The sequence below is a fragment of the Equus caballus genome, chromosome 9, assembly GCF_041296265.1.
Source record: "Equus caballus isolate H_3958 breed thoroughbred chromosome 9, TB-T2T, whole genome shotgun sequence".
NCBI classification, from domain to species: domain Eukaryota; kingdom Metazoa; phylum Chordata; class Mammalia; order Perissodactyla; family Equidae; genus Equus; species Equus caballus.
Genome location: NC_091692.1, coordinates 58,047,614 through 58,180,918, shown reverse-complemented (window position 1 = coordinate 58,180,918; position 133,305 = coordinate 58,047,614). Strand labels below are relative to the sequence as shown.

Below are 133,305 nucleotides of genomic sequence, written 5' to 3'. Positions count from 1 at the left end.
ACTGAGAGACACAAAACGCTGCCAAGTTTGAGTGGGACCAGCGCAGGAAAACACTCTCCAGCAGATCCAGACTGAAGTGAACACTGCCCTGAAGTTGGGCCACACTACCAGGCAGACCCTATAATATTAGATCTATCAGTGATGAGAAAATACACCATAGAGAATTTAGGGCAAGTCCCAATAAAAGAATCACAAAATTGTCCCCTAGGATGCTGAAACAAGTCCACGCCACCATCAAAGAAATATAATACACAGTTTGAAAACAATTGCCCCCCCCAAGACCACATCTAAGGGAGGACAACTGGGAAGAGCCATCCCAGAGCGTTAGCTTCTATCTAATCCCGCTTTCTTCTCTGCCCTTTCTTTCCACAGGTGTTGATCCCTCTAGCACTCCCTTATAATCTTTCTTCATGGTGATTTCTATTTTAGGATCTGCTTTCTGGGAAACCCAACTGGTGATAGGTGTTTTGTTGGTCTGTTTTAAGCACCTTGTATGATTTCATTATAACCTCTGCAAATGATTCCAATTAGGCCCTGGTTAAACAAACAAATGCAACTTTCATGCGTTGTCACTGGGAATGTAAAATGGTACAACCATTATGGAAAACAGTATGGTAGCTGCTTAACAAATTACAAAATAGAATTACTATATAATCCAGTAATTCTACTTTGGAGTATTCAAGGGGACCAGATTATGCTACTCCAAAATAAGCCACTTTGGCATAAGGATTATTTTGAGCTGAAGGCAATTGAGAAACAGCAGACACAAGGAAAAGCTTCCACCCTGCTGCATTCCTAAAGGCAGGGTATAAATTTTCCTTCGTGAAGGTGTCCCTCCTCTCCTTTCTCATGCCAAAAGGAGGAAAGCAACCTTCAACACCAGAGATGGAGATGGCGCTAAGATGAACTTGCACATACAAACCTTAGTAAAATAACCCTTATCTTCCATTAGTTTCCCACATATATTTACTTTCCCACAATTTACCACCCCTAAAATCCTAAACCCCTTTTCCTTGGTCTTGTCAATTATCTACATATGTATTGCTCTTTGTTAAAATGGTATAAAAGCCCCCAGGTCTGATTCTTTGTGTCTTCACTTATTTTCGTTGAAGGCCTCTGTATGCATACATAATAAACCAATTCTCCTGTTAAACTGTCTTTTGTCAGTTTCCTTTTCAGGGCCGGCATTCTAGGAGGGTAGAGGAGAAAGGTCTTTCTCCCTTATAGTTTATATCCCAAAGAATCAAAAGCAGATATTCGTACACCCATGTCCATAGCTGCAATAGCCAAAAGGTGGAAACAACTCAAGTGTCCATTGACAGATGAATGGATAAACAAAATGTGGTATATACATAAATGAAATACTATTCAGGCTTAGAAAGGAAGGAAATTTTGACACATGCTACATGGATGAAACTTGAAGACATTATGCTAAGTAAAATAAACCAGTTACAAAAGGAAAAATACTGTATAATTCCACTTACATGAACTGCTTAGAATACTCAAACTCATGGAAACAGAAAGAATGGTGGGGCCAGGGGTTAGGGAGAATGGAGAGTTATTCTTTAGTGGGTACAGAGTTTCAGTTTTACACGATGAAAAGAGTTCTGTGGATGGATGGTGAAGATGTTATCGAAACAACATGAATGTACTTAATGCCACTGAACTGCACACCTAAAAGTGGTTAGGATGGTAAATTTTGTGGTAAATGTATTTTATGACAGTTAAAATTAAAAAAACAAAAAATATAGAGGCAGCCCTTAAATCGTCAGTAAGCAAGAAGACCAGGGACCAGGAGACTATGCACAGGTAAAATCCTTCTCTGATTGAGGGAAAAGAGCCTGTTCTCCAAGGGAAGAAAAGGTACAGATGAATTTCCTAGTTTGGGAACGTTTTAAGTTATTGTTTGATATTTCATGCTTTCCTGTGGGGTTTGTTTTGTGCCTAGCATTGTGCTGGATTCTGGGAATCAAAGGTAAATGAAACACTGGTTCTGCTCTCAAGGAGATTAGAAACAGCTGGAAGAGACAGACGTGTAAAAAGATGGTTTTAATAATGTGTGTTAGAGGCCAGACTAAAGCTGAGCACATCTAAGGAGGAATCTAAATCGCACCGGAGGGCAGAGAAAGCTTTCCAGAAGAGGTGACATTTTAGCTTCATCTTGAAGAATGATTAGAATTAATCAGGCAGAGAAGGAGACAAGACATTCTAGGAAGAAGGAATTGAGTACACAAAGACTTGGAGGTGTAAAATAGCATGACCTATGTGGGGACCCAACATAATGAGTGTATAGACGAAGAGATGAAGTGGATAGTTTGGCAAAGGTCAGATCCAAGACTGTTTAGAGATCAGTTAGAGCGTGGGCTTTATTATAAAAGCTACAAGGAGCCATTAAAGAATTATAAGCAGGATAATGATTATCTCTTATCCCAATTTCAAGACAATGCAATATTTCCATAGTGGCTGAAAAGTGTCGTAAGAGATTGTCTCAGTCAGCTAATGATGTATAACAAACTGTCTTGGTGTCTTAAAACAATACTCATCTTGCTCACTGTCTGCATATTGGCCAGGCCTATTCTAAGCTGGGCTCAGCCGGCTTCTCTGCTTCAATGTGCAAGTCTTTCTGGGCCAGTTCCTTGCTGTAGATTGGGCTCGGATCTGCTCCATGTTTGTTCATTCTGGGGCCCAGAATAAAAGGGAAGCAGCTACCTCAAGGCACTTCTTCTCATCTTCCTTGGGGCAGTTGAGTATCTAGGGTATGTTCTTCTCATGGCAATGGCAGAAGCCCCAGAGGACAAGCAGAAACTGTGATGTCTCTTAAGGCCTGGGCTCAGAGCAGGCATATGGTGATGTCCACACACAATCCATTGTCCAAAGCAAGTCATATAGCTGAGTCAGGGAAGCACACTGTGTCTCTAGTGGGAGGAAATGCAAACTCACTTGTAAAAAGTGTAGATACAGGGAGAAGTGAAAAATTTGGATTTACAATTCAATCTACTGTAGAGGCCATTTTTACTCAGTGCTTAGAGGCTGCATGGTATAATAGAAAGAATATCAATTATGGAGCTAATGATTTTTTTAATTCTTATTCTCCCCAAAGCCCCCCCAGTACCTAGTTGTATTTCCTAGTTGTGAGTGCCTCTGGCTGTGCTATGTGGGACACCACCTCAGCATTGCTTGCTGAGAGGTGCCATGTCTGTGCCCAGGACCCAAACCAGCAAAACCCTTGGCCACCAAAGTGGAGTGCATGAAACTAACCACTTAGCCGTGGAGCTGGCCCTGGAGCTAATCATTTAATAGCTCTGTGGCCTTCCACTAGTTATTTAAAATTTTACAGATATCAGTTTTTCTCATCTATAAAGCCTAGATTGATACCTCCCCCACCTTATAAGTGATTACAAGAATTTCATGTGATTTCATCTGTGGACTTTTTACTTTGGGCATCAATTCTTGCTAGGACCTCTCTGACTACTAGTTACATCTAGTGTGCCATGACTCTATTAATAAGAACTATGGGGAGGGAGATCAGTGGTTGGACTTTGGTGAAGCAAAGCCACCATATTGGAGAGAAACAAAAATCCTGTAGACCTTAGAAATACAGCATTCTCCCAAGATGCCTATTAACATGCTCTCTGCTGCCAACTACAGCCATGTGTCTTTGGGGAAAGATGTGTCTCCTGGAAGAAAGACCAGCCATTTGAAATACGTGTTTGGTCTGCCAGTTCTTTTACCTATCCACTTCATTCCTTGGCAACTTGAATTTTTGGCTCATGAATAAGAGGGGTATTTACCCAAGAAGGGTCTAGGACAAAGCTGGGCAGGAGGAAAATAGAAAAAAGCACCTTTTTGCGTTGCTTTAGAATTGTTCTCCCTGAGTCTGCAGCTGCTGCTCTATCCAGATGGGCCCAGTTGGCTGAAGGATTGTGCCAAAGACAATACCCAAAGTGCTCTTATTTATCTTCTCAGATTGGGATCAACTGGCCCAACATCATACAGCTCTTTGAACCCAAGCATCTTGAGTCCCACGGCAATGCTCTTTCTCCTATTGGTATAAATTAGATAGGAAAAAGGCTAAGCTGCTGTCCAAAAGACACTACAGATATAGTGGCTCCAAAAACATTGACATGAATTTCTCTCTCATATAGTCCAGAGAAAGGCAGGCAGTCTAGAATGGGTTGGAGGCTGTGGTCCGTGTGGACACCCAGGAATCCAGGTTCCTTCTATCTTCTTGCTCCAATATTTTCAAACAGTCCTTCCCAATGGATGTTTCTCAAGAGAATTAAGCTGTAATGCTTTAAAGAATCCATTGTGGTAATGAATTAACTTTCTCCTATGCATCTAGAATGGTATAGCTTTGTATCATCCTTGGAATAATGTAGACAAGAGTTACCTAAATCATTTTCTGTATTCATTCTCTACCCAGTTGAAGTTGGCTGCCGGAACGTGGTCCTTATCCTGTGGTTCAAGCTGGACCCCAGCACCATAGCTGCACATTCCAATCTATAGGAAGGGAGACAAAAGAAGTGAAAGAAGGGAGTCTTTAAACAATGTGACCTGGGAGTTGCATTCATTACTTCTGCTCACATCTGATTGGCCAAAACATAATTTCACAGCCAAGTCTAGTCACAAAGGCACTGGGGAAAGTAGTTTCTAGCTTGCCAGCCATATGTACAGCTAAAATTTGGGGGATTCTGTTACTAATAGGAAGAAGAATGGAATAAACAGGGAGATAATTATCAGTCTCTGCCACATTTCACTATTATTCACTATAGAGTAAGTTTCATGAGAGCAGAAACTGTGTCTTATTCACTAAGGACAAGTAAGTAAGTGTATTTTTTAGTATAGTATCTAGTACATAGAAGACCCTTAATAACTTTGACTGAATTCCATTTATTTATATCACATTAAGGCAATTCAGAGGAGTGTCTTGAAGTATAATTTTCAAAAGGCCCAGGGACTAAATACTTCAGTGAATACTTATTTAACATTCTCTTCTTTTGGGGGAGGAGAAGTAACCTTGATTTGTTTGAACTAAGTTTCTTTTTGTCAATTTCAATTATTTATTACTTTGATTTTCCCAATCTTCGGGATCAATTTGTGGACTTTTATAAACCTGTAGAAGTAAACCTCTCTCCTCAAATGGAACACAAAGAGGACTGTTAGGATGTGAAGTTTACATGGAATAAAGGAGCAGGTATTTGTAAAACGTTCTTAGAATGGTGCCTGGCACAGAGTGAGTGCTATATAAGTGTCATAGATAGAAGATTATGATGATAGATTGATAGATAGATAGGTAGGTGGAAGGAAGGAAGGAAAGAAGGAAGTAGGAAGGAAGAAAATGCAATGAGAGACAAGCTCAGCTTTTCCGCTTATTCGTGAGTAGATTACAACACTTTCTACTAGATGCAGAAACAGTCGCCAGTCTTTTACGCCAGGAACATCTCCCCAGATACCTGAAGATTCATTTCTCTGCTTGCCTGAGCCTGGATGTACTTTGCCTACTACCTATGCTACAGTCAAGCTAACTGCTTTCTGGTCTCTTAGGGGACACTCAAATGACAGGCAAAACTGGGTCAGAGAGGATGTTGATTTAGTAGGTAGAGACAGGGTCTGACTCAGAAAGAGGCCAGCGCCATAGCAGGAAACTCCCGGATGTCTCATGGAGTCCTCAGACCTAGTCTCCTAGAGTCATTCTCCCGCATGTTGGGGATAATTTAGCACATAGACTATTTCAGGACAGGAGATGTCCTGGGCCTAGAAAATGTGTCCACTCCTTGGTTTTGGGATAAGCATCTCTAAGAGATGTGTGATTTTGCCCACCATGCGTCCCTTCTCTCTTTTTCTGGTAACAGCAATTTGTGGCCTTTCTAGAGATCCTCTACTCTCTCTGTTTACATGATTCTGATACAGTTGTGCCCAGCTCCTCCAGACCCAGAATGACCATTCTCAAGAATGCCTTCTTCCAACCATGTTATTGGTTTATGAATGGGTATATAACCAAAAGTGGTCCAGAGTCTTCTTTAAAATTTAAGGTAGATTCTTCTGGACAGAGGAGGGAAAGTGGAAGTTGCCATATTTGAAAACATCTTTCCTAGGCCTAAAAAGGTCATACATAGAAAAAAAAAAGTAGCCAAATCAAAAAGGGAGGCAGAGTTGAGCAGACACCAGATGGAAAGTACTGATACAATTTGAACCTCAAGATCCAGTTGTGCCTGAAGCTAGATTTGCCCTTTTCATCTACCTGAACCAATAAATTCCCTTTTTTATTTATTTAAGCTTATTTGAGTTAGAATTTCTGTCATATGCTTCCAAGAGAGTCCTGATTTATAGGGTGCCTGACTTGCTTTGGTTACTCTAACAGTTCCCTCATCACCCACGGCTAAGACTGCTGAGGCCCTATAAACAGCTCCTACAGTAATGTCCCAGTGGTTCAGAAAATTGCTCCAGGTTACACTTTGTACTTTCCACTCTAAACCCTCTTGATCTTCTTCCTTATCTCTACTTCTACTTCTGTCCTGTGGTCTGGTACCTGGATCCCTTTGGATTAGTACTTCATGGTACATCAAGCCTGGCCTTCTATTTCAGTCTCATCCTAAATGTAGTCCCTCCAAAAGCCCTGGACTGCATCCTTTTTATCTCATGGGCCAGTGTCTACAACCTCTGCACCCAGCCCAGGATCCCTGAGACAGGTATCTTTCCATAAGCAAGAACCACTAAGTCATTTTGTCTCCTTCAGAGGGCCCAATAGTGAGCATTCCAGGTCCCCTTCACATGTTTCCTTTCTTTTGATTTTGTTGCCCTTGACTTTAATTTATGTTATTCAGGAAACCCAAAGGTCAAAACCTCCTCTATAGCCCACCAAAATATTCAGACTATTTTTCCAAGATTTTGTAATAGGAATTTTCAATGGGAAAGGATAAGAAAGAATAAGTTCTATAAAGAGGTTAGTCATTCAAATAAGTAAGTCCTAAAAATCTACATTGCATAAGGCACTCTGGCCACACATAGAAGGATGTAAGACTTTTAGCCTAATGGGAGTATGTTCCTGTGGTGGGCTCAACTGTGTCCCTGCAAAATTCATATGTTGAAGTCCTAATCCCCAGTACCTCAGAATGTGACTGTATTTGGAGACAGAATTTTTAAATGGTAACTAAGTTAGAACGAGTCATTAAGGTGGGAAGGTGGGCCCTAATCCAATATGACCGATGTTCTTATTGGAAGAGGAGATTAGGATACAGCTACACAGAGAGAAGACCCTGTGAAGACACAGGGAGAAGACAGCCGTCTACAAGGCAAGAAGAGAGGCCTCAGAAGAAATCAGTCCTCTGGACACTCTAGTCTTGAACTCCTAGCCTCCAGAAATATGAGAAAATAAATTTCTGTTGTTTGAGCCACCCAGACTGTCGTAATTTGTTATGGTATCATTGCAAATTAATACAGTCCTCTACTAATTATTAGCAAACTGGTATCTCTCCTTATCAAATCCTTTGGGAAAGAACAATAGGAATCTCTTCCTGGCTCTCTCCCTCTCAAAAAAATACCCACAGAAAATAAACCCATGGCATTTGTGGATTTACCACTAAAAACTTACTTACCCAGCCAGTAACTAAGGAATGGATCCAGGGTCTTGGTCATTGGTAAGAGAGGATGCTAGTGGTAGTGCCAGTATCCTCTTCCTCAAGAGTCAATTACGACTCCTCTTCCTCCTCTTCTTTCCCTTCCTCTCTCCTTCCTGAACAATTTCTTCAAAAGCCTTTAGATAAAGCTGAGCAAGCAAAGTATATGTGTGTGTGTTGAGGAGGTGGTGTGGTGGTAAACTGTGGTGACTTAGAGCAGGTTGCAAAGTCTGAGCAGCAGGAGGAGGGTATCCACACAGGTGTCCAAACCTGGCACAGGGTGGCCTGGCCCAAGAAGGGTGTAGATGGGCTGCCTGGTGTGAGGTGTTGAAGGCTGAGTGCAGTGAGGTGAGTCTCTATGTGGGAGGATGACCCTGTGTGGTGTGTCACAGCTAGAGCAGAGTGAGGAGGAGACCACTCTGACAGGGGTGCAGGCCAGTATGAGACATTGAAGCCTGAGCAGAGTGAGAAAGACATTCACACAATGGGATGGATCAGTATGCTGTCAGATGATGAGAAAGGTGAGGAAAGCATCCACATTGGGAGGTCATTAGCAAGGTGTTTTGGAGCCCTAATGGTGTGAGGAGGATGCCCACATACCAGGGTGGTGTGATGTGAGATGGCAGGGTTTGAGCAGGGAGAACAGAGCATCCACGTGGTTGGTTGGCCCAGCATGGGGTGTTGTAGCCCACATGGTGTAAGGAGGGCAGATGAGAGATTGGTTACTTAGAGGAGGATTGATTAAATAAGTGAATATATTCAGGAAAATGAGAACTAGGTGTCTTGTTGTTAGAGAAGAAAGTCACAAATACGGAAAGGGCAAAACTAGAATGAACCCTGTGGTGCTGAATTAGAATTGGAGGTGATGGTGTGAACACACATTTTTCAAGATAGATAGATAGGGAAGGAAGGAGAGAGGGAGATAGATAGATAGATAGATAGATAGGTAGATAGATAGATAGGTAGATAGATAGATAAAGAAAAGTAAATGTAAAAGTGTGCACACACTTGCCTATACATATTCCCTACTTCTGTGCACTGAGAGAGTCTTGAAGCAGTGATGCTCCAATAGCAATGAGCACACTGAGTGCCTAGGTTTTGGTTTCTAAACACCATTCTCCACTAAAAGACACCAGAGATGCTTGGATAAATGGCTGATTCCAGAGCTGAGCTAGGGAAGTACAAGTACAGAAGCCAGCTTGAAGAGATTCCCACTAGCCAAATATGGAACAATATAAGCATGAAAACAAATAATGACAGTAACAGACTGTGATCCATGAGTCCATAGTGATATAAATAAATAACAAATAGAATAGTTTGACAAGATAGTTAAGTAATCTTTAAGAACTGCCCATGAAATACTTACTAATTACAAAGGGAAAGATGCTTGGGTGGCAGACATTGCCTTACTCAATGTCAATGTTAACATCATCAGTAATGGGACAAATCTAAATCTTATGCCACCTGATGGGATACAATGAGAAAAATACAGCATCAGTTCTGTGATATTTCTACCAAAGATGCTTAGCCTGAATCTAATTGTGAAGACACATCAGACAAATATAAATGGGGGGACATTCTAGAAAATAGACTTTCATCTCCCACAAACGTCAAGGTTATAAAAGTTAAGGAAAGATTGAAAAACGTTCCATATCAAAGGAAACTAGGTGCCAGCCCGGTGGCCGAGTGGTTAAGTTCACGTGCTCTCCTTCAGTGGCCTGGGATTCATGGGTTCAGATCCTGGGTGTGGACCTATGCCCTGCTCATCAAGCCTTGCTGTGGTGGTATCCCACATAGAAGAACTAGAATGACCTACAACTAGGATATACAAGTAGGTACTGGAGCGTTAGGGAGGAAAAAAAGGAAGATTGGGAACAGATGTTAGCTCAGGGTAAATCTTCCTCATCAAGAAAAAAAAAGCATACAGAAAAAAAGGAAACTAAAGCAACATGACACCAAAACTCAATACATTCTCCCAGACTGGATCCTTCCTCTAAAGGACATTACTGGGCAATCGGAGAAACCTGAAGGTCTTCTGAGGATTAGATGGTAGTGATGTACCATCACTACATGATGAGGTAATTAATGTCAATGTTAATTTCCTGATTTGATGCTTGTATTATGGTGATATAGGACAATGTCTTTTTTGTAGGAAATACAAAAGTCTGACTTTGATGGAGCATCATTTCAGCAACTTACTCTCACATGCTTCAGAAAAGAAAAACAAGTTATCTGTAATGCAACTTTTCTGTAAATTTGGGATCATTTCCAAAAATAAAAAAAGAGAAAAGGTCAAGAATGCAGGACAACTGGCCCAGTCTCTTCAACAAATATATGTCATAAAAAAAAGATAGATTAAAAGAGGCTTATTCGGACATAACAAGCAGATGCAAACATGGTCCTGGATGAGATTCAAGTTCGGATAAACAGTGATAAAGCACATTTTGGAGACAATTGGGTAATGTAAATATGGTTTATTATTAGATGAGATCAAATATGTTGAAAAGGAAAGTGGAGATCCTTGACCAGAAAAGAAAAAAAAAAGGCAGGTAATAAAGCAGTAGTATGCATCATGTGATCTCATTTTGTGGAAAAAAAGAGAAATACAAAGAAAGTTCTGGACAGATAAATACTAACCTTAGCACTGGTACTCACTGAGTGGTGGACTACTTTTTTACTCTCTTATTTTTGCTTGTCTTTATTTTCTAATATACAACAATGTACATCCCTGTTTGTGTAGTAGTAAAAGGTAATTTTTTTTCAGTAGAATTTAAATAACATATTTAGGGGAAAAGAGTCAATGTGGTCAGCATTCACAACCTTAAATTTCTCACATTTTTATCAGCTGGGACACGTTGAGGTTTCAGAAGATATTTGAGCAAAGTCCCTGAAGGATGTCCTTTTCTTTGACATAGGGTCACTAACCCTGCTACATGTATGTGAGGGGCACCAAAGGAGTGTGCCTGGACCCCTAAAGTCAGTCTATTTTAATACCATGCAGAAATGCCTCAGTTATCTCACCTGTAAAATGGGGACGGCTATTGGAACTATTAAATGAGTTAATATATGTGTGAAGTGTTGAAAAAATGATTAATAGATACAAATAGCACCTCACTTATACAAACACAAAATTCACTTTTTCTTTCATGAAGAGGCTGAAGGGAACAGATATGGCCTCCCAGTTCAGATTGGAATTTGTGTGTAGTTTCTTTCTTTTTTTTTTGGTGAGGAAGATTCACCCTGAGCTAACATCTATTGCCAATCTTCCTCTTTTTTTTTTTCTGCTTGAAGAAGATTAGCCCTCAGCTAACATCTGTGCCAGTCTCCCTCTATTTTGTATGTGGCACACCTCCACAGCGTAGCTGATGAGTGGGGTAGGTCCACGCCCAGGATCCAAACCTGGGAACCCGGACTGACAAAGTGGACCCTGTAGAACTTCAGCCACTAGGCCACAGGGCCAGCCCCTGAATTTGCTATTTATTTTAATTCATGAATTCTTATATCTTCTGTATACCAGGCAGTTTTCTAAGTGCTTTACAAATAATAAATTTTTAATCATCATAATAATCCTATGAGGAGAATAATCCTATTACCTTCCCCATTTTATGGATGAAGGAAGTGAGCCACAGAGAGGTTAATTAACTCGCCTAAAGTCACACAGCCAGTACGAAGCAGGGCCCACATTAGAACCAGCCAGTGCAAGCTCTCGTGCTCAACCCATGCTGCCACTCTTATCACCACACAACTAAGTATAGGAGAACTCCAATTTATGTACCAATTGCTTTCCAAAAGTTCACTTGTAAGCTAATGTTTCAACTTTCAAATGCATTTCCTGCCAAAACAATATTGCAAATTAGGTTTGGTTCCTAGGCCAACCTATTTAAATAGACCAAACTTATTTAACTCACAACACTGCTGATTCAAAACAACTATGGCCTCAAGACCAGTGTCCCTCTGGGCAGACGATGGTGAATAGGTTTCATCTCCCAACCCAATTCCAATCAATTACTGTGCCTGCATGGAGTGCTGTCTGGAGAAGAATTCTGAGGTTGGCCTTGGCAAGAGAGCCAATTAGTGATGTCTGCCATGAATGGAGAAGTAGGAAGTGAGGCCCCAAGCCAGGCATTTGCCATTTCTGCTCCAGACCCTTTTAAACCCTGACACTAAGCTGTAAGCTAAGGCTTGTGACCTTGTCTCTGAATACTTTTCAGTCTTGAGCCTGAGGAGTCTAGGGAGTTGGTGAAAACAACAGGGCAGGATTCTGAGAGCAAAGAGGGGAGACAGAAAGTGAGAGAGGCTTCCGTGACAATGTGGGGAGGTATAGTGAAATCAGTGGCTAGGTCTCCTGTGATGGGGTGATAACAGCTGTTCAGAATTATAAGTAACTTAGAAGCCAAGCATCTCTGTGTCAGCAATGCTAGCCAAGCCCTTCCTCATACTCACAAGCATCACCCCAATGATCCACACGCCAGCAGGCATAAGGGAGGCAAAGTTTCACGTTGCCTACTCTCTTGGCATTTCAAGAAGTTGTCACAGCGGTTAAATGACTCGTTCCAGGTCACACAGTGAGGTCAGCACATCAGTCATGTTATATATAAAAGCAATATCAGATTAGAATGAAAATGAGCACATAGAACCCAGCAAGACCATCCCACAAACCACCAGCTTACGTACAGGACCATTAAACTAAGGTTTGGGATGGGCGGATCCTTGCTTATACTGCTGAGCTTTTCAGAGAGGGTCACTAGAATGTGAAATAGACTTTGCATGTGGTTTTCTGAGGACTTATTTCTCAAGACAAATTAGAAAACAAGTATTTAAAGCTAAAAGTGTGTCCCAAGCTAGGTTGCATTCGAGAGAGTACTGTAGTCCAGCAGGCCCCCAAAATGTCACTTCAGCTTTCAAAGGCATTTCACAGTTGCTGCAACAGCACTGTTGGAATAAAGCCAAGCAGTATTAGAAGCAGCCCAGTCCCTTAGACATAGATGACACTGCCAAGAACAAAATAAAAAAGGGCCGTTGCCTAGCTTGGCATCTGGTCCTGCAGCTGCCAAATCATATCCATTAACCATGCCAAAGTAATCCACGGAGAAATTCCCAATGAGAGGCCCAGCGGCCCAGCAAGCTAGAAAATTGCCTATCATCTAGGCAAGCAACGGGTTCCAGTTCTCCAGTGTCTGCTGAGATCGCGAGGCAACTTGAAGTGTCAGTAGAAAGATTTCAGTTCCTGGCTTCTTGTTCGTAAAATAGGCACTCGTATTGTGCGTGTATACTTGTGTGAGAGAGAGGGAGAGACAGAAAGAGGGAGAGAAAACTGAGAGGCAATGATAAAATGAATAATAAAGTTTTTTTCCAAATTGTCACGAAGACAGGGTTAACATGATTACATGAATTAAAAAGATGGGTTGGGAGAAAACAAAGACTCTGGCCATTTCCTAATCCCTTCTCCCAATATTAAAGGAAACGGAGACACAAGGACTGAAATCCCACCCTGAAGGAAGAAAAGTTATTCCTACTCTGCTAGAGAAAAAAAGAAAGCAATGGAAAAACTCAGAAAAGTTGGCCAAACCAGGCAGAAGCTCTTCTCCCACCTGCACTTCTGCCTTGGGGTTTTCTTCTTTTCAGATTGTTGCAAGAAAACAGATGGCTGCAGAAGCCTGAATTTTAAACTTATGAATGGAAATTTGAACAGATGTTAGCAATCAAGATGGCATATAAGAATTTTTTTCATACCATGTTTACAGCCCAGCCTCCTTCACATAAATGGGAAAGAGGGTCATAAAAAGGGTAGTTTTTGATCTCAGGACAGCATGGATCCAGCATGGTGATTATGTGGCACAATAAGGGAAATATTGAAAGAACAAAGGATGAAAACACTAGTCAGCTCCCTGTATAAATGCTAAATATTTATCTACAAAATGATAAAATGCATCTGCAAGAAAACCATTAACCCTCCAGAGCACTTCCTGTGTTTCACGTAGGTGAGTAGGTGAAGTTCAAGGCCACAGTTTTAACAAATATCTTGAACACCTATTTGAATTCTGTTTAGACTTTTGCCATGATATAGGTTATTTGTTTTTTGTTTTGTTTTGTTTGGCTGAAGGTCCCAGACATATGGGGCCTTACTAAATTTCAAGGAGGAATTGAGTAAGAAGCTAGCTGGTAACAGAGGTCTCATCACGCACACACCCATCATCCAATGCTGGGAACTGGGCTAGCTACAAAAGGTGGGTGGGGAGTGGCAAAAGGAATCAGACTTGATGTAAGTCTTCAACACAGTTAGAACTGAAGGCAAAAACAGGTATGTATAACACAAGACCAGAACAAGGCGTATGCTGAAGGTTACAGGAGTGAAGAGAAAGGAGTGAGGTTGATTGGGGGCTGGATCATGACAGTGGTTCCTGATAGCCTGAGACAAAGGGAAGCGTCTGAAGCTTGTGGCCAGCTGGGAGAAGAGTGTCACCCAGCATTTGTTAGCAAATCCTGTTGGCTGTCCCTTCAAAATACGGTGTAGCTATAAAGTCTGGAACCACGCATGGGTCAAATTATGGTATCAGATATTAAAACGTAATGTCGACAAGCCATTACGTATTCACCTGGATTTCCAGACTTTGTGGCTCCCCTGGCTCTCCAGAATCTCATCACTTCTCGCCACTTTCATCCACCATGACTGTCTCCCTCCTTGAGTACTGCAATAGCCTCACTAGTGTCTCTGTTTTTGCCCACATCCACCACCCACAACCAATCTATTCTCAACACAATAAGCAATCCCTTTGAAGCAGTGGTTCTCAAAGTGGCATCCCTGACTAGCAGCAGCGGCTGCACCTGAGAAAGTTGGAATCGCAAATTCTTAGGTTCTACCCACCTATAGAATCAGAAACTCCGAGGTGGGGCCCAAAATCTGTTTTAACAAGCCCTCCTGCTGATTCTGATACCCGCTAAAAGTTTGAGACGGAATTGTAAGCATAGGTCAGATGTTACTCCTTGGGTCTAAATCCTGCACAGCTCTCCAAGGTCATTATAACGGCTACAAGGCCATACATACACCATCTGACCCATAAGTCCTTCACTGACTGCCCACCACTCTAGTCACTTGCTCCTCGGCCACACTCAAGGCCTTGGTGCTGGCTGTTCCTTCTGCCTGGAATGCTCCCTAGCGCCCCAGACCCCCACCCCACCCACTGTGGCTCAATCCCTCACCATCTTCAAGCCTCTGCTCAGATGTCATCTTCTCATTGATGTATTACGTATTTATGATCTGTCTCTTCCCACTAAAATGTAAGTTCCTTGAGACCAGGGACTTTGTTCTGTTGCCTCCTGTATTACCGGGGCCTGGAACTGTGCCTGGTACATAGTAAGTGCCGGGAGGCAGTTGGTGGAGGAATGAATAAAGGATCCTGTATCGAGGTTCGACCAGATGCCAGACATCCTGCTAAGCGCATCACCTCACTGAATGTGCCTCATTGAATTCCCACCACAAGCAGATGCAGCAGATGTTATCTTTATTTTACACATGAAAAAAGAACTAGTGAGAAAAAAAGAGTAACAGATACTAAAAAAAGGCAAAGACTGAGATGTAGGGTTATCAGAAAAGGAACTTTTCATGATCCCCAAGTTCTGGGTCTGACGTGCAGCCAAGTCCATGTACATTTTGTGCCATCTTTAATGTGTTTCCCTGCAATTGGTCTGAACAGAGGAAGTGCAAGCTCGCTCTGGCAGTTACCTAAGAAGAATGTATTTAAGGAGGCAAAAACCCTGCTTCAAAGACCCCAGGACAAGGCTAAAAAATGGGAGAATGACTTACTTTGTTTGCTGATATTTTCCCATTATAAACACAGATAATGGAGATATTTCTTGAATATTGAAATAGTTCTTACCCCTCTGCCCAATTACTTTTTTTAGTTTTAAACAGTTCATACTGCATGTTACTAACGACCTGGTAGAAGTGGATAGTTTAACAAGCTTATTAATTTGCTCAAAAAATGAGCTCTCTATGATGCATTATGGGGATTTTTTCCCCCTTGCCATTAAAGATTGTGTTTCCTGCTAAGCATCTGCCAAAATGAAAATCCAGTTCGGTGACCAGTGCTAAAGAGTGAATCCGGTAGTGGTTCATCTAAAAAGTAGTCAGACTGCACTAGAAGGCAGACCCAGGGCCATCCTCCTTCTCCATCTACTTGCCTCTCCAGCTGATCTCATCTAATCCCACGGCTTTTAATACCATCTGCATGCTGTTCACTCCTATGTCATCAGTTGGGGTCCAGAAAGGAAAACAGAACTCATGCCAGGTAAGGCAACAGAGGGAATTTAAACCAGAGATTTAGTTACAAAGTTGTTGGAAAAGCTGCAAGGCAACCTGGGAAGGGAGAGATAACCCAGAGAAAAGCAACAGCAGGAAGCCACTACCCCAGGGCTGGAGAAACAAAGCAGGAAAGCGGGGTTTATGAGAGTATAGCAACAGTGGGAGCTGGCAAGCTGGAGGCTGGTCAGCCTAGTGCAAATTTAAACCATAGAGGAGACTCATCAATATTAGAGATGCTGCCCAAAGCCAAGAGAAGGGAAAGTACTCTGGCTTTTCCCTTCCTCCTGACCTCGTCTTCTTCCATTTGCCAAATGGAAGTAGCTTCCATTGGCCAAATTTTCCCAGAAGCCTGTTGGCAAGGAAGCTTGGGAAACTCCCCACTCCAACTTCCATTGAGAGCAGAGCAGGGAAGAGAAGGAAAGGAGTCAGAGTGCGAACAGGCAAATGATGGACACTACTAAATTAATCTCTCCAGCTCAGACCTCTGCTGTGAGCTCTAGATTCTTATGTTCAACTGTTCACCTGACACCTCCACTTGGGTGGCTAACAGTCCTCTCTAACTTAACATGGCCCAAAATAACTCTTGATTTACCAGCTTAATAGTCCCTGATCTTCCCCTTCTCAGAACATGATTCACCAGCGCAGCGCAAAATATGGGTGTCATCTTTGATTCCTCTCTTTCCTTATTCTCTACTCCCTCCAGCCTTTTAGCAAGACCTCCCAAAACAATTCCTCTCCAGTCATCTCCATCTCCACTATTACCACCTTAGGCAAAGCCACCATCATTTCTCCCCTAGGTAACAATAATGACCTAACTGGCCATCCTACGCCCACTGTGTCTCCTTATAGTGAATTGCCCAGGGGTCCATTCCTGAAGATCTTGAGGGTAAGGAGCCAGGACTTCGTTCCAAGTGCTATAGGAGCCATGGAAAGACTGACATAAAATAATTTATATCATAAACAGATCAGTCTAGCTTCCTTGTGGGGAATAAAATATAAAGGAACAATAGTTCCTTTATCTGCTGTATATTGCCAGGAAGGAGGCAATTGTACTTCTCAGTCCTCTTCTTGCACCTCTTCTATCACTATCCCCCTGCTCAGCAGCCACTGGCCTTCTCACTATTCCTCCAACGCGCCAAGCTCTTTCCCTCTTTAAGGCTTCCCATAGCCTGGAATGCTTGTCCTGATTTTAGCACAACTGGCTCTAGATCATTCAGGCCTTACCCTCTCAGAGATCTTTCCTGACCAGGCTGTAGTAGTCACTAAAGCTATTCTCAAATATCCCGTCTCTCTCCTTCTGGGCACAAAGTAGTCCTGTACTTCTCCGTACCCTGGAAGTTAAGCGTGGCCACATGACTTGTTTTGGCCAATGAATGTAGGTCGGAGTGACGTAGGTCACTAAAGGGTGGAAGTCTTAAGAGCCACTGTGTGCTCCACCACGCTTTTCCTTCTACCAGTGACTGGCTACTCCATTGGCCTGAGAGCTGTTGTGAGGATGACAATTATTCAGAGCAGAACTCTCTGCCAACCCACAGATACATGGCATGAGCAAGAAATCAATCTTTGCTGTTTCAAGTTGCCGAGGCTTTGCGATTGTTCCCGCAGCATACGTAGCCTATGTGATACTGTCCTTTTGTCTCTTACATCAGCCTCCATTATGTCCATCATGGAAATTACCAACTGATAACTTCCACCTGTTAGTTTTATTTTGTTTCCACTATGCACACCTCTCCAAACACCATGAGAGCAGAGTCTCCATCTACCTAGTTCTCCTCTATACTCCCAGCTCCTAGAGTGCCCAGGCCATAGTCAGTAGGCAAATACCTGTTGACTAAGCCTCCAACGCCTTGCACATACAAGCATTTGTTGCTTAAATATTATTTTACCAAGCAAACTGGCATGAATGAGTCTTGCGCTCAGCACATCTGAAGTACCAAAGCCTAAAGCTTCACTCCACTATTTGTGGGTTGGAACTATTGCTTGGGTTACACCCTTCCAGCTAATTCACAGGAAACCAGTCGCTCCCAAGCTGCCACAATTCTCTGGTCAGAAAAGGCCCTGCTAAAGCCCATGTGCACCAGATAAACAAGGAATGAAATCTTAGCACTGTAATAAGAGTGAAGTGATACAGAGCTAGGAGACAAGAGTGTCACAAAATTCATTTTGATAGTTTTTACCGCAAAATAGCAGACAGTTGTTCTATCCTTTTTAAAGTTTTCCATGTCGGCTAAATCTCCCCAGAAATGGCCAAATCTCAAATTCCTCTATTGTCATAAAATATTAGCACTGAAAACAACTTTAGTGATTACTCAAGACTACTCCATTGTATCATCTGGCCTGACTGATTTTAATTGGAAACCTCCTAAGAGTCTCACTGTTGTCTGCCACTTTTAACTTAGAAACTCAAGTTAGGGGTTGTGTTGCTTAGTCTTTGCCCCTTTTAAACCAAATGTATTAAAAATATATTTTTCTACCATCCCATTATATAATTATAATAAAGCTATAAAGAAGATCCTGATTATAAAATTAACTCTGCAATATTTTTAGATTTACATTTTGGCTCCTCACTTAAAAAATTTCCCTAAGCTTTCAAAATGTCTAAAATTGAAGATATAAGCTCCTAAAAACTATGAAGTTATTATTGTGCTTGTTCTTGCAAGAATCAGCACCCTTTGCAGAACATTTCAGTTCTTTAGGGCAACCAGAGTAAGGTAATTATGTTCTACTTATTTAGCTTAGTCTCCTAGACCCTATACAGAGTATATTCTCATTAAGCAAGAGCATTTTGTCTAATTTGAAAAAAAGAAGTGCATTACCAAAATACCAATTCACTAAGCATTTGATCAGAAACCGTCAACTTTTAATGTTAATAGATGACAATTTCTGCAATCTTGTCCAACCTAAATTCAATTTTATTAAGCAGGTGCTAATCCTGAAATTCAGGAACTATGCACCTGCAGCTGAAACTTGTAAAAAAAAAAAAAAACATGGGCTCATCCCATATACCCCCAAATGCTGAAAATGGGAGAGTTTGGATATTGCAACTCTCCAAACACAAAGCCATATTCATGCAAAGGAAATTCTAAGTGGTTAAGGAAACATGAAATTTTCACATTGGCTTTAATATTTGTATTTTACCAAAATTTTCCTGAACTTGGTAATCATTACTAACACTTTTTATAGTACTATTCACTGCATCTTAAAAATAAGAAAAATAAGCTAAGCAGAAAACGTGCAGTTGAAGAAAGTCGGATGTCAGTCTATACAATGATTTTTTTACTTTCAGCATGACAGACTTTATTTTGGCACTTTAACAAATATTTTGCTTTACAGCAGTGACAAAATATTGGCCAGAAATTTTCTTTTCCTGGCCTGGATATCCAAGCAGTTGTTATCCTACGAACTGAATTTGACTATGCTTTGCACAGTTAGAGGTATACCCACTACATTCCTAACCTCGGTAATTGAGGCATATTGTGCCGCTTCAGAAAGTGCTATCCCTTCCTTTTAATCTCTCCAACGTGGACTGATTCTGCAGTGATGGGACAGGAATTTGAGAATTAAGGCCATTGAAAATTTAAGTAAACACTGTTCCCAGTGCTGCTTAAAAAAGTTTTTTTAAAAATGAGTTCTGTGGCAATTCCAGGGAATGTTCTCTAAATGAAGTATTCATACTTTATTAAAAGTAAATTATATGTTGGAAAGGTTGCTATTTTTGCTGCCTTCTTCCTACTTTGGCAAGCTCACAGTTTCAAACAAAATTAATAGTAAAACAGAAAAAGGAAATGTTGAGTTAGAAGGAAGTACCCAGGCAGGGTACCCTCATACTTCCATCTCCTGCTCAGGCCTCACTGCTTCCAGCAATTTCTATCCTAAGCAGCGAGGCCCTGCTGTTCATGCAGAGCCTCCTTGCCCTTCTCTCCTCCCCTAAAGTGTGAACTATGCTATTCCATCTAGTAGTTCTTCGGTAGAGCTTCAGGAGAGATTTGGAGCACAGTTTCAAAGGGAAATCAATCTACGGGACTGAACCTTAGCTCCGATGTCAGGAAAGCCCCTTTTCATTTCTCTGGAAATTATAGTCCTAAAAGCTATTTGCAAAAGCAGGCATCCGTCTCAATATTGCCATCAGCTATCCTATAAAGGTTGCAAACTTTACAATTCCCTCCCTGGCAACCTTCCAATATCTATACCCAAACACACACAGGATGACACATTCAGATTTCCTCTGGCCAATTCAGAAGCAAATCTGGTAATAAACAGCCACATCAATGAGCTCTTTGGTTTTGGTTTACAGACACTGTGCAACACTCAGAAATCAAACCCACATCATCCTTGAGAGCAGACGGTTGCTAGCAAAGAGATGTACATTTGATCAAAAATGTACAAAATTTATAACAGTGACATTTTCAATATTAGGCCACATGATTTATTCAGTAGTTTTTATGTTCCCAAATTACAATTTATGTCTATTCATAAGACTACAAAAGTTACCATTAGAATTGTCTGTGCTTATAAAATACCAACTTTTTTTTAACTGTTATATATACTCATTAACACCAGTCTGCGACGAGTTACATAGAATCATAGGCACTTCAAAGGCTTAAAAAGACGTTTACAACTTAAATGCATTTTTAAGAACAAAAACTGATTTTTCCTTAAATCCCTACTCGTACCTTCAAATTGCAAGAAATTAACAAATACAGTGGCCAAAGGAATCTGCGGCAACTTCTCAAAATACTGTTAGCATCTTTGGGTTTGCTGAGGCTTGTCAGTAACGTACATCAAATCCTCCCAAAAGAAGATCTGATAGATTGATATGACTAAACAGTTTTGTGGTAATAATCCAATTTTACACATTAATTTGCTGTTGCAAATCTGCCGGAAGCTACAGGTAATGAAAAACAAAGCACGTGTAAAATGGATAGTCTGACACTTAAAAATTTATACAAAGTGGAGGTTAAGTTTACATATTTGAAATTCACATATACACTAAATTACCATTATCTGAATTATCCAAAGACAAACTGCACCATAACAGCTACAGAAGGCATAGAGTTTTGTTTTGTTTTTGAGGGGACAAGAGAGGAGAGGGCAACAACAGATAAATTAACAAAGGAAGACCAACTTGGTAAGGTCAATCTGAGACATGCCAACACAAATTAAACAGCTCTCATCTTCGGACCATAGGATAAAAACAATCATTTCATATTCGCACATAAAAGTTTAAACCGATTCCATGAACATTGAGAGTTTTCATAACATAATATTTTGCCACTGCTATTCACAGAACACTGCAGGTGTTAAGTTTTAATTTTATGTTGTTCTAAAGAAATACATGAAGAGTTTTAAATACAATGGGATTTTATCATTAGAGTGCCAGAATGGCTCTTTAATGAAAAAAACCGAAAAACAAAGGTCTTCATTATTCTATGCAAAAGCTTTATTTTTAAAAGTTCAGTGATCTCATAAATAGAGACACTAAGTGGGAGTTTCACGCATAAAACTCCTTAGTAGGCGCCTTCTGATAAGCAGCACTGGATGGTTTGCGTTCCCCAAGGTCGTAACTTCCTTCATCCTTCTTTCTCATGCGATACACCAGCAGCAGGATAAGGAAAATTGCAAAGAGAAAGCCGATAACTCCGCCAGCAATGACAGCTGAAACACACCACAAGGAAGATTACTTTTAGACGAGATTCAAGGGTTGCAGAAATTAGCTTTGTAAAGCCCAATCTATTTACGCTTTTATAAAAGGCTTAATTTGAAAACTCCAAAACTTTTAAAAACTGGATTCAATGAAGCAACCAGGTAATTATGCAAATCTGACATTCCTCAGGAAGGTACAATATTTTCTTTGATTAGTATTAATAATAGCACCCAAAAGCCTCAATTAGAAAAATCTGGCTGTGACCTCAACTAATTCCATACTTTAAAATTTTTCAGTCTTTTCAGTACTCACATTTCATAGTCTAATCTTCTAATTGTTTTTTCAATGAAAACACCAAACATGATATAATTGACTTAAATTTTATAAGGGTAGATATGAAGGAAAAAAGCATGCAAATTTCCTTTATAAGGATAGATTTAGGACTATCCTTTCAAGGATTAAGTGTTCTTAAATCTTGTGAATCTTCCTCTTTAAAATCAAATGATCATACTTTCATCAGATAAGTTACAATTAGAGACAACATCCCTAATGCCTTGGGCACATTTGTGTCAGCTGCCCTTCCCATAAAGAACTTTTCCTTCTCTTGAGTTTATTTTGAAATCAGGATGACGTGGAGCAAGACTGATCTTCACATCCTGCCATCTGCCATGCCGAATTGTTCTGGACCAATTCAGATCTGAACATTCTTCTTCTTAGCCCTCACCACCCCCTGCCCCAACTCCCCACTCCCCCTCCCCCGCCCCCGACCCCGCCTTGGCAATGGCTAGCCAAGGGTTAGGCTGAGGGAACTGACAGAAAATAAAGAACATTTGCCTAACTCTTGCCTCTCACTCTGGAATGAGATAGGCCCTCAAGACTGCTTTCAGTAGGAAGGTGACATTAGGCAAGTTTTGCCTACATCTGAATCACTTAAGAAAAACAGGCCTATTCAAGGACGCTTCCACCTGACCCCCACAGGGCTACTCACCTGCTAGGACCTCTGTTCGTTTAAACAGATTGTCTGAGTGCTTCTCAGTATACACATTCGTGTCCTCTTCAGCTGGGTCCACGTTCCTTTCTGAGTCAGAGAGGTGAACTTTTTCCTTATCAATTTCTTCAGGTGACTGGCAGAGGAAAAAGGGAAAGATTATAAAGATTTCTTTTTAAATGTGCTGGAAAGAAGAAATAATAGATAATAATATTCTAAAATTTATTTCAAATAATGAGTTTAGAAAATAATTGGAATAATCACTTTGTGTGATGTTTATATGAATGAGTCAGTCATATGGCAGTGTCATATAGTTCATGGTTTTGTATAACACCCACCACGTATATAAGCAAAATGGATAGTTAGTGAGTTCATAATAATCCTAATGACATGGTTAGGTTGTTTTAGCTGATGTTTCATCAGATCTCTACTTCCTCACCACTCTTCCGACTTCAGGCTATCATCTCCCTCCAGCTGCTCCAACCCAATAGCTTTGCCCCAATCCTCCTTAGTCCTTCAACTCTTTACTATACAGGGCACTGTGACAGTTGGCTTCCTTTTGGGCATTCTCTCCAGGTATTCTCCAAGGCTCTCTTGCTCGCACTCTGTGGGGAGCAGACTCCCAGGCTTACTCTGTCATGCTCCCCTTCCCTTAGTCATTCTTACACCTTCAGCAAATCCTAAACTAGAGCTTCAGGGGACCTGGGTTCTGCAAATAGCTCTTGTGTGATCCCAACCAAGTCTTACCACTTTTCTGGACTTCAGTTTCCTCGTCTATCCAATGAAAGACACTCTCAGCTTCTTAGGTATTCCATAATTTTAAAGTATAAATCTGCAGTGATAATTCTCACAGCCTCATCTCTAGCAGCACTATTCTCACCTAGCCAGCAGCCTACAGGACACTAACCCTTGGCTACACCACCCAGAACTCTACTTGTCAAGTATAAAAAGTAATTCACCACTGCATCCGATCAACTCTCTTTTCTATTCCCATTAATGGTACCAACTATTCTCTTGGGCCCCCAAAGTTATGTTTTTTAGCACATTCCAAATTTTATATTTTGCTCTATCACAGTCCTGGAAATTTGCCTTTCACCATTCTATCAAATTAATTTCCTTCCTTGGATTCTCTTTTTCACAGCCTTATTCAGGTCTTTGTCACATCGCACCCAAGTTCTTGCAACCACCTCAAAACCGCACAGGTTGGGTGGCTTCCAGTCTTCCCCCTAGCCCACCACTTAATCCCCAGTAGGAATCCCTGCGAGGCCATCTCCACTGCCACTTGCCTACCAAAGACTCTTACCATCTTTGCCTTGGTTCCTGCAGCTCTCCTAGCCCCAGTCTGCATTTTTCACTTCTTTCATTGTCCACTTATCCTTAATGAAGCCCTCCCTGATCTTTCACCTCTCTCAAACCCCAGAACACTTGACATTCTACCACACCAACATATAAATCATCTGTTGGCATTCTAACTTTCAGCACCAACACTGGCCATCTTGTGTAAATGACTTAAGGTTACAATGAAATCTGAAGTCACTGAGTAGCTTTAAAAAAAAAAAATACAAGCCCCACCACTAGAGATTCTCTTTCAATTGGTCTGGGCTGGGGAAGATGGCATTGATTTTTGTTGTTTATTTAAAGCACTCCAGACATTTTTATGGTTTGAGAACCAGTGGGTTAGAGAAGCTCAGTTCAAATGAATTGGCTATTCTCTATCAGGCTGAAGTTCTGGCTGGCCACAACTATTGATGAAGAAGACTGTCAACTCCATTGGGCTATTATTGTAGACAATAATCGTTTTTAGCACTATCAGTCTTCCTAAGAACAGCCAACCATCTTCTTTAGGACTCTATGCTATGTCTCAGGTAATGACTGATTGCTATCTGAAGGCCAGGGTTCATCCAAAATGGCAGCCTGCTACTTAAGTCTAGATGGTTAAAGAACATAAGAAGAAAAGACCTCACTTTCATAGGGTGCCTTAGGGTCATTGGCATTTCTAGGAAGGACTACAAGCTAGGCCAAGTGGATCCATTTGAACTCCAGAGTATGTGAGGTCAGTGGGTCCCTGCCTCAGTGAATGGAGCACTAGGTTTCCACCGAAGATGGTATATACTAAAGTGTGATGAAGAATGTCTGTCTTACTTTCTCAAGCTGCAGAAAACCCTGTACTACCTTAAACCTCAACCTGTCATGACTTACAAAAAGCAAAGGCCATAGGAAAATCATTTCACTGCTGCACAACACGAACCCAAAATTTCACTGTTCTCTACATTACAGCAAGAGAAGAAAATACGAAAGGTCTTCCTGGGCCTTCACATACCAAAGTAAAGCAGAATAGAGCAGCTCATTGGCAGTATTTTGTCTGAGTTTTCTCTATTCTTCTTATGGAAAGTCTGTCACTAATTAGCTGGCTGGCGGAAGGACAGACAACTCAACATGGAAGGACAGACAACTCAACAGATGAGAGAATGGATTATGTGGGTACTAATCTAGGAAACTTTTCAGTCCTCATTAGCACTGCTACTAGAGGTTGGGAAAAAGAAGAGAAAACTCAAATAGCTGGATACTCAGGTCTGTGACTAGGGAAAGAGGAAAGCAAGTTCTGGTGGCAAATGAGATGCACATAGGTAGCTATTGTGATATTAGAGGCTGAGTTTAACTTACCCATGTCATCTTTATCCCACTATTATGAGAAATCACATGAATTCTCCTCAGGTTTTTTTTCTTTCTTTTTTTTTTTTTGTGACAAAGACTGGCCCTGAGGTAACATTTGTTGGCAATCTTCCTCTTTTTGCTTGAGGAAGATTGTTGCTGAGCTAACGTCTGCGCCAATCTTCCTCTATTTTGTATGTTGAATGCTGCCACAGCATGGCTTGAAAAGCAGTGTGTAGGTCCACACGCAGGATCTGAACCCTCAAACCAGGGGCACTGAAGCAGAGCATGCGAACTTAACCACTACACCACTGGGCTGGCCCCTCTTCCTCAGGTTCCTTGAGTCCCTAAAATCATTTGAGAGAGTGGACACTTCAAATCTGTCTGACTCAGCTTCTAATTCAGCAGCGAGGAAGCACTCCAGGTGTCTGCAGGTGTAGGGATGGAAGTTTTCCACAGAACTGGGGCCACCGTGCACTTAGAGCAATGGTCCATCAGAGCACAAGCCTCCAGTGGTCAGGGCAGAACACTCATTCTATCCTGAGTTTTACCATATGGAAGCAGGGCCTGCACTAAGAATAATTCTTTCTATTGTACAGAACTAATCTGAAAAACCTTATCTCTTGTATATACATGCAAAATGAAATTACAGAAAGTCAGCATAGATGATTATGAAGCCAATTAAACATTTGTCATATCCATGCCCGGTTGTTTGGATGCCATGGAAATATAATGGAAGTAAAAGATTACAAACAAAGCTCTGCTTGAACAAATAACTGTTTTTTAAAAAAACTTCTATCACAAAAATTTACAACAAACTAGACAGAATACCTATAACAATGACATTAATGTCACTGAGAGACTCATTCAAAAGCAAATTCTACATTAATGGTATCATAGAGGCAATGTTTAATTTAGCTGTGCCATGTAAATACAAAATAGAAAATTTAATCACTATTATTATTCAATATCAATATTATCAGTACCTAAAATAGTGTTTGACACATAATGAGTAGCTCAAATCTCCCATGAATGGATGAATTTTTATTAGTAGTACATTGAATACAAATACTAGGAATAATATTTTTAAGTTTTTTGGATATTTAATCTGAGCTCTTCTGCCAAACAGATGATCTATCTTCTTTATCTTGATCTGACACAATTACTTCCTTAAAGTCAATTTTCTTTTTTTGGTGAGGGAGACTGGCCCTGAGCTAACAGCTGTGCCAATCTTCTTCTATTTTGTATGTGGGTCGCCAGCACAGCAGGGCTACCAAAGAGTGGTGTGGAACCACACTGGGGAACCAAACCTGAGCTGCTGAGGCAGAGTGTGCTGAACTTAACCACTAGGCCACAGGGCCAGACCCTAAAGGCAATTTTTAAAAACGTAAATGCATATTACTAAGTGAAAGAAGCCAACAGGCAAAGGATACGTACTATATGATTCTAACTATATGACATTCTGGAAAAAGCAAAACTAGGAAGACAGCAGAAAGATCAGTGGTTGCCAGGGGTTGGAGGGCAGGAGGGATGAAGAGGCGGAGCACAGAGGACCTTTAGGACAGTGAAACTACTCTGTATGACACCATAATGGTGGACACATGTCCTTAGGCATTTGTCAGCACCAAAGAATACACAACACCAAGAATGAACCCTAAAGTAAACTATAGGCTCTGGGTGATAATGATGTGGCAATGTAGGTTCATTGATTGTAATGAATGTACCACTCTGGCGCAGGATGGTGATAGTGGGGGAGGCTGTGCATATGTAGGGGCAGAGGGTATATGGAAAATCTCTGTACTTCCCACTCAATTTTGCTGTGAACCTAAAACTGCTCTGAAAAACAAAGTGTATTTAACAATAACAAAAAAGTAGTAGGTGAGTAAATGTTAAAATGATCATGAAGAGTAAGGAAGATCCAATTATATAATGAAAAGACCAGTTGTCCTTACCTAATTTTAAATATGGCCTCTTAAGAACATTCTGTTAAACTAAAAAAAGGGAACATTTTACAACAACCTGATAATGCAACACATAACAAACACACCTTCGTCTGTGCAGGTATCTTGTTCTGTATCTTCAGCGTTGTGGTCTCCACTTTTGGAGCAGCACTAGTGAACGCTATCTTTGGAAGTGGTCGAGATGTTGTCAGCTCTGGACTCTCTATGTCCTCATCAGCTCCTGGGAAAATAAGCAAAGACGAGCTGAGCACATGAATCGTGACACAGATTTCTACATTATCAGAAAATCCTGTCTAAGGCTGACACTGACAGAGCCACGTTCTTTCAAGACCTGCTCCTCAAGAACTCAGCACAAACCTTCCCGCAGTCTTCAAGGTGATGAAGAAGTGGTGTCAAAGTGGATCTGTGGGTAGTCTGGCATTTTTCTCTAAAATATCATCATCCTGAACACTCTCAGGGAGCCCTTTTTTCACCTGTATGTTCAATCTCTCCTGCTGATGAGATTTCTTCCCTTCTACACTGAAACATGTTGCATTTTCCACTTTAAAACACAACAAAATAAACAAAAACGGCAGACTCCCACAGCCGAACCTTTACCTGAGGCAAGGGGCTGCCCTCCTCCCCTTTTTATAGCCAGACTTTTCCAGTGGTGATGCGGATACTCACGAGCTCTTTTTCGCACCTTCTACTCCACTCTCTGCTCTACTCCTTCTAGGTGGATTTTCCCTTTCATCACACTATTAGCACTGTTTTGTTAAGGTCACCCACGTCTCCCCCATGATGCCATCTCCAATGGCATTTTCCAGAATGATCCTCATCTAATCGAACCTCCTAGCACTACTGGACACTTGTCCATTATCATCTCCTTCTCGATACACTCTCCCTCTTTAGGCTTCTATGACTTTGACTTCCTGGCTTTCCCCTCACCTCTCTGGTAAAAGAATGAACCTCTTTTGCAGGTTCACTCTCTCCTACCTGGACACAAAATATCAAGAGTTCAGTAAGATTCAGCCCCAGGCTGCTTCTTACTCTACACTTTCTCCCTCCCTCACGTTCATGGCTTCAATTACCATCTAAATATAAATGAGACCTAAATTTACATCATTAGCTTATACCACTCCTCTGAAATTCAGATCTATATATCCACTGGCCTACTTGACATTTTCACCTGAATGAGTTAAAGGTACTATATACCTCTAACACATCCCAAACAGAACTCGTGATCTCTCTCCCTCTTCCCCAGCAAACCTGGTCTTCTCCCCATGCTCCTTCCAGGCATATAAACCACAACTTGAATTCCTCTTCCTTACCACCACATCAAATCCATCACCCAGTTCTCTTGATTTGACCTGTTTAACGCCTACACTCTAACACCTTTCTGTAGTTCCAAGGCCACTACTCTCATCCAAGCCACTGTAATCTCTCCATGAACCACGACACCTGCCTTCTTCCTAATAGGTCTTTTCAGTCTACTGTCCACAAATTGGCTGTAACCTCATCATCCTCCTGTTTAAAACTATTACAGTGGTACTCTACTGCCCTTGAAATGAATAGAACCTGCCTCAACCCAGCCTTGCATGGTCCAGCTCCCTCGAGCATCATTTTCCCTGTTATCCCGTGCTCCAGCCAGGGTCTCCTGTTCTTCTGCCAGAAGCCCTCGCCTAGTTAATTCCTAATTCACCTCCACATCTCAGCATAAAGGTCAGTCCTTGGGGGGGAGACCTCCCTTCCATATTAGGTCACAGCTTTTTGTTAAATGGGTTTTTAGCACCACCTTTCTTATCCTAATTGCATTTATCACAAATTTGTAATTATGTGTTTGTTTAACTATTGATTGAAGCTTCCCCTACTGGACCGGAAGCTCCCTAAGGCCAAGGCTTTGCATCTGGTTTGTTCTCTGAGTGCCTAGCGGAGTCCCTGGCCCATACAGGCTCTGATCCAGTATTTGTTCAAGTAAGTGACTAACCACAAAGTGTCACCTGGGCAATATTTTTCCTCTTTTTTTTTTTTGCCTTTTTACCAGAACAGCATTTGAGAATTTCTGATATTCAAATACAACATTCTTTTTAAGTTGATCATTTGTCAAATTTGCAACACCTCAAATAAACTCAAAACTCTGGAACTCAAACTAGGCTGCTTCCCCAGACAGGAACGAATGACGAATACCTCCAAATTCCTCACAGAACTATGTGAATGTGATACGCAGTTAGGAAAGTAAAAGGTAACATGATAGAAACAGTGCAACGGCTGTGACTGTAGTTTACTTTCTAATATTTTAACATATCACCTGTCTCCTCTAACTTCAGCATGTATACTCATTACAGAGAGAAGAAATGGCAGGATATATTGGAATAAATATGAGATTTGGCACTAAATAAACAAACCAACCAACCTAGTACTCACTCTGGCATTTATTAGTGCTGTGATCTCAGGCAAGTAATGCTTGAGTCTTAGTTTCTTCATCTGTAAAATGGGGATAATAACAACTAACTCTCCGAGGTGTCAACGTAACATATCCTCGAAAGCATTCTGTACACATAAAATGTTCTGTAAATATGTCATTAATAACGATGGCTCCAGAAACACACTGCTCTTTTATATCAGCCTACCTGATTTTCCATCAAAGTTTTACATTTAATATGCTTGATTTGCTCCCACAGCGAATCATTTTCTTACAAAGGATAAAAGTTCTATGAGAAAAACTTTCAATTAAGCGCTTTCAAGACCTCCTTGGTTCACAATAGTTATAAGTATGCATCATCAAACTAGGCATATGGAGAATCTGTTGTGAGAGAGAAGAGATTTTATACAGTAGAGAATTCCCTCAAGATCGCACTGAAGTTAGAGACAGACGAGTGACCTGCCGAAGCAGGCTCTTCTACTGTATTTATCATCTCTGTTAAAAAGATGGAGCCTCTTGCTCAGGGACGCTGAAGCCCCCTCACATCTCCTCTCACCCCTGACTTTCAGTTCTCTCTGTTCTCTCTGCCTGAGGCATCCTACTCCAGAGCCCACCTCTACCTGAGAAGCTCCTGCTTACACCACTGTGCCCACAACTAACGCCATCCCCTCTCTCCATCGTGGAACCGTTTCTTTCTGTATGTTCCTACTGTTTACCAAATCTCTTTCTAAAAAAATAACATTTTCTTCTACTTATAAAAAGAATACATGTTTTAAAAAATACATTTTCACGGATGAAATTTGGAAACACACAAATACAGAAAGGAATAAGTAAAATTATTCCACCACCAGCGAAAGCACTGTTAGAGCTTATTTACTGACGTGTTCCTAGCACCTAGGATGGTGTCTGTTCCCCCACGTACTAGGTGGTTAATAAGCACTTGGTGAATGAATGAATAAATATCCTCTGTATTTTCTCATCTTCTAATGAGTTTTTCATTTCTGATGTGACAGTTCTTCTCTCCGAGGACTCTCTTGTACTCTCAAAATGTTCCTTTTTTATAGTATCCTCTTCTTGTTTCACCATTAAAGCATCCTCTTCTCTCTCCCTATTTGGTAAGTTTTCCTGTAAGTTCTCTTCTCCCTGTGAGTTTCTGTCCTCCCCCAATTTTGGGGGTGTAGGGAGGTCTCTATCTTTTGTGTTACAAGTTTTTCCATAAATGTCTGGGGAGCTTTGGTTGTCTTTTCACGCTTAGGAGGGAAACACTAAAAAGCTGACTAGAAGCTCTGAGCATATAGAGAGGTTTGTTAAGTGTGGGCCTCATCAGTTGGGACAGAGCTGTGTGTTATTTTGGAGCACTACCAATGCCAGTGTCCTCGAGCTGTTTCCTCTGAGTTGGTCCAATTCCCCAGGGAGGGTAGAGGCTAGACTGTCAGTGTCCAGGAAGCGACTGGGAGAACATAACTGGGAACACCTCAGCATTAAATGACTCTTAATCTAGACCTCCTTCTCCCTCTTTTCAAGACGGTACTCCCAGCCCCATCTGTGCCTGGTACACTCTCAAGTCCAAAGACCCTCTGTTTCATCCTCTCCAGAAAACAAACTTCCAGTTTTCTTCTGAGGTTGGGAGCATGAGACCTTTTGCTGCATTACAGTGGGAAGGAATCAGGGAATCTACTTGCTCCTTAAGCAGACTCTCAACCAATCATCCTGAATTTAGTACTCCTTTCACACTCCATCTAGTGCCACCAATTCCTGGGCCCAAGGGGACTCTGCTGTGCTAAATGAGTTGCTTCTTGGCTTCCCTGCTCCCAACCCTACTGCTGGCTGACTCAGCCTTCTCATGTCTGCCAAGTCTGTTACTACTGGTCCATCTGCTTCCCAGCTTTCAAAACATTGTGGCTTTTGTCTCCTGTACTGTCTTGTCTGTCCTTGTGAGTTTAGGCCCAATTCCTTTATTGTTAGTTTAGTTGAGTGTTGGAAGGTATGTGTGTTCAATCCGCCATCTTTCACCAGAACTCTACATTTAACTCAAATTTTTGTTGTATAGCACTTTTCTATGTTACGTCATTCCTGATATGATGTTACAACTATTTTTTCTCAGTTCTACATTTCTCTCCTCGGACTCTTGGTTCTTGGAGGACAGGGACCAAGTCTTTCTCATCTCTGTGTCCCAAGAACATGGCTTAGAGTCTGGCACACAGTGAATGCCTATGAAATGTTTAACTGAATGGTTGAAGTTTTCATATTCGCTCATGCCCATCCTTGAGTTCACACATATATCATGGCTCCATCTCCTAATCTGGGTAGTATCCTCTGGGCCTTTGGCCATTTTCCTCCAGTCCATTTGCTTTTCCACTGGATAGCTCGATAGGAACGAGGATAGAGGGAACACTGACTGAAACCCTAGGGGATCTCAGTTTCTAGCTGGGACTGGGCATCAGCTAGGCAGGATCTCCTAATTCTAGAACGGGGTTTTATGACAGAAGAAGGCACTACAGCAAAGGAGTGAAAGAGAACATAGTCTCAAGCTCAACTCCCCAGTCCCTATCCCACTCCATTACTTTCTAACAGTGTGAGCTGAGGCAAGTTACTTAACCTCTCTGTGCCTCAGGTTTTCTCATGTGATAAATGGAGATAATAATAGACTTTGTCTTACAGAGATGTTGTAAGGACAGGAACAATGCCCAACACACAGAGTAAGTGCTTTACAAACTTTAGTTACGACTTCTACTACCTTTAAGCTTAAAATCAACATCTCCAGTGCAGTGCAAGGGTGTTTGCCAAGGCCAGAATGATGCACTTCTTTGCAGCAATTATCTGCTCAAGGCTGGAGCCAAGGCAGAAGCAGGCCCACATGGAAGTCCAGCTTGATCCACCTGGTTAGTGGGTTCAGGATTTCAAATGACCCAATCCAAAGCCCTCTCACCTGATATGGGGTTGCTCCGGAGAGGGAGGGTTGGGAGAGGAGCAGGACTGTGTACCTGCTTTCTCTGTATTAAACTTAAGGACAGTCTCAGCAGAAATCAGCAAAATGACTTGGACAACCTCCACAGATCTCTAACAACTCTTGGATTCTAACATTTGTGAAACGGGGACAAAAAAGTGTCCATATTTATTATTTCCTGGGACATTTTGAAGATGACAGTTACAAAGCACTTTTGAGGTGCTAAAGAAAAAAAAAAGAGGTGCCATAAGTGAAAGATATTAATAGAGTTGTGGGCTATGGAGAATAACTCTTTTCACACTCATTCTACGTTTGCGATAAGCATCACTCTCCCAAGAATAACTAGGGCTATTTTTATATTAGGATTGCATTGGAAGCTTGCTGTTAGTAGGTCAGCACTACCTCTCTCGTCTTTCTCAGACTTGCTGTTTTCCAACTTAAAACACTCACTCTTATATAGCTAGATCTCTACCAAAGATACAATTGATTTCATTCATTCTGGGTCATTTCAAAACCCAGGCCAATTCGATTGTCACACATCTACGTTCAGCATAACTTTTACTATCTATTGATTGAATTTACAATGAAAACTCAAAGCAAGAAAGGTCCTAAATAAAACTTTGCTAGCATGCTGTTGATCACAAATTCCTGACTTGATCATTAATTAAATATATGTACAAGCTCTTCCTCTTAGCTTCTTGGGGGCCATTCCTGGAGCAGGTGAAACATTTACCAGGTATGGTAGATTGCAAAAATGGCCAGTATCCTTTATTCCCCCATGTATCCACATTCTCTGCAATGTGACTTTGTAGTTCATTTCATTAAGAGGGAGAGTCTGGGAGAGCCTTATGACTTGCTTCGACCAATCAAATTTGGGAGTAATGCTGTGCCAGTGCTAAGCCAAGGCTTTAAGAGCCTTTGCACACCTCTGCTGGCTTTCTTGGGATCTCTGCCTCCTCCCTCTGAACAAAGGCTGGCCTGACGGAGATGACAGACCTGTGAACCACAGCCAATTCTGCCTGCCTGCCCCAGAGAGATGACAGAGCCCAGCCAAGATGAGCCAAGGTGCATGCCAAACCTGCAGCTGACCACTGACATGCGAGGGAGCCCAGCCTAAATGCCAACCTACAGAATGACGAGCTAAGCAAATGATTGTTGTTTTTTGCTACTACTTGGGGTGGTTTATCATGCAGAATTAACTGACACACCAAGGGAGATGAGGACATGGCTGTACATTTAACTTGGCTGCTACATTCTCCCTCCTACTTTTGAGCAACACACCAGGAGTAAGAAGGTATAACTCTTCTTGGTCTCATCTATCATCTTTAGCGTAGGCTTGGTGGTTTCATGAAACTAGTATTCAAGGATTTCTTTAAGGGTGATTTCCAGGACATCACTTTGAAAGCCTTAATAATAAAATTCAAAGCTAATGTTGACAGAATACTGACTACATGCCATGTCAAATCCTTTTGATTCTCAGAACAAGCCTACGTAGTAAGGACTGTTACTACCTTCCACTGTATAAATGAGAGAACTGAGGTTCAGTCAAGTTAAATACATTCTCAAGATCTCACAGGTTAAGTGCATGAGAGTTACAATTCACATCCAGGCACTTTGACTCCAAAGAGCATGCTCTTAACCACTGTGCATCCTGCCTGTCTCCTTGAAGGAAGTTCCAGTAGAACGTGTGCATGTGCAAACATGGGGACTGGAAGTGAGTGTGGAAGCAGCCAGCCATACCTGAGCCTGATGCAGAAGCATAGTCGTCGTCATCAATGGGATACACTCCAGAAGCTTCTTCAATGGAACTGTTGTCAAGGTACATGTCTTTATCAGACGTCAGCTTTGCTCTCTGAGAAAGGAGAGAGAAGGGATTCAGGATGGTGAGAGATTATAAAACGAGCTTATTTATCTTACTGTTCAGGTTTACACTGTCATGACTCTCTGTTCCCCTCCTCTGTTCCTCCAAAACCACATTTCTGGCCCTACCCTTCCTCAGGATGCTGACAACTTGCATGAAGTCAAGGACAGACAAATGCCCCCAAGGGAAGCATTATGTAGCCTAATCCAGTAGAAATGAAGACAGCTCAGAGACCTAAGCACCTATCATGGGCTTATTTTGTCACATCCCACTAAACCTGTCTGATTTTCAGTGGTCCCAGTGCTAGTTATAAGCCATCTCAGGCATTCTCTTTGTCACAAAATCACTGTGAGTCTCCCTTACTGGAAAAGCTACAAAACACTCAAATCATTTAAGACTTTCTTGGGGATGTATACAAAGGTATTACAGCCCTTAGGCTAGATCATCACCAGGGATCCGTAGAGGCTCACGAAATGTCTGCAGGCCTGGCCGCGCTCAGAGCGTTATCATTACAGCTGAGAGCTCCCCAGTCGCCTGGGCAGTCCAGAGCTTTCTGCCGCAGCCCAGATCCAGGCAGACGCCAGCGCCTGTGAGGTCCCTCTGACGAGGGCGAAAGCCCACCGGAGCGGGCTTCTAGGGCTCCTGGTTTAGCAGAGCCTTAATGACAAATGCAGATAAACCCACACGAGCACATTCTTTTCATATTACTGGCACTTGGCAACAGAAAGTCACACGCTTAACATGGAGAGGGATCATTCACTAAGTATACCAGCTCCACAGCTGCTTAGCTCTCCAATAAGAGGTTTAGTATTAAAATTCAACCTAATCTTGCCAAAGGAGTAACTTGCATGAATTGGAGGCAGAGTAGACATATAATTTTTTTTTAATGGCTTTAGTAAACTGATATTTTTCCATCAGTATCTCATGAAAGCCCAGAAGCAAATAAAGCAGACTGTCAGCTTCTAAACAACATTTGTGTTTGGAAACAGGCAACACTCATTATTGTCCTATTTTTAAAAATCACATTGAATGTTTGTTCCTAACAGGAATTATAAAAAAATGTTTCCCTTACTATACTGGCTTTCATTAGATTTCCTCTGAAAATAAAACTTTCTGTTTCAGCAGTCACTGTGACTTCCTAGGACAGACGGGTCCAGCCCTCCATAACACTACCACTTTATTCTCTCAAGTTTCAGCTGCTGGCTAGAGAGGCTCAAGTATTTTAAACCTGAGCCCATATTCTCCAGCAGGCTTCGGTGCCAACTGACAGAAAAGCATGGGAACCCATTTTGTTTGAGCTGCCGCACCGGCACATTTTGAGAACTGAAACCTTAGGGATTAGTTTTCCAGTGGGGCCTGGCTTGCAGGCATTGGGTGACTGCCCTGAGCCAAGAGTGTGCTGGAATTTTTCTGCTAGAACAGTCAGAGTTTAACTCTGCAATCTGAGGCCGTCCTGCATCACACCGTTTCCAAGGCTATCACCATTCCAGGCTGTAATTCCCAAAGCTTGTGAACAGTCAGAAGCCCTGCATTCCACAGCTCTAGAAGCAACTTAACTGACCCCTATCAAACTCTCAGCTCCTTTGAGGGCAAGGACTGTATCTCACTCATCTTTAAACCCCCACACCTCCCTGCCATCACAGTATCTGGCATATAGTAGGTGCTCAGTAAACACTGCTTGGGCTGTTTGTGCTCCCACCTGAAAGCAACTGTCAGTCCTGCTTGTATTAGACTTTGTCCTGGGAACTTCATCTGGAGGACTCTCTCATACGTTCTCTCAAATCCTGTCTACAAAAATGCTCTGACTTCTCCAGTCCTTATATGTCCTCTAGCCATAAACTACTATTTTGGATTTTGTAGCATACGAACGGTTTAAGACATAAACGCTCACTGTTATTTTTAATTGTTTCGTGCGTATTTTCTCCTGCCTCTCAGCAGAGTGCAACTTGCTGGAGGCCGGTCTTCAAAGACCTGTGTGTGCTGCCTGCTCCTCTCAAAGTGCACGGGCAGTCAATAAATATTTGTTGATTGACATTAGCTAAAACAAACTGGCTTTTGACTCAGGTTTCAGAGGTAACACATGTCACAAGAGCTCCAGGATTCCTACAGTTAAAATCTCTCAATAGTCTAAGCCTGGGTCATCTTCCCCAAACCTCCCATACATGTTGCATTGCATCCACTTACGTAACCGAGGGTCTTAAACATAAGTAAAAGACTCCCTTTACATATTAGAAACCTGTTTGCCTTTCTTAAGATTGAATGACTTTCATTTTCCTCTTGGCTGTCAAGGAAGTTTGATGTGGCCTGAGTAATACAAGACATTTTAATTCTCTGTGTAAACTGAATTTCTATGCATTAGGTGGCCCAGTTGTCAGACTGACACATCTGTCGCACTAACAGGTAGATGGGCCAAAAACATCTCCCAGAGAATTCTGACCACCTCACAGTTAACCACACTGGGTAGCCTGACAAGGAACTGACTTCCTGGGACAACCCATTCCTTACGAGGAAGCTGTCAGGCCTGAATTACTACAAGACTCGGGGTGGAGGACAGGGCGAGTCTAGAGAAGCTGGCTTGCCCTCGGTCACTCGGGGTCTGCAGGGCTCCAGGGTGGTCCCGGGGCTGACAGGATGTTTAATGTGCTGGAGGGCAGCTAAAAGTTCTTTTTCCTCCATCATCCAGAGTGGTGCAAATAATTTTGACATCAAACTAAAACTTACCTCCTGCTCTGATGTCAGGGCCACCAAGCACACAGGAGGAATTACTAAAATCCTTCCACAGACTCCAATATAATAATAAACAGGGCCCTTTTCACGCGGTAGCAGATAATGCTCAAAGAATACCTCCATTGTCTTTCCTTTAAACAAAAAATACCTTCCAAACATTAAATTCCTTTTGTGAAGACTCCACACTCTGTGCCCAAAGAAAGGATTTTTGCAGTTAACATGCCTGGAGAGGGACATGAATTATGCACCAATGTTCCCTTGGGACAAGAAGACGTGCATCTCTCGAAAGCCATGAAAAGGGGTGACTCAAGACTACTGCTTTTACACCCGGCCAAATGTGGTCTGCCTCACTGTGCGGAAAACCCAGGACACACTCTGAGCACTCTCTTGCTCAATGAGATGGAGCTACTGGATGAAAGCAACTGGGAGGAAATGCGCGTGAGGCACGGCCCAGAAGTAAAGAGCCTGACTGCAGGTTTCATAACGAGGTTGTTTAATTTGGGACTGACCATTTCTGTGAGGCAGTGCCAATCCTCTTGGCTAACAGGGCTCAGAGTACAGGCTGGAAGGAAAACAAAGCTGGTCTTTCAGACCTTCTCCCCCTCGGCTGATGCAAGAGGTTCATACAGGAGAGCAAAGGGGGAACTGTGGAAAGCAATGAGGTGCAACAAGGAGGAAAACCTACCGCAGACCAAGGTGGAGGGTTCTGCCTTATGCCACATTCAGCCATGGAAACTGAAACACTGAATTGCCTCCACAGAGGAAGCAGTTCTTTCCAGAGAAGAATGCACATCTGACTCAGTTCTGTATCCCCAGAATGCCTAGAAGGCAGGCAGGATACATATTTGTCTCCTAATTCTCTCCCTCCTTCTCCGGCCCCCAAACTGCAGCAGCCTCATCACACCGGGCCCGGCGTGTTCCTAAGGCCTCCTGACTTGGCCACTGCTCAAGTCTTTGTTTTTGAATCCATTTTCTGTGGAGGGACTGTTCTTAAAGATGACCACATCACTCCCTTGCTAGAAACCTTTTATTGGCTCCCTGTCACCTACAGGATGAAATAAAACCTCCTTAGCCGTGAGACAAATTCTTTTACCACAGGGCCTCACCTGCATTTCCACTGTCAGCTGCTGCCACTTCCTCTACCCACACCCCAGATTCCATGACAAAAAACTCCACCAAGAGACCTGGTGACACCAATTTCCTTTATATAAGATCCTCAAGAGGAAATAAACTCCTTTAAGGATGGAAAATTGAGGAAAGCAATGGCAATCTAGGCCTTATATACCTAAAGATGATAAAAACTAGGATTTTGGTAAAATGATTCAGCCTAAACTTATATGGTGTTTGTAATAAAAATAAACAGAGAAAATGTTGATTTCAATGCATAAAAGACTGTAAAGGGCACCAATCTTGGCTTTAGTAAGAAATATCACAAACGTGTCCATTTTCTAAGCAAAGAATATTTGTGGGATAGTAACTAAACAAATCTACTGGTTGAATTTTTCTCATGCAGATGAAGCCTACATCGAACAAATACCGTGTTTCAAACTGCCAGTGGGAAATCTGTTATTTAGAAATCCGAGGTCTTGCTTGAAAGATACACTGCCTTATCTACTAGATGAATGTACTCTAAATGCCTTAACTAGTGCGACCGATCAACAGTGGTCAAGATAATTAAAGCTCAAAGCAGTCGGTGTGAAATTCACTTTATGGTCTAAACTTAGATTAACAACAAAGTCAGAAAGTAGAAAACCTAACTATTTATGGACACCACACACCCCAGGACCCAACCTTCAGAAAATTAGCCTTTGAATATAAAAATAAAATATCCACGTGCCCTGATATTGCATTCTGTACCACATCACAGAAAATACACACCTAGAGGATGCTTCTTAGTTTTAGGATAAAGGCATATCCAGTCCTGACTTAGATTCAAATGTATATTAATTTTTATGATGATTACAAAGTGCCAAGCTGGCTGTAACTTTAGCTGACCTAATAAATGACTTTATCACTGGCTACCACACATTATCAATGAAACAATAATGAGTTACAAATTTCTCCCACACAGTTGCTCAGAGATCATATACTTGTCCTTAAGATGAACTTGCCAGTTCTGGCTCAGGTATAGCCCAAAGGGACATAAAATCTTAGAGCTAGACTGGACATTATAGGCATCAAGATCACCTACTTATTTCAGAAGTGAAGAGACAGAACATCATAGTGGCAAACTAGCTTAAAATCATCCAGCCTAATTGGCCGCCAAACTGGAGCCCAAAACTTTTGACACCTAATTCTAGGCTCTTTCTGTTGCACTGTAGTGCCCCACTACATGAAGATATCAGAGCCTTTCAGCCTGGGGTTCAAAAAAATTAGCTGGAGCTAAACTGTTAAGCATTTATTACATGCCAGACATTCTGTGTTAAGTGTTCTATAAGCACTGGCACATTTCATCACCAACAATCTCCATGCAGACTAAGAGCCGGGGCTCGCTTGCCCAGAGACACGCAGCTCTGAACCGGGGAGAGGGATTCCCATCCAAGTCTGGACTTTAAAGTGTGTGCTCATTCATTGGTGGCCACGCTGTGCCCACCTCTTCCCGCCCTTTCCTTACAATTCACACATAACCATAATAAAGGCCCTGAGAAGAACTGCACTAAGGAGTCAGGTTGAACTTTGCTTGATTCAGCACTTTCAAACAAATTCTCTCTCCAGGATATCTATTTCATCTTTTAAAACTAGCATTCTTGGCATCACAGATGGGAAAAAAATTGCATTAAGAGTTATAGTTCTAGTTGAACAATTTCTTCGCTGCCTAATGTCCTGTATGTTCCCCATATGAAGATACCTGGAGCCACGTGCATCAAGTGCCATTCATTCATTTTACTAAAACCTTCATCTCTATCAGGTGTCCCCACCAAACCAAAGACGTAATAGAAGGAAAGAACCCTATGTTTATTATAGGAAAAACATACTGTTTTCCTTGAATAAGTGAGATATGGCTGAGTTACGTAAATATTTATAAGCACTTATTTTAAGGGTTTGTTATGGACAACCTAATCACGTCCCAGGCTTACTCTACCATCCTGTATACAATACACACAAAAACTAAGGTCAAGGGTGAGGTCACACGTTAAACAAAATTCTTAAATCCCCTACTTAAGAAATCCTCAAGAAAGGTCTTTAGCTCAGAACTGCTTCAAACATCTATACTAGTCCATAATTAATTACATAGAAAGCTAAAGTCTCTGACTTTAAGAAACTTAGGCATACTTTCCTTAAGGTAGGGAATTGATTTAAATTATTTACCCATGAGTATTAGGAAAATAAACCCTGTTCTGAAAAAATCATCAAGTTTTATGACGGTAGAATTATATTTAGGTGTGAAGTGTGAGGCAGAAGGATGATTGGGCTGCTTATAAAAATGTCAGATCAAATTAAAAAAATGTCAAATTATAGGCAACTGTAGAGAAACTTGACCAGTTCCTTTTGAAACAAACCAAGGCATGGCAAATGACAGACTTCGTACGGTATCTGTTTATAAGTCCTCCAAGTGTTAACCACTCATCTGGAACTTAACCACTCATGTTGGATCTTCCTGTTGGATGCCTCATACAGAGTGGGAATCTTATCTCGCCACTTAGAATGTACATTCCCTGAAGAGGTCCAAGATCAGCACCAGGTCTGATGTTTTCTGCATCCCCTACCAGGCCTATCATTGTGCCCTAAGAGCCAGCACATGGTAAAGGCACAACAAAAAGCAGAGAAGGTCATATTTTTCTGAAAAGCTGAACCCGAGTTTTAAGCCATTTGGTAAAAGGAAATAACCATAATACTCCTTAAAGAACTTACCTGGTTAACTCACATCTGGGAAAATTAGATCACTCTTCTTTTACCTGGTCTCTTTAAAAAGGGTAATCTGGAATTCACCCTTATACTGTGAGGAGGACTACCAGAAAGATAAGTATGACCTTAGATGGAACCACCAACTCATTAAGAATGCCTCCAATGTGGGGCTGGCCTGGTGGCATAGTGGTTAAGTGTGCACACCCTGCTTCAGTGGCCCAGGGTTCGTGGGTTCAGATTCTGGGTGCAGACCTACACATCGCTCACCAAGCCATGCTGTGGCAACATCCCACATACAAAATAGAGAAAAATGGACACAGATGGTAGCTCAGCGACAATCTTCCTCACCAAAAAAAAAAAGGAAAAGAAAGAAAGAAAAAGAAATGCCTCCAATGAGTCAGGCATGGTGCCAGTGTTTGGAGAACATTTAAATAGCTGAAAATTGTTTTAAAAAGTAACGCTGAGGGGGCTGGCCCCGTGGCCGAGTGGTTAAGTTCGCGCACTCCGCTGCAGGCGGCCCAGTGTTTTGTTAGTTCGAATCCTGGGCGTGGACACGGCACTGCTCATCAGACCACGCTGAGGCAGTGTCCCACATGCCACAACTAGAAGAACCCACAACGAAGAATACACAACTATGTACCGGGGGGCTTTGGGGAGAAAAAGGAAAAAATAAAATCTTAAAAAAAAAAAAAAAAAAGTAACACCGAGTTAGTGTACTTAAACAGTAGAAATTTTCCTCTTTGTTTAAAAAAAAAACTGAATATGGCTCAAAGCAGTTAGATTTCTTGGCCAACAAAGCTCAAATAAAATCTCTCTTTAATAAAATTGCTCCATACAATAATCAGCACATTAACAAAAACAGTAACAAAAAATCTCACAAAAGGATTACTTGGCTCATCTAAATTTGTATTTATGATTCAACAGAATCAACAGCATTTTCAGAAAAGGTACCTCATGGTATGTACGTCTGTGTAGCTGTTGCTTCAAAATTGTTTTTCTTTCTATAGTGTTTGTCCATTGAGTCTATAGAACAGTGTCCGCACTCAATAAGTGGTTGGTTGGCTAAATTTAAAAAAGCATCTCAGACATGAGAATCAGAAAGTCCTGAATGCTAATTTGACAGAGTGATGCACCCTCCCTCTAGCCCAAGCACTACCACACACAAAACAGGCAGGATGCAAGTCCCCAGGCCCACGGCCCTTTAATCTAGAATTGGTAACAATCAACAGCCCTGATCACAGACACTCATTGAGATTATGCTCATCTACCAATAAGCATAGCACTGGCATGTCACCTACAGACTTCTGTGACCCCAATCCCTCAGTTTTTATAAGCCACCATTTCAGGAAGAGCCCTTCACTAAATAAACCAAGAAGAAATCTAAACATTGCACCCAAATTCTTGACATACCTTAGACTTTGTAACCTGGAGAAATTACAGACAACTAATTAAAAGCAAAATATCTCGGGGCTGGCTCCATGGCCGAGTGGTTAAGTTCACGCGCTCCGCTGCAGGCGGCCCAGTGTTTCGTTGGTTCGAATCCTGGGCATGGACGTGGCACTGCTCATCAAACCACGCTGAGGCAGCGTCCCACATGCCACAACTAGGACTCACAACGAAGAATATACAACTATGTACCGGGGGGTTTTGGGGAGAAAAAGGAAGAGAATAAAATCTAAATTGCTATTTAAAAAAATAAATAAATAAATAAAATAAAATAAAAGCAAAATATCTCACCTGGAGAGAATTTTCACTTTATGTCCTTTTGTAACTTTTGAATTTTGAAACATCTGAACCACAAAATTCAGTCAATTTTTTTTAAAAAAATACTCTTCCTGAAATTGGCTTATTGCTAATACCAAACAAAAACCAGTCTTCCTCTTCAGCAACAAGAAGGTCAACAGGCGACTGGGGGGGGGGGGGGGGGGAGGGGACGGACACAGAAGCAGAACACATCAACAATTCTTATTTCTTTTTGTGATACAGCGTTCAGATCCTGACCCAGAGAGAGAAGGGAAGCAACCTTTGTCTTGAATTAAGTTTATTGGCAACAAAAATAGAGCTCCATGAAGCAATGTCTATTACAGCAACGCCCGGACTCCGGTTGGGATCATGTTGAATATGCATGACACACAAAAGGAAAATGTTCATTACTTACAGATGGGCTCCAAGTTGTGCTTTCTGCCTTTTTTGGAATATCAAACAGAGGAAGCAAGAGGTTTGTAGTCATGTTATTATAAGCATTGCTGCCTCTCTGCCTTCCAAACTAGAATATTCCAGTATTTATTTTGCTATCCATATGACCACAGTTTAGACTAGAGTAAAAATAGAAGCCGTGTGAGCCTAACCTGAAAAGCCCCAAGTGCTGGAAAGGGTCAGTATTAATATATTCTAACTGAAATAACGGGATTCTGTTTCCTGGTGGAGTTTGGCAGGAGGGGGTGGAGGGTGGGGAAGAGATTTGGAATTTATTTCTTATTCAGAAGTGTTTTGTAAAAACTACCATAACAAACAGACTCCAAGTCAAGCACAGGAAGCCAACAGGCTCTGGTTTAGATTTAATAATTCACTCTAAGGGTTTTTCAACTGTTACAATTTTAGGCCCCAAGGCACAACCATATATATTCTCCATCCTCATACAGGGCTGACAGAATGCCACAGGAAGCCTATGGGACGGGAAAACGGGAAAGACCTTGTGTCCAAAGGGCAGACTGCACCCTGCCAGGCTCCAGCTGATGCAGGAGAATGAACCTGTGCTCTGCGGCTAGCAGCAGGTGAAGGATGAAATTTCTAACTGAGCCTCTATTTCAGAGCTCTAAGCTAGTGCTGGGTTTGAATGTTAATAGGAATACAGGATATTTTACTACTGGCTAGTAAAGAGAAGCTCCGACTATTTAAAAATGCCAACTAACAGAAATTGGTACAAGCTCTCTGGGAACACCTTGGTAGTATGTTTTAGGAAGACATGAAATCTTTTGTACCATCTGATCAGATAGTTCTACTGTCAGGGATTATCCTAAGGAAATATTCCAAAAAGAAGAGAAGTTGGAGTGTTTACTACTGCAGTAAAACAAAATCACTGAGATGACCTAAATGCCAACTATAGGGAGGTGGCTAGATAAATTATGTAGGACAAGATGGTGCCGTGAGTAGTCCTCTTTGTCTCTCCACCTTCGAGTCTACAATTATTTGGACACTCATCGCTTAACAAAGGATATCCAGACAGCATCTCTGGACGTCTGAGAGACCCACGCGACTATACATCGGAAGGCGGACAGACTTCCCTCCGGGAGGTTGTGGAGATAGGTGAAAACTCTCCGACCCTGACCGAAGAGCCTAGTACCTGCAAGAGGCTTTCTTCCAACGGACGCCCCCAGAAGATCAACGCACACCTAGGGCAGGAGCGAGCACACAACAGAGGAGCGACGGTGGAAACAGGTGACCAGAACCCTACCTAAACCCCCCGCAATTGCCCCTAAACGCAGGGGGAAACTCTGGAGTTGCACACCTGAGCCCGGGGGGAGAGTCTCTCCCCGCCATTGGCGGGGAGATCCCGCCTGGTGTTCGCAGCGCCCGGAGGGTCCCAGAGAGAATCACTGAGGGTACGGAGGCCCCCCGGCTGCCACTGCCTGCACGGTGGGGAAAGGGATTGCCGGAGATCTCGGAGAGGACTGGGGCTGGGTGAAGCTGCAGAGGCCGGCTCCACGCCCTGGAGGGGAAGCTCCAGAGTTCCACCCGGGCAGCAGACAAAGCTCTCTGTCTGCCATTGGCGGAGGGGCCGCACCCAGCATTCACAGCTCTGGGAGAGTCCCGGAGAGAGTCCCAGAGGGCGAGGTGACCCCCGGCTGCCATTGCCCACCCCGTGGGGTAAGGGATTGCCAGAGATCTCAGAGAGGACTGGGGCTGGTGGGAGCTCCAGAGTTCTGCCCGGGCAGCAGACAAAACTCTCTGTCTGCTATTAGCGGAGGGGCCACACCCAGCATTCACAACTCCGGGACGGTCCCGGAGAGGAGAATATCAGGCAGGGCAGCAGCTGACCAGCTACCACTGAAATCGGGATCTCCGGCTATCCTCTAGACAGGGCAAAGGGCTCCCCGAGTTCCTGGGGAACAGGGCTGGGGCTGGGTGGAGTTCCAGCGACCCAGCTCCGTAGCCTAGGGGGAAATCCTACAGGCTCACAGCAGCCTCAGGGAAAGCCTCTGCACAGCACTAGTAGAGAGCACCCAACCGGCAACCACAAGGCTGGAAGACCCCGGGACAAAAGCAGCATAGCTAGGTGAGCAAACCACAGACTGTAGAAGATGCCAATAGCTCTGCTGCGACCCATAGTGGACAAGTGAGATTTTGTGGGTGCCGACAGTGACGGAGCGGCAAATATAAGTGATCCTACCAAGGAGGGAGCACATCTAGGTGGGCTGCAACAGTAGGCACCAGCAGCCTGAAGCCCCCCCGTGACGGCCCCCATGGCAGAAGAGGGAATCCAAAGGACCACTGTGACTAGAAGGAGGGGCCCAGGCCTGGTTAGCAACTGCGGATAGAGTTCCTGGTTGGTGCAGTATAAACAGCTGCTCCCCCACCACAGCAGCAGAAACAAGTGGAAGGAGCAACTAAACTCTATCTCTATGCGGAGGCACAAATCAACAACATCAAGCAATATGAAAAAATACATTAAATCTCCAGAACAGAAGGAAAATAACAAATACACAGAAAACAATCCCAAAGAAAATGAGATATATAACATAAATGATGATGACTTCAAAACAGCCATCATTAAAATACTCAATGAATTAAGAGAGAATTCAGATAGACAACTCAACGAGTTCAGGAGCTATGTCACAAAAGAGTTTGATACAATAAAGAAGAACCAAACAGAAATACTGGAAATGAAGAACACAATAGAGGAGATTAAGAAAAATCTAGATGCACTGAACAGTAGGGCCGATAATATGGAGGAAAGAATTAGCAATTTGGAAGATGGCAATATAGAAATGCTGCAGGCAGAGGAGGAGAGAGAAGTAAGACTAAAAAGAAATGAAGAAACTCTCCGAGAATTATCAGACACAATTAGGAGATGCAATATAAGGATTATAGGTATACCAGAGGAAGAAGAGAAGGAGAAAGGGGCAGAAAGCCTATTCAAAGAAATAATGGCTGAGAACTTCCCAAATCTGGTGAGAGAGATGGATCTTCAGGTGACAGAAGCCAATAGATCTCCAAACTTTATGAATGCAAGAAGACCAACCCCACGGCATATAGTAGTGAAGCTAGCAAAAGTCAACAACAAGGAGAAAATACTAAGGACAGCCAGGCAGAAGAAACTAACCTACAAAGGAACCCCCATCAGGCTATCAGCAGATTTCTCAGCAGAAACTTTACAGGCTAGAAGAGAGTGGAATGATATATTCAAAAATCTGAAGGACAAAAACCTACAGCCGAGAATTCTCTACCCAGAGAAAATATCCTTCAAATACGATGGAGAAATAAAAACTTTCCCAGATAAACAAAAGTTAAGGGAGTTCATTGCCACAAAACCTCCTCTTCAGGAAATCCTCAGGAAAACCCTCATTCCTGAAATATCAAAAAAAGGAAAGGGGCTACAAAACCAAGAGCAGAGGAGATAAGTAGAAGGACAACAACAGAGAGTAGCAGCTCTACATCAGAACAGATTAAACCATGGGACGAGAAACAAAGGAAATTGAAGAAAACCGGAAAACAAGACATAAAATGGTAGTGGTAGGCCCCCACGTCTCAATAATCACTCTAAATGTAAATGGATTGAACTCCCCAATCAAAAGACACAGAGTGGCAGGATGGATCAAAGAACAAGACCCAACAATATGCTGCCTCCAGGAAACACACCTCAGCCCCAAAGACAAACACAGACTCAGAGTGAAGGGATGGAGAACAATACTCCAAGCTAATAATGAACAAAAGAAAGCAGGTGTCGCTATACTAATATCAGACAAGGTAGACTTCAAAGCAAAACAGATAAAGAAAGACAAAGAGGGACAGTATATAATGATAAAAGGGACTCTCCACCAAGAAGACATAACACTTATAAATATATACGCACCCAACACAGGAGCACCAAAATTTGTAAAGCAACTCTTAATAGAACTAAAAGAAGACATCAACAACAATACAATAATAGTAGGGGACCTCAACACACCATTAACACCAATGGACGGAACATCCAGACAGAAAATCAATAAGGAAATAATAGAATTAAATGAAAAATTAGACCAGATGGACTTAAGAGATATATATAGAACACTTCATCCAAAAACAGCAGGTTACACATTCTTCTCAAGTGCACATGGAACATTCTCAAGGATTGACCATATTTTGGGAAACAAAGCAAACATCAATAAATACAAGAGAGTTGAAATAATATCAAGCATCTTTTTTGATCATAACGCTATGAAACTAGAAATCAACTACAAGAAAAAAGCAGAGAAGGGTGCAAAAATGTGGAGACTAAACAACACGCTTCTGAACAAACAATGGATCATTGAAGAAATTAAAGAAGAAATCAAATATTATCTGGAGACAAATGAAAATGAGAACACGACATACCAAATCATTTGGGATGCGGCAAAAGCAGTCCTAAGAGGGAAATTCATCGCAATACAGGCTCACCTCACTAAACAAGAAAAAGCTCACACAAGCAACCTCAAACAACACCTAACAGAACTAGAAAAAGAAGAACAAACAAAGCCCAGAGTCAGTAGAAGGAGGGAAATAATAAAAATAAGAGCAGAAATAAACGATATTGAAACAAAAAAGACAATAGAAAGGATCAATGAAACAAAGAGTTGGTTCTTCGAAAAAATTAACAAAATCGACAAACCTTTAGCCAGACTCACCAAGAAAAGAAGAGAGAAATCGCAAATAAATAAAATTAGGAATGAGAGAGGAGAAATCACAACAGATACCAATGAAATACAAGGGATCATAAGAGAATACTATGAAAAACTATATGCCAACAAATTGAACAACCTGGAAGAAATGGACAAATTCCTAGACTCCTACAATCTCCCCAAACTGAATCAGGAAGAAATGGAGAATCTGAATAGACCCATCACAAGTAAGGAAATAGAAACGGTAATCAAAAACCTCCCCAAAAATAAGAGTCCAGGACCAGACGGCTTCTCTGGAGAATTCTACCAAACATTCAAAGAAGACTTAATACCTATTCTTCTCAAACTGTTCCAGAAAATTGAGAAAGATGGAGTACTCCCTAACACATTCTAGGAAGCCAACATCACTCTGATCCCCAAACCTGACAAGGACAACACAAAGAAGGAGAACTACAGGCCGATATCACTGATGAACATAGATGCAAAAATCCTCAACAAAATTTTGGCAAACCGAATACAGCAATACATCAAAAAGATTATACACCATGATCAAGTGGGATTTATACCAGGGACACAGGGATGGTTCAACATCTGCAAGTCAATCAACGTGATACACTACATCAACAAAATGAAAAACAAAAACCACATGATCATCTCAATAGATGCAGAGAAAGCATTCGACAAGATCCAACACCCATTTATGATAAAAACCCTCAATAAAATGGGTATAGAAAGAAAGTACCTCAACATAATAAAGGCCATATATGACAGACCCACAGCCAACATCATACTCAATGGACAAAAACTGAAAGCCATCCCTCTGAGGACAGGAACAAGACAAGGGTGCCCACTTTCACCACTCCTATTCAACATAGTACTGGAGGTGTTGGCCAGAGCAATTTGGCAGGAAAAAGAAATAAAAGGAATCCAAATAGGTAACGAAGAAGTAAAACTCTCGCTGTTTGCAGACGACATGATCTTATATATAGAAAACCCCAAAGAATCCATAGAAAAACTATTAGAAATAATCAACAACTACAGCAAAGTAGCAGGGTATAAAATTAACGTACATAAATCAGTAGCATTTCTATACACTAACAATGAACTAACAGAAAAAGAACTCAAGAACTCAATCCCATTCACAATCGCAACGAAAAGAATAAAATACCTTGGGATAAACTTAACCATGGAAGTGAAGGATCTATACAATGAAAACTACAAGACTTTCTTGAAAGAAATTGACGACGACATAAAGAGATGGAAAGACATTCCAGGCACATGGATTGGAAGAATAAACATAGTTAAAATGTCCATACTACCTAAAGCAATCTACAGATTCAATGCTATCCCAATCAGAATCCCAAGAACATTTTTCACAGAAATTGAACAAAGAATCCTAAAATTCATATGGGGCAACAAAAGACAGCGAATTGTTAAAGCAATCCTGAGCAAGAAAAACAAAGACGGAGGAATCACAATCCCCGATTTCAAAACATACCACAAAGCTACAGTGATCAAAACAGCATGGTACTGGTACAAAAACAGGTCCACAGATCAATGGAACAGAACTGAAAGCCCAGAGATAAAACCACACATCTATGGACAGCTAATCTTCGACAAAGGAGCAGAGGGCCTACAATGGAGAAAAGAAAGTCTCTTTAACAAATGGTGCTGGGAAAACTGGACAGCCACATGTAAAAGATTGAAAATTGACTATTCTTTTTCACCACACACCAAAATAAACTCAAAATGGATCAAAGACCTAAAGATTAGGCCTGAAACAATAAGTCTTCTGGAAGAGAATATAGGCAGTACACTCTTTGACATCAGTTTCAAAAGAATCTTTTCGGACACTATAACTCCTCAGTTGAGGGAAACAATAGAAAGAATAAACAAATGGGACTTCATCAGACTAAAGAGCTTCTTCAAGGCAAGGGAAAACAGGATTGAAACAAGAAAACAGCCCACTAATTGGGAAAAAATATTTACAAGCCACTTATCCGACAAAGGGTTAATCTCCATAATATACTAAGAACTCACACGGCTCAACAACAAAAAAACAAACAACCCGATCAAAAAATGGGCAGAGGACATGAACAGACATTTCTCAAAAGAAGATATGAATATGGCCAATAGACACATGAAAAGATGTTCATCATCGCTAATCATCAGGGAAATGCAAATCAAAACTACACTAAGATATCACCTTACACCCGTTAGATTGGCAAAAACATCCAAAACCAAGAGCGACAAATGTTGGAGAGGTTGTGGAGAAAAAGGAACGCTCATACACTGTTGGTGGGAATGCAAACTGGTACAGCCACTATGGAAAACAGTATGGAGATTTCTCAAAAAGTTAAAAATTGAAATACCCTATGACCCAGCCATCCCATTACTAGGTATCTATCCTAAGAACCTGAAATCAGAAATCCCAAGAGTCCCTTGCACCCCTATGTTCATCGCAGCATTATTTACAATAGCCAAGACATGGAACCAACCTACATGCCCAGAAACTGATGATTGGATAAAGAAGATGTGGCATATATACACAATGGAATACTACTCAGCCATAAAAAAAGACAAAATTGGCCCATTCACAGCAACGTGGATGGACCTCGAGAGTATTATGTTAAGCAAAATAAGCCAGTCAGAGAAAGATGAACTCTATATGACTCCACTCATAGGTGGAAGTTAGTATATTGACAAGGAGATCTGATCGGTGGTTACCAGGGAAAAGGGGGGGTGGGGGGAGGGCACAAAGGGGGAAGTGGTGTACCCACAACATGACTAACAAAAACGTACAATTGAAATCTCACAAGGTTGTAATCTATCATAACATTAAAAAAAAAAAATTATGTAGGACATATTAATTTTCTCAACATAGCCATTAAAAACCATATATTATATGGCAACAAGAAAAAACATTTAGACAACAAATGAAATTTAAAAAGCATATATTATTTTAATATTCTCTAATATTATAATTCTATTAAAATTTCCTATCATATGGCCAAGCATTGAAATGGGAATGGAAAACGAATAGGGTTAAACTGGTGAGGGTGGCGACTTGTGAATGATTACTTGCCTAATTGATATTACTCCTACATTATACATACACACACATATATATATATATGGTACTAAATGCAAAGAAATGAGTCATGGTCACAAATGACCAGGGACCAGCTTCCAAACACCAATAGTACAAATGAACTTCTGAAAACAAACATTTCCTAATTATTTATTCAATTATTTATTCAAATATAGATGCATATATATAAAGAATTTAAAGAAAGCATCATGGAAGTATACGAGTGCACAAGTGACAAGCAATTAAAAAACTTCGCACTTCAGAAAAGTGCCACAGAATCACACAACAGTGCTTGGGCCACTCCTGATCCATTTTATCTGAGGTCACAAAGGCAAAAGATCTGGTAAAACGGATATTCAATCACAAGATTCTAGGTTCTAAAATTTCTTGGGTCTAATTACCCATCTCATGAGCCACTCTGCTCCTGGGTTATTTAAAGCTAAGAGGCCACTCCACGTCGAGGTGAGGCTGCCCAGTTTCCCAGTGAACAAGTTCCCTTCTGGCTTAGCCCCAGCCTGCTGAGGCCAATACTGAACTCGGAGTGCTGTGCCCCGACACACCTACAGGGCTGACAGGCCAGCGAGCCCCGCAGATGTTCCTCATGGCTCCTGGTTTTCAGGGTCCATTCTATTACACTGATCTGTGTGTAACGGGAGCCTCTCCTTTTGCTGATTCTACACAGCCTTTGGGTTGACACAGTGACTACCTGATCCAGGACTTTTTCAATGAAGAAGATGCCATTTGCAGCTGGTTCCCTTTACTGGAAGACTGAAGATGTGTCAGTACTTATCTAAAAAAAAGTAACAAAGCTAGACAGAAGGGGATAAATCCAAAGGTGATGAGACTACTGATTTAAAAACTGCAGTCAAGCTGTTCTGAATGGTCGGCTTTTCATACCTAGGGCCACGTCACAGTGGCGGCTGCACTGTGTGCCCAAAGGATTATTCACATTCCTGCTACCTACAGGAAAAACACCGCGATTCTGCTGGACTGCACAGCCCCAGGCCCTGTACTTATTTTTGTTATACAAAAGAACTGTTCTTGACCAAATTTTAACCAAGTAAAATAAACAATGAGGGCCAAGCACGTTTTAAAGAAATAGTTTCCTTGATAGAGGAACCAGGAAAAGATGTGAAGGTATTAGAGTCTATTATGAAATCCATCGAAGACCCTGCATGAAATTCCCCAAGAAATGGAGCCTCCGCCAGGCTGTATCGTGGCACGTGAGGCAGGGGTGTGAGCTCCCAGCCAAAAGGACGTGATTCATGTGGAGTGTGTTTATAGTCACATGACCTCTGCTATCTCTAAGCAAACGCAATTCAGAAAGCGCTCCTCCTGGTGTGCTGGAGTTACACATGAGTGATTTATCTGAAGATAATATTTACAGTTTTGCCAAATGAAGAAGAAATGAGCCTGTGGATAGTAATATTTTTTCCACCAATGATAAAACAAATATATTGGTTGTGCAAACTGACATGCAGCCAAAGCCTCTAAAAATTCAAAAGGGAACCCCGTCCCACACTGTGTTCTGCCTTCCTGATCCACCTCCACCAGAACCTGTACAGGAAGATATCCTGCTGATGGAAGCAGATACTCTTATTCTGATGATAGAGGGTGTGTAGGGTGAGAGGCAAGAGGGAGCTGGTAAGATGGTAAAATTACATGCTCAATTAAAAATATTTAAGAAGTGCTTTTGAAAATATATTTAAAGGAGCATATCATTATTATTTTTTTGTCTCCAAATGAGGCTGATTCATGGCAATTCACTAGTGATAATTATGTCCTAGTTGGAATACACATTCATAAGCACCATTTCATGAGGCATAGCACTTATTTTCTAAAAACATGAGAAATAAAGAAAAGCAAATAGTTATGTCAAAAATATATCAGATCATCAGGGAATTTTTTTCTCCAAGTGAATCCAGTAACTGAAGCAGCTTACCAGTTGATTCCATCAGTTCTGAAGCACGCCGTATCAAAGGTCTCTGTGGTGATTCGCACCCAAGTGTGCTAAATAAAAATTGATGATGCTAACCCTAACCCTATTTTCTAAAATTCTCACATTTCCCAGCATCTTCAATTCTTCCCAAATTAATGGGCCACCCCATTCTGGCAAATGCCTTCTGTAAAGGAACCAACAGTAAGGTCTCTATAAAAAGCCCCCCTGTTCAGGATAGAAGCCACCTGGGCTACCTGTTACATCTTACTTTCTTATAAAGCGCACAGTCTTATGGAGAATTAAAAACCCCAGGAGCCTAGTCCACATGAATGGTCTCTCACTCAGGTCCCGTCACATGCCTTTCGAGATAGCACCAATTTCTAACAGATTTAACTGCTCCAGGCACCCTGCCTCCAGACAGTGCCTCTGCCTAGAGAGTAGAGTTTATTATTTAATTGGTACGAGATTAGTGTTCGGCCTGAGAATAACTTGGTCATGGTGCACACGTGTAAGATGCCCAGTGATGTCCACTCCTCACAGGTCTCAAAGCAACAGGTGAGGACACGGAGCTGGGGAGCTCTCAGTTTCTATTATTCCTAACCTCGACTGGACATACCTGCCTTAGGCCAATGCTCTGAAACAAAGACATCCTTCTGACTCTCTTCCTGCTGCTTAACCTTACACACCGCGTGTAGAAAAATTACTCACTTCTTGCCTCTCCTGCTTTGGAGGCTGAAGAATGCAGCTGAGTGATTGCAGCTGCCAGGGTAACCTCTTCGGCATGCATGCCAACAGCTCCTCACCTAATAGCCTGTCCTCTGCCTCACTGCCCTGGTCCACCGGTGATGACCACAATCCCTTCAAGTGGTCGCATTGCAGTGCAGCCCCCATGGAAACCCATTTGGAACTGTTCAAGCTCATACCAAAGAATGATGTTTTTAATACAGATTGTTCTTTTTAAATCCTTTACAAAAGCAGCTGTAATCAATCGTGCTGGGGGGTTCTGTAAAAAGCTGCCACTCGGAAACCTCTAATATTGATTCTTTTCCCTTTCACAGTTTTTAAGAAAACAATCCCATGCTAAGAAACCATAATCAATTTCTCTAGACTTTGCTAGCATGAAACAGTGTCTAAATTTAAAAATATTTTTAAAATTAAATTAAAACCACGGCAGATAAGAAATCCATCCATTATCCTGCCTTTCATTCAAGAGACATCTTTGTTTTTTAAAGAAAAGTCAGTTGGACAAATTCAATAATTATTAAATACTGATTAAATCTTAACTCTTGTAGGAGTTGTTTAGCAGGTGACACTAGCTTAAAGATTCAAGGGAAATCTGTCTTCATTTGAGCTCCAGCATTTCCAATTCTTCATTTGCAAGATAATATACTATTTTCTCTGTGCCTATTCTTTGAGAAAACTATCAATTCTAAGCCTGTGTTTATGGACAGTCATGATTCCAAGTGATCACATCCTGACTGAACTTCCAAATACCAGAATATTTTAAGTCTTTTCACAGGAATTATGGAGATATATCATTCTGTCAAATTCGCCTTTCCACATTAGGCCTCAGAAACTCAAGCACTTCAAAGGTGAAAAGTCAGTATTTAAAGCTACAATGTGCAGACAGAGCAATCTGGCATTTTCATTTAAAAATTATATTAAAAACCCTCACCAGCATCAACAGCCAATTTCCAGCTTAGACATTAAGAAAAGTACAATTTAATGTAATGTCTTTTATCTGTTCTTATGTTTAGAAGAAAAGAATCCAAAGATTTCATTAAAATGCCATACATAAAATGAATACAGAAGTGAAATCTAAGTAGACTGACAGCCCATAATATTTTGTGTCAGCGTGGCATTTACCATGTGAATGAAATTAGATATGATCAAATCCAAAGAGCTAGCAAAAAAGCAAAAAACCAAGAAAATTTAACTGCCATTTGCTTTGCTCCCAAATATGAGTAATTTCGATTTCAAGGGGGTGAGCTACAATTTCTGTAGCAAATATCTGATATTCATTCAGGTTTCAGATTCCTGGGAGTTCACTGAAGAGATGGGTATACAATTTGCAAATTTATTAGTTGAGAAGTTTAACTCCTTCTCCACACCCACGCCAACCCCTCAAATTAGAGAAGGCCCCTGCTTTTTCACCACACTAAATAAGCAAGAGCTGAGAGTTCTATAAAACTCCTTAACACTGGCTGATCAAGGGCCTAAACCTTTGTCAAGCCGTACCTCCTGGGGCTGTCACACAAGGAGGATTTCACAGCTTCACCAGCCTGGGCAGCCTTTTTATCCCCACTAAGTTCTTTTAAGCAACTTTTCTCCAGCAAACAAATCTCTGGCCTTCCTCTTCCATTGTAAAATTGTTGCGGTGCAGAACAGCTGAGCACTGAAGAGAAACCAGAATCAGCCTAGTCAACTAATTTCAATCCCATCCTTCTATTTGAACGCTCTAGATCAAGCCTGTGTGATAAAATTTTCTACAATGACAGAATGTTCTATACATGCCTTGTCCAAAATGGTAGCCACCAGCCACATGGCTATTGAGCAGCTGAAATGTGGCGAGTGCAAGAGAGCACTGAATTTTTAATTTACTTTTAACCAACTTAAGTTCAAATAGCTACATGTGGCTAGTGGCTACTGCACTGGACAGTCCCGTTCTAGAGAGAATTTAAGCCTAGGCACAAAACCACCTCCCTCTGCTGGGCTAAGCCACTGCAGCACTAAGTGCTGTCTCCTTAAACAACAACTGCACGTTAGCACAGATCAGCTCCTAACAACACAATTGCCTTTTCCATCACTGTTCTCCGCTGGCACTGTATACTGTCAGAAGAATTAAGGATTTGATCTAACTAGGTCATTTAATAACTCTTTATCAAATACCTACTATGTCCCAAAATGTCTTATCATTTGTTCAAAAATAAAACATTAAGGCTTGTGAATAAACAAAACATGGTTTAGCCAAACAATGGAATTATTATTTAGCTGTAAAATTAAATGAGCTATCAAACCACCAAAAGACAGGAAGAAACTTTAAATGCATATTGCTAAATGAAAGAAGTCAGTCTGAAAAGGCTACATAATGTATAATTTCAACTATATGACATTCCAGAAAAGGCAAAACTACAGAGACAGTAAAAAGACCAGTGGTGGCCAGGGGTTCCGGGGCAGGGAGGGAGGAACAGGTAAAGCACAGGGGATTTCTAGAGCAGTGAAACTATCCTGTATGAAACTGTAGTGGTAGGTACATGACATTGTGCATTTGTCAAAACCCACAGAACTGTACGAGTGTTAACCTTAATGTAAGCTATGGACTATATATATAGTTAATAACAACATAACAATATTAGTTGATTAATTGCAATGTACACAAATGAACACAATAAGGGAACTGGGGAGGCTGGAGGAGTATATGGAACTAGACATACTATCTGTTCAATTATTCTGTAAATCTTAAAGTATACCCCCCCAAATAATAAAGTCTATTAATTATCATGAAGTCCAAATCCCTGGGGAGCTCCTGAGGCCTGCCCAAATATTCTGCTCTGAGCTATGGTCCTTGCTAGAATGAAAAGAGGTTTTTGGCAAACCAGCATACAAGAGATGGTTCCTAGTCGCTAACAATGTGTGTACCTGGCTGCCTCAGCCCCACAGCATCAGACTCAACTAGCTTACCAAATAAATAAGACATTCCCAGATTTCTAGAAGTTGTAAGTGGCCCATTCACAGTGGTGACGGGTGTTATGAATTCTCATTCAGTCCCTTTTGCCTACACTGCTGCATCAAGCAAGGAAGGAAATTACCAACTGTCTTCTCCTGGGAAAATGGCTCACTTGTCGACATGTATTAAGTAAAGAGTTGCACCACTGTTCCTTCACTTAACTGTCACAATCGTCGGGGTATTCTCTGATGCATTAATAAATTGCAGGAGATAAAAACTCTAGCGCATTGTGGTTTAAAAACTTAAAAAGACATTCCTGAGACAACTGGGGAAATCTGAATATGGGCTAGACATTACAAAATATTATGGAATCATCATTAACTTTCTTATATAAGATATTGTCCTTACTCTTGGGGATGAATGAAGTATTCAGGGTGAAGTATCCTGATGACCAAAATTTACGATCAATAGTACAACCCTCAAAAATCTCTATATAAAAGAGAAGAAATATAAAAAATATTACCAATTATTGAATTCAGGTGGAAGAAACTATCCTACTCTTTCTTCTGCATATTTTAGAGTTCTCATAATTAAAAAATAGAGAAAAGAGGGAACTCCAGTTGAAAACATTTCAGACTGACACCAAAGCTGATCACAAGGTAAACAGTTCACTAGTGGGACAAGAAAACACCAGGCAGCAGAGTGAGCTGAACTTCACTGAAAATTATACCAGCCTGTGTTTAGTTGGCTTAACTAATTGGACCCACAGAAGACTGCACGGGGTCAGGTAGGGAATCAGACAATCAAAGGAGGCTATGAACTTGAGAGATAAACTAGATTCCTGAAAGGAATCTGAAGACAGAAAGTAGGATGACATTAAGGGTAAGTAAGAGGAAAAAACAAAAGCAATCAAGGTAATGAACTTCCTTATCAGAACGACACATGCAGCATGCTCTTCGGTGACGTTTCATTGGACAAACAAGTATCTGACACAGACAGGAGCAGACCATTTTTATATGTATGTGGCTTTAATGGAATTCATGTATGTATTCAAATGGCTAAAGAAATGGAATTGGAGGTAAAAATTACAGGCTGTGAGTGGCTCAGATATTACCACCAGGAAAACAGAACTTTGCCTCTTTGACCACGTGAATAACAGGAAGGTTATGAAAAAGCTGTGTCAAGAGAACAGCATTCCATCCTCACCAACCCCTTAATTTCATTAAACAAGAAACTGGTGGTAGCACCAAATGCTAAATTATTAAAGTATTACATATTAATATATTAAAAAGGTAACTTGAAAATTGAAGTTGTACACTTAAGATTTGTGTACTTTTCTGATTGTTATACTTCAATGAAAAGTTGACTAAAAAACAATTATCTTTAGAGAGCAACCTAAATCTTCAAGAATAAACCCTTTCCCCGGTCACAGCATTCTCTCCAATACAGGTGTACATTTACAAGATACACAGCAGGTGGATCGTATTTTCAGGCACGCCTCTACATCTGAGCACTAACGGCAAAGAGATGTCAGCACTCAAACACTTAGCAGGCTTTGCATCTTATGAGACTAAGGCAAATCCCCACTCTTCTCACCAAAGAGAAAGGCTTAGATTTCTAGTTGTTTAGATGATACATGTAAGGCAATAATTTTTCTATGCTTGTTGACTTTTCCAAAGAAGTAAAGAAAACAAAGACGGGAAGTGTTAAGGGTCTTTCTCACAGAACAACAATCAGACCAGACCAGTGCCACAGAAAGCTGTCAGACGACTATGGACGGGTGTGATTCTGATCACAACACTATAAGACCCAACAGCCTGCGTGCATGGTAGCCGCAGCTTTGTTGTTTAGCTAATGGAGGTGCTTTTCAGCTAATGGAGACTTTGCACCTGGTAACCACAGATAACCACTGTTAGCTCGTTGTTGCTTGTGGGGGAAGGACTGTTGCTTTGGCAGGGAATATTTAGGGGCAACTACGGTTTAAACTCTGAATAGCTAAACGGCAGCTCCAGATAAACCCCTGACGGGACAGCTGCTGTATACACCTGAATTTAGATAAACCACAGGTAGGCTTTCTTGCTGCTGATAAAGCACGTGAAATGTGACAACACTGATCTCATTTCTTCTCACTCCAAGTTCCTGGGTGCAGATTCCAGGTCTCCTGGTGGCTCAGCTACTACCTCAGCATCTTCCTCTGAAGATCCAATCTGTTTCCAGCCTTTCCAACCCCCCAGAGAGGCTAGAAACTTGAGAAGCCCCATGGGCTAAAGATGCTGGCCACTTTGTATCTACTCAAGCCAAGAGTTGATTCGTTCATTCATCAAGCACCTACTATGTGCAGCTAAGACCACAAAGCTGAAGATGAGTTGATGCTAGCTAGGCAGAGGGGAAGAGATATGGAGGGCAGGGAGAGAACAGGAGAAACTGAGGAACAGGGAATGCCAGCACTTAGGGGACCACAACAGGATAGGAGCTCAGAGGAGCGCTAGTTCTGCACAGAGAAGGTAGGGTTAGTGTACAGGAATAGAAATGATATGGGAGATGAGACTGTGAAAGGGTCAGATCCTGAAGGGCCTTTGGGGAACAACTAGGGAATTTATATTTATTCCATAAGCAAATGACAGACTTCAAGGGGAAGTTCAAATTTGTGTTTTTGGAAAGATCAGGCTGGGTGTAGTATGGATGATGGATGAGAGGAGCTGAACAGGAGTCAGGGTCATAAGTCAAATTACGGCAGTAATTATGTAAGGCAGAGGGATTGGAAAGGAGAGGTGGGAGTCAATGGTGTTAATGTGGGTAAAGGCTACAGGACCTGCCAACTGAATGAATAAGGGGTAAGTGAGAGGAAATTTTTTTTTTAATGATAGTAGTAGCTGCTGTCCTTATGCAGCCATTTGTGTGCCACGCAGTGTTAGCACTTTAGATGGATGAGACCCCAAAATACTGCCAACACCCAACAAGGCAGGTTTTATTTCCATTGTACAGCTGTGGGACCTGAGCCTTAGCGATGACATGGTTTGCCCACCATCACCGAGATATTAAGTCTAACATCCAGGTTCCTGATTTGGTCTGGTGAATAAGGGATAGAGTCCTTCACTGAATCAGGAACATAGGAAGAAGCAGGTAGGGGCTCAGACAGTGAGTTGTGTTGAGATATGATGAGTTTGAAGAATGAGCAAGTAGGATATGCTAGTAGGAGTTACTACAGTAAGAATCATAAATGATACTTGATAGATGATTGTTTTCTCCACTTAAGTTTAATGACTGGATTCTTATAGTTCTGTCAGCCACTTGTCAGAATATAAGGCAACATGGTACTTGGGAGCTGTGGTGAAGAGAATCTAACTGGAACTGAAACTCTGAGGTTGAGTTTTCTTATCTGTGAAAGGAGAAAATAATAATGCCAATCTCCCAGGGTTCATGTGAAGGTTAAAGAGATGATGTGTGAAACAGCTAATGTATATTGTAAAATAAAAGCCAATAAAAACAATTATTTATATTTGTGTAGAAGTATTTGCTCTTTTAGGCAGGTCAGGTGCCATGTTAAAAGTGACTTTCTCAAACTCAAGCCACCTCCAGGGAGGTCACACAACTTTGACGGTCTGTGTCATAACTAAGCCACAATCATCCTGTGAACTTCAACATGAATGAAACAAAAACAAACAAACAAATGACGCTGATCAGGACTGAAAAATAAATGAAGAAAAGATCTGTAACTCAGCCTAAACCTAACTCCACCTCCATATAAACCTATCGAAATGAGGAGTTCCTCACGAGGTTAGAAAGTGCTGAATTAATGTAATGACTTCTATCAGTTAACCATCTGACAGGAAGCACACGTGACACAACAGCAACTTCACAGAAATGGATCACAATATGTGCAGATCTGAGGTATCTTCCAGAAATTGTGGAATATATTTCTGGTTTGTGGATCAGGTATCAATAATTACATAACAAGAGACAAAACACGCTTCTATTGTTTTTAGAAAATTAGCTTACACAGCACCCAGGCTATCAGGAAATGATGTCTAGTCATCCTAGGGGAGTGCAAAGTTCTCAGTCAACTTTTAAACTCCAAACAGCCTGGGAAAGCTGCAGTCACCTCGCCCACTCACACCACCCAAGATGCCCAGAGCTACGAGAATCGTCTCATCAGGGAGCTCAAATAGGACACAAAATGCCTCCACAACAGACCGGAGCACAAGCGGTAATCATTCTCGCCGGCTGGACCCACCATCCCCAGCAGGTGGCCGGAGATATTTCAAAGCCTAGAAAAGGTTTTCACAAAATGAAGGATTTTAAGCATTAACCATCTTCGCCTTTCATATGAACATTTTCCACCAAGGGGTCTGGAGTCAAAGACTATCAAGAAAAAGATTTGTTCTGTAGCACCACCTGTGGGGTCACCTCTCATTGTCCCAGGCCTCCTGCTCCAGGAAAGCTAGTAATACACAATACTACACACACAATACACAATAATACACAATGAGGCCACCAAGGTGGACCCAAGAAACAGAACATGGCCACAAGACTACATGAGCCAGCATTGATAGCCTTTACTATAAGGATAAACCCCAATTTACCTTCTTAACAACCCTCCCCCACTGAGAAAGCCAACCCTTCAATTTACTTGTCCTGAGCCAAGACCTTTCCAGAAGGAAAAGTCTACCTGTCCAATAATAATAAATGCCCCTGTTGCTTGACAGAGCCAAGATCTACAGGTGCTAAGGATAGTATTACCTCTCCGTCTGGGTTCCACATGCCACTAAGTGGACAAAGATGAAAGTTTATGATATAGGAAATGTTCAAGGTACTGTCTTCACAATTGTTTATTATTTGTGACAGTTTTAGTTTGTGGCCAGCTAGGTTTTCTTCCATTTCAACACAGATTTGTTGTCAGGCATTGTGATCCATGAGCCAACAGGACGGGTTGCCGTCCTCTGAGACGCCCACCAACAAACCCGTAGCTAGAAAACAATGAAGTGAGTTCTTTGCTAGCAGACCAGGCACATCACTGGTGAAACAATCAAATCCCCAAACAACAATGCAATATTAGATTCAATCAGATGAAACTGCCATTTTGTAGGTCAGCAATTTCACATGGTTTAGTCTATACAAAATTTGCATTTTTATTGCTTTGTTTCTATTCTCAAGTCGAGCAGAAATAGTAGTTGAACTCTTCACCACGGCCTGTAAGACTCATCACGATCTGGGACTCCCTCTTTCCAACCTTATTTCGTGAGACCTCCCCAAACATATAAACTTGTTCCTACCCCAGAGCCTTTGCACCAGCTCTTCATCTGCCTGAAACTCTTCCCTCAAGCTTCTCTGTGGTCAATTACTTCTCATTTCAGAGGACTCATTTCTCTTTTCTGAGGATCTCCTCAAAAAGGCCTTTCCTGACCATCTTATCCACCACTCTCTATCCCACCACAGTCCAATAGAAATATAATGCCAGGGGCCGGCCCAGTGGCATGGTGGTTAAGTTTGGGTGCTCCACTTCAGTGGCTCAGGGTTCCCGAGTTCGGATCCTGGGCGTGGACCTACACACTGCTCATCAAGCCATGCTGTGGTGGTATCCCACATATAAAATAGAGGAAGACTGGCACAGAGGTTAGCTTGGTGACAATTTTCCTCACCAAAGAAAAAAGAAAGAAAGAAAGAAATTTAATGCAAACCACATAGGTAATTTTAAATTTTCTACTGGTCAGGTTAGTTTTTAAAGTTAAATTCATTGTTTTGACTTTTTAAAAATTGTGGTAAAACATAAATTTACCATTTTAACCATTTTTAAGTGTACAGTCCAGTGGCATTAAGTACATTCATATTGTTGTGTAACCATCACCACCATCCATCTCCAGACCTTTGTCATCATCCCACACTGAAACCCCACCCATCAAACAAGAACTCCCTAGTCCCTGCCACCTTGGCCCCTGGTACCCCCCATGCTCCTTTCTCTTCCTATGAGTTTGACTATTCCTCATCTAAATGGAGTCATCCAATATTTGTCCTTTTGTGCCTTGCATATTTCAGTTAGCATTCAATTACTATATCTTATTTAATCCAATATAGAAAAAAATTAAAGATGCAATCAATGTAAACATTATTCATGATTAATGAGATACAATTTTCTTTTTGTACTAAGTCTTTGAATTCCAGCTTACGTTTTACACTTACAGCACTTCTCAATATGGACTGGCCACATTTCCAGTGCTCAATGGACACAGGTGGCTAGTGGCTACCATAGCCGATAGCACAGGTCTATGACATTCCCTCGTTTTATTTTTTTCATTTACCTTTTTCTAGCTGAAATTTTTTTTCTTTCTCTGTCTATATGCTTTTCTGTCTCCCCCTCAGCAGAATATAAGTTCCTCAAGGACAAGGCCTGTATCTGGTTTTATTCTGCTCTAAGCCAAGCATATATTAAATAGAATGTAATCACATAAATATTTCTAGACAAATGTCTCAACAGCAGATGCGTTCAGAATGGAAGGACCTATCTCTAAAATATCACTGAGATCCTGTACAATCTGGAATGGAAACATCACTGGAGACTACTAGGAACCATACCCTTTTATAGGAAGACTCAGCGGCAGCATGAGATAGTGAGTAAGTGCCTGCAACCAGACTTGCCTGGCTCTGCCACTTACCAGCTGTGGGACCTCTCTGAACCTCAGGTTCCTCATCTATAAAATGGGGATGATAGTAACAGTGCCCACCTCATAGGATTGCCATAAGCATTCAATCAATTAATATTTGTAAAGCACTTTGAACAGTGCCTGGCACATAGTAAGTGCTCTGTGTGTTTATTAGGTCGATAAATCACACTAACACATCTTGCTGGTGCCAGTTCAGAAGTGACTTTGCACTGCTGCTGGTCTTTCTTCTTTGTACAGGCCATCTACGCAGTGCCAGGATTACTTTGCCACAGGGCACACGTACTCACACACTCCATTGCTCTCAGCACCACAGCACCTACTGCCTCCAGGAGCGGGTCTAAATTCCCCAGCAGGGGAGCAAGAGGCAGGGAGCTAGAGGCAGGGAGCAAGGTGGGTGAGAGCACGACTCCGGATCTACACGGTTAGGGCTGAGAGGGGCTCCACACTTAGAAGCTGAGCGTTCAACTTGCCAAGCCACAAGATCTCCATCTAGAAAACAGAATCGTAAGAGAACCTATTTTATGGGTTGCTGAAAAATGAAATGAGTTAACACATGCCAAGCACTTTTTACAGTGCCTGGCACGTGGTAAGCAATCAATAAATATTACCTATTATTATTACAGGGCCCTCCACAACTGGACTCCAATATTTATAGCTTCATTTCACTCAGCAAATATTTAAGCACCTATTAAGTGGAGGGCACTGAGTCAATACAGGGCTCTTCCTCTCATGGGAGCTTACAGTCAGGTAAGAGAGACAGAAAACAGCCACTTACAATCCAGGGTGCAGATGGTGTGCTACGGGTGGTACGTTGTCCTCCAGGACCCCACGACAAGGGAACCTAACCCAGTCGTGGGGTGGGGGTCAGGGAAAAGGCTTCCTGCAGGAAAGGATGTCTAGGCTGAGGCTATAAGAAGGAATAAGGGGGAGTGAACACGAAAGAACATTCTACCATTCTCACCCAAGCATCAGCCATATGAAACTTCATTCCTCTCTGATCACGGAATGACTTTTCATTATTCCTCATGCCTCTTACTTGTATTACACTGACTTATGTCTGCCTACCCCAAATAAATGCAGACTTCCCCTTGTCACCTGTTTGCCTACCAAGCAAAGAAAATGTTCAAAAAATGTTTACTGAATGAATTCACTTTTCCCTTACTTTCTCTTATAATTAAAGACCCACATTTCCAAAATATCAGCCTGAGCTACGGTCCCAGACCAGGGCGGTAACAACTAGCTCCTGGCTTCAGCAGACCCAAGCTCACTTTACAGTATCTGACCAGTTCACATTCTACAAACCTGCAGATACAAGAAAAGATGGCACTAACTCAATCTTTGTGACATTTATTTCCACCTATGAATCAAGAACTCCAAGCAAGAGTTCCACCTCCAGGTTTTCCCTTGGGCAAGTCACTGAAGCTCTCTGACCCGCTATGGCACTCCTCCAGCCACCCCCCTTGCCTGTCTAGCTAATACAGACAGAGCTTCAAGGTTCCATCACCAAGTATTAATAAGAACATTTTAAGCAACTGGACAATTGTTTAGTATCTCCAACAGGTTTTGGTTATGTTTTAAAGGCACATTATGAAAAACAAATTCATCCAGCTGCTCCCCCTTTTTGTTTAAACCAACTCGTTGGCCTAGCCAACAATTTTATTTCTTATAGTTAACATTTCATTTTCCACCCCTACAAGATGTATTCTTTCACCCCAACATGTGCCAAGACAATTAAGAACTTTTGAGGAAGAGAGGAAAAACCCACAGGCTTCACTGTAGACAGAGGGTTTACCTGGCTCCTACCTTATAGAATTTTGTAAGGCAAAGCAAAGAAAACTGAGACAATTCTCCTTTAGGTTTAGAATAAGCTTTACTGGCATATTAGATAAAGAGTCAGTAATTACACCTCTATAAGGAAGTAGTGCGAAAAATATGGACTTTCCAGTGTGTGGCAGACCTGGGTTCGAATGACAGCAACACTCTATAGGAGTCTCGTCTTCTAAATTGTGAAGATTATATCACTACCTTCTATGGTGGTTCTAATGACCACCTGCACATAAAATGTCTAACAGCGCCTGGCACATAGTAAGTACTCAATAGATATTGCTCTCACTCTACTTCTCAGAATACAGTTGGGTAATGAGGCTTTATGGTAAAAATAAGTTTAGGAAAAAATATGTATGACAACCAAATTATTCTTGTGAACTCTCAATCAGATTAAAGATGGCAGAACATGCCAAAACTTAAGACTTTTATGACACCATTTTCTCTTCAAACTTCAATTGAGAATTCTTCCCTATCTTTTTGCTACCAGAATTCTTCAAGTCAAACTTTGATGGCATTTGATAGAAACTGTTAAAGTCATGAGATCTTGCTAATAAATGTTTACTTGTGTAAACTTTAAAAAACAAGGATCTGCTTGAACAAACACAAACACATACACACACACCCCTCCCTAAATATAAATCCTTAAAATGGGATTAAAGTATGAAACTAATGCCCATACCTCTCAAATTGCAAGGTGACAGCGACTTGAAGAAAAAAAAGACCACCAATCTCAGGGAAACTAAGAACAATCAGCAAAAATATTTTTTGACATGGTATATATGCTTCTTAATTGGATTTCACATAAAACTAATAAGTACAATAGTTATTATAAGAGCTTCTTTAGATATGTAAAAAGTATGCCAAATTAAATTCTGTTATGGTTCACATTTCATTATTTCCCCAGAAATGTTGTGAGTAGAATGCCTGAAAACCCTTTCACAATATTCCTTATCATTCTAATGAATTAGCTGTAGCCTTTGCTTCCATTATAAAACCATTAACGGTATTATAGCTCCATAGCATTAGTATGAATTAAATGCTCTCACATAATCAAGAATTATTTAAAGGCCAAGAGAGAGTTTAAGTGTTTAAGTTCATGAACTTACCAAAGTCAACTCCAATATTCTTACATGAAATGTGTTTTTAAACTAAAATTCCCTATGTCTTTAAAGGAAGCATCCAAGTAGTCCATGATAAAGTTGGCCAAGATAATGTAACAATCAATATAATATAATCAATATAGCCATAATATAAATATATCAATATAATATAACCATGATAAGGATTATGATAAAACACCAGACATTTCGTTTTGCTGCTTTATGTCTGTGACACTGCTTCACTTCATCCAGTCAAAGTGGATGCTTGCCTCACCCATGTAAGGTAAAAGCAGTGGGTATCACCAACATCAGATAGGGTGCGAGCCTGAGTCTTCCCCGAGATCACACAGCTAATAAGTGGTATAAGGGGCAGGAAAGAGGGAAGACTCACGCCCAGGTCTTCTGGGTGGCATGCCCACTGTATTTTTCACTAACACTATGAGTCCTGTGGAGTAATACAACTCTGATATTTCAACAGGTTGCAGAACTTCAACTCCTCAACTTCCAGATCATTGATTCCTCAATTATCCATCCCTAGGCGCTTCGCCTCCCACTCCCGGGGAAATGCTATTACATTCCAAATATTTCCAATTTCTACAAGGCAGTTATCAATGTGGCCTTTTCAATCTGACTTGCAGAGGCAAATGCAGTGTTTCCTAATCTATGTGTGATAGGTATGACTGGTGTCAAGGAAAAAAGACACAGCCACAAGGCAAAACTCTCAACTCTACAGTTATAGAAGAAACTGCTGCTGGTGTCACAGATGTTCAATTCTCTATCCTCCCCACCCCACTTCCCACCTAGTCCCTGCCCTAATAGATAACACACCATATGCATATACCGTTAGGATTTATAATATGTTAAACTCTGTTCATCCAAAATCCTATTAAACTAAGACTCAACCTAAATTCATTTATTCAGCACAGAGAAACAATCAAAATTCTTTTCAGTATGATGATCTCATAGGACCTTGAGACATCTTCTAAATCAAAGAGTAAGCCACATTCAGGGAGGTTTCAGCGGTCAGTGCGATTTCTCAAAACCTTACACTCACCGAAAAATGAGAGATTGGATGGAACATCTCTAACAAAACTTGCGTCTCTAAAAAAAAATTGAGACCATTTTTACAAATAGCAAATATAGACTCACTAACCCAGACTAATACTAAACAGACATCTCATTCTTAAAACAAACTTCAGAAGTAATAAGTGTATTCACGGCTAATATTCATTCATAATAAACTAAAATAATTGATATGTTTCATGCCTTTAAAGCACATTTCAGGCATCATAATTTTTCTAAAACTTACTTTCCTTTCCTCAATGTCTAATTTTTAGAAAAAAACAAAAATACACCTGGGCAGGAAAGGATATCCTATTGCTAACTTATCGAAGTTTATGAAGCAGAGTGAGGAATGTACAGAGAATGACTAAAATGCAACAGCCCACAACTAAGTCAGTTTTCTAAAGGATCGCAAAGTTCAACTCCCAAAACAATGGGCAAGGAGCTTTCCCAAAGTACCGGCAGGGCTGACTTCCTCACTTAACTATGGGAGACAATAAATTCTCTAAGATAAATCCAGAAAAAAATCTACAATCTCAAGGCCTTTCCTTGGAAAGTTTTGTTTCAGGTTAGACATCAGAAGTCCAGAGGTGCATATGGGAAACATCTTAGGGACATTCACCAATCAGCGAGCACTCTTCAAGCTTTCACTTCAGAATCCTTCAGAAAAGCAGCACCCTTCAATCACAGGTCCTTCACCTCTCTCTGTGAGGCTAGGCTACATGCAACCAACACACAGTGCTGCGCTCAAGTGACTGCAGTCTAGACCAGCAGACTACAACCGTAATGAGCAGAGAAGTGTGAAATCTATTAGGTACTGATTACCTTGTAAGGAGTTCCAAATGCCCTGCTCAAACCGCATTCACCCCTGGACATGCCCCTGCTAAGTTAAAAGCACTAAAGTGCCTCTAACAGGCTACAGGCCACAGCACGTTCCCACCCCTTTTCCCTACCCTCATTGGCAGACAAGTGGCTTACACTTCCATCTTGAATGAGACAATGAAATGATCCCTACATATAACAATACGGCTAAAATGTAAAACCATCTCACCAGGACAACTGGGGACACCTGAGTCTTTAAAAGGGCATAATTACCAAGCCACCAATCTACAAGACTATGCCTAGGCCAGGTCACAGAAGGAACAACAGAGAAGCTGGCACAGGTTGGCTAAACCGCTTTGGGAATACAGGCCTGTAGTTTGGTAATTGGCAGTTGACTGGCTGTAGGGCCTGTTGGTCTATAATGACAGAGTGTGGCCATCGGTGGTTCATGGGTAAATATGGCAAGTGTCCTTATCCAATATGTAGAGAACAAACAGAACTACACCCTTCAATTCAACAGTGCTTTTACAGGCAAAGGGCCTGTCAGCTGGCACCGAGTAAGAGCTTAAACTGTATTTTTTAAGTTCAGAACACAATTTTAGCACTGTTCTACATAAACTCCAATGCACAGATCTGACTAACTGCTGGCCTCCTTACGGATTAAATTTATCTTTTAATGTAAATGTATTAAATTAAATATGAACTGTATTACTTCCACATCAGCTTTGAAAACTGCTTAGAAGTGTGGTTCTCAAGGTGCAAGGTGGGGTTTCATCAACATCACCCGTACTTGTTAGGACTATAAATTCTCAGAGCCCACCCCAGACCCACTAAATCAGAAATTCTGGGGTGGGGTCCAGTGATCTGTGCTGTAGCAACTCTTCTAGGTGGGTCTGAGGTACACTTAAAGTCTGAGAACAAAGACATAAAAATGGAAACACATCAGATATTTACAGAAAATGGAGGGACTGGGAGAACACTCAGCTTAGTTGAGTAGCAAAGAACATGAGGGGATGTACCAGAAAAGATGTAAGTCAGGTAAAAGCCAGGAAATTGAGTGCTAGCCTAGGAAGCCCAAACTCTATCTAACTAGAAATTGTGAGCTGTTGAAAATCCGTGGGGGAGGAAGTGAGATCTTGGAAGGGTGGGTTAGGAAGAGCTGGAAGACTACATAAGATGGCTGTCAAGAAGGCTAATCTAGAGCAAGGTAATGAAATACGGACAAGGGAGAGATTTATACAGTTTCAGAACTGGCAACTTCAACTAGACCTGGCAACAGAGACATCTCACTGACATCATTTACAGAAAACAATGGAAAAGATAAGTTTGGGAGAAGACCGGCAGATTTTGTTTTTGGTGTTTTGAGGTACCAACAGTGTGTCCAAGAGAAAATGGCTACCCACTGGTTGGAACAGTGAAAGAGAAAAGAACACAGAGCCAGAAAAATAACTTAGGAGTGATGTGTATAAAAATGACGGTCTGAAGTCACAAAATTAAGTGATACTGTCCGGGGAAACATATAAAGAAAAAAAAGTGGAATGGAACTCCACTGTGAACATAACCCTTCTCCCACAGTTGCCAACCTATCACTAAATTAACCTTGGCCTCCGTGGGAGAACCACCCAAATCCCCAAATGGGAAATCTGGAATTTAGGTTAGCCTACAGATATGGAGAGAGAAACAGGGTAATTTAAGCACAAAAGCTCTGCCTGAAAACAACCCTAATTTTATTTTAGCTTTCACTACAATGAAGAATCGAAGGTGAGGATTACCAATTATACTTGTTTCAGTGGAATCTCTCATTCTAGCAGTCACACAAAATTTTGCTCTAATTATCTTATCAGTTAGAATGAGTGTGTTAGAAATGAGGAGCCTGTAGAAGAGGAGGAAATGAGGACTGCATTCACTGTTATTCCAGTAATGCAGAGCCTCTTACTTTCAACCCTGATAACAATGAGTCCATAGCTACCAAGACCCACAGGGACTGCGCTCCGTGTCAGCTCCCTGCCATCCTGACTCCCCAGGCTGCCCACCTCCATCAGAATTCCCACCAAGGGCAAGCAAGGGAGGCAGCTCCAGTGAAAGATACTGCCTCTTGTCCACTTATCTTTAAGGCACTAAAAGGCTGTGGCCCAGAAATAGACCCACACAGTCAACTCATCTTTGACAAAGGGGCAAAGGCATTACAAAGGAGAAAAAGCAGTCTTTTCAACAAATGGTGCTGGAACAGCCAGATATCTACAGGCAAAAAAAAAAAAAAAAAGGTTCGACACAGACCTTATATCCTTCACAAAAATTAACTCAAATGGAGCACAGACCTAAATGTAAAATGCAAAACTATAAAATTCCTAGAAGAAAAGAGGAGAAAACCTACATGACCTTGGGTATGACAATGACTTTTTAGATACAATACTGAAAGCACGATTTATGAAGAAATAATTGATAAGCTAGACTTGATTAAAATTAAAAACTTCAGCTCTGCAAAAGGACACTGCCAAGAAAATGAGACGACAAGCCACAGACTGGGAGAAAATATTTACAAAAAGACATATCTGATAAAGGACTATTATCCAAAGGTTGTGTAGCAAGCGATACTCCCTCTTATTTGACAGGGGCCACCTGGCCACTCTATTTACTATTATTCACTCGGCTTTCACCTCATCTTTTCTCCACATCCCAACCCTCTAAGCTATGTTCTTAGTTGGATCTTTTACCACTGATACCCAAACATCTTCCCACAATAATGCATTTCAAACTAAGGGAAGTAAGTGGGAAACCAGATTTGGTAAAGAAGAAATTTGCTTTCTAGACATGGTAAGCATCTCTTTGTTATATCTAGTGAGGGATGCCACATTGTTGGGCCATTTAACCACGATGAAATAAACAACAGTGGTAACAAGCGGCCTGTGAGGAACAGCTATCTGGAGGATAAACTTGATGAAGGCCATCCCACTCACCTTGTGCAGTAAGGCTGTTGTGAATTCCCACTCGTCCACCCCTGATCCTTTGGGAATCCACTGCTTGTTTATACAAGGTTCTAAAATGTACAGGCCCGAAGGGCATTGCTTGCAGTATGAAAGATACTCTGGTTGGCTCTTCTTCCTCTCACCAGCTCTGTCTGTCAGGGATACTGCTCTGCATTTCTTCTCTATGTGAGACATATACACTTCTAGACCTAGAAGAAAATCCACCTTGCTTGGCCAAGCATATGCTGGGCACACTTGTACACGGACATTAAAAATCGGAGGGTAAATAAACATACTTCAGGCTGATGGCTGCTGTGATTTCCTGCCAACGTGTAGGACTGCTCATTCCAGCTTTGAAAAGCTATTTTATCTTTTCTAAAAGACCACCGGCTCTTGACCTGGTATGTGGGAGTAAGTGGGAGTATGTGGGAGTATATGGATAGTTTTAAGGGATCTCGAACCTCCTGATTTTTTTTAATAGAATCAAGTGTATGTGCATCGCTTTCATCAGACTCTCAAAGGGGTTTGTGATCCAGAAATAGCATAAGTATTACCATGCTAGGTTCTATAGGGAAATCCAGGAAAACTTCCTTCATCTTAAAAGCCAAACTCTAAAGTCATATAAATAATAAAACCATAGCCTTAAAAACAAAATCTGTTCATTTCTATCTGAACGTTTGTTATGGATTCTATTATATTCTACCAACTATCTTAAAGGATTAATATTTAAAATCCTTTAATAATTCAGTTACACACCTCCCGTCGAACAATGAACTCATACCGCATTTAGCAAAACACTTTTACATAAATATCCTTTAATCTTCACAACAAGCTGTGAAGTAGATATTATCATCCATGTTTTAAAAATATGGAAACAGACTTAACAAAGTTAAGAGATTTCCTCAAGGTCATAGGACTAGGAAGCTGGGGTTTGAACCCAGGTCTTCTGATGCCAAAATCCACAGCAGCATTCTGGAAAATCCTAGTTTAAAAAAAAAAAACATCAACTGGACTATAGAGACAGAAATTATATTATTGGTTGCCTAGAGCTAATGAGGAGGGAGGAGAGGAGGTGAGAACTGCAGGGTGCGGGGGAGTAACTGCTAACGGATAGATTTCTTCAGGGGGCTGATGAAAAAGTACTAAAATTAGACTGTGGTGATGACTGCACAACACTGAATATACTAAAAACCACTGAGTCATACACTTTCTAAATGGATAAATTATATGGTATGTGAATTACATCTCAATAAAGCTGGTAAAAATCCATTGAAAATTGGGAGGGGGATGAAGTTTTGATATTTTGTCATCTTTAAGATCAAAATTAATTAACACCAACTCAAAAACAAAATAAAGCCATTTAAGGCTTCACATAGGTCTAAGTGTTTTGCTCCCCAAGTACTTAAAATTCATTTCACGTTAGGAAGGTCTGCAGTGACTGGAGGGGAAAAGTTGGCTTACTATTCCTGGATTAATTCCAGCTTGGTGAGAATTTGGCTGAAGAACTGGAGTTGCATCTGTCTCCCTTCCTATTGAATGAGGACTGCACTACGTCCTCATTTGCAATCTAACTTAGAGCAGTATAAAAATTAAGACAAAACCCTAATACTTGGAAAGGTTTAGTTGGTTAATCATTATTGATCATTCACTTTAGGCTAAAAAGGTAAGGGTAAAACCTATTGGAGACACCTGGTAGATGGCTACAGAAACAGCAAATTATACTAATGTCATAAGAAGTACTCGTGAACATGAAAAATCACACATCTTTAAACTGCAGATTCATTCTTCCACTTCTGTCTTCAGAAATCTTCAACGGCTTCTTATTACTTATTAAATCCCCAATCCTCTGCCTGGCCCCACATCCCACCTCATTTCCCACCTTTTACGAAAACCTCAAGGTCAGTCACCTCCTCACTGTCCCACACTCAACGCCATCTCCATGTTAGCGGATATTCTCCAGCAATCCCTTCCTTTCTCCTCTCTAGTTGTCAAACTCCTAAATCGTTTAAGCCCTACCTCAAATTTCACCTCCTTCTTGGCTATTCAGCCTTGTCTCTCCTCTCTCACATCATCACATCCCACATAGTCCCTTATCCACCCTTGGGCCAAATATGGCAACCTTGTTTCCACCATTATTCTTTAGTGAGATCCCATAGAGCAAGCCCCTAAGACCAGAGCTGAGCAGAAAGTAGAAAACTTAGTACTTATATTAGCATGAGTATATCTACTCCCCAATTCCAGCAAGTCATGCAAAAACAGTCTAAAAATAAACCAGTTCCTCCAACTAGGAATCCATGAAATAATCTGGAAATTATCTTGTCATGTGACTTTTAAGATAACGTATGCTTTAAGAGTGTTCCATTGACATTCTTTACTAATATACACAATTTATTACACAGTAATAATCAAATTTCATTTGATTTATGGAAATGTGTCAGCAACTCTTTCTGAGAACCCTAAGCCAATCTCAAGAGGTAAAATTTAGACATTCTTCATAGTGATGTTTACTTTGAAAAGATTTCCTCCATAAATGTCAAGGATGTCATTGAGGACAACCACCTACACAAGCTCCTACACAGGCAACATACCTACCAATGAAGGCCTGTCAGGTGCTTGCCACCAAACCACCACCAGCCATCTCTTTTGCTTGAGCATTGTTCCTGGTTACCCAAATCTTGAGCAAGAATCACAAATCCCCTTCTCATTTCCTAAGAACCAGGGCAAATCCAGCTATTTTCCTCTCATTCCATCTCCACCCATCAGAAAAGAAGCATGTCTGAACCCCAGCAAACCATTTCTAAACGACACACAGCTCTACCCTACACTTATATTCTCCTCAACCACCAAGAACAGAATGCATCCTTCTCTCAGACGGGTTTCATGCAATTAGAACTGCCCTAACTACTCATGCAGCCCAATTATGGGCTTTATTTACAAAGTACACTGAATGTAGACATGGTTAGACACACCCTAACATCTGTCCTCAGAATCAGTTTAATGTACTTGAGTTCCTCCTGTACTTCTGTATCTTCTTTAAAAAAATCCCAGCCTGGCTGGCAGTCAAGGACCTTCCCACTACACAACAAAGGTATTGTGTTCTTGGATTTGGGGCAAATATCAAAGAGATAAAAATATTGTTCAGCAAGAAATGGCACCATTCTTATATAAAGACATCAATTGACCAGACACATGGTAAAATACTTAATTGACACAATCCTAAAACTGAATAAAAGTGTGTGCATGGGATAGGGGCAATGGCGTAGCCAAAGAGGAGAAATAATTTTCATGTTTAATTTTTTTCTTTTAAACACAAAATTTTTTACCAAAGCTGCTTTATACGTAGTTAACTTCTCAAATTATCAGCCCCAAAGAGGGGACATAATGGTGAGAAATCTGAAATAACATTACAAAAATAATCCAAACCATAAACTTTCTACTTCAAGTTTGACTTCCAAGTACATTACTTAATCATATTTGAATATATGTATATGTGTGATATTCTGACAATTTACTCCAAACAAACTATATTTTAACAATCAAGCTTAAGAGGATGTTGAGAGGTCTAGCTTTCCCTGAGTCTAACAATTTATCATAGCTCAAGCTGGAAATAGACTGTTCTTAGACCAAGAGAAAATTTACACTATCGCAAACCTTCTCTGCAGCAGACCGAGAAGTTAAGTACCTGGATTTGTATGGATGCCTAACTTGCAGGGTCAATAAAGGGAGTCAGAGAGATGAACAAAGGAGGGATACTGGTGCAGAAAATGCTATTAAATTTGAAGAGTAAGTCTTGTCAGGAGTAACTGAGAAGTGGCCTCATTTCTGAAAACTTCCAAGACCAGGAAGTATTATACAGCAAAGGGAAAAATTTTAAATCTAGCCTACTTTATTAAATTCCACCAATGACATACATTTGTGTTTAAATTTTTGCACAGCTCTCCTAAATAAATGCTAATATTTATTATCTGTGCACTTTGACCTGGTGGCTTCCAGTAGCTACCTGAATCATTCTTGTTGCTCTGTAAACATGAAGAAATGCTAAGATGAAGAAATAAGGACAGAGCTCCAGCAAGTACTTCATGCCCTGTCTCATACTCAATAAATATGGCTAATTGATTGGAGTTGGAACTAAACAAAACAAAGGATTCCTAATTTCTTCAAATCTAGCCAAGTGCTGTACCAGCTACTCTTAATAGATGCTCACTGAATCCCAGGAGCTCCCCATGATTCTAATGGTCTAAGAAAGGAGACAAAGTCTGCATCATACATTCATCCAGATGTGAAACCTCTTGTGTACTAGACACCATGTGTTAGGGGCTGAGAATATAATGGGGGTGAATTATAAATTTTTGACCTTCACATTTTCCGCATGCCTCAACATCCCCACAAATAGGCTGTCAACACCACAACCAGTTGCAGCAGTGTGATAAGGCTGGTCCCTGTCACAAATTCCCCTTCTTGCCCTCCCCAGCTTGTGACCTAGTGACAGTCAATGAAATCCCCTCAAGCCTTTTGCTTGTGTACTCCTCCCTGACCACAATAAAGGCACTTGCCCACAGAACCTCACTCTCTCTCACCTCCCCACCTGCTTGGCTGAACGTGCTCCCTGGATAGGCCTTCCACATGGCCCCGTGCATGGCACACCTTGCCTCCGACTTCTAAGACCCGTGAGTATAATAACTCCTTTAATTTCATATGCCTCTCCGAGCGTAATTTCTGCAGCCACGTGGTAATGATCCTTAAAGACCCCACAAAGGGGACTTACTTCCCCATTTATAACCCAAGGTGCAAAACCGGACAAAGTCTCCATCCTTCCAGAGCCTGGTCTAATGAGGGAGGGAGACAATCAAGTGGCACAAAAATTAACCGTAGAAATAAGTGCTTCCAAGGAGAGGTGTGAGCGGAGTTACGAGAACGTATAGTGGAGGAAGTGGGACAAAAAGACTTGAGCTGAGGCTTGAAGGAGACTAGGCCTTAACTAGGGGAAGAAGGAAAGGCAGGAAGAGGGCTAAGGGGAGGGAAGAGAGTTCCACGCAGAAAGAGCAGCTGATACAAAAGCCCCCTGAGCGAGGAAGCTGGGCACAAAGGAGAGGCTGAAAAGGAGCCCACAAGGCAGAATGGCAGGAGGGCAGGCAACATGGGGCAAGGGGACAGAGGAGAAGCAGGCAGAGGTCAGACCTTCAGTGTCTTGTTAAAGATGTGTCTTTATCTTACAAAAAAACGAGGAAAATAAGAAAACAAAAAAGCTTTGCATGGCATAGTAGAAAGTGGACTAGATCCCAAATTACCCAAGTGAACCCAAGTCCCGAGATCCAGCCTGACCTCTGTCCCACTCAGTGTGAAAACTGAAGATCCTGACCCCTACCTCAGAGCACCCCTGTGAGGAATGAACTAGGTAAAAGTTTGTGATATTGCTTTGTAAAGTGTGGCAAATTAGCACTGTGAGATTATACGTTTTTTTTAAACGCTAAAACATAAACCATGACCTGCATAAAATCATTTTCCTTTTAAAATCAGAGACACATTAAGAAACATGCTCCCAAAGATAGAATCATTTTAAAACGGAAATACTTGCAGACTTGAGCTTCACTGAAAGGAATGATATACACAAAATTCAAGACTTTATTAAAATTCAGAAGTTAACCTGTACTATGACCCCTTACAGATGGACGGCAGGCTGCTCAGATACTCACATATTCCAATACATCAGAATCTGATAAATAATCACCATGTAAATCTCCCGAGAAAAAATATCCCTGGTATAAATCCAAAATTGTATGTCAATCAATCAGTCACCTTATTACATAGAGCACTTGGAGCCAAACCAGACAGACAGATCACGAATCCTCATATAGGATTAAACATAAATAAGCGGAAATACAAATGGCTCTCATGTTCTGAAGGCAATATTCTAAAGTAGAGCAATAAAGCATAAAGAACAGAACAGCATCTGTGGTTTTTTATGACGGATAAATGGCTATATTAGCTGCTCTCAGTGGTGTGTGCAGTTCTTGCTTCCGAAAGATAGCAAGAAGGAAAGAAACTGACAAGATGCTCTAAAACTGATGTTAGTATAAGTTTAGCTTATCTCTACAACTTCCCATTACCCTTATCTCGTCATAAAAGGAAGATACTAAAGCAACCAAACTTAGCAAGAGTAATGACGCAGGAACCACCCGACCCAGTCAAACAACTGTTCAGGCTATTTCTATATTAACAAGTATAACTTCTAAAATATATTTAAATATTAAAAGTATAACTTCATTTACAGTTATAATATGCTACCAGTATCTTCAAAAAATTATTTTAAAAAGTCAAAATAATAAAATGGTGTAAAATTTTATAAAAACACATTCTCATATACAACCTGAGTAGACAGAATATCTAATTATAGATCAGCTATCAAAACTGAATGCCTGAGATTAAAATTTTCTGAAATTAGTACCAACAGAAATACTGGTTTATAGAAGTTAAGTCTATGTAAAAAGTATGTCCCACAAAACACACTTTTCTTTCAAATATTTATCAAAGAAACTTACTGTACACCTTTTATCAATTTCTCCCTCAGTGTAAAAGAGTGTTTTGTAAAATAAGGGTGTCTGATTTTTTGTATCATTTTTAAAATTTGAAACTTGTATTCTGTGTAACCTCAAAATTAAAACTGCTTTCTTTTCATTAGTCTGATCATAAATAGCTAGTCAGGAATTCCTGGAATACCTACAATTCTTTTTCATTCAGTACCAGAAAACTCTCATAAGCTTAATGAACTGGAGAGACATTACTCCCCAACACAGGCAAGATGCTTCAAAACTCCACAGGAACTTCATCGTGCTGTCTTCTGACGTCACAGAAGGGATACCACACTCTAAGAAAAGTTAGCTAAATACACTGCAGGGATTGTAAAGTATCCCTTCTACAGGACAACTAAACCAGGAAAACAAAACTGAGAGGCTTCAAAATAGGATAACTACTTTTAATTATAAGTTATAAGTTAGTGACAAAAACCTAAAAATTCCTTTGTCCCTTTTCAGTCTTGAATGCAGAGGAAGATAGCCCTTAAGTGGGACAATTAGAAAATTTTGTCTAAGTAAAATTTAGGACTTTACAATGATCTTGAATCAGAATAAACTCTTAGATATGGCAAACACCAAATGTATAAAGCAATCAATATTTTTAAAAAGGGGGCTGGCCCTGTGGCTGAGTGGTTAAGTTTGCACACTCAGCCTTGTTGGCCTGGGATGAGCCAGTTCAGATCCTGGGTGCAGACCTACACCCCGCTCATCAAGCCATGCTGAGGTGGCGTCCCACATAGAAGAACTAGAATGACGTACAACTAGGACATACAACTATGTGCTGGGGCTTTGGGGGGAAAAAGAAAAAAAGAGGAAGACTGGCAACAGATGTAAGCTCAGGGCCAATCTTCCACACCAAAAAGAAAATATATATATATGTATTTTTAAAAAGGCAAAATATAAACTGATTTTATGTCAAAAGACGGTGGCTTGATATAATTTCTTTCTTTTAGACATTGGATAGAATTCAGACAAATACATAGTAATAACACAGCATATTACGAACTTACACCATTTACTTCTCTCTCAATTTTCAAAGCCACATTTGCCAAGATCAATAATATGGAATATAATTTAAGAACTTTAATATATCAAAACAAAAGACGGAAAGAAGTTCCTCAGGGCCTCTGGATAGAATACAGTCGAAGATGGAGCTCAGAGTAAAAACAAGTTAGAGTTTTATATTAGATAGTAGAATCTGTATTTCATTTCTCATTCACCTGGAGGCTGAGACATTAACTTGAACAAGGTCTGGGGGAAGCAGGGGTTTGGGTCAAGCCTAGCTGGAGAAGAGCAACACCAAATGAGAAGCAAGTCAAATGCACACCAGTGTGTCACTACTTCTGGTGAAGAATGTTGTGATTTGTTCCTTTTCTCAAGTCAGGAGGCATTCAAGCTGTCCAGGCAGGCAGCAAGAACCAGCACCTCCCCCTGCCAATCAAGTCCCTAACTCAACGGGCACGCACCCTGCCTCCCAAGAGTGAACAGAGACTGATCTTGTTCAAGAGGAGGAAGGAGGAAGAGAAAAGATTTGAAGGAAGATGGAGATATCTAAGAAAACCTATTCCAAGAAAAAGGAAATGGACACAAGAGGCCTTGGCACCAAGTTCATGGGGGCTGGAATCAGAGGGGAGGGAGAGTCAGTCCCCAGGCCCTGCCACAGACACTGAGCTAGTCAGGTCACCTACTTGGTATCTCTCCTCCAAAGACTCGGAAAACGGCCTGCCTGCTGCCATAAATGATCAAACTCAATCACCTGAGAAGTCCATTAGACTCCAAAGTTAAACACCCTAACCTACTTGCACTGGGCGATGAGAGGTATGAGAGGTTAAGGGCAGGGCATTGGAGCTACGTGGGTTGGGTTTATACCTGGTTCCACCAGCCCCAGTGACTTTGAACAAGTTACTTAACTTCTCTGTGTCTGGTTCCCTCACCTGTAAATTGGGGCTAATAACAGTATTCCTGCCTCATACGACGGCAGTGAGGAGTCAATGACCTAACATATGCAGACTGCTTAGGATAGGTACTTGGCTCATGGTAAGTAAGCAGTACATGAGTGTTAGCGAATGGTAATTATTTACTGAGGAAGTGGTCTGTTTTATACTGTCCTATGAAGAAGAGATGGGTTTGATTAGGAAAATTATAACCATAAGCAGATTTTCTGTTTTAATCCCATTCAGTGGATGAGATGTGAACTTCTTGGGCATTGCAGGAGAAATGTGATGCAAGCCATTGCAAGGGCATGACAGGCATCTCTGCACCTCCACCACCTGCCTAGGGTAGGAATGGGCCATGGAAACCCTCCCCCAGGTAATGGGGCTTGAACCAAGCGGGAGCTCCCCAGGGATAGTCACCTACAATTCCAGCAGCCCTGCTCACCAGCAGCAACTTGGGCAAGTGCGCTAATCACTGGCTCAGGAGGAGGCAAGTTCCAAGTCCTCCTCAACAGTAACTCACAAGCTGTGTACACTGGGGACCTCACGAGATGACGATCACAGAGACCATGGGTAGGAACCAAGAGCTGACAATATTAGGACTAGAAACAAGGTCAGGGCACCCATCAACAGGAAGCAATTTGACTCCTGTCACCCCAGGAGTGAGTCTCCCACAGGAGGCTCCTGGGGACTCCAGATACTAACGAGAAATAGTCGCAGCAAAGCACTAGACTGTCATGATTGGCCAGTTTAAATAAGACTAATGTACTATACTTCAATAGAACATTTCTTTATTTTTTAATAAGATGTGCCTAGATGACGGAGGTCAGGGGACTTGTTTTGGGCTGTCTACTAAATTATTTCCTTGGGGTTTTGGAGGTCTGTGTGTTAGGTAGGAACTAGTCCAAGTCAATGCACATGTGATACATACATGATGGATTAAATAAAAACTGTTTCACAAGCACCAATGACACAGTGTTCTGTCAATAATGATAATAATAGGGGCCAGCCCCATGGCCGGGTGGTTAAGTTTGCATGCTCTGCTTCGGTGGCCCAGAGTTTCGCCGGTTCGAATCCTGGGCGTGGACATGGCACTGCTCATCAAGCCATGCTGAGGCGGCATCCCACATGCCACAACTAGAAGGACCCACAACTAAAAATACACAACAATGTACCAGGGGGCTTTGGGAGAAAAAGGAAAAATAAAATCTTAAAAATAATAATAATAATAATAATAATGAATGATAATAATACTGTCGGCCATTAAACTTTCCTTTCCAGCGGAATTTATCTGTCACTGGGAATGATATTCAGCATTCTCCATCAAGTGCTTGGATTATAACTATATATGACATTATTATATATATAATCTTAGATTATATATATATATTTTTATACCCAAAATCGTAGAGTGAGGCTGGGACAACCATCCTATCTTCCATTTTGACCTTAATTTTTAGGTTTTACCTTATCCTTAGTTGTAACTATAAGATCTTTGACAGACTTTTGGGGTTCCCATATTCACATGAGCAGAGGTTCCCAGCCTATCTGTTGCCTGTCTTTAAAGGAATATCCACTACATGCTTGGGAGGCCCAAAAACCCCAAGTGTAAAATTTCACCACTAAAAGAAAGAGTAGTCTGAAAGGTGAGCTGGATTTCAAAAGTGAAGGTTATTCTAACTATTCTTTCAGCTAAAGAAACAGTATACATGTCACTACACTAAAACAGTTTCTAGGCTCTGGTTCAACATAATGAAATAGGTTTTATTTGTTTTAAACAATGCCCATTAAATTTTTAAAAATCCAATTCTACAATAAATGCTTACTGAGTCCTACACAACGGCATTTCAGAGTATGCAAACATACGTGAGTTACTACTCCAGCCTCAGAAGAGAAGTGATGTGAGGACTTTTCAAACTACATTTCTCTTGACTGGAGGCACCAAGATAAGAGACTGACGAAGATACTCTAAACAAAGAGAAACAAAGGGCCAACTGATAAACACCCCCAAATTACTGGCTCCAATTAGCCTACGAGGGAAGGACAAGTGGTTCTATTACTGCTTCCTAGTGTTCCTCTCGTTAGGAACAAACTTTCCCCTTTCCCCTCACAGGCCACTCATTCCTAAAAAAAGCTGCTCAGCTCACAGCAGGTGCTGGACAGTTCTCAAAGATGAAGACTTCAGTCCCATTTTCAGGGTTATCTACAGATAAGATTTTTATTATTCACACTACCTATCCCACAAGATGCAGGAGCGCCTCAAAGCCGCCCGAGCTGCTCAGGGGGTTCTAATTCAAGAGTAGAAAAACAGGTTAAAAAAAGGTTTTGTCTGTTTGTTTTTCCCCCATGTCAAGGCCTCAGTTGGGATAAAAATGTGGAGGAGGAAAATAGGGGAAAAGTTTGAAAATATCCCAAATGTTTTTAAATAACACGCTTTCCTAAGTTTTCCTGAGGAACTAAGTATCTCAATTTCAGTATAAGAGTATTCTGTTAAACACTGAGTTTTTAGATTCCATACTCAGACAACCCAAGAAATGTTTCTGACAGACAGAATTTGCTATACAAGAGATAAAAGGTAGAGAGGCACATTTGAATTCAATTTACTAGAACAAGGATAAGAGGGAATTTTACACAATATATAATATACTCCAAAAACCCATTAAATATGATGTCTACTCCATGTGCATACTGTTTTCCAGGATGCTGTAGGAAGTCCTTTCTCTCACAGAGACAGGGTCATAGCTTTTATTGATGTGGTCCTTCTTAGCACCCAAAGTGACATCAAGATAGTGAAGTGCGCACCCCTCAAAGCGGCAAATCTCTTGTTTAATGTTCACTGCAAAGCAAATTCTCAATGTTAAAATTGGCAGTTTAAAAAGAAGGCTCAGACCAGGAATTTCATTGGTCCATTTCTGGTCATAGCTACTGAAAGTAGCTCCTCCCTTTTCACTAATATTCCTGCCACTTCAAGAAGAAAAACAGGAGGCACTAAAGTGATGGAGTAAAATACAGGTTAAAAACAGGTGAAAAGATGGCACCTCCCTCACCCCAGCCTGAAGACTGCCTGAAGGTGAGAAGAATCCCTGTCGAGATGAATCACGTCACACATCTGCCTGCAGCAAAGAGCATTTCCGATTCTTAGAACTTTCTCCCTCCTTGATCCTTTATGTTTGGGGAAACACCTGACAAAACAGATATCTCAACTAACTTTACTATTATTGTTGTTGTTGTTGGAAGTAATAAACATCTACAAAAGCTACATAAAAAGTCAAACCAGGACCCACACCAAGTCAGCCCAGATATTAAGATAAAGAAAGCACCTTTTAAACCCAGACCCCACACTTTGGCATAAGCGCCATGCTGATATCCTATATCAGCAGGCAAAAAACATTCTCTATCCAGGTACATCATGACACGGTTTATTACCATCTGTAACTTATGAAGAACCCAGACTAGCCTCAAGATTGAATACTGTGATGAGGTGAATGAAAACAGACCCTGTCGGCTAGGCTGACACCTAACAACTGCGGGTGCCTTCTTCCACAAATAGCCTAGTGGAGAGCGTTGGTGGGGCGGTAGTCCCCAAGTTTATGGGGGATCTTGAGTCATAACTAGGCTTTCTAGACCCCTATTTACTGACTGTGACTCACACTGTTAAGGAGGACTAGGGAAGTCTTTTACAGCATAAGCTAATGAACCCGATTTTTACAAGTGTAACCAAGGCCTAAGATGCCAGTAGACCTTTCAACAGGAGGTGAAAGTCACCACTGAAATCTTGTCAATTCAAACCTCTAAGACACAATAAAAAATTGAAAATAGACTGCATTTTTTCCCTCAACTGAGATATGAGACCACTCAATCTGACACAAAAAGGTTTTGCAAATCAATAGGCCATTTAGAGGTGGTCGTTTTCATTCTAGCACTGTGGCTTTTCAAAAATGGTCACACCCAATATAGCAGCCTACAGGCTGCATGGAAAGTGCTAGTTCAGAAAAAGCTTCCCTCATTGTGAGGATTACCAGCAGCAGCGGGAATTCACAGCAGGATGCTCTGCTAGGCCCATTTATCAATACATGGAAATTCAAACAAAAGGGGTGTCTGGCCCTTCTTCCCAAAGCATTTTTTAATTCCACAGAGGAATCAGAAGCAAGAGACTCTGGGATGCTTAGAAGGCTAACCATTCTGACGAATCTTTAATGAAACACTTGAGAGAATCCATTCACACATAGTCCTATATCACACACCAGCTTTGTCCCTCAGCTCCAAACTGGATAGTAATAACTAGTAATTCACCTCCTTGCCCTTACAATAGCCCTTTCTTTGTACTTCAGCTGCAACCACTGAAACTGCTCCATGAGGAACAGAAAGATTCATCATATTCTACAAAAAGCTCTCCATTCCCTTGTTCCTCCAGTTCATTAGTAATGATAGCATGCCCACCCACACAAAGCAAACGGAGGGTCTTCTGTAGGAAGGTCCAGGGCCCCTCCGTCACTCCGTCACAGGGACTGGGGCCTTCTTTGTTCTCCGGGCTAATTTTTCACTAACAAGAATTTGTTCTGGATTTTTAAAAAGAGGAGAGAGAATTATCTTGAGAATGTGATCAAGACTATGGACCTTCTTCTCAAAAAAGTGTGCCCCCATAAAATTCTACAGTTTCAAGCAGCTGACTCACCAAGTCCCTAAGTCCATCTAGGGTTCATGACTTCCAAGCCAAACCCCCAGACTAGACCAATCTCAGCTCTCAGGCTACTTTGGATGTCTAAGGGGGACCACCGTCAGGCCCTTACAGGGGTGGATTAAAAAGGTTACCTTTCTAAAATATTTCAGATTACGTAAACGGAAAATTTCTCTGCAGTTTATTAGCAGTTTACAAAAGAGTCAACTCTTTTCAGCTGTCTATACCTTCTTCCAAGAAAAAGTTCTGCCCTTTAATTCCTATTCCTCCCTTCTCCCTGTCCCCTCACTGCATGTACCACCTCACCAGAACTACTCAGCAGCCCTGGAGCTCATCTCCCAGCAAAGGATCCCCACCTCAAATCCGAAACCTCGTCCACAAATGGAAGGACTTCCAAAATGTAGTCCCTTACCTTCTTTGACTCCACAAAGCAGGGGTTCCATCACAGGGTTAAAGGTCAGTTGGATGTTTGTTAGAAACAGATGCCCAGGCCATATCCTAAACCTCAGACCACCCTAAACTGACGGAATTGCAGGGTGGGGGTGGAACACAGGAATGCGAATGTTTAAGAAGTTCACTGGACACTTCTTATGCAGCCACAGTTCACAAACCACTGCTCTAAAGTAACCTTCCACTGAAGCCTGGTTAGGATCCTCCTTGCCCACCTGCCCTCCTAATATTCTATGCTCACATTCTCACCTTAGACTTTGTTGTATTTCTTACCTCTACATGGAAATATTCTCCTCTTCACCTACCTAAATCTAACACATTTTAAAAGGTCTATCTCAAAGTCCCTCCTTCCCAATACTGATCTATTCTGGTGTCTCTCGAGGTGAATTTTTCTCTGACCTCACACATCAAAATTACCTAGTTCTTAAAAATATCAGTTATTAGGCCAGTCCACGTTCTACAGAATTGGAAGAACATGGACTAAAATGTAAACATTAAAAAAAATAAAGTATACATAAAACAGCAAGAACTCTCAAAACCTTTTCTAGAATCTTTTCTATCGAATTTCTATTTTGCAAAAGTCCTCTAGAATATTTCTGAAACCCAGACCAGGCAGGGAACGGTTAAAGTCTTTAAACCTGTTCTCTCAGCGAATGCAAGCTCCAAAAGAAAAGCTGGTCAGGAGGAGACAGCTGTGCCAGGGCTTAGCCTAACAAGATATACCCACAACACAAGGAGCCAGCTCAGAGTTTCTGAAAAAGACTTCAACTCTGCACCTCCTGTCCCCCTTCAGAGTAGCATTCTCAAGAACACCTATGCAATTTAATCAAATGGTAAGCCCACAACAAGTAGAGCAGACTTAGAACCATACATGATAACCTACTGCATAAAAATGTACAATTACATTCTTTAACTATGCACAAACCAAGTGATAATTCTATCAATAATAAGGTTCCCTATAATATCCACATGTTTTAAAAACCCGCAATCCTCAAATCTTATGAGTGGGAATAACTATCTTTAAATCCATTCATTTATTCAAAAAAATTAACTGCAGTTTCCCAGAGATACGGCACTGTGCTAAGCGCTATGGGGACACCAAGATGTATGAGAAATGGTCACTGCCCTTGGGGAGCTCCGCACGATCTTGAAGGTGGAAATAAAGACAAATAGCTATAGTGCAAAACAGCGTGTGCTAAGTGCCATAAGAGAAATTCAAGTACTACTGGAGCTCAGGAGAGAAGGCGTGATTACTAGAATAAGCAGAGAAAACGGCACTGAGGCGGTAGCACTTCCCCTGGTTCTTGAGGGATGAGCATTCAAGTGTTAAGTGGAGGTTAGAATTGAGAGGACAGTTAGCAAGGAGGAAGAGCAAGAGCTGAAGATCGCAGCTGGAGAAATCCCTATGCTCGGAACGGAATGGGATGGCAATTAAGGCAGATCTGTCAAAAGGATGTTTGAACGGAGGTCCCTTGGTCTCTCTTGTACAGCCATAGGTAGGATAGGGATAATTTTGCATCAGTAAACTCACTTTGCTGCGATGGGTAAATCACATTCAATTAGCCCAAAAGCACCCAGATTATTTCTTTCCTAACAAGGAATAGTGTAACACAACCTCAAGCCTAAATGGAAAGGAAATTGGGGAAAAAACCCTTCTTTCTGAAATAAACTGGGCAAGAAGAACTAAGAGGGAACATCATGGCTAAGCAAGGGACTTGAAGTCAGAAGACCTGGGTTTGAGTCCAAGATCATCCTGCCAGTTACCACACCTTGAATAAGTCACTCACATTTCTGCTCTTCACATGCAAAATACAAATGGTAATTCCTCCAGCTGGTAAGACTGTTTGCTGATCCAAAGAGATGGATGTGAAAGTCCTTTGTAAAATTACAAAGCTCTTTCAAAATGTAAGGCGATATTACTGGATAACTTTTGAAAAAAATTTTAAATTTTATTTTTAAGTACACATTGTCACAATAAAAAAACTCAAACAATACAATGACTGTGGAGCACAGCAAGGGGAGCTCTAGGCTCAGGCTGAAGCAGATGCCAGGGATGCCAGAGAAGAGAAATGGAAATAAACAGAATGGTGCTGCGGCTGTTGGGCTGCTGGATCAACCAGCCCTGAAAGCACCCAACAGCTAGACTTTCCGTTTATTTAAACAAACGGATACATCTCCTTAACAGAAAATCAGCTTAAACCTGTTTAAATGGAAACTCACAACATAAAAAATTCCTAAATGATATCTGTTTTAAAAAACACTTACTTTGTTCAGATTACATGATTTTCCCTGAACAAATACAAAGATATTAATACGGTCCTACCTAATTTCCTTCATTATCAGCGTGGCTTTTCTTAATTGCTAAGGTCAACCAATATTGCATATCCACTATAGAATTATCTAAGTTAAATACATACACATATAAAACAGAATTTTAAGAGACTGGAATTCATTTTCATAGTTAAACAAATGCATGAGATATACACACGTGTACGCTACTGTGAACTCTTTTGCCATTAGCCATAAAAATGTCTGAAACTCTAAGTAAACATATGAACCTGTTAACCTGCACTAAAGGATTCTATAATATGACTAATTAAAATAAATCTTCCTTTGATCCCATGCAGCCCTCAAGACGTTCAAATTCTAACATATTAGACTAGCATGCTTATAATTTAAAAGCCAAATAATTTTTTCCATCCAAAGAATATCTAACATGCCAAACTACACAGCTATTTCTCAAACTCCTCACCCTCCTGAATCTCTAGCAGCTCAAGTTTCTCTTCTTTCTCCCCACCTTCCCCTAATAACTGATTCTCTCTCTGTGTTCCTCCTTATAACCATGGTAGCAATAAAATTTATCATTCAAACCAGGGCACTTTTGAGAGTGAAAGAGAGAAGCTACTAATAATTAAGCCAGAAAACAGGTATAAAAAACTAGGACATACGGTAACCCTACTTACAATTATTATTCTGGGTAGAAGGAAAAGTCTCTCAACAGAGGAAGAAAAGGAAAATCTCATATTTAATAGGCTGAACTAGTACATAAATATTTGGACCTATCCCAGCCCTGAGTTCCCATCTTTGAACCACGCACAAGAAAGACAAGCTGCCCACTGCCTCATCTCTCCTCCTCTCTGGGATGCAAAGTCCAGGTTAGTTTAGGTACTGGGGTAACACCTGACTGCAAATTCTTTGGGATCACCAGAAAAAGCTTGAGGGCTTGTTTGTTCTCTGCTGTAAACAGATGACTATCCGTCACTGCTAAAGAGGCATTAATAACCTTCAATTAAATAGGCATTAATAATGTCAGCTTCTAACTTCAGAGGCTCATTCTCATCCAAAACATTCATTAAGTATGGTTTACTACGCTGGGTGCTGCAAAGGTCAAAGTTTACAGCCCACGTCCTCTCCGAATTTATAGTCCAAGAAGGAAAATGACATGGGCTGTAAAATGAAAGATAGTCACACATCAAATAGAGGATTTAAAAGTGTAGGCCAAGGAGGAAGAACAGAGCAGGAAGCAAATGAGTTAAAGAAGCTGGTTCAAGTGATCCCAAGGCACTGGCTTTGGGACACAGCCATGAGGCAGCACTGTACGTTGTGAGGGGAAGCAGGCAGCAGTGGGAATTACAAAGAGAACTATTTCTGGTCCTTTTTCATGGCTTGGTTCATGTTCACCTGAGTTTAGGATCAAAGCATCCTTAACCATGACACGACTTTGGGTTCCCCATCCCAGCAGCATCACACCCTCACCTCTCATGGTGAGGGTGAGCTGTGAGGTCCCTCAACCTGGGGGCTTTTGTATCAGTCACTGGATTATAATTGGCACCCAAAAAACAGATGCTCAATAAATACCTTTTTTTAATTGTGGCAAAATACACAGAACATAAAATTCACTGTCTTAACCATTTTTAAGTGTACGGTTCAGTAGTGTTATGTACATTCACAGTGGTCTACAACCATCACTGCATTTATCTCCAGACCTCTTTTCATCTTGCAAAACTGAAACTCTGTACCCATTAAACAACTCCCGATTCCTCCTTCCCTCAGCCTCTCACAACCACCCTCCACTTTCTGTCTCTATGAATCTGACTACTCTAGACACCTCATATGAGTGGAATCATATAGTACTTGTCTTTTTGTGACTGGCTTACCTCATTTAGCATAATGTCCTCAAGGTTCACCCATGTTGTAACGTGTCAGAATTTCCTTCCTTTTTAAGGCTGAATAATATGCCATTGTATGTATATACCACATATTGTTTTTCCATAATAAATATCTTTTGAATTAATGAAGTATACCCTCAAAGACTGGAACACAGTCTCCTTAAATTTGAGAGAATTTCAAGTCTCCTTCTTGGACTGCAATACTTGAAATTTCTTAGAGAAACAGAGATGAACTGGCAATTAAAAAAAAAATCAAGTAAGAAAACGCTCCCCCCTCCGAGGATCTATTTCCTATCACTCAAGAATGAATCAATGATTCAATAACTCACTCGGCCTGTGTGAACTGAGATTCTTCTGGTAAACTGCTTGCTTTTATCAGATTGTATCTTAACACTTATGATTCAACGCAGGAATAAAACCTACTTTCACGAAGGCCGAGAGGAGAGACTCTTCATCTGGAAAGAGAAAAACCACTGCAAAATGAATAAATATTGCTAAATCTTTTCAAATTCTGATCTCCATAAACCAGAGAAGTTAAAAAAAAAAAAAAAAAGTGTGGGAGGAAAGGGCCTTGGGCAGCCACTGTCTCCTCAAGGGTGACCTCCCAAGATGAGTGGGTGAGCACAGGGAGGCCCCTGCCAAAAGCTACTGTGTGCAATTCTGATAGTCATGAAGGCATTACTGCTGTACCCCTAGGGGCTTTCCTTTTCCTTCCTCCCTCCATCTTGAGATTCTAAACAGACATCAGAAATGTGTAATCACAGATGATTTTCATAATGAACACTACACTTTTTCTTCCTACTCCTTGGAAATTCTTGGAGGCTTGATCTACTTATCTTAATAAAGCTAAACATAATGACTTGTTTTAAAAGCATTTCTGTCAACTCATCCTGTCAATATAACTCCATTTTCCCAATCATGTTAACTGGTCAACTGCTTCTGTTAATTTCTATCATATAATGTCCTAAGAACAGGAAAGGTTAAATTATACCTTGATCCAGAAGTGACACCTCAGAAAATTAGAAAACCTGGGCGAGGGAGTGACCCAAAAGACTAGAATACCAGAAATGTTATCTAACACGAAAACACTGAATGAATGAAAAAACGTGAGTAGAATGCTTGTAGTGAAAATCTAATTAAACTCTTGTTATATTGTTTTTTAATTACTAATAAGTCATCAGGATTCAGACCAGGTGACTTAATGGGAGCAGGGATCATCCCTCATGTTTCCTTCTGATCACTGTGGTATAGTGCTACTCAAGTTCCTATTATACTTAATACATGCTGATTTATAGATTGATGTTTAGTTGACTGTGAGCAAGAATGCAAGATTATTATTTCTCTTCCTTTGTTAACATAATTCAGTAATTTTTTAAAAAATACAAATTTAATCAGAAAATGACAGTCCATACATCATGAATCCACAAATACTTAAGCACTTCACCATGTGTGCAACTCTACAAAGCACAAAATCTATTCAAGAAGATCAGTAAGAAAAAATAAGTATCCAAAAATGTTTGAAGAAAATACTTTCATATCATCTCATTCATGCTTAGATGTGTTTCATCTTTGAAAACATGGGAGATAAAAGATCTCTTTTAATGTCATTTCTGCAGGAAGTCCAATGGCTCATGTAGGAACAGACATAAAATTCTATGGTCAGCACTAGTTATTATGAGATAATGCCAGGCCCTGCTTTGTCCCCTTATTTAAAAGGAAAACCAGAAAATGATTACAGTGTAAATTTGGTCTTTTAACCAAAATTTATATTTTGCTTACTTTCCTGAGACACAAACACATACAGACTAAAGGAGAATACCTAATGTCAGGCGGCAAACCCCAACCAAAGACAGCTCAACTTGCGACGACCTCTCTTATAAGATCCTCACAGGGATGACCTAAAGTGATGACAACCAGATCCACAAAGGACTATGTCCAAAGTCAACGCCTTGGTCAGTGGACTGGCAAGGCCGACTCAGTTGGGGATGGTACAGACCCAGCTAGCTATCTGCTCTAACAGTGCTTAGGGCAAATGCATTTCTTTAGTAATTGCTTTCACATTCTGAAGACTTGATTGAATTCTTAATATTTCATTCACGGCTCAGCAAAGAAGATTCTTCTGAAATATCAGAGCATGGGTGGCTGAAGAAGTTGCCATGGCAACTACCCCTCCTTCAACTTTCAGCAATTAAACTTAGCGGCATTTCTACACTTCTCATGTGCAACAGAATTTGAGGCAGACAACCCTTTTACATAACACAATTTAAAGGTCCCTGAAGCAATGGAAAAAATACTTATATTTGCTTTAGGGAGATTTAACACTGGACTCTAACAAGCTTCAGTCAATTCAGCCTAAGCAGAAAAAATTCCTCAAAAGTAACATTTAGAGCAAATCTTTTTTACTATCTTTAGTATCTCTGGTTTGAAACATTTGTAAAAAAACAAAAAAAGTACATTTGTATTTTGATATAGTTTTATATCCACTTTGTTTTTTATATTATAAAACAGACTTCCAGAAGTGGAAGCCCAATATATAACATAAGCTTTACAACGAACACAAAAATTGAACAGGAAGCAAGAGTTTGTGTTATGGCCACACCTCAAGAACCCAGGAACCAGTTAGGCTAAAGTCAGGGGTCACTTGTAAATAAAAAGATTTTAAAGACAAAGCTGACAGATATTTTTAAGTGTATTAGCCCTTAAGGAACAGGAAAATGAACTTTCTTCCCCTAAATTATACTTAAAATTCATGGCTGTAGGTGATAGCCCACTACAAAACACTGGGCTCATTAAAATAGCATTTGAAACCAGTACAAAAACAACCAAAATAGGGGCTGGCCCCGTGGCCGAGTGGTTAAGTTCGCGCACTCCGCTGCAGGCAGCCCAGTGTTTCGTTGGTTCGAATCCTGGGGGCGGACATGGCACTGCTCATCAAACCACGCTGAGGCAGCGTCCCACATGCCACAACCAGAAGGACCCACAACAAAGAACATACAACTATGTACCGGGGGGCTTTGGGGAGAAAAAGGAAAAAAATAAAATCTTTAAAAAAAAAAAAAAAACCAACCAAAATATACCCAAGCAAAAATCTTTCAGAAGAAAGTCACTAATTTCTATTAACTTTCCCAAACACCTAAAGCCAGCTGATTTCCATGCCGTCTTTTTTTATGATAACACCTCACTACTGCCTGATTTGCTATTTCCCCCAAGAGAGAACCCAGCTAGCCCTAAAGAGTACTCCACGGCATGCATCTGTCCATTAAGTATACCGTTTTCAGAATTTTCTGAGAACTTTGTTGACAGCTCTGAATTACCTGGACACTGTGAGGTTCTATAAACTTCAGGCTGAGGATCTCAACCAGCCCAAGAAGTTTCTAGAACACAGGCAAGAGTTCAAATTCCAAGGGGTTTAAAGTCAGAGTGATTTTTTCTCTTATCTTAAAAAAATACAACTGCCAGCAACGCTAGCCTTCTTTCTTACTCTGTACCATTTATAATTTCTTCTGCTAAGGAGGAAAAACCTTACTGTCACACTACCACCTCTTTAGCTCCCTGAAATTAATCAAAACGTCATTAGATTTACCCAAGTTCTACTATTTTTCATAACAGTAGACCCCCACAAAGGTACAGATAATGCACCAATATAAGGAAGCGTTCTATCTGATATGAGACGGAGGGTGCCTCCACTATTTTTCATAGATTCATTGATTGATTAGCTATTTTATTACAATCTGCCATTGTCAGCTTGGACTGGCTACTGAAGATTCTGGTATAAAATTCCTCAATGAGGGACCTGAGGTCTGATGAGCTTCACAAACAACAATGCACAGGCAGGTTTCCAGTATTCTGGCCAATGGCAGACCCTCTAATTGCCAGAGGAAAAGCACATAGGAATCAACCCTAAGTAGTTCCTAGAGGCCAGGATTCCCTCGAGACCCAGTACATCTTTTCTCTCTCAAAGCACCCACAATGACAGAACACAAGCTCTGCCAAGTACACGTAAGACACTCAGTAAATCCGATGATGACCCTCATGCTACAGCTACTCAAATATTACAGAGCCATCAGTACAACTCATCCTGGGAGCACTCATGCCATAGCCAACCCTCACCTGACTACTCTTACCCATAGCTGTGGCAGACCTAGGACTGTCTCTCGGGAGGGAAATTAAAAGAAAAGAACAAAAGGAAGAAAAAGAAGAGTTGAAATAAGCCATTCTACTTTCAAATTTCTCACCCATAAATTAAATTCCTTGAAGAGAAGGTCCATATCATCTTCGGTACTCCCCATGAACATTTCCATAAATGTTTCTGGTTGACAAACACAAATCATTCCTGTTTGGGTTTTCTCCTTCAACATTATGCTTTTGAGCTGCATGAAAAAGCCATTTCTACGTTTCATAAAACTGCTTAATGTAATACTTCACTGGTGAATGACCATCTTTTTTTATATGATGTTGATCTCCCAAATCAAAGTAGCTCTCTCTCACGTCCTGACATCACAGAACTCCCCACCGACTGTAGACTCTCCTGTTTACCTGCGGACATTCTCCTTTTACGTTAGCCAAAACAAGACCTCAGGAAGTACCTGGGAAGCCTCTCTTCTTCCTCTTGGCATTCGTAAGGCCAAAACACACTGCTGTGGGAGTATGAGTTACGACTGCACAATGGGTACAGATATTCACAGAGCTGCCAGACTTCAAAACATAAAAAGTACTCAGTTAAATCTGAATTTCAGATAATGAATAATTGTTAGCCTTAGTATGTCCAAAATAGTGCATGGGATATACTTAATACTAAAAAATTTATTTGGTATTTATGTGACATTCCACTTTAACTGGGTGTCCTATATTTTATCTGGCAGCCCTATGGGGTGGGGGTCTGTGTGTGTGGTGGGAACTAATCAATCAGTGAGAGGGCAAGGAGCACAGTGAGGTTACAGATTATAACCAGGGGAAAGGGATGGGACTTGGGTGACAAAATTAAAGGAGCTTAAATACCTTAGAATGATGCTAAAGTGTTTGTGGGGGAGGGGGGCAGAGGGGGACGAGCTTGAGGACTATTAATCAAGAGTCACCCTGAAAAGGCCACGGCATGGAACAGCCTCAAATGGGCCACCACGTGAGACTGCTCGAAGATACACTTAAAAAAAATCACTTGGGCAAAGATGAACTCAGGAAAGGGAAGGTAGGTTTATGGCAAACAGACTATGTTCCAAACACCTCACTAGTCTCTTACACCACATCCCTGGTGGCTTACAACATCTCGAGGAGGTGGCTCCAACGCCGAAGACTAAAGGCACAGCTCAGTGCCTACTCGGTTAGAAGTGCCTGCTAGAGGCCAAAGCCAGCCTATCTGATGCAAAGCTCCAACTCTTTCCCTCACACTCTTTCGGGATCGCATGACGGAAAGAGCACCACGCTGTCTACATATTCATTACGTGTGGTCTTAGGAAAGCCAGAAGTTTGGGTCTTTATCCCTTGTTTCTGTTCCACAACATTTCTGCAAAAGAATGACCAGAATTTAATGTTAACTATGGAAAAAGTAATACTTTACCCATATCCCAGGAGGTAGGCTTTCTTTTTTTTCCCCAAAGAAAGCCCAACAAAAAGCCGCCTCACTAGGCAGAGACTATGAGGCACCCAGCAATAGTCATCCTCCCTGGTGCCCCAAGAACTCAGTTAGCAACTACTATTTTTATAAAAGGTATAGGTCTGAGAATGACAAAGTAGGGTAGCTCTTAGCTATACCTGAAGGACCCTAGTGCCCCCTATTCAGTAACAAGCTATGGTGGCAAATGATAATAATAGCTAACATTTATTGTTGGTTTACTATGTCACATGTTATTAAGACTTCGCATTTATTAATTTATCTAATCCATACAGCAAGCCTACCAGGCAGGTACTATTATCCTCCACTGTATAGAGGAGAAAATGGAGGCAGAGATTAACGAACTTCAAGGTCACATAGCCATAAATGGTGGGTGATGCTAATCTAGAGCTACACATCTTGATGTAATGATGGAACAACTCAGTCTGATGTCACAACTCTAGCACACTATCAATTGTCCTGATTTGGCACACAGTTTGTAGTTCAGTCAGGGAACTGAAGCTGAGACACCACATTACAGCATGCATCTTCACTGGCACGCACATGAACGAGATGTAAGGAACCAAGCCACAATTACACCAGAATCAATGAATCCTAGGATGGGGTTGAAGGAGAACTTAGAAGTGACTAGAACTGAATCATAAAACTATGTCAGATACTACAGTTTCCTGGTATTCTTAAGGGCCTTAAATAGTTGATGGCTGGTAAATACACAAGGATGCTGGTGGTGGTGGTTCACTATGATATTGAAATTTTTAAGCTCCTTTTCCAGTTTACTTTAATCTCTTGAATTTTAAAAGCAAGGCAATTCCCCAGCTTACAGGTTTTATACATTGAGTACATTCTCAATTTGTGTAAATAAAATACTTTAAAGTGGTTTGGCTGATTTTACATATACTGGATTGTTTTTAGTTTTATAACCTTAATTTTGTTTTTGTTTCTTTTAAATAACTTTTATTCTTTGAGTTGTCCAAAAGAAATACATCCATAATTTACTACTCTTAACCACTCACTTCTCCATATAAAATATGGCAAAGAGATAAACCTTTTGGGAAAAAATGCCCGATAAAAGATTTTTATGGTCCTTAATGTCCTGGAAGAAGACCATAATGAGGCATCCTATGTAAAAGGGAAGTCATATCAGACTCCAGTTTCTGAAATGCTCAAAATTCTATCCACCATATTGTCACTAATTCATTGTGTGACCTTGAAGAAACTACCTGACCTCTCTGGGTCTCATGTGTAAATATAGATGTGTCTCATTTGTAAAATGCGAGCATTGGATTAGATCACAGTTTCCCAACTGGGATGCCCTGGCACAAGTGTGCCAAGATTCTAATGCCCCTCAGCCCTGAGGGCAGCTGAGCAGAGCCCACAACAGAGGCCCCAGATCCACCACCTCCAGCCAAGAGCAGCCATTTGTTTCCCTGCAGCGGGCTGTGCAAACCTTTCCAATGTGTGCCACGATGTGAAACTGGTTTGGAAGTACTGGATTAAGAGACCTTGAGGTCCATACTAGCTCTGACACTTTCTAACTCTCAAACTGTAAGTTTTCCTGAGCTACTACTGCCCATGGCCAACTGCTATGTGATTCTGTCATCTGCAATGCAGAGCACAGTACTTTATAATTAGGAGGCACTTGAAAATCTTGTTACAATGGCTCAAACTGCAATGACATCACTTTAAGAAATAAACATTACTGTAAAAATTAAATATACAGTTACAATGTTGTTTACTAGCATTCTACCAATTGGAATTTTTCTATTACTTAATATCTTAGTTTATTATCTATGCTCAGGATGTAAGGCATATTGTAAGATCCTAAAGTGTTATATAAAATAAGCTATACTTAGCATAGTTTTATTATAAACAGTATTATAGTATGTTCTAATTTCTATAAGTAATTACCTTTTGCCATAGTAGGCTTGCTATTAATCATTGTAAAATTTTGCTGAAGAATTATAATGGCACTTCTCCTAATTCCCCATGTGCCTGCCACGTCCATCATTTAGACAAAACAATCACACTTTTCAGAGACATTAAAATGTCTGGAGTCAATGAAAAGTCTTGTTTAAGAAGCCAGAGAAAATAGGGTTTAAATGCCTTTAATGTGTATAGTGTTTATCCTCAAAGTAAAGCAAAAGCAACAAAGGGCCCAAAAAAAAGCCCACTTTTCTTCCCCCAGCCCCCCAATCTGGTTTAAAGTAATAGGTTGGAAAGTTCTAGACAACTCATTACAAGATGGAAATAAGCAGGAGGGAACTGAGAGAGGAACCACAATAATGACTAAGGCACTAGAAGGGCTGGCATGTAAGGGACGAGTTAAAAACAGAATCTCCATTGCTGAGCTGAGAGGGCACAAGGGACATTTAACTATATACACACACCGGGATCAAGAAGAAGAAGAGAATTACTCAGCAATTCCAGGAACCACAGGGAAGGGAAAAGAGAGGGAAGAAAGCATTTAGGGAGGATGATGGGGAGGAAGACTTTTGGGATAAGCTACCCTGAGTAAGGAAAAGGCTTCTAACTTACTCTACAGACAGGCCTTCCACTCAAAGGTTACTTCTCACACCTTAAACCAGCCTTGAAAATAAGCACTGAGTAGGAAACCATGGGATGAAAATGCCCCAGGATATTTACCTAATGAGAAATGAACCCCTCTTTGATGTTTTATTTTTGTTAGTCTTTTCACTTACAGCCACAGCAGCCACTTGTACTCACGGAGTTCTGGAATATAAGGATGGCTACAAGTGAGAATTTGTTTTTAATAATTAATCTATTTTAAACTTAACCCACTCAACAATTTGAAAGATACAGATTATAAATAAGAAAATAAAAATCACCCATAAGCCCACCACCAGAGACAATTACTGATTACATTTTGATGTATGATGTTCTGTTCATTTTTTAACATGGGTATTAATATGAAGGGGGGTAATGATGGGTGGTTCATTGTGATATTTGAAATTATCTCCTTTTCCACCTAGCTTTCATCTCTTGAATTTAAGAGTAAAACAGGGGCTGGCCCCATGGCCGAGTGGTTAAGTTCGCTCTCTCTGCTGTAGGCGGCCCAGCGTTTCGTTGGTTCGAATCCTGGGTGCTGACATGGCACTGCTCATCAAAGCACGCTGAGGCGGCATCCCACATGCCACAACTAAAAGGACTCACAACGAAGAATATACAACTATGTACTGGGGGGCTTTGGGGAGAAAAAAGAAAAGATAAAATCTTTAAAAAAAAAATAAATAAATAATAAAAGAGTAAAACAACTCGCTGCATACAGGTTTCATGCATTAAGTGTGATTTGTGGTAGTATTTGCACAACTTACTGGAGAAAACAAATGGCTGCTCTTGGCTGGAGGTGATGGATCTGTGGCCTCCACCCCGGGCTCTGTCCTGTTGCCCAGAGGGCTCAGGGGCATCACAATCTCAGCACAGCTGGGCCACTGCATCTGAGCTGGGAAAGTGTGATCTAACCAAACTCTCCCATTTTACAGATGAGGACACTGAGACCTAGAGGGGTACAGTAACTTGTTCAAAATCACACTGTGAATTACAATTTGAACATTTCAGAAACTGGAGTCTAATATGACTTCTCTTTTACATAGGATGCCTCATTATTGTCTTCTAGAATATTAAGGATTATAAATCCCCTTTATAGAGCATGGTATCCCCAATGGTTTATCTCTTTACTATATTTTATATGGAAAAGTCTATAATTGAGAGCAGTAAATTATAGATATCTCTCTTTTGACAACCCAAAGGCCAAAAGGTTTTAAATTAAAAACTATGATTAAAAATCAAGGTTATAGGGGGCTGCCCCGTGGCCAAGTAGTTGGGTTCGCGTGCTCCACTTTGGCGGCCCAGGGTTTCACCAGTTCGGATCCTGGGCACAGACACGGCACCGCTCATCAGGCCACGCTGAGTCAGCATCCCACATAGCACAACCAGAGGCACTCACAACCAGAATATACCACTCTGTACTGGGGGGCTTTGGGGAGAAGAAGAAAGAAAGAAAGAAAAAAGACTGGAAACAGATGTTAGCTCAGGTGCCAATCTTTAAAAAAAAAAAAATCAAGGTTATAAACCTAAAATTAGAGATTATTTTCATTTTGAAATAACTTACACTAGTTTTTAAATAGTAACATTCCCAGTACATGTGAAATCCAAATTATTTGGCCATATTTTATTTAAACTTTTAAATTACATTTCTTTCTAGAAAGTGTATCTACGCATATCCCAATGAGCAGTGAGTATTTGCATTTTCTAAATCACTCCTAATATGCTGATGCAACAATGAATATCTGTTTTGGTTTGCAATTTTCTGATCCTAGTGATTATTATTAGCCATTTGTAATTCTTTAGGAAAAGGAATAATTTTATGTGCTCAAGTTGAACAATCATTAATAGTTTCTTGCTTTCAGGCTTTAAAAGATATCCTCTTTCATAGATCAAATATCCTCCATATTTCTTTTTAGTTTAGGGTTTTAAAAATATATATTTAACTCCAATCCACATGAATGATATTTTGGTATACGACCTGAGGCAAGGATCTAAATCAGTTTGGTTTTTTTTAAGCATCCAATTTCACAACCTCCTTTACCAGATAATCTGCACCTTCCCCCAATGACTTATCATATAATTGTTACTCTACACAATTCTTGAAAGGTTTTGTTTAATTGTGTATTTTTGCACCCACATCACCCTCTTTTATCATAGCTTTATAATGTGTTTTAACCTCCAGTAGTACAAGTCTCTGCCTCATTCCTTTTCCAAATTAAAAAACACGAATATAATTTACACATGTGTGTGTATATGCACGTGTACCTAGAGACGTATATTCTTCCAGATGAACTAGAGAATCAGCGGAAAAACAGACTTTTTATTAAATTGATTTTTAAAGACTATATGCAAAGATCCCCTAACATCTTAATTTTTTCTCATTATTTAATATGAATTATTGCACTCCTGTTCCAAACATTCAATGCCTTATTTTTTTTAATATACCCTACTCACGCGTTCCAAATATGGTGATTCCCAGCTCACCTGGAGACTGGAAACCCAACGCAAATCAAACCCACCCCAAAACAAACCTACCTCCACCTGGCAGATGAGAGCCCCCACCTGAACCGCCTGTAAGGCCGCAGCAGAGGTATACAGGGCCAGGTCACAAAGGGTCCTGTGTGCCCCATTAGCAAGGAGGATGGACTTTACTGGAGGCAATGGGGAGCTACTGAAAGGCATTTAAGTAGGAGAGTGCCAATGATCATATTTCTGTCTTAGAAGGGTAAGGAAAACTCTGAGAGTGGATGGCTAGATTGGTGTTAAAGCACCCAACAGAGGCAGGGAGAAGAGCTGGGAGTCTCCTGCAGTACCTGTTCTGGACAAGTAGTGACAAAGACAGCAGCAATGGAAAACCATGAATGATTCTAGTGGTGTTTATGATTTTGCAGTCTTGCCTCCATTGCTATAAGGGTGCGTTCAAACACTCCAGAGGCAGAAATAATGAAGCTCGTGAACCTGTCCCTAAGCACGGTCTCTCCCTACATGTCTGTGGGCACGCCTGCCCTCTCCCAGCTGTGGGTTACGTTCCCTCAACCAATATTTACTGAGCCCCAACTATGGGTCAGGCACCAGGCTAGCTGCTGAAATAAATCGTGGATGGGTCAGTGCCAAAAACCAGCAGGAGTCATGGAGAATGAAGAATATGACTCTGACATCCGAAAACAGGGCCAGGTATTAGGAAGTGGAGTCACCCAGCAATCAGGAAAAGACTGTTGTATGGAGCCACCACCTTCCCCGAGGACACAGGCCTCTCCCCTCCAGGCCAGGTCAGGCCCCGAGCTCCCCCTGCATATCCAGGAGCCATGTGAGTGCCTTTCCAGTCTTCTTCCAGCCACCAGACAGCAGTACCACTGGCCCCATTTTACAGACGGCTCAAGGGAGGCACAGTGAAATCAGGCCCCCTGATCTCAGCTACATGGGGGTCACACAGAACCCCATCTTTGGGTCCCTGGCTTGACCCTTAGTCTGTGTGATGTAGCCCAAGTACTTATGAAGGCCGTTGAAAATTCTCAAAAAGAAAAGAAGGTAAAGGCCTTTCTCCACTTTTTGCTCACTGTTTAATTTCTTCCCCTTGATGAGGGTAGGATTTCCACGCGTCTCTCTGCACAATCTACCCACTGTTAACAGGAGACCACCCCCTTGGCACTCCTGTAATGCGGAAAGACCTTCCTCCTCCATCTCCCCCATCACGCTGAAAATAGACAAGAGAGACATGTGCTCCACCTTTTTTAATCTTCAAGGAAGGGAATGAAGAAATTTCGGCAACAGTGAAATATCTGGTCATGTCATTTATTGGTCATATGCTGCATAACAAACAAATCTTGTTATACAATAACAGAGTGGTTTTTACAACTGCTTTAAGGAGATCAACTCTGTATATCAAGCATATAAACTTGTAATCTTTTTCTCTCGCCTATGTAAAATGATCTTTGCTACTTTGTTTTCTACAAAACTTAGTTTGCATTCCCTTTAAAGATTCCTATGTTTAAATCCAAAATCACAAATAATCAGCACATAATCACTGAATTCTAACCTCCTTAGACTCATAAGAAAAAGGTACAAAGCCACTCTGGCGCTACAGGACCAAAACATCTGAAAAGAACTACAAGGCAAAATATAACTACCACTGCCTGGCAGTCACATTCAAACGCCGTGACTGTATCATCTGATGCTTACCAAACTCAGACCAAACGCTCAGTTTTGATAGGCCTCACCTTCAACCTCTCCAGGACTTACTTTCTTCATCTGTGAAACAAAGTCAATGATGCCCACACCACAGGGTTATTGAGAAGAATAAACTTGATAACGTGTGGAAAATGCTCTGTAAATTATAAAGAGCTGTGCAAACGTCCTCTACCCTTTCCTCTGGAGGCCATCCGACCATCCCTTTCAATTACATGAGTTAGTGGTCTTATTCTGATTCTACACGTGGAAAAACTGAGGTCCCAGCAGTGCTTTTTCTAGGCGGGGAGATCCAACAGATGAAGAGAAAGTCCTCAGAAATCAATAAAGACCTGGGAATCCAGTTTGCCGGTAGGGTACAGTATAGACAACTTCCAACCCTTCCAAGCACTTTTTTCTTATCTGAGTTCAACTAACCTGCCAGGAGGGGAAGACCAGCAGAGGAAGGGTTTGTCACCGAGAGCTTTATGGAAAAGACAAAGATTACAGGAAACGGGTCCACGGGGCGGGAACCTTCTCCCTGCCCCATAACCAGCTCACAGATAACGGCAGCCGAACAAGGATGGCAAGGGCAGGACCGGGCGCAGCCTCACTCCACTGGGAAAAGGGCTCTGACGAGGAACTTGTCCAGTGAGCTAAGTGGACCACTCCCATGCTATATGAAATGAAGCCATGAAGTAAAGGAACTTAACATGGGTGGGAGGCTGGCTTTGGAGCAGGAGTGGAAAGGAGGCTGCAGCAACACCAAGAAGCGTAGCTTTCCAAATGAGAGGCAGAACTTCTCCAAAATGAAGACAGTGCCATCTCCTGCCCTAAGTGACATCACATACTGACCAGAAGCCTCACCACTTCTTGCCTCCAGACTGGCCAAAGATAGAGAATGCCATGGGGAGGAGGAACAGGCAACCATGAACATTCAGGAACACTTCGGTAGAGGCTGAAATTATGTCTGGGATTTGCATGAAGGAGGAGGGAGAGCAGGGACTCCAAGCATTTCCCTGGAGCAAGTTGAAACAGTACAATTTTATATTGTGGTGACCCAATTCCTCTGGTATCCCCAAAGCTCATACGGAAAACCAGGTGACCTGTTAAAGAATGGCCAAAGTCTTCTCACTCAAATTCTGGTTCCATAAAGACTGTAATTGTTGGGAAGTCCTCAAACTTCACTTCTTTTCAAGACTGAGCACTAAACCACACAAAAAGAAGAACCACCCACTGAAGTGCACAAATGACATTACATTAGGTCCCATTAAACAGCCCAATGAAGTCTGCAGTATTTATTAGGTGTCACCACAGCAGTGCCCTGACTTCTACTGCAAAGGAGAAAGAGGGAGGAGGAATGATTTTTAAACATTGCACAGCCTTGTTGATAACAAGCTTTGCAGCACTGGTTCATTATTCGGAGCCACCCTGCAATCATTAACCTAGGGCAGCAGAGAGGGCAGTGAAGACAAAGAAACCCAGTTCGCTGCCCAGGGAGCCTTCATGATGCTGTCTTCAAGAGCAACTTTTTAGGAAGCCATTACGTCTACATCTGAAACCAGAAGAGCCGATATCCTAAACTGGAATATCTAACAGAAATTAGTTCTGACTGGTTTTCATTAAATCTTTTTAGCCAGTTGTCAGTGTGCCTCAGAGGAAAAAAAATATATATCACATGCTCAACAGATGTGGGCTGGAATCAAAGCCGAGCTGAGTGGAGCTACACAGACAGCTCACAGCAACTTCCCCCAAACAAAAGGTCAGCCATTTATAATGACATCCCCAGAGTGATATATGTGCACATTAGAAAGTTAAATTTTATGAAAAGAACGTCCAATAAAGCCATCAATTTTATTTTTGGTTCATCTGGCTACAATTTCTGCCTATAGTTATTTTGCTCCAGGAAAAAGGCACGGGGCAGGCACCTGGATTCACTTCAGGGTCCCTGGTCCATGAACTATGACATTCCACACATAGTTTCCCAACACGAGGACTGAAATGTCTGCTCCCTCCTTCTTAGCTCACTGTCTGCAGAACATTCCCTGCCCTTTGATGTGAAAGAAAAATACTCCACTTTACAACGTGACCCTGCACTGGGCTTCTTTTCTGAAAGAAGCTGAAACACCACCACCACTGGGGCCACCCTGAGCATCAGGCACAACAACTTCAGAATGATTATCTGAAAGTTACAAACACCGTGAGGGAGTTTACCTCCACTAAATCCTGTTACCCGGTACGCTATTTTAAGGGAGAGAAATCATTAGCAGAATTTCCCCACAATTATCCTTGGGAAAAGCCCACCTCTTGTTTTTGGGTGGATTCTTGTCCCAAATAGTTAAGAATTCCTCCATCCTTCTTAAAGTGCCAGGGTAATTCGTTATTAAAGGCACGTTTAAACCAACGTTTCATAATGTTGCTGCTGTTTTCAACAAGTCTCCTCCCCTTCCTAGCAGGCCTTTCGAGCTCTAATAGCTGTCCCACAGTCACCTCCCACTGAATAATTGTAATAGTGGGCCAATTAAACTAATCACCTTCCTACATATTTTTATCCGGCTTACGGACGTAAATCTCCCCCAGAATGCCAGGAATGAGAGGCTTCTCTGCAGCGGCACCTGGGCCTCCAAGCGCCACTCCTGGAACAGGCCCAACCCACCAGGGGCAAGCTCAACTCACAGCCAAAATTAGTAAGCAGCATTTTCAAACCTGTGACCTTCATGTATAGTCACCATACATTCATCTTTCTTCTTCAAGGAAATCTAAAGGATAGCCCATTATTACTCCTAAACTATTTCCACACTTCAAAAACCTAAACTTTAATGTTAACTTGGTTTAACTTAACCAGCAAAACACCACCAAATCTTCTAAAAAGAGATTACAAGAATGACAGTGCCATAAAGTGTGAGATTTCAGCTGCTCAGAAATCCATTGTACACATTTTTTGAAGCAAAAAAGATTTTTAAAAGAGATTTCAAATTCAGAGGTTTAACACTGTAGTATGAGCCATTTACTAGGGAGCAATTGAATTAATAATTCCTTGGAGAAATTTTTTTCTGATGAATTACACAGAATCTCCTAGCTCTGAAAGGGAGGACACATTTCCATTCAAATGTCAAGCGACAAGCAGTGAAAAGGAAAAATTCCAACCCCAGGCAAAAAGCAGCAGGTGGGAAACACACTTCATTTGTGTAAAACTAATCCAGAAATAGACATATATATCCCCCTCCTAGAGAAAGCTACCACCTGAGGGATGTTACTTCTGGTCGAGATGACGATTCAGAAGCAGTTCATATACAGGATTCATCTTACACTCTACATCCTGAAACTGCTTACTTTGCTCTCTAAATTCCCAATTAGATAGCTTAATAACTATTTCAAATACAGTTCACAGATCCTTAAGTTTTTCCCCCTTCCTTACTAGTCCAAACAATTCTCCAAAAAGTTTTGCAGAATACCATACAAACTAGAACAATTGCCTACAGAGAAAATCACTTCAGTTGCCTCCTTTGATGTCACTATAGCTTAACAGCATTCAGAGTGTTTCTCAACGAGGCGAAGAGCCACCAGTCTCCACGAAGAGAAACAAAGAAGGGAAGGATTAGCGACTTTTTGATATCTTCTCCTTCCAAAGTACTCGAAACCACGTCTTTGGTGAAGAACAACAAAAATTATATATAACTTTCCCTTCTGCCCTACCTTTTCTCCAGTCAGAGGGGAAAAAAAAAAAAAAATCAGGTAAGCACTTGAAAAATTCAGTTTCAGGTAACAGGTATTTCAAAAGCTCATCAAATCAATGAACAGACATCAGCATGTCCTAATTAGGCCACTAAATATAAGACATTTCCCAAGGCATAGCTCTAAAAGAAGATTCTCACGTTTGCCTATTTGGGATGCACTCCAGACCTCCCCTCATCCCTTTCCTTTCGGCTACAGCCGTCACTAAAATCTTAGAAAGAGAATAAATGCAAAGAAAGGCATTCCACTGTTATCTCATCATAATATATGTAGCATTTTAAGTTTTGCAGAAAGGATGGTGGGACACAGAAAAGGATACTCAGCTCACACTCAGCATAACCTTTAAAAATAAAGCAATTAAAAAGTACAAAAATAGATCCCAAAATCCCCTTGGAATTTTAGTGAATAAGATCATCCTGATTTTTCTCTCTTGCTTGCTAGTCAAAACCCTTTTAGATCAACAATGGTAAATACTGTAGTTCCATTATACCAAACAAAACTCTAACAGCTCACTCCTCTAACTCGGCAGAAAGAGAAAGCATCCATCCACGTTTTAGTGATACCCTAGGATTTAATGTATTACTTCCTACAAGAAATTAGCTTCCCAACCTTTACAAGGAAGAATACTGTGGATTTTGTTACAACCACAGAGCAGGGAAAATTCTCAATTCCCAACACAGATGTGAAATAAACAGCAACACATTACTCTCAAAGAACTCTAGATAGCTATCTTCTTTGACAAAGCCTTTTGTTACCTGGCAGCCTTAGGCTCAAGGACCCCACAGACATTCTTCAAAACAGATAATGTGAGCCCACCTACCTTCTGCAGACTGGAGGCCATAAATCCTCAGAGGCTGCGGCCCGGAACCAAACACCACCATCGTTGAACAAGAGTTCGTCACATAAACATCCTTCCTAGTTTTCAGAGTTTTCCTCGTTTTACCTTCCAACACCTCTCCAATATGCCTGTTCTGCCTTTAAGAATCATACAAAGAATTTACTGGAGTAATCTATTTACTGGCCACTTACTAAGATTTACTCTCTGATCAAGCTACAGCTTGAAAGAAAAATCTGAATATGCCTGGACAGTTCATTGAAGGTAGTTAACATATAACTCCAAATGCTTTTTTAAAGTTTCTTCTCTTTCAGCTCAGTTTTCAAAAATGCACAACATATTATTTCTAGTGCTGGGAAAATCGTGTCATCAAGACTGTGGTACTACGTAAAACAGCTCTACACTGGGAATGAGGAGACCTGGATTTCAGTTCTGACTGGTTCTCTTTGGGCAAGTCACTTCACTTCTCTGAACCTCTGCTTCCTCATCTGTAAAATTAAAGGGTCTTCAAAGGCACTTGCAGTTCCAAAATTCTGCAATCAGTTTCCTTCCTAGATTGTTCTCTCAAATCCAATCTTCAAAAGCTCCACCTTCTTTTAACCTCCATATTGTTTTGGCTTTTGCCCTTGGGTGTCCAGGGGAAGAGTCTTTTGTTTAAAAGACAGCGCTGAAGTTCCCCAGGGGCCAGAGGGTTAATGCAGGTCTCCCAGAGCAGGATGTGCATAATCAAACTCAGACAGCAGCTGCCGAGTTGGAGATAATCCTAAAAGGACTGCCTCAGCCCTCCTCTTTCTCTCACAGTGAAATCGCCTGGCACCAGGCCTCTTCCGGCTGTTTGGACCTTATGTTTTCGGCACACTGCAAACAACATCTTCTGTGGATTCAACTCTCAAAATGCCAATGGATTTTTCTGTTTTGGTTTTTCAAGCTGGCTCTCCAGAAGCAGATACTTAAAACATAAGCATGCACAGTGTCCACATGCTGACCACATCTAAACAGCTTGGGATGGGAAAACAGGCTCTTTTAGGGACAAGGATGTAGGTCTCCTTATTAATGGAATTACCACTGTTCCTCTGTTCACTCTGATGAACAATATTTCAGGAAATAGCAAAAGTGAGTAAAACAGCAAAAATCACCCATTTGGAAATTGCTAAATTCATGGATTTCGCACTAATTCCTAATACTGATCTAGCGTTTCCATGAAGTCTCAGCCTCTACTTAGTTCCACGGCTTTCCACAGTGAAAACACCTCTCCCTTGTTTTCCTGGAAATATAATGTGACTAACAGCTTAACTTTGTAAAATGGGTTCTAGTTGTAGATTTGAGAGAGCTTTTTTACAATGTGTACTTTTAAAAGTAAAAAGGTTGTCCTTGCAAAATTTTCTTGGCAGGACTCTTAGATCAACGATACCTGGCAAAAGTCATCTTGTTCCAGGAAGTCCTGTGACAAGTGAAGACAATGTGTTATGAGAATCACTTAGTTCCAGATGACAACTATGTACCAACTCAGCCAGATGAGCGGCCAGCATAAATTATGAGAAGCTATCAGTTTGCTCATATAATTAATGTTACACTACTACTTCTAAAAATAACATAAAGCTCATCAGGATTTAAAATTTTTTTCACTCATGAAATGTAAATTTAAGGTTTTTTTCTCAGTAAGTTATCCAAGGTAGAGGAATCTTTTAAGGTTTTGATATAATTATATGCTTTCATAAGACATCTATTTAGTTGTTGTTTTAAAGTTTCCCAGAATACAAACTCTATCCAAATCATTCTGCAAGAATACACATTCTATTTTTCATACTTATCCTGTAATAAATATTTATCATTTTGAAACACTTTGAAAAATTTCTCTATGATGGAGCATTATGAAACCATGGAAAGTAAACCCCACCAGTAAATTTTCTTAATACTTTGGAATTTGAGGACGTTACAGAAAGCAAGGGGGAGACAGATAAGTTATGAAAGCAGCTTTAGGATTTAAGGCTACTATCTAGCGAACCGGAAAAGTTCTTTTTATCCCAAGGAAGTATTAAGTGCCACACTCGGCTCAGCCGCCATTCACGAGTCTTACAGCAAACTGTCTCCTAACAAGGCCCTAGCTCCATCAGGTGTGGCCCCAGTGCAGACAGAGGGCCACAGCTGAGGCTGCAGGCTCCCCAAATGTGCTTGATACAGGCGAATGGGATGCACTGCTTCTGCTCAAGGGCTCTGCAGTGAGGATGTCTGGTCGGATTTTGCTGAGTGTGGGCTGGTTTTGTGTGTGTGCTTTTAGGTGGAACACATTAAAATCAAACCATCAAAATCATTGTAACAAATTAGCAAGACAAGGCGGACTCACACACTTCCTGACGAAAAACTATGATGGACCTCCTCCAAATGTTCTACTTGGAGACTCTGCCAGACTTAAGATCAAAAAAATTTAGTGGATTAAAACTAACAGCTTAAGAGGTGATCCATATTATTCCTAATTATTATTACAGCTATATTCATGCACCAGCTGTGAACAATTAAAAGCCTATGTTTCTAAATTCCCATGAAGCCAAGAATAAATTTAAGACATTTCTTAAAGAAGTTTCAGCTATTTATCTGTAGTTAACTGCTCTCAAGGTAAGGCATACTAACTATATCCACAAGGCAGAAGCACACACTGTGTCACAGCAAGATCTTGTGTTTTCCTTTCTCTATACCACAAGCTTGATCATTAAAAATTAAAATAACCATGAAACACTGCGAAGAGCACATGACTTGGCTTTTTACACCATTAAACTAAGTCACTGATGAGCATCCATCACTTCCGTCCCACCATGTTTGCTTCCTAGCCTCTTCTCACCAGAATCATCAATAAAATAGGAGAGAAACAGAAGGATGTGTCTTTGTTCTTTCAGTTTGCATGTACACAACAATGAAATGTACCATTTCGATGAAATGTACCAATGAGGAGTGACGACAAACACAAATCACAGAATTTCAAGCTGACTGGGGGAAACATTAGAGTCTAGCCAAGCGCCTTCAATTCACAGCTGAAGACACTCAGGCCCAGGGGCTGGTCCAGTGGCGTAATGGTTAAGTTTGCATGCTCTGCTTTGCTGGTCCGGGGTTCGCAGGCCCAGATACTAGGCACGGACCTACACACCGCTAATCAAGCCATGCTATGACAGCATCCCACATAGAAGAATGAGAAGGACTTACAATTAGGATATACAACCATGTACTGGGGCTTCAGAGAGAAAAAAATAAAAGAGGAAGATTGGCAACAGATGTTAGCTCAGGGCCCAACCTTCCTCACCAAAAAGAAAACTCCCCATACGTTAAAAAAAAAAAAAAGACACTCCGGCCCAGAGACTCTAAGCAGGGTGGAGGGCATTCAGAGCTCATGAAGGTCACTTCAGCAAAGGCTTACTGGCAGGGCAAGGCCAAAGACCAGAGATGTAAAATGCACTCCACTCCAAAACATTTGGTAATGCATTCCATTTCAGGAGGAAGAAAAAAAGAATAAAAACTAACAGCAATCCCACCACTCTGCTTCCTACTCTTTATATCTTCCTACTGTTTGTATCCCTTGCAAGTGAGCTCAACTGAGGCTTGAGGGACCTTATGGCCAAGTCTCCTGATGTAGTTAATGCCCTTTAAAGTCCTGCTTTCGAATTCGTCCCATTGCCTAACCACCTAAATTAAAGGCAAAGGAAAGACACTGATCACAACTAAGTTTGTTTTTAAAATTCCCTTCTATGTGTGTGTATATATACACATATTTACATACATAAGTACGTACATACAGTACTGCATATAGGTCATATAGATATATGAAATAAAATTGAGAATCCAGAAATAGATCATTACTTTATGGTCAATTGATTTTCAACAAGGATGCCAAGATAATTCAATGGTGCAAACAAAAGTCTTTTTAGCAAAATGTGTTGGTACAGCTAGATAGCACATGCAAAAGTAAATAAATATACGAAGTTGTACCCATACTCCACAACATATGCAAAAATTAATAATTCCAAATTGGATTATAAACCTAAATGTAAGAGCTAAGGGGCTGGCCCTGTGGCCAAGTGGTTAAGTTCGTGCGCTCTACTTTGGCGGCCCAGGGTTTCGCCAGTTCAGATCCTGGGTGTGGACATGGCACTGCTCGTCAGGTCACGTTGAGGCCACAACTAGAAGGACCTGCAACTAAGATATACAACTATGTATGGGGGGGGATTTGAGGAGATAAAGCAGAAAAAAAAAAGAGCTAAAAACATAAAACTCTTAGAACAGATAGGAATAAACCTTTTCAACCTTCAGTTAGAAAATGGTGTCTTATATATGACAACAAAAGCAACAAAAGAAAAAATTAAACAGGACTTCATAAAAATTAAAAACTTGTGCTTCAAAGGACACTATCAAGAGAATGAAAGACAACCCACAGAATGGGAAAAAATATTTACAAATTGTCTATCTGATAAGAGACTTGTACCAAGGACACAGAAAAAATTCTCAACACTCAAGAATAAAATAAATAACCCAATTTTAAAATGGGCAAAGGATTTAAATAGAAAATTTCTCCAAAGAAGAAATACAAATGGCTGGCTAATAGGAACACAAAAAGATGCTGAACATCATTAGTCATTAGGTAAATGCAAAACCACAATGAGACACCACTTCATACCCACTAGAATGACTATAATCAAAAGGACAGACAATAACAAGTGTTAGCGAGGATGCAGAGAAATTGGAACACGAGCACAGCTGGTGGGACCGCCACTTTGGAAAACAGTTTGGCGGTTCCTCAAAATGTTAAACATAGTGTTACCATATGACCCAGCAATTCTACTCCTAAGTATATGGCCAAGAGAAATGAAAACATGTCCACACAAAAATTTGTATACAAATGTTCAAAGCAGCATATTCATAACAGTCAAAAAGCTGAAACTCAAATGTCCATCAACTAGTCAATGGGTATACAAAATGTCATATATCCATACAGTGGAATATTCTTTGGCAATAAACAAAAATGCAGTAGTGATACAGGCAACAACATGCATGAACCTTAGAAACAAGCAAAGTGAACGAAGGTCACAAAAGACCACATATTGTATGATTCCACTTATACACAATGTCCAGACTAGGCAAATCTACAGAGACCATCCATAAAGACCGAAGGTACATGAGTGGTTGCCTAGGACTTGGTGGAGGGTGGAATAAGTAACTGCTAATGGGTAGAGCATTTCTTTTGGGAGTGATGAAAATGTTCTAAAATCAGATTGTGGTGACTGATGCACATCTGAGAAAACAGTACTAAAAACCACTATAGTGCACATTTAACCAGGTGACTTTTTGTGGTACGTGAGTTCTATCTCAACAAAGCTGTTAAATATTACATACATAAATATGTACAGCAACTGCAATTAGCATAAAAGATACTGTTTGACAGTTATCCTATTGCATGACCAAATAAACTACTTTTTAAAAATGAATTAATAATTTCCAGATAATGCTAGGTACGTTTTGATTCTGAGCTCAGTGTCAAATTTTGCATTTTGTAGAGGACTTAGACCTGGAACTAAAAACACCAAAAAGATTAGCAGAGAGGTGGGGTCCACAGAAAGTTATTCCAAGCTTTCTAGTTTCTCAACCTAAAGCAGTTACTCTGTGACTTCAGTACGTTTAGACATTAAAATGCAGAGTCTAAGGTGGGAACCAAAAATGTACATTTTTAACAAACCACTCCCTCCCTCCCCTAAGATGATCCTAACACAGGCAGGGTGAGGACAAAACTTTGGGCAAGGAGACCCGTCAGCCTGGAAAGGCTCCTTCGGGCAGTCCTGGGGCTAATGAGCTGTAAATTGGTAGGTGCGTCATGATCACAGTTGGGCAGCAACTGCCTCATAATAATTCTTGCCATCACTTTCATAGGCATTTGGGAGATTTTCAAATGTGAAAGTGTGCAGCTAGCTCACGCTCGGTGAAATGTTAGCCTCTCCTCGAACTATGAGATCCCAGGACAACAAAACTATATCTCCCGTGAGTAATATTCAGAGCCTGAAATGCAGAAAGAAAAATCTTCTGGGAATTGTTATCCATAGATCAAGGACAGCTGGCCTTCACACCCCAGTTGTTTCCTGTCTCTAACAGGTGGACAGCATTTTTCCCCTGCTGTGAGAACTTCACCTCCTACTCCAACTTCTATTTCTCACATGCAAAAAGCAACCTCCATTCTCCTATGGGGAGGAAGAAATCTGAGCTATAGCAGCTAGATGGAGAGGCATCTCTGAGAGGAAATGGTTAGTCGTGAAAGATTACTGCATTCTAAATGACAAGTGTAACCAATTTCCCCAGCTGACAAAGAAGAAAAGAGGAGAACAGAGTACAATGTTAAAATGTGGGCTGGAATTTTTAAAACTTTATTCCAAGGCAGTAGGTAGAAAGGAAAAAAAAAATGATTTCCTTAAAAAAAGAGTGCAGCCATTATAGAACCATAGCAGTTAGGCTGCAGAAATCAACAGGTTTACAATTGGGGAAACTGAGGCAAAGAAGCATGAGTGACTAGCCAGAGGTGAGAGCTGGTTACCGGCAGAGAAGGCCAGCCTATAAGAAGGCAAGTCTTCTGGCTACTTGTCCAGCATTCTCTTGCTTCAGCCAGAATAAAGAAGAAAACACGAAGTGAGTCCAATCTGGGCAACAATAAAGAGGGAAATAAATGGTTCCTGTCCTAGAGTCCTCTGCCCAGCATTTGTTCCCCTGGTGTTTTTCACAATGGTCACTTAAGCCTCATAAGGAAAGCTTTGTGCTACCACTCATGGGTCATGGGTGATCATGACACGATGACTGTCTTCCTCCCGTCTAAGAAGAGCTACTTGGTACATGCTGCAAAGTGGTGGAGGAGTGAATCCTTGGGAGGCTAAGAGTACCTCCTAACTCACTTCCTTCCCCCTTGAGGCCATTCACTGTGACCTGAATTTGCCTTATATCCCAGGTACACACCTCTCTGGCTCACATCACACTGTCAAGCTGGCTATTCTACCTGAGTAAGTACCTGTCAGGGTCACATGAAGTCTGAGGCAATGTCAAATTTCAGTAGTTACACTGTCCCATAAATCTGGCAGAGGTCTTGCCATCTGTCTAACAAAGTTGGTCCTAGACTGCCATACTCCTTGAACGAAGGGCAACAAATGATGTCTAGTCTCAGTCAGGCCAAGTTATCAGCAAAGGAAATAAAACATATTTTAAGTTGCTCAGCATTCAACTTCCAAATATTCTAAGGACAGAATCTAAGGTTAGAGGAAGCTGTAACGGTCAGCTGATGTCCCAGTCAGCTGGTGCTGACTCTCCTCTAAAGGTCCCAAATTAGTGGCCATCCAAACACGCGCTTGCTGACCTCCGGGCACTGGCACCCACTGAAGTGGTCTAGACCACCTCTGACTGCCTTCTAGAAAGGTCTTCCTTTTGTTCAATCAAAATCTGTCTCTTTGGAAGCTTCACTCCTTTCATTCCTGATTGTCCAAAAGAATATAAGATCCCGGAAGACAAAGGGTCAGATTTAAGCCATTACATTTTATCTTCCTGGTGCTTGTCAGACAATGATACTTTCCAGAAAATGTTTTTCCCATTGTTTTTTAAATTTCCATTAAAATAGAAACTGAACCTCTTGCACACGCAGAATGCTAAAAGTAGTTTTATATTAAATAAACTAAAAGGCTGTCCTGAATGAATACTAAACACATCTGCAAATAGTTTATGGTATGGAATTTGTTTAAATCTTCTGGGTTTTCAGTCTATTTATACCTCAAGGCACAAAACAACAAAAGCAGCCTAGTAAAGACTCAGAAGAGTAATTAATGCCCAAGGAGAGAAACAGCAAACACCAGGAGGCATCTCACAGATGCTCTCTTAATATTTATTAAACCAACAATAGTGTTTTGGGTAAATCTTATTAACACAATACACAACGTTCTGGATGCTTGGAAATAGCATGTTATTCTGAATATTATGTATTATTTTTCTATCATTTAAGACTTAAATTTTTTTTAAACCATTACACAGCATGCGTTTGGAATGCTCTGGTTGCATATGAATATAAATCAACCACTTATATCATTTCTTCTGAAGTTTGTGGAAAAGGTAGGCAGTCTTGAAAATTACCTCAATTCCTCTGTGCAATGAGTAAGGTATAAAAAAATACATTAGAGGAAACAAAACCTTGAGAATGAGAGGGTAAACAAGCACAATTCATCATTTTTTTACCGCTCATCATTGTTTAATGTACTAAAGGCCTCTATATACAATCTTTGGTGCTTAAGATACAAACCATTTCATTCAGAACATTAAAAAAAGCATTTACCAATCAGCCAAAGATAAACAAATTTATCTTTTCCTTTATTCATATTTACCAACCATTAAAATAAGACATCAAAAGTACATTGCTACAGGGGCTGGCCTGCTGGCTTAGTGGTTAAGTTTGTGCGCTCTGCTTCAGTGGCCTGGGGTTGGCAGGTTCAGATCCCAGGCGCGGACCTAGCACAGCTCATCAAGCCACACTGTGGTGGCATCCCACATAAAACAGGGGAAGATTGGCACAGATGTTAGTTCAGCAACAATCTTCCTCACAAAAGAAAAAAAGTAAGAGAAAAAGTACACTGCTACAGTCACCTATGTTTATTAAGCTCATTAAATAAATTTGTTCTTAAGTGTCTTTTATCTATTGTGCTAATAATCTTTACATGAACCATACTTGGCTAAATTGACAGTCAATCCTCCCATATCCCCAGCTTCAGCACCCCCAAGTTCTCCACTTCCTTTTCCTGTCTAGGTCCAAATGCCAATTAACAAGAGTGAAGGTTAAGCTCACTCTGTATTATGCCTGCTATTTAATTTGTCACCAAATAGACATACATAGGAGTTTTCACATGGATAAAGTGTGACGGCTGAACCCATATCCAAGACTGGTCATCAGGAGTGTGTACAAACATCTTACCCTGGCAGAATCAACTTATGGTGAAGATCAGACTTGGAAGGAAAAAAAGACGTTACCATAGTAACAGCCAGAGCACAGGTAAAAGGAGGAAAAGGTGTCCCATCTTCACAGCATTCATTCTCCTCCCTCAAGTAGCAGTCCTTCCATTTCTCTCTGGGGAACCAAACCTCTCCTATCACAGCCCACGAGATTCAGGTGATGCTTCCTTCACTTGTAGTTCCAGCGATGATGCATGTGACCCAGGCCAGAGACACCGGGCCAGGCCAACCAAGGGCCAACAAGAAGCTATGCCTGGATTCTTACTAGAACAGGTGGAAAGAGAAGTTCTTTCTACTACAACTGCCGAGAAGACAAGACTTTTGGTTAACCTAGAGTTGCCAGACCCCATCTTGTCACCCCAAAGGGAGAGATTTCCTGGTTGCCATCGCTATCTAAAATCTTCCCTTGTTTAGTAATACAACCTCCCCAGATTTTTACTAGGCACATGGCCACCCATGTAGAAATTACATTTCCCAGCCTGCACGCACCTGTGTGGCCATATGACTATGTTCTGATGAACAAAATGTAAATGGAAGTGATGTGTACATTTCCAGGCTGTGGCCTTAAAAGGATTGGGTATGTCTTCCCCTTGACTCTTATTCTTGGCTGGGAGACAGTAAAGGAGATGCGGCCACCTTGGAGCCACAGGTAAGAGCTGCATGTGAGCATGGCAGAGCCATCCCACCAGCCCTGTCTTTGGACTGTTATGTCAAAGGGAAATAAAACATCTATTTTGAGCCACTAAATTTGGAGATTTTTTTTTTAAAGATGTTATTTTTCCTTTTTCTCCCCAAAGTCCCCCAGTACACAGTCGTGTATTTTTAGTTGTGGGTCCTTCTAGTTGTGGCATGTGGGATGCTGCATCAGCATGGCTTGGGTGAGCAGGGCCATGTCCGCAACCAGGATCTGAACCGGTGAAACCCTGGGCCGCCAAAGTAGAGTGCGCGAACCTAACCACTCGGCCCCAGGGCCGGCCCCCTGGAAATATCTTTTTAACAACAGCTTAGCTGTTAATTAGTATAAGGCCTGGGAGTGAATCTAACCCAGGAAAGTTACTTTGAAAGATAGGTACAATTTAAGGCCTGATAACATTGCATAAGCCTCTTGATACAGCCAAGCCTAAACACAGTACTACTCCTGGACTTTTCCATTATCTGAGCCAAAAAGTTCCTTTTTATTGCTTATGCCAATCTGAGTTGGGATTTTTGTTACTTGCACCTGGAACTGTCTTAACTGCTCTCTCTCACTTGATGGCTTATGGGCTACTGTTAGGCCTAACAATCCTGGGTCCTTCTAAGCAGAAGCTATTGGAGCCGTCCCTTTCCTCCCAATGGCTGCTTCCCCGGGTCAACACCAGCAGAAGCCAACGCAGCTATTCTGTCTCCTCACAACACTTTTAAATTAAGGTCATTCTAGGGACTGAATTCTGTAAAGAAAACTATTTCTATGAAGTAGCTTTTCACAAACTTTAATATGCTGATGAGTCACTGGGAGTCTTGTTACAACGCAAACTACAATTCAGCAGTCTCAGAGTGAGGTTAGAGGTTCCATACTTCCAATATGCTCCCAGTGATGCTCACGCTGCTGGTCTGGCGCCCACCTCCTCCGGAGTAGCAAGGTTGTAAAGCAGTGGCCTGCAAGCCTGGCTGCGCATTAGAATTACCATGCCAGTTTAAAAGAAACCCACTGATATCTGGGCCCCACCAGGGGCTCTTGCTTAATAGCGCCTGTACCATGAAGGACGAGGACGCTGCTCAGAGCAGTTCTCAAACTCTAGCATGTAGTAGAACCACCTGGAGGGCTTTTTAAGACTCAGATTGCTGGGCCTCACCCCCAGATTTGATTCAGCTGGTCTGGAATTAGGCCCAGAACCTGCATTTCTAACAAATTCTCAGGTGAGGCAGATGTTCATCTCAAAGTGTCCACACTTTGAGGCCCACTGACCTAATGCTAGAGTTAATGACTCTTGTAACAGACCTCAATTTCCACTTGTCTGCAAATTGTATTGTATTCTGCTCTGCTATTCCAGAGCATTGATATTCCACAGTATATCAGGGATGTGTGGCGGGGGAGGGGCTAGAATTCACACGTCCACTCCTTTAATTTCTAGGATTTGTCTACGTGCATGCTTAATACTTTGTAAAGACACATTTAACCTTAGTGTTGCCAAAATAATAAACAGTAATGTTGAATTTTGTTCTAGATATTACAGACTTATTGGATTCAAAAGCCTATGATTCATAGCAAATGGCTCATTTTAAGGGCTTGCTCAGATCAGAGGAATCTTTCTTCAACTCTACTGGAGGACAGATACACGTTGAGTGGCAGTTTCTAAAGGGTCAGCACTTTAATGTTATCCTGCAGAATAATTTTTAAAAGCTTTGGAAACTCTAGAATTCTTAAACAAGGTTCTTTTTCTCCCTGAGTCAATTAAAGATATCCCTCTTTATTCAAGGGATGGAAAATTGTGTTTCAGAGCTCAGGGAGGGCAAACATGCTCCCAAATTAGATATCTGAGCAAAGTAAACTATGAATAGATTAGATAATGGGCTGCTGCTTTTTTACTTAAGCAAGAACTAAAGACAACTCAGATGTCTTATTCACAGGACAGCCTAAAGCACTCTCTCTTCCCTACTTCACCGGAAACAGCAGAGTTCCATGGAATTAACTCAACTTGAACCAGGTCCAAGGAGCTGAACTGAAGTGCAGTTACAATGAGAGGGCCGTCATTTAGACACGTGTGTAGGGCTTATACATGACCAGTGAATTCAGACAAGTCCCAGAATACATTTCCAATCAGTAAAACACAAAATCGCTGTTCAAAGCGTGAACTCAGGCAAATCTAATAAGCTGACCAAACATGCTCTTCTGCAACCAGGCCAAGAGGACAAGCATACTTTGTTCCACTGAGAAGTTTTCAAAAGGAAAGGGAAATGTTTCGATTTTTTTTAAGATATCCTCAGATAAACAATTTATATACATATAATCTTGTGTCTGAAGAGCTCTCAAATGTATCATAATCCACCAACATAATTATCAGAAAAGCACAAGCCAGCAAAAAGATGGTGAAGGGTAGAAAACGAAGAAGCTGGAAGGGGACGAGCATTTCCCAATGCTACACAGCTCCGGCTGTGACGGGCGGCAGGTCAGTCCTGTGAAGCCATTGTACTCCACGGGGCCACAGAGAACACGCTTTAAGAAGACCAAATCTTACCTGCCGGCCTTCCCTACAAGCTGGAGGGATCCAGAAGGCACACGAGAGCAGCGGTTCTCAATCCTCCGGAACTAAGAGTCACCTGGCGAGCTTTTACAGCTTGCTGGGCCCTACTCCCTGGATTCTGATTTAATTGGTCATGGTGTGGGGCAGGCACAGAGAGCTTTTAAAAGCTCCCCAGGTGAATTTAGCGTGCAAACAGGGTTGAGAACCACTGACCTAGAACATGCCTTCACTATCCAGATAAGAGCTAGAGAGGCTAAAACGCCTCCTCTTTTCACCAAAACACAACAGCCACAAAAAGAAAAAAAGAGGAAAAGATTCAGCCTCTCCTCCTGTCTTTCCTATCTGGTCAGTGGCAGCATCATTCTTCTCAGTCTCAGGTTCAAAAGCTCAAAAGAGGATCCTTTCTTCTTTGATCAGCACATCTAACAAGCCATCCGTTTTAATCCGCGGCAACACCGAGACTAGTGCTGACTCTGCCTAGGGCCCTCTTCCAAACACCTGACAGGGAGTAACTCGTTAGTCCTCTCAGCATCTCTATGAAGTGGCTACTGTAACTTCTCCTTTTTACAGATGAGAAAACTGAGGCACAGAGTGACTAAGTAACCTGCCCAAAGTCATACAGCCAGATACCAGCCAAGCTGGGATTTAAGGAGATTCCCATTAACTCTATTCCTTAGTTCTCTCATTACCAGACTGAAGCTTGTGGAGAGAAGCCATCAAAGTAATATGCTAAATGTTGGTAAAGAAATCAGAATATGGGTGACCTAGAATATTAGGCCACCCAAGCAAATGAAGGGTCTGACACTTCACAAGTCAGGGCTGCACCCATCAGGCTGTATTAAAAAGTGGTAATATATTTAAACTCTTTCACTGCTCTCTTGAAAGATTATACTATCACATCAGGGATATTTACAGCTAGAAAAACTGAGGATCTAACTTCTGCTGGGTCACATAAAATGCAGCCTCGGCAAGTAATACCTAGCAATTGTGAGACAAAGACAATGTATGGAAAGTGCCCATCATAGTTCTAAGTACAGAGTAGGAGATAAGTGCAATAATTTTTAATGTTATTGTCTTTTAATAAAATTCATTTCTTAAAAACATCATACCACAGACTTATTTTCTGGAAAACTATGACTCAAATGTATTTATTTCGTTACACTAAGATTTACAAAAGCAGTATTCAAGAGAAAAATGTTGGGAAAAAAGATGAACCTACATCCAACCCTGGCAAAAAGAACCGAGCCAAAAAGTGCTTCCACCTGGGCCCTGAGCGCCTCAGACTCTCTTTTCCCAGAAGGCACTGAGGTATTTTTAGTATAAAAATCCAAGGCATGCTCTTCTTCCCTCAACCAACAATAGCAACTTTTTCCCCCCATAAAATGCGACGTTAATTCAAGAGGATTTAGCTCCTAGTTCTGATTCTTATCTTCAGGAAGCTTTCATCTCCTTTCCTGTCTACAGGTCTCCACAATCTTCCTAAGATTCACAAATCCACTTGACTCTGTCCCGATCTCTCTGGGTCTCCAAAGCCCAGTACTCTCCGGCTCTCCTGCCCTAATTAGACAAAAGGTTCACAGACAATAAAGGAGTTAGCAGGAGGACAATTTTTGCTGGAAATTGAGAAATTATCTAAACATCACTTAAAATTATTAATTTTGCACAAAACACATTAACCACATTGGTGCAGAGTACATAACATATATGTTCCATTTGATATTTCGTTTATTCATCAAACATGTGCCAGAAGTGTATTAGATGCTAATCGTTAATGTGGGGAATGAGGGAGAAGAGAGTGCCAGAAAGAGAATGTTTTACGTTAAGAAAAAAATATTAACAAATCAGATGGCCTAGGCCCAACTTATAACTCTACTACTAACTACGTGATCTTGCACAAATCATTTAACTTCTCTAAATGCATTTTGTTTTAAAAGTCAGTTCCAGCTCTAAAATCCATTGTTACACATTGAAAAAGCAGAATCCAAAAGTACACAATGAAAATCATCCCAACAGTTTTTACCTCTTTCATTCATCAGTCAAGACTATTTGACCTTGACCAAACACGTAAGGTCCAGCTCTCGCCTTTAAGGGCCCAAAGTTCATAGTGTCTGGGGAATTAGAGTGGATGAAATGCGAGGTTTCTTTCTCCCCTGATACAAACATCAATAGACTATTCCAGTTCTAAACAATTTCTTGCTTTTTGTGTCTTGTACATTTTAATACTCAAAAAGCCTTCCTTGGAAAGCAGGTGGGGAAAAAGAGAAAAATATGAAATTCAAGTGTCTTCAAGCTATCAATAGAATTCTGACTTTTCTGCAACACACTGTGCCACTTCAGGGACGGTTTTGTTTTTTTCTGGGAAGCAGTGACTTCTCTTCTACAAGGGGTTCTTCTTATTCTTCTCGATTGTAGTTCTGTGGTAGTTTTGATTGCTAGATATTCCTAAACAGATTCAGACAAAAACAAACTGATGCATTTTTTATATATAATGTGCACGTTAAATATGGGCTCAACCCATCTTCAATTACCCTAAATAATCAAAAGGTAGATAATAGTTGCTTCAAGCAAGGTATCATATCATAATTTCTTTTTAACTTGCAAGACCAACACAGAGATTTGCCCTTGGTTGATGCGTAGTAACACAAGTTAACTATTAAGTGACTGACTTACCAAACATAAAACTTCATTCAATAACTGATCAGGACAATCACAAAATCTAATCAAATCTCATATAATCAAAAAACTATGCACCACACATCTAAATGAGTTCAGAACTGGGATGTAAAAGAAGTTAAGATCTTAATTCATTAGTAAACCTAACAGATAAGTCAGTGTTTACAACATAAGATTCTAATGTTGACCTTCTTTAAGCATTTTAAAATTATAATCCCAAGTACTATATTAGATTTTCAAGTCTTAACTAAATTTCCAACTTGTATACACATGTATTTTGAGCTTTAGCTGAATGTAATTCAGGAAATGGATGACAGAGGAAAGAAAAGGTATAATTCAGCATCACTCTCTGCCTGGTAAAAAATAAATTGGTCATATATTTGTGAAAATACATGTCCCTTGGTGACAAGGGTCAGAATGCAAATGAGAAACATGAAACAGACACATGTACATTTATGCATGTATAATACATTCCAGAATCACAAAACTTAAAGCTACAAGGAAACAGAACCAAATGTGTTTAAAACATCTAGTATCAGAAAGGGTTTTTTGTTTGTTTGTTCGTTTTTGTGAGGAAGACTGTCCCTGAGCTAACACCTGTTGCCAATCTTCCTCTTTTCGCTTGAGGAAGATTGTCCCTGAGCTAACATCTGTGCCAATCTTCCTCTATTTTATATGTGGGACACTGCCACAGCATGATGTGATCAGCAGTGTGTAGGTCCATGCCCAGGATCCAAATTTGGGAACCCCAGGCCACCAAAGAGGAGTACGTGAACTTCCACTAAGCCACCAGGCCAGCCCCTCAGTCAGGGTTTCTGTTGGCGTTTTCTGTCATTACGAGGCTAATCTTCAAAATATTATAATCCCCATTTTTACACTGAAAAAACAAACTCAGAGATGATAAGAAACTTCCCCAAGGTCACACAGCTTTAGGTGGTAATACCAGAAACTGAACCCCAATATACCTGAATCCAAAACTTTCACCATCCTCTCCTATCTTATCTTAACTTGGGAGGGCAGACAACTCAAATTTGGCAATGCTAGAACTACATCTTCATACGAATTAGAATCTATATATGTTATGACCCCTACTTTATTGCACTGTCACACACCTGTCACCCATGCAACTAGAGACTGTTGCCTAACAACTCAGTAAACAGTGGCCTTTTGGTTCCTAAACATGTCAAGCAAATTGAGCTGTTAGCACAGATGTACTAACCCTAATATAGTAAACCTTCAGTTAACGAGAAATTAGAGATCCTTTATTAACATTTTTATAAACTTTTATCAGACGCTTTCCTGCATCTGTTGAGATGCTTATATCGTCATCTCCCTTAAACTGTTAATAACCACACTGCTTTTCTGACATTCAAGCATTCCTTGGATAAACCCTACTTGGACTCAACATTATTCTTTTAATAAGCTGCTGTATTCAGTTTGATAATATTCTATATAAAATGTTGGCCTCTATGATCATAAGTGAAACTGGCCTTTAGATTTGCTCTCCTTATCTGGTTTTGACAGACTAATGCTAACCTCATAAAATGAAAAAGAACAGCCTTACGTCACTCTCAAAGCCCTGGAACAACAATTATCTGTTCCTTGAAGGATAAGCAGAACTTACTTGTAAAACCATCTAGGTCTGGTGCCATTTTTTTTAATTAAACATTTTTGTTGAGATAATTGTAGATTCACTTGCAGTTGTAAGAAATAACACAGAGAGATCTCTTGCACCCTTTACCCAGGTTCCCCCAATGGTAACGTTTTATAAAACTGTATCACAATAAGGATATTGACATTGATACAATCCGCCACTCTTATTCCCATTTCCCCAGTTTTCCTTATACTCACTTGTGTTTGTATGTATGTGTATTTAGTTCTACGCAATTTTATCACATACACAGGTTTGTATATACATATGTGTATATATATAAATTTATTTAATATAACCAAAGTTTTACTATACAGTTTTATATTTGACTTTTTTGTCTATTCTAAACAATTTCCAAGTTACAAGCACGTTTTTAATGGCTATATAATATTTAATGTATAATTTATAATCTTTTATTTAACGATTCCTCTATTATTGTACACTCAGGTTATTTCTAATTTTTTAACTATTATAAGTATGGTTTCAATAAATACATTTACGCGGCCGTGATTATTTCCTTTGGATAGGTCTGTAGAGGCAAAATTACTGGAAAAGATGGGCTTTTTACACCTTAACAATCATGGATTCATCCAGTCCCTGTAAGGAACTTTTCATGGGCCAGAAATAATCAATGACATATTCTCTCACATCGCCCATATTTAGAGAAAAGATGAGTCGAAATATATCCCCAGTATCTTGACACAGAGCTAGGCCTCCCCAGGTCAGGCAAGAGAACCCCTGCTATGAAAAAGCAGGTTCAATCAAGCATATTCTGGGCCAGCCTCTGGGCTGGAGCTTATCAGATCAGCCCACATAGTGTGCCAAGCCTCCACTCCTCAGGGAGGCAGAAATCCAGGAAACAAACTAACAGTAACTACCACGTGACATGCAGCATGGATATGCCACTGCGTTAAAAGCTCCTACCCATTCTGTCTCATATAATCCAAACCACCTATTTTAGGATATTCCATTTTACAGATGATAAAACTGAACACAGAGAGGTTAAGAAACTTGCCCAAATAGGTGGATTCAAACCTAGGCAAGTCATACCTCCAGCACCCAGGCTCTGAGTCACTCTATCATACTGCCTGCTCGTTTAGATTCTTGCTTATGGTCTCCACAGCACTTACACTGGGCTCCAGTGCTACAGAAAGGAACCAAAGGGAAGGCACCAGTAAAGGCCCCCTCTCTGAAAATGGAGCTCTAGGCTAGAAACCAAATGAGGAGCCTGAGACCCCTCCATGACTTATGCCTTTAAGAACCCTCAAATTACATCAAGTCATGTTGTCTTCCATCTGGAATGAAAGTGATTCCACCCCACCAAGTGGTCTTGCTGTTCCATTGACTTATATAAGAAAAGATATGGGAAAACACTAGATATTAGATCAGGAATATTCAGAGCAACGTATATAATCCCAGTACATGATGAATACTCAGTTCAAGCCAACTGATTACCATCAGCTAATAGAAACGACTTACCTTTCTGTAATGTGAATAAATTCCCTGCTTCAGTAGTAACATAGTATTTGGCAGGAGCTTAATAATTACTTATTGATTAGGTTAATCTTAATCATTTCTCCAATCATATCCTGAAGCATATAGAAAAAATAAATACTAAAATTTTTCCAGTTCACTCCACCATTTTACACATGGGAAACTGAAGTCCCACAGGGATTAAGATAGTAACTAGATGTGTGCAAAACCTCACTTTTGCCCTAAATATTGTACATTTATTTTTAGCATCTTTATATTTAATAATAAATCACACAAAAATACATATTTAACTTTTACTCTGTGGGTAAGAACTTGAAAAAAAATAACTTTCCTTTAATAATTGGATATCTTGTTCCATGAGTCATTTTTATCATGAGGCTAAACTCTATTAACTGTACATACTCCTTAAATATCAGTACTATTTGTATTTAATATATCTGTATAATCATAAGAAAAGAAATAAACATCAAAATGCTTTGTAAAGGGCACATTTACTGCATCTTTGTGACGTTTTTCATAAACTGGATTTAACAGCAGAGGAAAGAACTGTGAAAACACATCTCATCTTTAATAACATTTCTCTATAGCTTGGAGTCCAAGACCATGAAGTGGCTCTCTCATGACCGACTGCACACGACTTGGCCTCACTCTGCTGATGGGAAATTCAAGTGAGAAATCTCCCAAGACTTCAAGGCTTCTCCCCTTCTCCCAGTCCTACCAATTCTTTGAGTTACCTGCGAAAAACTGACATTCACAATTCTATTTCAACGGCACCCTTTCCTATGCATAGACAGTCACCCCTCTAGCTTAGTTGCTAACACTAACGCTGCCCTAGAAACAGACCTGTCAAAACACAATAGGGATTTTTAATAGTACTAGGACCCAAAGCTCTAATTGTAAAAAGAGAAATTTCATGCATTTGTACCGTTAAAAATTAAAAATACTCCCTCTCTCTGCCCCCAGGTCCCCAACACTCTCTCCTCACCCTGCCACCTCATTCTGGATGACCGGTGGCACTCCAGCACGCGATGCCTATGTAACTCTCTCCTCCTGACTGCTGGGATCTCAACCCAGCCGAAGGAAACGGGAGGAAGCAGAACGGTCACTGATGATGTGCAGGACTTGACTTCAATATCTTGATTATTCTTCATACCAACACTACAATGTTCCCGAAACCGAGGTCTAGACAGTCAACACTGGCAAACTAGCTCAAGTCCAACCCTGGGGCTGGTGGATTCAGTGACCCCAGTCCACACTGCCTTCAGCGGCCAGAACAAAGGTGAGCTTCAGCAGAACTGACCAACACCAACTGCCCAGGCCACGGGCACCTGCACTTAAATACAGAGCATCAACACGTATTTACCACTGGAGTCAAAGGTGTGGAAACAAGGGCTCTTCCCTCAGACAGTGCCAAAGTCTAGAATATCAGAGGGCTAAGGAGCCTTAAGAACATGAGAGATGACTCCCTTGTGTCACAGCCAAGAAAACCGAGGCCCAGAAAGGAAAGGAAGAGTCACTTTCTGTGCCTTGAGTACCATTCCTATTCTCCCTCATTTTACCCTCACAACAGTCATGTTATAACGGCAGTCTTAGGTCCAATTTATAGGCATACGCATGAATGTATTTTTTTAAATGACTCGGAGTTTTAGTATCCTGTCCAAGTCCTAACACTGAGTGAGTGGCTAAGTACCAGAATATGAAACAGACTTGTCCACCTCCCATGCCCAAGCCCTTTGTACTGTCCCCAGGGTCACTTAACATCTTACTGCTGGGAGCCCCAGGACTAACAGAAAATAGCACATAATAAGGGGTAAAGTGTGCAACCTAGGCCAGTGGTTCCTAAAAGTGGCTAATTCATTAGAACCATCTGAGATGCTTCATAAAAATACAGATTGTCCTGAGAGGAGGCCCCAAAATCTGTATTTTTACATACTTCCAGTGATTCTGATCATCAGTCTGCTTACTATTTACAGAAAGATAAAAACAAGGGCTGGATCAATCATGAAAAGCTCTCTCGATCTTGGATTTGAATCAACAGAATTTAAAGGGAGAAACACTGAAGAGATAGCTATGTCTCAGGAACGTTCATGACAGCAAGACCAGTGCGCCAGGGCCAGGAGATGAGATGGAGAGTGAGCAAGGGTGGATAAGCAGGAAGGAGCAAGACTGTGGAGCATTTTCTAAATCTGGCAGAGATATTTAGACTCCACACCATGATAACAAGGAAACACGGAGGTTTCTGGACCATAGGCAACACGATCAAAGTGGTACATGATAAATCAAACAGCAGATGAACATCTGGGCCAGGTAGGGCAACTCAAGGTTGGTGACATGGAGGCACAAGCTAGCAAGAGCCCAAGAAAGAAAAGACTGAAGGGGAAAGCTATCTGGATCACTAGAATGGGAACTCCAAGACGACAGAGGAGTGGCCTGGTTTCTCACCCATTTATCCTGAGCACTTAGTACATGCTGAATAAATTATCTGTGGAATGAACAACACGGAGGAGGATCTGAAGGCCAAGTGGAAGTCAACAAAGATGAATGAGTCAAGGACGTCTTCAAGATTCAAATCCAAAAGACCAGAAGCAAGACGATGGTACTAGCAGTTGACTAAAAAAGGCAAATGAGAGTAGCTTGTTTTCAGCAAAGCCTCTTCTTCATTACTTCTTGTTTTTCTTTAAAACTTTATTCTGGCTTCTGGTCCATGAAAGAATTAGGCAATTTTTGAGATACTGGAATGTACCATCAACAGGGGCATGAATAACAATCTTCTGCCTTGGGAAGAAGAAAACATGGGCAAGATCTTTTAGTCTGATTTCTGACGATGAAGGAGAGACAATCTCGTGAGAGTCTAAACTCAGACGATATTCCTCACACGAACTATTGGATCACTGCCGGGTGATGTGCCAACAGCACAGTGACTTGACCAGACTCCCTATAAACCTTAATGACAGAGCCGGCCAGGGTGGGTCAGCCTCAAGGCTTTGCCAACCTGAGGAGACTCCAGGCTACCTGCAGCTGGCCAGTCAGGTCTCTGGAGGCTTCTGAAGACTTGAGAACTAGTGCTGCCCAGGAAAAAACTAGAAGATCTTTTGAAATCCTTTCCAAACTGATGATTACTCAAGGTGCCATGTGAGTGATCATGTTACACAGCCCTTCAAATGATGACCACCACCAAAAGTAGATGTTCCAGGTCCCAGAAGTAGGTGTTAGAGAACATACGCAAATTCTTTCCAGCACGCCCGTCTTCTGCGAGCCTGTTCTTACAAAATCTTTCCTTCTTAAACGACATCTATCTACGGCTAATATCCAACTAACAGAGAAAGAGCCCTTGCATCCACAAAATTCCCTAGCAAAAATAATTCATTTCATTACTAGAAGAGCCAAAATATATTCTTCAAAGAATTGCAAAAGGTTATATGGTTCCAATTTTATTTTTCCTTCTAATGCAAACTTTCCAAAGCCTTTCATAATAGACTGAGAAGTAAATGGATGAGTCCAAATGACTTGACAGTTTCTTTTAATTTACACACATCGAAGCACGTGTATAAAATTCCACTAGTTCAAAACACTTCCTGTTCTTAAACATATTTCCAGTTCAAATTATACATTTATAGCAGTCTGCAATATGTTATTTCTAAAGATAAACAATCATGTAAAAAATGCATAGAAAAACAGCAGCATGTCACTACCGCCACACTCCGTCAGTCTTTCCCCTTGCACGCTATTCCTGCAGTGAAAAGCCCTAACCTGCCGGTGGAAAGTATGACTGCATCACCATGAACAGGCTTTCCCTGCTCTCTGTCGTCCATAAAGGAAGGGCCACCAGGGCCTTTTCACAGACAGCTTTGAGCCTTAGTTCCTGAGAACCTTTTTTTTTTCCTCTTGAGCTTAGCAGAAAACTCAAGAATTCACTGACTGCAGACATTTTTCCTTTCTTCTTTTTAAAGAGAGGCTTTAAGCTCAGACAATCACTACTACTCCTAACTCCCAGGAAACAGTTGCGGTTTTCAAATTAAAATGCAAAGTACTGGGAATAATGAACTATAATGGCTAAATGTTGAAAAATTAAGTCTTTCAACTTTGCGTACATTTATGCTTCTATACATGAAACAGAGACTGAAAAGTAATTCAAATGGACTATTAGCCATCCTGGGCTTTGAAACAGCTTCTATTGAGAAAGACTGACTCATTGCCTAACAAAGACTCTGCTAGAGTCTCCAAATTGACATTTTAAAAATATCTAATCACCCTTTTGGATGATATTCCAATTAGTGAAAACAGTATCTACCACAGTGAAGCAGCTCACTCGGGAAGCAGCCCATTTTGGTGGGAAATGAGAAATATCAAAACCCCAAAGATAATGAGTTCAGAGGAAAGGTGTCACCATAGAGGACGAGTATAGTTCAGACAAAAAGCTTCCTTAAGGGCCACTGCCAGATTTATGCAAAAAGCCAAAGAGGCGAAAGATAGACATTCTTTCCCTAGCATCTCCAAACAGTAACATTTCCTAGCAAATCCCTGAACAGGACTCCTTAAGCCTGTGCAGCTCTTTAGGCAGGCTTCTCTTGAAAACCTTGAGATGGAGTTCTCCCTTTGCCCTGTTTTGCAACAAGATGAGCAATGATGTTTTCCTGAAATAAACAGAGAATCTCCCCCCGTTTTTTTGTACAAGCCAAAGTTCATAACTGAGTGGGAGATTACCACTCCCAACAGACTAAATGATCATTTGCCGAGGAGAAATGTTAGCAAGACTCGGAGTTCTGTTTTACAGCCTGAGCACCCAAACATTCATCAGTTCTGTTCAGTTTACAATTCTCCGTGCTCTCTAATCCTGGGTAAAGTGTGAAGATCTGCCAGCACACACAGAGGCTCCCAGACTGATGAAAATGCCCATCTGCTGCTCAGGGCCAAAGAGGTTTCCCAATCCTAAACTGCATTAACTCAAAAAAACGGGAGAAAAAAGAAGCCACACTTCAAAGGCGAGAAGGAAAAACTCACAAAACCACCCTTAAAGATGGCATCATCCGTCTTCGAGGAGACGGTTCAGTTATTTAAAAATAGACAAGTTATTAGGTGGCAAAAGGAGGAGATACGGGGAACGAGAAGGGACAGAAACTGCTGCCCTCCATAACCGAGGCCCCAGACTGCACTGAGGCTGCGGACCGAACGGTGCGGCGCTTCCACCCAGCCGGACAAAGCTCCGGGCGCCCAGGTAGGGACCGCCACCGATAAGGGGAAGCCTACGAGGCAGTTCCCTTTAGAGGGCGCTCATTGGGCGATGCAGGGAAACAAGCTCCAAACGCAAGTCAAAGGAGAAGAAACCAAGTTCCCACAGCCGGGGCCGGGGAGGAAGGCTGGGTGCCCGCAGCCGGCCCTGACCGCAGAAGAGGCTCCTCCAGGCCTCGGAAGCACTCCCGCCCGGGCCCGCAAGGGCGAGCGTGGGGGCTGGAAGCCTCGGCCCCGGAGCGGTCAGGCGACCCGAAGCCGAGCGCAGTGTCACACGCACGCCGCCTCACCCTGCATGCCGCACTCCAGAGCAATCCGTAGTAAAATGTCCTCCTGCCCCTAAGGGCCCGCGGCCGCCCTCCGCCCTTCAAGAGGAGGGGGTCACCGTAGCACTGGGATTCCAGCAACCAGCGCCCCAGCATTTTCGGTCGCGTTCCGAGCACCCCCTGCGGGACCGCAGACTGCGCCTCCGCGGGTAGCGTTTCCACGTAGTGTCTGCTACTTCGCCCCAACCACAGGGAACATCAAACAAAAGAACTTTTCCAAACTTTCCTCTCCGGATATTCTTGGGTTTCTTAAATCTGGGCTCCATCTCCCCAGAACTTGCATTCAATCGAATAGGTAAGCTGGCGTCGGGGGATGGTGTGCGGAGGGACCCCAAAGTTTTCAGGTCGTCCCTGCGTCCCGGGGGGCGCGCAGAGGGGACCCGTTCCCTCGAAGGCCCTACCCCGACTCCTGTCTCCGGCCACCGTTTCCCTCGGTCTTCCTGGGCCACGCAACAAGACCCCTCCGAGGGCGAAGAAGTTGGGAGTGACTTCAGGGGCCTCTGCGGTCAGACAAAACAGGGATTCTCGCACCCTCATCCCCGGGGACCTCGGGGCCACTCGAGCGAGCGGCGCTTTTCTGCGGGAAAGGAAGGCGAGAATGGCGTGGTGGAGCGAGTGCATTTATCCTAGCAGATCCCGGGGGACCGAGCGCCGCGTCTGCGGGTGGGGAGGTGGAATCCCCCAGGTGGCGCTCCCCGATTCCTTGCGGGCGCTACAGACTCCGCTCGGCCTTGAGCACCCTAAACGACGCGCGTGTCCCCCGCCTGGCTCACTCACCGACTCCGCCGACACGCAGGCCACCAAGCCCAAGGTAAGCAGGATCCAAGCGCGCTGCATATTCCCCGGAGACCGGCTGCTCCCAGCCGACGCTTGCAACCAGGACGAAGCGAAGCCTCTAGCCCAGCGCCCGGCGCAGCCCGCGCAGAGGAATCCGAAGCAGAGCAGCTGCAGCGACCGCGGCTCGGGCTCGGGGGCTCGAGCTCCGGGCTCGGGGGCGCTCGCTTGCTCCCACTGCCCGCGGCTGCGCCCCGGGACCGCGGCTCCTTCTCACTTGTTGGTTTCTGCACTCCTGACGCTGAGTTGTCGCTCCAGGGAGGCTGCTCTCTGGAGCTCTTCTTGCTCTGCTGTTGTTTTACTCCTCCGCGGACTCCTTCCCCGTGTCGCGGCTCAGTTTCTGGTTTTGAGGAATAAATTAGATGGCTTGGAATGTAGCTGCAGCTGAAGTTTGGGGGCAGAGCAATGGGGGCGCGCAGTCCGCGCGACTGGAGCTCCCGGAGTATCTGGAGAGAAGCGCGTCGGAGCCAGGCTAGTGGCTCAGCGGCTGCGCCCCTCCTCCTCTCGCGCTGCCGCCTCCCTCCCCGGGTCCTCCTCCTTGTCCTCGTCCTCCTCTTCTCCTTTCGCTCCCTCCCACTCTCCCTCCCGAGCTTGCTTCTCCGGGTGTCGGAGAGAGGAGGCGGCAGTGTGACTCCCAGCTAAACCTGGGAGAAATTCCTACAGGATTACGCCCCGATTGGCAGCTCCGTGGACCAGTGGGCGCCGGCGGCTCTGCGCTGTGCCTTCCCTGGGTCTGCTCGTCCGCAATCAATGCTCCGGGCTCCGGGGCTCCTTCATTTTATTGCTCCCTTTTCCCCTCTCTCCTCTCCTCCCTTTTCCTCTCTCCTCCTGCGTCCTCTTTCCTTCTGTCTTGTCTTTTTTCTCTTCAGTTTCACTTTCTGGAGAAAGATCGTTGAGGCAATGGGAGACGTTATTTAGCTGCATATTAGCTTGCGAGAATTAGAGCAGTAGAAAGAAACTGCTTGAGAGTTGGAGAAAAACGCACAAAGTTTACAGATGCCTTCAAGCATTGTATTCACAAATCGCCAGTTCATGAAAATCGTATTTTAAAAGAGAAGACAATAAATGTAATAAACGTGTATTGAGTATTTCGCACCCTCCCAACCCCTTGCCCCAAGAAGGGGAAGTGGAGGAAGACCTCTATAAACCCAGAATACACTTTGAAAGCTCACAATTTCATTAAGAACTTAAATACCATTTCTGCCTCACACACAGTTGAAGCCCCTAAGGCATTTTGTAGGCTCCGTTTCGGCATAGAGGTGTTAACATTTGGAAGCTACAAATAGGGCACTTTAATGAGAAATTGGATAGAGACCCTGAATAATAACAGATTTAATAGAACTTCAAAGAAAAGAGGGATAAAGTAATTTCTAGTCTGAAGAAAATAATGAGCATGTATTTCCTGAGTGGAAGTAATTGATCTGAAATATTTTGTTATGAAAATTTTTTCAATTCTGTGTCTATGGTATACTACAGCACATGACAAATGCATATTCCCTTCCAGTTTCTAACACTGTTTTTCTCTCTGACTCACAAGTGAATGAATTATGGAACCATCGTGATCCTAGAATGCCCACTGCCGGAGACCAGGGACCTTTCTGTCTTATTCACCACTGTGTATTCCCATTCCCGGTAGGTAAAGACACACAATAGTTCTTGAATAAGTTTTTATCTAAAACTCAATCTCTACTGCATAAGAGTTGTGAACCTTTAAGATACATAGATGTAAATGTATAGATAATACACCATGGTAATATTTGAAATTAGGATAAAATACAGTCATACTCTAAGTGGGAATTACGATGTCTTAGTAACCTTTCCCTGTAATAAATCTCAAAGAAAGACATTTTAGAGCACTGGGGAGTTACAACTCAAAAGTCAGAGACATCCAGCTCTTTGGTTTTGAGTGCCAACTGCCAAGCTCCCCTTGGGCAAATCTAAGGCACTGGCAGCGAAAAAGATAATGTGGAGAAATACAAGAGTGAGCAAAAGAAGAAAAAGATCAGGAGGCTGGAATTTGTATCATCAGATGCTTCTGATTCCACAGAAACTCAGCTGGCACCTGTGGGTCCATGTAGGGGGGCCTGCTTGGTTTTTGGAAGAATGAACTATAGCCGTATTTTTAAGATGGATTCTCTGTGGGTTGAAGAATTTCGTGAGCTGGGGGGACTTATGAAAGGAGGTTCCGGAAAATAACGAGCAATGTGAGAGAAATGCAAAGAGCCAAGAAGTGTCACCTCTACCCCCAAAAGAGCCCTAGGCTGCTCTCCACCCTTCAGGCAAGGCCACACCCCTTTGTTCCCCAACACTTAGGAATCTGTCGAATAACTTAGGGTTCCAATAAAAGGGGAAAATGCACTCATTCACCGGCTTTCACAGAGATTGCTGTCACTGGGGCATCTGCCTAACAAGAAGCATGGCTGCCGCTCTCTGGCTCAGCCTGGGCAGACAGTGATAAAAATGAATAAGCAGATGCCTGCGTTGAAATAATGGATCTGTCCATGCACCCAAAGATATAACCCAAGGCTCTTGGTGTTTATGAGACTCTCAGTGACTTGTTTTTTTTAAATGTCATGCAGCATTGAGTATATATGTGACAAGGAGATGGTACCATTTTGAGAATCATACAATATCAGGTATACGATAACAAATAAATATTCAAGATCTTACAGTCAAATGCATTAACAGGTGTGGCCAAAAGGATAATCTGAAGGTATGAAAAGCACTAATAGTAAAATATCCTACATAAGAGCTAGCTACAAAAAAGCTGCCTGTGCTGAGTGGGGGTGGGCGTAGGGGCCAGGGGATGTCCGCTGGTGTGAGGAACATGTCTAAGCTTGGAAATGACGGAAGGCTGTCATTTAGGGCTGCTATGAGAAAAATATCATAGACTGAGTGGCTTAAAAACAACAAAAATTTATTTCTCACTGGGAAGTCCAAGATCAAGGTGCCAGCAGATTCCATGTCTGGTGAGAGCTGGCTTCCTGGTTCATAGATGACTGTCTTTTCGCTGTGTCCTCCGTCACCTGGTGGAAGGGGTGAGGGAGTTCTCTGGAGCCTCCTTTATAAGGGCACTGGTCCCCTCCATGAGGGCTGTGCTCTCATGACCTAAGCACCTCCCAAAGGCCCCACCACCAAATACTATCACCTTGGATGTATTTTGGGGGGACACAAACATTCAATCTATAGCAGCCTATTTGTATGTTTTACTAATTGGATTTTTTTT

At 41.4% G+C, this 133,305-nt stretch overlaps 1 protein-coding gene across 1 annotated transcript; it reads right to left on the bottom strand.

Annotated features, from left to right (window-relative positions):
• Nucleotides 1–20,321: 20,321 nt before the first annotated feature.
• Nucleotides 20,322–130,959, bottom strand: SDC2 (syndecan 2). The gene is made up of 5 exons (XM_001915199.5): nt 130,023–130,959; nt 34,252–34,363; nt 27,250–27,383; nt 22,551–22,686; nt 20,322–21,573 (listed from the first exon to the last, which is right to left on the bottom strand). The coding sequence occupies exons 1-5, from the start codon at nt 130,080–130,082 to the stop codon at nt 21,410–21,412; spliced, it is 606 nt and encodes a 201-aa protein (XP_001915234.2). The 5' UTR covers nt 130,083–130,959; the 3' UTR covers nt 20,322–21,409.
• Between the last annotated feature and the right edge of the window lie 2,346 nt (nt 130,960–133,305).

What these genes read in the sequence shown, in the direction of transcription:
- SDC2 (XM_001915199.5), bottom strand. Translation starts at nt 130,082, where the DNA reads ATGCAGCGCGCTTGGATCCTGCTTACCTTGGGCTTGGTGGCCTGCGTG. An exon ending in TGCTTCTGCATCAGGCTCAG is followed by an intron (nt 27,384 to 34,251) that starts GTATGGCTGGCT and finishes TTATTTTCCCAG; the next exon opens with GAGCTGATGAGGACATAGAG. An exon ending in ACGAACAGAGGTCCTAGCAG is followed by an intron (nt 21,574 to 22,550) that starts GTGAGTAGCCCT and finishes GGTGTGTTTCAG; the next exon opens with CTGTCATTGCTGGCGGAGTT.